At 46.9% G+C, this 141530-nt stretch overlaps 6 protein-coding genes and 1 pseudogene across 8 annotated transcripts; 4 read left to right on the forward strand and 3 right to left on the reverse strand.

Moving 5' to 3' along the window:
• The first annotated feature begins 9785 nt into the window (after nucleotides 1-9785).
• Nucleotides 9786-11404, forward strand: LOC138990007 (tumor suppressor candidate 2 pseudogene; annotated as a pseudogene).
• Nucleotides 11405-19163: 7759 nt separating this feature from the next.
• On the forward strand, nucleotides 19164-26174 carry NOTO (notochord homeobox). The gene is made up of 3 exons (XM_070380170.1): nucleotides 19164-19581; nucleotides 22822-23036; nucleotides 25322-26174. Exons 1-3 carry the CDS (start codon nucleotides 19164-19166, stop codon nucleotides 25478-25480), a joined length of 792 nt encoding a protein of 263 aa, XP_070236271.1. The 3' UTR covers nucleotides 25481-26174.
• Nucleotides 26175-27581: 1407 nt separating this feature from the next.
• On the forward strand, nucleotides 27582-39440 carry SMYD5 (SMYD family member 5). 2 transcript variants are annotated; one of them, XR_011466123.1, is made up of 14 exons: nucleotides 27582-27709; nucleotides 31636-31744; nucleotides 32481-32620; nucleotides 33068-33189; nucleotides 33578-33647; nucleotides 34255-34359; nucleotides 35118-35180; nucleotides 35395-35465; nucleotides 35776-35882; nucleotides 36263-36319; nucleotides 37114-37208; nucleotides 37867-37937; nucleotides 38036-38449; nucleotides 39076-39440. XR_011466123.1 is itself a non-coding variant. In XM_005901333.2 (13 exons), the coding sequence occupies exons 1-13, from the start codon at nucleotides 27614-27616 to the stop codon at nucleotides 38169-38171; spliced, it is 1242 nt and encodes a 413-aa protein (XP_005901395.2). In that variant the 5' UTR covers nucleotides 27582-27613; the 3' UTR covers nucleotides 38172-39440. The 2 variants fall into 2 exon arrangements, 1 of the variants encoding a protein (XP_005901395.2); XM_005901333.2 differs by having other exon boundaries at nucleotides 38036-39440.
• PRADC1 (protease associated domain containing 1) lies at nucleotides 39418-44114 on the reverse strand. 2 transcript variants are annotated; one of them, XM_070379808.1, is made up of 5 exons: nucleotides 43908-44114; nucleotides 41777-41877; nucleotides 41108-41217; nucleotides 40670-40837; nucleotides 39418-39811 (listed from the first exon to the last, which is right to left on the reverse strand). In XM_070379808.1, the coding sequence occupies exons 1-5, from the start codon at nucleotides 43972-43974 to the stop codon at nucleotides 39565-39567; spliced, it is 693 nt and encodes a 230-aa protein (XP_070235909.1). In that variant the 5' UTR covers nucleotides 43975-44114; the 3' UTR covers nucleotides 39418-39564. The 2 variants fall into 2 exon arrangements, with proteins under 2 accessions (XP_070235909.1, XP_005901401.2); XM_005901339.3 differs by lacking the exon at nucleotides 39418-39811 and adding an exon at nucleotides 39895-40444 and having other exon boundaries at nucleotides 43908-44101.
• A 903-nt stretch (nucleotides 44115-45017) lies between these two features.
• CCT7 (chaperonin containing TCP1 subunit 7) lies at nucleotides 45018-62431 on the forward strand. Its single transcript, XM_070379809.1, has 12 exons — nucleotides 45018-45174; nucleotides 50726-50879; nucleotides 51506-51612; nucleotides 53068-53193; nucleotides 53950-54002; nucleotides 54359-54530; nucleotides 57875-58039; nucleotides 58751-58939; nucleotides 59670-59767; nucleotides 60326-60458; nucleotides 60945-61151; nucleotides 62076-62431. Exons 1-12 carry the CDS (start codon nucleotides 45169-45171, stop codon nucleotides 62295-62297), a joined length of 1632 nt encoding a protein of 543 aa, XP_070235910.1. The 5' UTR covers nucleotides 45018-45168; the 3' UTR covers nucleotides 62298-62431.
• A 1672-nt stretch (nucleotides 62432-64103) lies between these two features.
• On the reverse strand, nucleotides 64104-78748 carry FBXO41 (F-box protein 41). The gene is given in 13 exon segments (XM_070380171.1): nucleotides 64104-67900; nucleotides 68024-68139; nucleotides 69418-69576; nucleotides 69733-69851; nucleotides 73156-73251; nucleotides 73429-73581; nucleotides 73703-73818; nucleotides 74051-74097; nucleotides 74100-74291; nucleotides 74988-75346; nucleotides 75605-75678; nucleotides 76160-76385; nucleotides 77782-78748. Coding segments are annotated over 13 exon segments (2589 nt in total). The 5' UTR covers nucleotides 78654-78748; the 3' UTR covers nucleotides 64104-67840.
• A 20276-nt stretch (nucleotides 78749-99024) lies between these two features.
• EGR4 (early growth response 4) lies at nucleotides 99025-101008 on the reverse strand. Its single transcript, XM_014479981.2, has 2 exons — nucleotides 100739-101008; nucleotides 99025-100340 (listed from the first exon to the last, which is right to left on the reverse strand). The coding sequence occupies exons 1-2, from the start codon at nucleotides 100872-100874 to the stop codon at nucleotides 99025-99027; spliced, it is 1452 nt and encodes a 483-aa protein (XP_014335467.1). The 5' UTR covers nucleotides 100875-101008.
• Between the last annotated feature and the right edge of the window lie 40522 nt (nucleotides 101009-141530).

Here is a 141530-nt window from a genome sequence, read left to right on the forward strand (position 1 = left end):
CACGTACTGTGGAGCATCTAAGTCCATGCACCACAATTACTGAGCCCGCGCTCTGCAGCTACTGAAGCTCACAAGCCTAGAGCCTGCGCTCCGCGACAGGAGAAACCACCACAATGAAGACTAGCCCCTGCTCATCGCAACTAGAGAAAGTCGGCACACAGCAACAAAGATCTAGCACAGCCATAAATAAAGTTTAATAAAATTAATTTCAGCCACTTAAGTTGACACTTCATTGTGGAATTTAGAGTCAGATGGACCTGGGTTTGAGTTCTTATAGTTCACTAACTGAAACAAATCTTAGCTCTTCAAGATCCAGTTTCCCCATCAGTAAAATGGAAATGACAGAAACCATGGAGATGAATAAGATACACGCCTTACACAGGGCCTGTGGTATACTTAGGGGTTGGGTAGAGACCATGCCTCTTGTTTACTCCTTTCTTTAGAAGCTGGAGGGATAAAGGACAAACAGAATTCAATTCAGCAAATATGTGTGTAACCACTGTGGTAGGCGTGGCTGGCGGGTAAAATGACAAAGAAGCTGCTGACTGGGTCTGGGTTGTCATGAGGGCGTGGTGTACAGTGAGCTGGAAACAATCCTGGACCGAGTTTTGCCTTTTGTGCAAATCTCTCCCCATTTAGCGGGCTGGACTCAATGTCCTTTTCAGTACAACAGAGGGCTTTGACTAGCTGGTTGTGAAGATCTCAACAGCTCAGTTGAAGTACTTTAGACCTCAGTTCTAGAGTACTCTCAGTGGGTAGAAAATACACCAGTTCCCTAAATTAGGGCTGTTTGCCCTGGTACTTAGACTTCCTCTCTGCTCACTGCTTCTTCCTCTGCCTTTGCCCATTCCTAAACCTGGGGAGCCCCCATGGGTCCATACTAGCTAGCCCTTCTCTCTTCTCTCAAAGCACTTTCTTTCTGCATAATCTCCCCCTCTTCTTGCCTTGGCTGGCTTTCCTCTCTTTGGAAGTATCCGCAGAAGAAAGCCTCCTCCGAGGAGACGTCCCAGTTCTTTGAAGCTATAACTAATCTCTGTCCTTCATACTCACATGGAATCTGCTCTTGTCGTTTGACGGTTGCATCACTTAGCTGTGACTCTCCCCTACCGTGAGACTGGGAGTTCCCAGTGGGAACAAATGGTAGTCCTCATTTCTTTGTAGCCCTCGTAAACCCAGCACATAAAATAGGTCTCAAGCAAATAGATGTTTGTTGACTCCAGTCTAATTAAAGAGCATAGAATTTCAGAGAAAGTCTTAAAAGCAGCATGCATAAGAAAAAGCTGGGAAACAGTAGGTAAGTGCAAAGTGCAACGCGTGTTAGCAATGTGTGCCCCTCTGTGTCGCTGCGCGTTCCTGGGAGATGAACAAACAACTTGTTTGCTCTTGGCCTGTCAGGGGCAAGGGGGTTCGGGAGGGGCAGAGGGGCGGGGAAGCAGGTGTGGGAGGGAGCTGAGGCAGCTGGACAGGAGGCGTGGGGCTTCCCTCGAGGTAGCCTTCAGGCTCTCTCTTCCTGTAGGCTGGGCTGGACTTGAGCCCTGATATGTGAGGGCCCTGCATCTCAGCTGCAATGACCTTCATATTCCCCAGTTAGCTCCTTTCTTCTGAGCGAAAAAGTCTCCCTTTGAAAAGATGAAAGAGAAAAAGAGATGGAGAAAGAATCTACAATAGAGAAGGTGGAAAAAGAGAAAAGGGGCAAAGATTTTCAAGGGTGCTGGAGGAAAGGGCAGCTAAGGGGCCTCCCAACATACCTGTTCCAACTTCCTCAGTCCCCAGTGGCCCTGTCCTGACTAAGGCTCAGAATGTTGGTGTGTACTGCGAGGTTTCTTCCCTTAATCCTGAGAAAGAAACTAGTTCTCTACTGCGGTGGTGTGTTCTGCTGCTGTTGCTATTAGTCACTTCAGTCGTGTTCAACTCCACAACCCTGTGGGCTGTAGCCCGCCAGGCTCCTCTGTCCATTGGATTCTCCAGGCAAGAATACTGGACTGGGTTACCATGCCCTCCTCCAGGGAGATCTTCCCAATCCAGGTATTGAACCTGCATCTCTTACATCTCCTACATCAGCAGACAGGTTCTTTGCCAAATAATGGACACTAGCATAACATTTTGTTAAATTTGAACAAACTCTGTACTTTAGTTAATAATATTGTATCACATGTTCATTTGCTGTTTCTTTTACAGCACAGTATTTCTTTATATTCTCAGAATTGGATTAGAAGTTTCAAGCTTCATTCCAAAACAATTTTTAAATCATTAAGATAAAATTTCTAGATTTTAGCAATAATAGTAGATGCCAAAATGCATGCAATTATATTAAAGTTTTGAGTGAATATAAATTAGAAATCTAGCATTTTATTCATACTAATCAAACAACTGGAATCAAAATGTTATACATTTTTTAGCTGGGAAAAAAATTAATGTTTTCTAAAATATATATTATGTTATAATATAAAATTATATATTATACATGTTTTCTAAAATATATATATTATACAGAAGGCAGTGATCAAGACCATCCCCAAGAAAAAGAAATGTAAAAAGGCAAAATGGTTATCTAAGGAGGATTTATAAATAGCTGAGAAAATAAGAGAAGCTAAAGGCAAAGGAGAAAAGGAAAGATATACTCATTTGAATGCAGAGTCCCAAAAAATAGCAAGGAGACATAAGAAAGCCTTCCTCAGTGATCAGTGCAAAAAAATAGAGGAAAACAATAGAATGGGAAAGACTAGAGATCTCTTCAAGAAAATTAGAGATACCAAGGGAACATTTCATGCAAAGATGGACACAATAAAAGACAGAAATGGTATGGACCTAACAGAAGCAGAAGATATTAAGAAAAGGTGGCAAGAATACACAGAACTGTACAAAAAAAGATCTTCATGACCCAGATAACCACAATGGTGTGATCGCTCACCTAGAGCCAGACATCCTGGAGTGCAAAATCAAGTGGGCCTTAGAACAGCATCACTATGAACAAAGTTAGTGGAGGTGATAGAATTCCAGCTGAGCTATTTCAAGTCCTAAAAGATGATGTTGCTAAAGTGCTGCACTCAGTATGCCAGCAAATTTGGAAAACTCAGCAATGGCCACAGGACTGGAAACAGTCAGTTTTCATTCCAATCCCAAAGAAAGGCAATGCCAAAGAATGCACACACTACTGCACAATTGCACTCATCTCACACGCTAGCAAAGTAATGCCCCAAATTCTCCAGGCGAGTTTTCAACAATACGTGAACCAAGGACTTCCAGATGTTCAAGCTGGATTTAGAAAAGGCAGAGGAACCAGAGATCAAATTGCCAACATCTGTCAGATCATCAAAAAACCAAGACAGTTCCAGAAAAACATCTACTTCTTCTTTATTGACTATGCCAAAGCCTTTGACTGTGTGGATCATAACAAATTGTGGAAAATTCTTCAAAAGATGGGAAAACCAGACCACCTTACCTGCCTCCTGAGAAATCTGTATGCAGTCCAAGAAGCAACAGTTAGAACCAGACATGGAACAACGGACTGGCTCCAAATTAGGAAAGGAGTACATCAAGGTTGTATATTGTCACCCTGTTTATTTAACTTAAATGCAGAGTACATCATGAAAAATGCTGGGCTGGATGAAGCACAAGCTGGAATCAAGATTGCCAGGAGAAATATCAATAATCTCAGATATGCAGATGACACCACCCTTATGGCAGAAAGTGAAGAAGAACTAAAGAGCCTCTTGATGAAAGTGAAAGAGGAGAGTGAAAAAATTGGCTTAAAGCTCAACATTCAGAAAACTAAGATCATGGCATCCGGTCCCATCACTTCATGGCAAATAGATGGGGAAACAGTGGCTCACTTTATTTTGGGGGCTCCAAAATCACTGCAGATGGTGCCTGCAGCCGTGAAATTAAAAGATGCTTGCTCCTTGGAAGAAAAGCTATGACAAACCTAGACAGCTTATTAAAAAGCAGAGACGTTACTTTGCCGACAAAGGTCTGTCTAGTCAAAACCATGGTTTTTCCAATAGTCATGTATGGATACGAGAATTGGGTCTTAAAGAAAGCTGAGCACCAAAGACTTGATACTTTGAACTGTGGTGTTGGAGAAGACTCTTGAGAGTCCCTTGGACTGCAAGGAGATCCAACCAGTCAATCCTAAAGGAAATCAGTCCTGAATATTCATTGGAAGGACTGATGCTGAAGCTGAAACTCCAATACTTTGGCCACCTGATGTGAAAAACTGACTCCTTGGTAAAGACCTTGATGCTGGGAAAGATTGAAAGCAAGAGGAGAAGGGGATGACAGAGGACGAGATGGTTGGATGGCATTATGGACTCAATGGACATGAGTTTGAATAAGCTCCAGGAGTTGGTGATGGACAGGGAAGCCTGGCATGCTGCAGTCCATGGAGTTGCAAAGAGTTGGACGTGACTGAGTGACTGAACTGAACTGATATTATACACACTATTTATATATATATATGTATACAAAAGTTTTTCTACTATGCTTGATAAAGGCTTGAGAAAGAACAACAACAAAAAGGAGATGGAGAAATTGGAAAACAAAAACTAAGTGAAATAGGAGCATTGAATATGAAATAGGAAAAGTGAAACAAACCAGATAAAAGTAGAAGATCGTCTTATAGTCCAGTTATTTTTAAACATGGCTGCTCATTAAAAACACATCCGCAGCTTTGGAGAAAGAAAGCAATATCTGAACATTTGTATGTTTCAAAAAATTCTGAGATAATTCTGATATGTATCTGAATTTTAAGAAGTGATTATTGGTTCTTCTATTAAATGGTAGTTTTAGTGATATAGAATTCTATTATTTTCTATTGACCAATCAAGATAGAATGGTATTAAGTGAATAATAGTTACATAATCACAATAGTAGAAGACATTTATCAGTTTTCACAGTCAATAGCCAGACAAAAGATAAAAGATAATTACAATTGCAAGCTATAATGGAAACATGATTAGCCTAACAATATCAAATAATAACATACAATCTGGGGGGTTAAGTAGAGTGATGCGGTGAGTGGAAGTGTGTACATGTATAGGTTTTCATCCAGCTAGCCAGTTTATGTCTTTTGGTTGGTGCATTTAATCCATTTACATTTAAGGTAATTATCAATATGTATGATCCTATTATCATTTTAATTGTTTTTGGGTTTATTTTGTGTAGGTCTTTTCCTTCTCTTGTGTTTCCTGCCTAGAGAAGTTCCTTTAGCATTTGTTGTAAAGCTGGTTTGGTGGTGGTGAATTCTCTTAACTTTTGCTTGTCTGGAAAGCTTTTGATTTCTCTGTCAAATCTGAATGAGAGTCTTGCTGGGTAGAGTATTCTCAATTAAGTTCTTCCCTTTCATCACTTTAAACATATCATGCCATTCCTTTCTGGCTTGTAGAGTTTCTGTTGAGAAATGAACAGATAACCTTATAGGAGTTCCCTTGTATACTGTCATTTTTCCCTTGTTGTTTTTAATATTTTATCCTTGTCTTTAATTTTCATCAATTTGATTACTATGTGTCTTGGTGTGTTCCTCCTTGGGTTTATCCTGCCTGGGACTCTGCACTTCCTGGACATGGTTGACCATATCTTTCCCATGTTAGGTAAGTTTTCAGCTATTACCTCTTCAAATATTTTCTCAGGTCCTTTCTCTCTCTCTTCTCCTGCTGGGACCCCCTACAATGTAAATGTTGGTGCATTTAATGTTGTCCTAGAGGTTTCTTAGGCTGTCTTCTTTTCTTTTCATTCTTTTTTTCTATTCTGCTCTGCCACAGTGATTTCCACCATTCTGTCCTCCAGGTCACTTATCTGTTCTTCTGCCTTAGTTATTCTGCTATTGATTCCTTCTAGTGTATTATTCATCTCTGTTTGTTTGTTCTTTAGCTCTTGTAGGTCTTTGGTAAACATTTCTTGCATCTTCTCAATCTTTGCCTCCATTCTTTTTCTGAGACCCTGAATTATCTTCACTATCATTATTCTGAATCATTTTTCTGGAAGGTTGCCTATCTCCACCTCATTTAGCTGTTTTTCTGGGGTTTTATCTTGTCCCTTCATCTGGGACATAACTTTGTGCTTTTTCATGCTGATTAACTTTCTGTAATGTGGTTTTTGTTTTAGTCACTACAGGACTTTGTTTTTTTTTTTTTGCTTCTCTGTCTACCCTCTGATGGAGGAGGCTAAGAGGCTTGTATAAGCCTCATAAGCCTCTTCTGTTAAATTTAGGAAGTTGATTGTGAAGGAGTAGGACCATGAAAGTTAGGATGGAGACATGTATGGACAGATTCCAGTGAACCTGGGGACCTTGAGTGCCTAAGTTCTGTTGAACCTCTTTTTTCAGTGGCAATGACCCTTCCACCCCAGTAAGGAATCTTCCTTGCTTGTGGGGCCTGTAATGGCCTTCCCTGAAGTAGTGGTCTTGATTTTTCTCAGGATCTACCTCCACTGCTTATAGGCTTAAGTCCAGACAGACTTTAAAGGGTGAAATACAAAGCATGATTCATGAGAAGATATGATAAACACCAAAATAATTGCATGACTTTGCCAATTTACATCAACAGAAACCTAGGGAAATATATAGATATGGATCCCTAAGGTACAGAATCAGGATAGAAGGACTATAAAGTCAGATTAGGCTATATTTATTTACTAATGTAGAGATTTCTGATTCAACTGAGAGCTTGAGTGTTTCCAACCATTTGCTCAGTTGGTTGATTGAAATCTGGAAGTTAGAAGGTCAAAACTTCTTTGGTATACAGTAGAAGAAAATATTCAAAGGTTAAGAAAGATTGGAATGCTACAGTAGATTTATCATATAAGACCTGAAACTTTGGGCTCGGCTATTTAGAGTATTAGTTCCCCAAAGAGAAATATTTTCTCAGGAGACACAGAAGTGGTTCCGTTGAACTATAAATTGAGACTGGCCCTGGCTACTTCGGGCTTCTCTTGCCAGTCAATCAGCAAGCAAAGAAGGTTACTGTATTGCCTGGGGTGGTTGGTCCTGATCAAGGGTGGGGGATGGGGAGCATCTTAAAATCCATAGCAAAACTTAAAACCCATAGCAAAACTACTGCAGACTAATACAAGAAGGAGTGCTATTGGCACATACCAGAAACAAAGGTCACCCTATCAGGCAGGGAATATGAAATGGGGAGTGGAGGAGTGTTTATAAATACCAGCTAAAACAACACAAACTGTTGCAGGAATAAGGACAAAATTTTTCTTTTTATTTCAACGTAAATATTTTCATGTTTTAACCAAAATTTTCCTTCCCTTCCAATTCATCTACTGTATAAATAAAATTTTAACACTAATTGTTACAGGATGTAATGGATAGTGTGACTTAGCTAGAAGAGAAGTGAACATCACCAAACTATGAAAACTATGAACCTGTAGACTTTATATCCTCTTTTGGCAGGGCAGAGTTAGAAATGAACCTTTTCCACATGGATACCCAATTGATATGACATATTTTCATTGTACAGAAATAGGTATATCATGTTAAGCAGAAACACAGTTTTGCTGTCATTTGCTTTCAATCTTTATTTGAAAGTTGCTGCTGCTGCTAAGTCGCTTCAGTCGTGTCCGACTCTGTGCGACCCCATAGACGGCAGCCCGCCAGGCTCCCCCGTCCCCGGATTCTCCGGGCAAGAACACTGGAGTGGGTTGCCATTTCCTTCTCCAATGCATGAAAGTGAAAAGTGAAAGTGAAGTCCCTCAGTCGTGTCCGACTCCTAGCGTCCCCATGGACTACAGCCCACCAGGCTCCTCCGTCCATGGGATTTTCCAGGCAAAAGTACTGGAGTGGGGTGCCATTGCCTTCTCCATTTGAAAGTTAAGTCTGGTGAAAACAAGTATTTAAGGATGCCAAGTTGACAAAGGGTGGACAATGATGGCTTTGTACTTTGTCACCTTAGCTAAGCTGGAATCATACTTCCTAGAATTTCCTTTCCTCTGTGGTTCTGAGGTAGGATTGGCCACAGGAGAAATTTCCATGAAAGGTAGAAGTGAAGTATCTGAGTTTATACTTGGAAGGTCGCTGTTCGGTCAGGTGTTATTGCAGCTCAAGCACAGAGCTGTGGGCCTGTTGGTTCACTTTACTGGTGTAAGGCAGGAGCTGAGTCTGCAGCTTTTAGGTCTCACTGGATCTCCTTCTTCAGCTTCTTCAACTCCTGGGCTAGGTACAATTTTAGCTCTGAGATGAATTCAGCTATGGCTCTCTTACATCACGGAAGTTGGAGGCTTCGAGGTAGTGAAAAAAGTGAGTTTCAGTTTCTTCTTATGAGTTTCAGCTCTTCCTCGAAGGTTCCAGTGATTCCATTCCTCTCCACTTCATGTCCACTTTCATTCCTCACTGCCTACCCTACCTACTTGAAGTCTCAGTACTAGATGGAGAAGCAATATCCATAAACTGTTTAACTAGTTCCTATAGTTATATAAGATCAGATTTTCACAATAAATGCTTTATTCCACATCACCCCTAGTGGATTAGATTTTCTAATCAAATCCTGTTAGCTCTGTGGGTTGTAAATATCTTCTCTCATTTTGTGATTTGTCTTTTTATCTTTGTTTATGGTGTCTTTTATTGTATAGAGTTCTACACTTGAATGTTTTAAAAATTTATTGTGTTTCTTGTATTTAAGGAATTACTTCTTATCCTGAGGTCATAAAACTATGCCTTTTTGAAAAAAGAAATCTCCTTTTATCTTTTTCCATATTTATTACAAAGGTCCATATCATCAAAGCTATAGTTTTTCCAGTAGTCATGTATGGATACGAGAGTTGGACTATAAAGAAGGCTGAGTGCCGAAGAACAGATGCTTTTAAACTGTGGTGTTGGAGAAGATTCTTGAGAGTCCCTTGGACTGCAAGGAGATCAAACCAGTCAATCCTAAAAAATCAATCCTGAATATTCATTGGAAGGACTGATGTTGAAGCTGAAGCTCCAATACTTTGGCCACCTGATGCGAAAAACTGACTCATTAGAAAAGACCTTGATGCTGGGAAAGATTGAAGGCATGAGGAGAAGGGAACAACAGAGGATGAGATGGTTGGATGGCATCACCGACTCAACAGACATGAGTTTGAGCAAGCTCTGGGAGATGCTGAAGGACAGGGAAACCTAGCATGCTGCAGTCCATGGGGTTGCAAGAAGTAAGACATGACTGAGCGACTAAACAACAACAAAAATGATAAATAGACACTACAACATTGGATATGCATGTCTTATTCTTGACTTTAATTAGGACTGCTTCTGAAGTCTCATTTTTAAATATAATTCTTGCTGTAGGTTTTTAATGACCATCCTTTACCTTTAGTTCAGTAAAGTGTATAATTTTTAAATGAATGAGTGTTGAATTTTATAAAAATTTTTTCTGTGTCTATTAAGATCATTATATTTTTATTCAATCTAGTTTTGTAGAATACTACTTTGATATCTACCTTTTCACCCTGAAGTTTACTAAAAATGTCATTTTTTAAATGATTATAGAATGTTATTAAATATTCTTCTGCATCTATTTAAAGTATCACATTTTTTTTCTTTATTTTGTAAATATGGTGTACACCTCAATAGATTTTATGATGTTTTCTTACACTCCCAGGACAAACCCTACTTGATCATGATTATTATTATATAAACTGCCAAATTTGATTTGCTAACATTTTATTTAACAATTCACCACCTTAGGATCATAAGAATAATTGATTTAAAATTTTTTGTCTCACAGTATATTATTTTCTGGTTTGGACATCAAGGTTATGCTAGCCTCAAAAATGATTTGGGGGTGGAGACAGCGGACCCTACGGAAGGCAGCGGCAGCGGCTGCGGCGGCATCTGCGAGCCAAGGCCCAGGCACGGTATGGTGGCGCCGTCGGCCTTGTAAGAGCGAAGTTACTGCCGGGCCCGCCATGCGCCGGCGGCCCTGACATGGGCGCCAGCGGCTCCAAAGCTCGGGGCCTGTGGCCCTTCACCTCGGCGGCGGGGGGCGGCGGCCCAGAGGCGGCGGTCGCTGAGCAAGCTTTGGTGCGACCGCGAGGCCGAGTCGTGCCCCGCTTCGTATTCACGCGCCGCGGCTCCATGTTCTATGACGAGGATGGGGATCTGGCTCACGAATTCTATGAGGAGACAATCGTCACCAAGAACGGGCAGAAGCGGGCCAAGCTGAGGCGGGTGCATAAGAACCTGATTCCTCAGGGCACCGTGAAGTTGGATCCCCCCCGCATCCACGTGGATTTCCCTGTGATCCTCTATGAGGTGTGAGCCTGGGGGGTGGCAGGCGTAAACACCCCCTGCCCCAGCAAGACACCCCCAGGCTCAAGGTGTGGCTTCCATTGAGGAACCTAGGCTGGGGCCACAACCGTGAATAAACTCCACTGGCCTGGAACCTTCAGCTGTGAGCAGGGCAGTCCTACAGTGCTGGTTGGGTGTTGGTTTGTATGTGGACCAGAGATGGCTGGAAGCTGGTGAGGGCTGATGGCGGAGTTACCAGTCCACCTTTCCCAGCAATCCCTACAAGGAGCATGGCAGGGCACATGCTGGTCAGGAATGCCTGGTTCCTGTGCCCTTGCCTGGCCTGCATTCTTCCAAGCTTGCCTAGGGCCCAGCCCTGCTAGAGGCTACAGCACTTTAAAAGCAAGGTCTGCCTTTTTCCAGCCCCAGGGCAATGGGAGCTCTACAAAAGTGGGAACTTCCTTTCCCTCCTCACTTCCTTTACCCTCTCGTTGGAGCATTTCAGCCGTTTGCTACCTCGATTCCTCCTGTGTTGGACAGAGGCTGGGGGCAGAACAAGCCTGATTTTTCCTGCCTACCTGCCCGTTGTTCCCAGCCCCAGATGGATGGACACTTTGCTGGCTGTTAATAGGAGTAGGGACTGGTGTGGGAGGTTTCTCCCTCTACCCAGGGCTGGCCCGATCCCTCCCCACTGCAACTAGTTGTTTCTCCCCCACCCCCCCCACCCCAAGTTGAGAGGGTGTGGATGGGGATCAGGAAGGGCTCTGGATGCCTGTGCCCCATCCCACTTACTGTATCTAATCCCCCTTGCCCTTACACATCCACCACCCTGTGGTAAGGCACAGCACCCTAGGGCTGGTGCCAGTAGCTCTGAGGAGCCCACCACCCCTTTTCCCTACAGTATACCCCTCCCTTCAGTATCAGTCAAGAGAAAAGTACTGGAGCCCCTGGATAGGGGCAGAAAGAAAACAACCGTAATAGGAATACTTAAAATGTGAAAGCTTGTAAATAGTCTAGTCCATGATGTTATTGGGGCAGAGTCTGATTTCTACATAGAAATGATTTTTTTTTTAATTCCTTACTGTGCAAACTCTGTGCTTTAAGCGTGTGAGAAATGGCTTGGGGAGGGTAGTCCTCAATCTAGGAAGGCTGTTGTGTTATTTGTTCAATAAAATTATTTGTAGACCCTGAAAAAAAAAAAAAAAAAATTTGGGTAGCTTGCCCTTTTTTCAACTGTGAAACAGTATAAAACCAGGATTTCTTAAACTGTTGGGACTGGATTTGGGAGGTTGAAAGGAAAAATGATTTGTAAAATTTTGATTACCAATTGAACAGTTAGTGGCATATTGTTTTCTGTTTTTTCTAAAGTCAATTTTAACAATTTATATATTTCTGGAAAATGATCTGTTTTATATAATGTTTCAAATGTATTGACAATTCATGATAATCCCTAACAATGAGATGATCTCTATTTCTAGCTTTGTTCTGCCATCATTTCCACTAATTCTTATTTTGTCTTTTCTCCTTTTACTCTTGATCAATTTTGATAGTGTTTTGTTTATTCTATTCTCTTTTTCAAAGAACCATTTTGGATTTTATTGTTTTTTTCAACTGTATCATTGTTTCATATGCTGCTGCTGCTAAGTCCGACTCTGTGCGACCCCACAGACAGCAGCCCACCAGGCTCCTCCGTCCCTGGAATTCTCCAGGCAAGAACCCACTGGAGTGGGTTGCCATTTCCTTCTCCAATGCATGAAAGTGAAAAGTGAAAGTGAAGTCACTCAGTCGTGTCCGACTCTTAGAGACCCCATGGACTGCAGCCCACCAGTCTCCTCTGTCCATGGGATTTTCCAGGCAAGAGTACCATTGCCTTCTCTATCTTGCCACTATATGTTCTGTGAATTGGGATTTAGATCTAAAAACTTGATTAGATTCATGTTTGACGTTTTTTTTGACAAGAAAACTTCATACATAAAGTTGCATACCTTCACCAGTAGGCACATAATTTCTAGTTGTCTTTCTGATTGTGATGTTAGAGGCCACTGATGATTCTTGCCATTATGATTAATGCTAATTTCTGTCTCACCACTCTAGTTGTCTAAAAAAATTTTTTTTCTAGTAAATTCTTCAGACAGATTCTGGGAACAATATTCCCTCTTTCTCTTTTTAGCTCTTCACAAAAACATCTTAGGAAGTTAGGAAAGCTATCTTGGCCTTTTCTCCTGATCTGGAATAAACACTCATCTCACTTAAACATAGGCTAAGAGTTCTGTCTTTTATGTCGCAATGTGACTGCTTCTCTATTTGGACTTTTTTCTGCTATCTTTTTTTGTATTTTCTGTTTAGCATTTTTCTTTTAATTTCTGTTTTACACCTTTCCCACCTTCTAGAGAACTGATAAAATTTTCCATATACATCCTGCCCACTTTTAAAAAGCCTTTACTGGTTTGGAAGATATGCATTGCATTTCTATTCTTTTAGTCTTTGCCCTTAAGTAGTTAATATACATTCTTAACTATTATTTTTGTCCACTAATATGTAAAATTAGCCAATATCTTACATTTTTCTCCTGAACATGACAATGACATTAAGAGGCCCATTGCATAATGCATTCAATCTTATTTTGCTGTGTGAAGCGTTAGCTTTTTTAATTAAAAAAGATTCTTTTTAACAATAAACAGTTGATAATTAATCAACTTCTATATTTTTCTTATACCTGTACCTCTTGGGTTTTTTCCCTTGCTAAACTACTCTTTAAATAGGTTTCGTAAGGAATGGCCTTTGGGTTGCAAACTTTCTTGGCCTCTGTGTGTCTGAAAATGTTTTCATTTTTACCTCTCTCTTGAATGATAATTTCCATGGATATACATTTTATGTAGACAATTAACATCTCTCAGTACTTTAAAGAGACTACCTCATTGGTTTTTTTCCCATTTCTTAAAAAATTGTGGTAAAATGTGCAAAGAATTACCATCTTAACCAATTGTAAGTGTGCATTTGTAGTATTAAGCACATTTACATTGTTCTATAACCATCACAACCACCCATCCCCATAATTCTTTCCATCTTGTATACTGAAACTCTATACCCTCTAAATAAAAATTTCCTGTAGTCCCCTCCACCTAGTCCCTAGCGACCACCATTATATTTTCTGTCTTTATGATTTTGACTACTCTACCTTATGTAAGTGGAATCACACAGTATCTGTTTTATTGTGAAAGGCTTACTTCACTTAGCACAATGTCCTCAAGTTTCATCCATATTGCTGAATTTCCTTTCACTGAAGAGATATGGCCAAAATGGTGGAATAGGAAGACCCTGAGCTCACGTCCTGTCACCAGCACACGAAATTTACAACTACTTACAGAGCAACTAGCTATGAGGACAACCTGAAGACCAGCAGAAAAGATTTTTCTACAACTACAGATATGAAACCTGGAGAAGGAAATGGCAGCCCACTCCAGTGTTCTTGCCTAGAGAATCCCATGGACAGAGGAGCCTGGCAGGCTACAGTCCATGGGGTCACAAGAGTTGGACACAACTTAGCAACTAAACCACCACTACCAAAGATATAAAGAAGGACCCACAAGACAGGTAGGAGGGGCAGAGACCTGGTATGGTCAAGACCCCCATCCCTGGATAGGAAATGCCAAAACAGGAGGCTAATCACAACTGTAGAGCTTCTTCACAAGAAGTGAGGGGTCTGAGCCCAACATTGAGGCCCCCAGGCTGGGGGTTCTGTATCAGAAGATGAGCCCCAGAACATCTGGCTTTGAAGGCTTGCATATGGGAGAGCCAGCAACAGTAGAAAACAGAGACTCTGTTCTTAGAGGGCACACCAAAATATTATATAGTCTGAGATCCAACACAATGGCAATAATTTGTATGAGCTTGGGTCAGACCTACTTTCTGATCCTGGGAAAACCTCCCAGAGAAGTAGGAAGTGACTGGTAGTCCCTTAGGGGCAGCCATTTGGGGGAGCTCATTCTACCAGGACACTGGTGCTGCAAAGCACAATTTCGGAATCCCCCTCTAGTTTATAATGCTAGGAGCTTACTCATCCACCAGCAGGTCAGAACCAGTCCCAAGACCCCCAGGGCTGAGCAGGCAGACATGCAAGGACCCAGCCCTGCCTGAAAAATGGCTCAGCACCAGCCTTTCCAGTCCCCATAGCCAGGCACCCCAGGACCTGGTTCCACCTACAAGTGGCCAGCAACCACTGCCCAAGGTAGGACCTGGCAGCCAGCTGGTCTGGGGGCCAACCCCGCTTACAAGCATGCCCATGGTAGTCAGCCTCACCACACCAGAAAGGCCCATGAAGCCTGCTTAGGAGGCACCCTGACAGAGGGGAGTGTATTTCTGGGCCCCACAGAATGTCACCTGCATAAGATCACTTCTCCAAGATCAGGAAATGTAACCAACCTACCTAACACATAGAAATAAACATGGAGAAGTAGTAAAATGAGGAGTTAGAAGAATATGTTGCAAACAAAGAAGCCACACAAAACTCCAAAGGAGAACTAAATGACGTCTACTTATCTCCAGATAAGCAATCTACCCAATAAAGAGTTCAAGGTACTGATCATAAAAGATGCTCAACAAACTGAGGAGAAGAGTAGATGAACCATGGGAAGTTTAATAAGGCATCAGAAATTTATAAAGAAGGATGAATGAGATTTGAAGATAATTACTGAAGTGAAATTGTTATAGGTCATCAAGCTAAGAATTTTGAGTTGGGGGGAATAATTCTGGATTATCTGGATGGACCCAGTGTAATCACAGGGGTCCTTATAAGAAGAAAGCAAGGGCTTCCCTAGTAAAGAATCCACTTGCCAATGCAGGAGCCACAGGTTCCATCCCTGGTCCAGGAAGATCCTACATGCTGCGGGGCAACGAAGTCCACATGCCACAACTAATGAGCCTGTGCTCTAGAGCCTGCAGGCCGCAACCCCTGATGGCCGCGTGCCCTAGAGCCCGTAATCTGCAGTGAGAGACACCACTGCAACTAGAGGGTAGCCCCCACTCTCCACAACTAGAGAAAAGCCCGCACAGCAACGAAGATCCAGCACAGCCACAAAAAAAGCAAGCAAGAATGTCAGAAAAAGGGAGGAAGATTTAAAGATGTTATGCTCCTGCACTTGAAGGAGAAAGAGGCTAGCTAAGAACAAAGACCTACTAGCAGCCTCTAGAAGCTCGAGAAAAGCAACAGAACAGATTAAATAAGAAATGACCAGCAAGGAGACAGATTCTTCCCTTGGAGATTCCAGAGGGGAGACAACCCTGTCAACATCTTGAATTAGTCCTAAGAGACCCAGTTTTTACTTCTGACCACTAGAACTATAATATAATAAATCTGTGCTGCTTTATACCAAAAAAAGAAAGAAGAAGAAGGAATTGAAAGTAGATTAGATGATACAGAGAAACACTGAATTAGAAGACAGAGGAATGGAAATCACCCAAGTTGAACAGAAAAAAAATTTTAATGAGGACAGTTTAAGAGACTTCTGGAACAATATCAAACATGCTAATATTTACATTCCAGAGGCCCAGAAGGAAAAGAGAGAGAAAGGGAGGGGCAAAGAACTTACTCAAAGAATTAATAAGTGAAAACTTCCCTAACCTGGGAAAAGAAGCACATGCGGGTTCAAAAATCACAGAGTCCCAAATAAGATGAACCCAAAGAAGTCCACACCAAGACATGCTGCAATTAAAATGGCAAAAATGAAGGATATTTAGTTATATTTAGACATAAATATAATTAGCTATAAATATAAAGATATTTAAAAGCAGCAAGAGAAAAGCATTAGTTACATACAAGGGAACTCGCTTATAACTCACACAAAAGGAAAGAAATCCAAATATAACACTAAAGATAGTCATCAAATCAAAAGTTATGAGAGTAAAAGAAAAAGGAACAAAAAAGAACCAGGAAACAATTAAAATAGCAATAAGGGCATATCTATCAGTAATCACAAAAGAATACCTTCATGGCTTCAGCTAGGCAAAAAGGTTTCTCTGGAAGGACATAAAAGCAGATTGTTAAGCTTTATTACAATTAGTTATCTTGTTCATTAAAAGAAAATATTAAAAGAACGAGAAGGCAGGCCACAGAGTGGAAGAAGATATTAATATTTGCATCTATATATACTGTAATAAAAAGCTTAATCCCAAAATATCTATCTCTATCCATAACTACTCTTACAAATTAATAAGAAAAAGATAGTAGCCCAATGGAAAAATATGGAAACCGCTGGAACAGGGGCTTCACACAAAAGGGGATATCCGAATGGCTGATATCCAAAAGCTCAACCTAAAGAGTTTTCAGGGAAATAAATGTAAATTAAAATACATTTTTCTAAAGGTCACATAGCTAGGGGGATTTGAACCTAGGCAGTCTGTTAACCTCTCTTGCTCTATTTACTCGTATGTAAACTAGGGATATTAATATCTATATACTCATGAACTTACAGTTTGAAGAGAAATAATTCAAATAATAGAAAACAGATAACAATGTACTGAAATTCAGTGTATGTATGGAAAACCCAGACCTAGAGACACAGTGACCATACTTTTTACCTAAAAATCAGCACAGACTTAACAAAGTTTTCATACATCTTCTATTTTACAAGTTTTTTCTTGTTATTTGTCAACTCCCCCTGATTCCAGGGTGCATGCTGTTATTGTAAATAGCTTCTCTCCTCGCCACAATAGCTATCATGAGAAGGCAATGGCACCCCACTCCGGTACTCTTGCCTGGAAAATCCCATGGACGGAGGAGCCTGGTGGGCTGCAGTCCATGGGGTCACTAAGAGTTGGACACGACTGAGCGGCTTCACTTTCACTTTTCACTTTCATGCATTGGAGAAGGAAATGGCAACCCACTCCAGTGTTCTTGCCTGGAGAATCCCAGGGACAGGGGAGCCTGGTGGGCTGCCATCTCTGGGGTTGCACAGAGTCGGACATGACTGAAGCGACTTAGCAGCAGCAGCAGCTAAAAACTCAATCTCATTCAACTCTTGTAAGAATCTCATTAGGTAAGTATTATTTTCTCACTTAAGAGATCATTCCCATTTTATAAGAAATTGAGGCTTAGAGTGAATATACCACTTATCTGAAGTTACAGTTCAGTGACAAAGTTGGGATTTGAGGCCAGGTTTGTCCAACTCCAAAACCCACATTTTCCATCATCTTGCTCCACGGTTCCCCAACCACCTAAGTCACTATCATTGTAGGCCCAAAAAAAGCAGTGTCTGTATCCCTCCTCATAAGGCCCACTTTTGGTACTTTAGCACTGCAGTCTGGGTGGCCCTAGGGGTAACAGATGTCAACACAGACTCTACCTCTTGGAGGAAAAGCTCCTCAAAAAGAAACACATTGAGGGGGACTTCCCTGATGGTCCAGTGGCTAAGACTGGAGCTCGAATGCTGGAAACAGGAGTTCCATCCCTTGTCGGGGAACTGGACCCAGTGCAGCCAATATTTTTTTTTTTTTTTTTAAGAAAGAAACATGGTGAGAAATGAAATAGTATATGTAAGATTTGAAAGTTATGGGGTCCAGAACTTTCCAACTCCCAGTGGATCTGACCTCACCGGAAGAGAGAGTCCTTCCCACCCAGGCCCCTTCCCTGGAGCTCTCATTGCTGTACCCTCATTTCTGACCCTGCATTCTCTGGCCACAACACAGGAGACCTAGACCTGGGGTCAGATGGGACACCTGTTCTTTGTTTTTCCCACAATCTCACGTTGCAGACTGCCTGGGGTGGGGGTGGGCTGGGGGTGTTGTTCAGAAGGCAGGGCCAGTATTTGCTCAAGTGGGAAGTGGGGAGGGACAGGAACCCAGCAAGATTTCCTCCAGCCCTCACTTAGCAGAGCAGACAGGGCATACTGGTGTTCCAAGAGCTAACACCTATGGACAACGCCACTGAACTGTGCCTCGACCTGCTAGAGTGGCTTCAACATTAGGCATTGATTTGAGGAGGCAGAATACCATGGGAGTCTGGAAGGCAGGAATTCCTCCCAGTGCCGCAATCACTGCATAGTGCTCACTGGCCAATGCTACATGGTTTAGGTGCATTAACTCTTGTGTGACCACACAGCAACTCCATGAGGTACCTACTATTACTATCCATTTTACAGACGAAGACATTGAAACAGTAACTTGCAGTTTACCCAAGGACATCCAAAAACACCGATTATCCAACTGTAAAAGGGAGATGCATATGCTTGCCTTACACCTTACATAAGGCAGGTTTTGTAGGACACTAACTCCCATGCATTTGCAATAAATTCGTATTTCTTACCCTTCCTTTTTTTTTTTTTTGTATACCGGAAAGATTTTTCCACTGGGGCTTCAGTAAGGCGAGAGTGCAGAAAAGTCCCTGAAAAGACACAACAGAAATTGATAACTACAGCGGTGTCTCCAAGCAAGAAAAGGTGGGAATTTTACTTTTCAGTGTTTAAACAAGGTATTTCAATTATTCTTTTTTAATTTTTTTTTTTTTTATTTAAGGGCTTGCACAGTCATAGGTGAATGTGGCCAGGGCTTTAAAAGACAGTGAGCCGATGAGCCAAAACCTAAAGTCGCGGCACTACAGGGTGGCTCGCCTGGGGTCACCAGCAAGCTACAGTGAGTTTAAGGTTCTTTTCCCTACTGCACAGGATGGGGATATATTTTACGAGGAAGGAGGAAGGGCGCTAAGGCGCCCTGGGCTTTGAAACGTTGCGGGGGGGGGGTCCTGCCCGCGGGAGGTGGCGCCCACCTGGGCGATGGGAAGGAAAAGCCCGGCCCCGCCCTGTCCAATTTAAGAGCCGCGGGAGACAGCTGTGACCGTTCCTGGCCGACAAGGCTCGCTCCCTTATTTAAAGCAGGTGTCCTCCCGCGCCTCCCGCGCTGCCCACAGCCCAGAGGCCCCAGCTCCCCTTCTTGGGCCCTTCCGAGCAAGGGCCGCGCTATGCCCAGCCCCGGGCCGCGGGGCTGCCGGCCGCTCCCTCTTTCGGGCGCCGGGGTCCAGCCCCAGCGCTCCAGCCGCTCTCCCCGGCCCGCGTCCCCCGCTCTGCCTCGCGGTTCTGCAAATCCAGGCCCGGCCCGCGCGCCCGGACGCCTCGCGTCCTCCTTTTCCGTTGAGGCCATCCTAGCCAGACCTGACCCCCGCGCGCCTACCACCTCCCCGCTGTCAGTCTCCGCTGGCGCCCACGGGGACCTCTGGAACGTGCCCTCCAGGCCTCCCGCCCAGGCTCTGCCCGGGGCGTGCCCGCCGACGTGGCTGCCCGCCTGCCTGAGCGCGGGGCTGCACCAGCCGCGCCCCCAGCCCCCTGCGCTGCGGCCCCTCGCCTCCCACTTCTGCGGCCTCCAGGGTCTCAGCGTCACAGGTACGAGGGAGCGGATGGCCGCCACGGCGGGCACAGGATAGAGGAGAAGTCCCCGAGTTTGAGAGCCACGCGTGGTTGGAGTAGATGTCAAGTTTATGACCCTTGACCCTGCAGGTGATACCGGGCGGAGAGAGGGACCCAGACCAGGTGGGAGACTATCCGGCCCGCCGCTGAGGTGGGAAAAGGTGTGTGTCGGGGGGTGGGTGAGTACGTGTGCAGAGAGGAAGGTGAGGGCAGGCCCGAGAGCGACTCGGACAACCATGATCAGCGCAGGGCTGCAGGCAGCCCGGCCTCTCCCTGGTCTAGGGAGTGGGAGAGGCCCTTGCTCCCTTGCACACCTGCTTTGCACAATGCTTTGTGGAGCAGGCTTTTCCCCAGCGCGGCCAACTCGGCCGGAGAGGCAGCTGCTACTGGTACCCTTCAGCCAGAGCGAGGAGCTGTCGGGGATTAGCCGACCGAGTTACAGCCTCCACTGCTCACCTCTGTGTGAGCTTAGCTTCCGCACTTTACTGCTCTGAGCCAGGTTCCTTCAGCTCTTAGAATGGTTCCCTGGGGCTCTGGGCCCTGGAGCACAGTCACTTAAATCCCCATGAGACTTTAACCGTTGGGGTAATTTTCTCCTCTAGTATTAACATCCACCTATATGAGTTTTTACCATTTTTGGCTATCTGGTTCATGCATCCCCATGGCTCCCATGAGGGGAAACAAGAGTAAATTTAGTGCAAGCCTTATCAACCCAAACCAAGATCCTGGTAAGACAATCTTTCTTCGGTTACCCCCACCCTGTGTCTCCTCACCTCCCTTCAGTTGGGCATTCCTCCCACCCACGTGGGAGAGAAACCCTGGTCTCCCAAGCACTATCCAAATTCTTGCTACATAATGAGAGCCACCTCTGGTGGCTCAGAAGGCAAAGAATCTGCCTGCTATGTGGGAGATGCCGGTTCGATCCCTGAATCAGGAAAATCCCCTGGAGAAGAGCATGGCAACACACTCCAGTATTCTTGCCTGGAGAATTCCATGGACAGAGGAGCCTGGTGGGTTACAGACCATAGGGTTGCAAAGAGTTGGACATGACTGAGCGACTAACATTTTCACTTTCATGAGAGTCACAGCCCTCACTCCAAGCCACCTTTTTCTAATGTCCCCACACACCTGAGGTCTGAATTGTAACTTTCTACTCCGTATTACTATTGTCTCATTTTCAAGTTATTTTTTTAAATATATATATATTGATTGATTGATTGATTTGGCTGTGCTAGGTCTTAGTTGAGGCATGTGGGATATTTTAGTTTCAGCATGGAATCTAGTTTCCTGACCAGAGATTGAACCCAGACCCTCTGCACGGGGAGCACCAAGCCTTAGCTACTGCACCACCAGGGAAATACCTCACTGGTTTTTGCATGGGTATTACAGCCACACAAATCAAACTTCAAAATGTTAACTATGAAGTTACAGTATGGAGAAGAGTTTACCGTTCCTTTCCCCTAGCCACCTGGTTCTCCCCACCCCACAGGCAGCCAGACACCAGTTTCTTTATTCTTCTAGTATATTTTATACTATTTAATACTTGGACACACGTGTGTGTGTGTGTGACGCTTAGTCGTGTCTGACTGTTTGTGACCCCATGGACTGTAGCCTGCCAGGCTCCTCTGTCCATGGAATTCTCCAGGCAAGAATACTGGAGTGGGTTGCCATGCCCTTCTCCAACGGATCTTCCCTACCCAGGGATTGAACCTGGGTATCTGCATTGCAGGCAGATTCTTTACCGTCTGAGCTCACACACATGTGTATTTGTGAAAATACATGTATATATATATACACACACATGCATTCTTCTAACCCTCCCCCAACACTAGACACACTGCTCTGCACCTTACTCTTTTTACTTGACCATGTATCGAGATTTTTCCTTAGAAGTCCACACAGAGCTTCTGTATGCCACAGAATGGTCCATTGCAAGAATATACCATATTTTAAATCTAGCTCCATTGATGATTTCTTATATTTTGCTATTAATGCTTATGTAAGCCAGCTGGGCCCAGTGGCTGGGGTCTTAGGCAGCCAGACCTCACTCCTTTCAGTGGGGCAGTTTTGTCTGCTAGCCCTGGAGCCCCTCCCCAAGGTTAGTGGGAGCGGAGGAGTCTTAGCCCTGCATTGCCAGAACTCTGTCTGGAACACTTCCTTCCAAGCTAGCCCAATGGCTTCCTTCCTCACTCCTCTGGAGTTACGAGTCAGGTACTGACCCTGGTAGACCAACCTGCATCTCCGCTGGCCCACAGCTCTATGAGCTGAATAGCACACTTATGTGCGTTAGAAAAGGGCACCTCCTAACTCCATGCAAACACAACACCTTGTCAGGGAGGAAGAACAGGCTTATAAAGAGCAGGCGAAATTTCAGACTCCACTTACCCTCTCAGCTGGGTACCTGTGTGCAGGATACAAGCTGTACACAGTGGCCCTATTCAAGAGTCACCTGAGTGAGGTGGCTACCCTTTCCAAAGATGTTAATACAAACTCTTCCACCTGCCCACACTCACGCACACTTACCCTGTCCTTCCCTGCTTTATTCTTATTAGTGCTAATCACTTTCTGACATACTCAATATGTTACTTATTTGCCTTTTTTGTTGTTACTGTTTTTTGCTGTTAGGGATTCTCTGTTTTGTCCTGGAACCATGCCTGAATCAAAGTACCCATTCAAAACTTTGAATGAACAAAAAAGATGAACCTTCACTCTTTGTTCAAAAAGGGGTCCCTTCTCTGCTCATCTCATAGGGTTTTCCTGAAGTAGCCAAGGAAAGGAGAGATGGAGGTTTGGCAGCTCCTCTTAGGGCCAGAGATTATGCCACTAACCTGACTAATGGAGGCCAAAGCGGTCTCACAACACTGTCCCTTCTTTTAAAAAAAAAATTTTTTTTTTTAATTTTGTATTGGGGTATAGCCATTTAACAATGTTGTGATGGTTTCAGGTGAACAGCGAAAGGATTCAGCCACACATAAACATATATATCCCTTCTCCCCCAAACTGCCCTCCCATCCAGCCTGCCCCATAACATTCAGCAGAGTTCATGTCCTTTTTCATTTGTTTTATTTCTGCGCAGTCTCTTCCCACCTTGCCTGCTGTGTTGTTACCTGGCCAAGGGTAAGACAGGGCAGTGGAGCTGTGAGTTTGTTCTCTCTCCTCCAAGATGACAGGGTAGGGGGTTACGGCTAACCTTTCCTCCTGCTAATTGCTCTTCAGGCTTGGAGCTGGTTCACTGCCTAGGCCTCTGGGATCCCCGAGACTGGGCCCAAGCTCAGGACCTTCAGGACACTGAGAGATCCCCAAAGAGGATTCGAACCATGTTTAACTTGGAGCAGCTGGAAGAATTGGAGAAAGTGTTTGCAAAACAGCACAATATAGTGGGGAAGAAGAGAGCCCAGCTGGCAGCCCAGCTCAACCTTACAGAGAACCAGGTGAGAGCAGGGACTCCTGTGGGCTCGGCTGCACCTAGGGACAGTTACTACTCTCTCAAAAAACCCTGAGTTGGGGCTGGGAGGAATTTATGGGCCTCTTTCTCTGTGCCAGGCTGATAGGGGATACGGGCCCTAACCACTGGCACACTCCCTTCTCTATATGATGAGAAAAATAGTCCTATTTGAAATCACATTATGGAAACAACATGTGTTAATCTAGAACTTTCTAATATAATGTTTCCATGCTAAATAAGGAGCTGACAGTGAAATTAAGTTGGTATTCAAGAGACTAAATATTAAAAATAATAAACATTCTCTTGACCCTATATTCTCCTCGCGACTGAATTATAGCTGCTCTTTTCACAGGCAAATTTCTCAAGAACTGGCTATGTTCTCTCCATGTCCTCACCTCCCGTCTACTCCTTAATTCACTGCAGTGTGAATTCTTTCATTCTGCCATTTCACTGAACCTTCTCATCAAGGTCTCTAATGACCTCCATGTTGCAAAGCCACCATATGCTTTCTTCCCTCATCTTACCCCACCACTCAGTACAATCAACCACTCCTTCTGTTTTGAAACCCACAGTTCTCTTGGCTTCCAGACACCACACTCTCGGTTTTTCTCCCAGCTCTCTAGTCCCTTCTCGGTTCCCTTTGTAGGCAACTCTTCTCTTTGGGGCCTCAAATTTTCCTCCCTAGATGATTTAATCTATCCCCATGGGTTTTAACAGAGAAGGCAATGGCACCCCACTCCAGTACTTTTTCCTAGAAAATCCCATGGATGGAGGAGCCTGGTAGGCTGCAGTCCATGGGGTCGATAGAGTCGGACATGACTGAGCGACTTCAGTTTCACTTTCCACTTTCACGCATTGGAGAAGGAAATGGCAACCCACTCCAGTGTTCTTGCCTGGAGAATACCAGGGATGGGGAAGCCTGGTGGGCTGCCGTCTATGGGGTCGCACAGAGTCGGACATGACTGAAGTGACTTAGCAGCAGCAGCATGGGTTTTAAATACCATTTGTAAGCCAGTGACTCCCTACTTTGTATCTTCCACCCACTCCTCTTTTCTGACTTGTGCATCTAACTACCTTCCTGGGGCCTCCAGTTGGGTGTCTTGTGGGAAGCCATTTCAAACTTAACAAGTCAAAACCTCAATTCTTGATTCCCACCCCCCCACCCAAATCTCTCCCCTTCCCCACACATGGCATCATTGTCCACCCAGCTGCTCAAGTATCTAGTTCAGATACTTAGATCTGAGTATCTAAGATACTCAGTCATCTTAGATTCCTTTTTCTTTCCCAATTCCAATTCATCAGCCAGCCTTTTCACCTCTACCTCTGAAATACAACTGGAATCACTTCATTTTTCCATTGCCACCAGTTTCAAATGGGACCATTCTTCTCATGATACAGGGAAGGGAGTGTGCAGCCCCAACTATTGCTGGATCACTGCAACAGTCTCCCCAGCTGTCTCCTCAAATCTGCTTATATCCATTCTTCACCCACTGCCAGAATTGCAGTTCACTTGATATAAATAGGACTATGTCACATCCCACTAAAAAACTCAAAAGTGACACTTCTAATCCATGGCCTTCACAGTTTTGGGTGATCTGGTCTCCACTGACCTCTTCCACTTTCTCTTCCTTTGCTTTCCCCTTTCTCAGATGTGTCTGCCATGCTTTCCTCCTTTCTGATCCTCAGACATTCCAAGCTTGACTCCCCTGCCCTGGCTTGCTTTTCTCTGTCCCCATCAGGCAGGCCTCTCATCCTCTGAGCCTCAGCTTAAGTGCTGGTTCTTCAGGGAGGCTCAAACTCCTATTTGTACCCTCATTTGTATTTATATATTTGTTTCCATGTTTGTTTTTGGTCTCCCTCCACTAGACTGTGAGCTCTGTGAGGGTGGAGCTCGTACTTCACTATTATCACCATCACCTGGGAAGGGCCAGCACTGCCTCAGATGTGGATGTCTAAAGTGAAGCCAATACACAAGTGCTCAGTCGTGTCCGACTCTTTGCAATCCCATGGACTGTAGCCCACCAGGCTCCTCTGTCCATGGGATTTTTCCAGGCAAGAATACTGGAGTGGGTTGCCATTTCCTTCTCCAGAGTTCAGATCAGGAGCTCAGTAAATACTTGGGTGAATGAGTGGTACTGGAATTAGAGGGAAGGGTGTGCTTCCCTTAGAATGAAGAGTAAATTTTCAGAGAGGAGTGGGCACTGTGGGAATGGGGGATGCAGTGGGAACTGTTAGTCACATTCTTATCTCTTCTCACTGCCTCAATTATAGGTGAGGGTCTGGTTCCAAAACCGAAGGGTCAAATATCAAAAGCAGCAAAGGCTGAAACTGCCAGCTGCATCTGCCATGGCTGCCTCTCCAGACGAGCCCTCCAGCAGCTCTGACACCAGCATCCAGAGAGAAGATGCGGAGTCAGGAATGGACAGCTGAGGACTGCAACAAAGGCTCAGTCCAGGCTGGGCTAGTTCTTCCTGGAAGCACCCATCAGACCTCCTTGTTCCAATTCTTAATGAAGAGCTTGTCAGGTCAAAGGGCATCAGGAGAATCTGAACTGTAAAGCAGGAGCCCTCTTTTTCTGTATTGACCCCTGGGAGTTGTAATAATGCAAATAGTCACAGGTACAGACTTTGGCCTTCAGCTATGTCCTTGGCCAAGTTACTGAATTTCTGAGGGTTTTTCCCCCCACCTGTAGAATGGGTATGTTGATAACTTTGACCTCCCAGGGCTGAGATGATGTCTGTAAAACACTTAAGAGTGTGCCAGGCTCAACACTAAGTGTGCAGTATCTACTAAGGCTTATAGGTCTCCTTCACCTGTGGGAGTAATACCTCAGCCCCAGCCTCTCCAGAGAGTAATCTTTGCCTGACCTGGCTGTAGAGGAGATATGGCCTCCTTGAATCAGCATCTGGGCATTGCAGACTCTTCCCCATTGGAAATGGTGGAATTGAGAGCAAAGAAGGACGGATAGACCATTTAGCCCACTGCCTCTCACAGAATTTCCTGAAGTTTTTTAGTTTTGTCTGAACTGTTACCAGTCATAGAAGGAACTCAGGCCCAGCTGTCCCCTTGGAGCAGACATGCTATCCTGAACACCATCTTTTTCCCTCTAGCTACTCAACTTGACCCCCTAGCCATCTTTATTTCGAGTAAAGAGATTTAACTGTGCCTTTGCCAAAACTGGCATTTTGCCTTGAACTCTGCTGTATTATTACCCCAACCCCTTCACAACCAGTTCTCATGGCTTCCATTCCTTCCCGGGAACCACTCCGTTTCTCTCCAATAAGTGTATGTTATAGCCTCCACTTGTGGAGTCTGCCACCAACATTTCCAGAGCTAATTTCTCTAGCACTTCACATTTCCTGGTGGGCCTCTGTTGAGGGTACTCCCTTAGAATACAGGATGACTTCTGGGTGTTGAGATGAGCTGGTGGAAGGAGGTGTGCCCTGCCACCTGGTGGCGAGAGAGGGCACGGTCCACGCTGCTCTTGAGAGCTCTTGAGGGAGGGAGAAAAGGCGGGAGCAGCGGTCCTTGGAAAACCATCTGTCCCTGAGGCAGTGGACCACCGTCTCGAGAATACCAGGCTGCAGCTGGAGGGAGGGGGGAGGCCACGGTCCAGCTTCAAGAACCTTCTGTTCCCGTCTTCCACGAAATCCTTCCTAAAGCTGGATCCAGTCAACTCTATTAAAGGAACACAGCGGCAGGTGGCTCTTCCAGGAATCGTTGGCTCCCGTTTTTAAAAAAATCACCAGTCAGTTACCTATTCAGCAGTTACCCGGCTCTATCCAATCCCTAAATGTCACCATGAGACCACAGCAGATGTGGACACAGGTCTTATGTCAAGTAGCACAGGATCAATGGGAGGAGGGAACAAAATGAGAGACGGGGGTCAGGCCTGGCTGTGGGGACAGATGCTACAGGTCAGTCCTGAGCAAGAGACCAGATCCCTCTCCCATAGTCAGGACAGTATGCATATGCAGACTCACTTCCGCATACAACTTCATGGTCCTTAGACCCTCCAGCATCCCCCAGGCTACAAGGTCCCTATGCCCCTGCAGCGTCTGAGTAAGACACACTTCCAGCTTGATCTTTCACAGGACTGTCTGCCCCCTGCCAGAGTGCCTGTGGAAATAGGAAATCTTACGCTGGACTTCGTAGGCTGGCTAAGAGTGGTAAGCTGGACTTCGTAGGCTGGCTAAGAGTGGTAAGCTGGACTTCGTAGGCTGGCTAAGAGTGGTAAGCTAGCTCTTCCCCTTAGGCTGAGTCCAAACAGCGACTGACAAGACAGGCCACTGAGAGGCAGAGACAACAGACACAAACAGGAATTCAGACACAGATACACACATCAAAACGACACACACAAACTCTGGTATGGCCACGAAAATACAGGCAAAACTGCACAGATGTAAAAGCACAAAGACCACTCGACCTACACGCACATCGCTCAAACACTCGTGCGAAAACCCGCGCGGCCTCACGGACACGCACGCTGAGGGCGGGGCCTTCGGGGCGGGGCCTCCCGGGTCGAGGCTGGGTCAAGGGTCAGAAGGCAGAGGTACGCCCAAGATGGCGGCCTCCATGTGCGACGTGTTCTCCTTCTGCGTGGGCGTGGCGGGCCCGGCCCGGATCGCCGTGGAAGTCCGCTTTGTGAGCAGCGCCAAGGTGAGGCCGCGGCGAATCGTGCCGGGGTTCCCCACCCAGCCCGTCCTTGAAACAGCCCCGCGGGACCCTATGCCTGCAGCTTAGAGGGTCCTCTGCCGCTTGGACTCTGCTATCCGGCCCCGGGGGCTCCTTGTCGGTACCCGCGTGCAGGCTTCCAGGGCGATCACGCGGTGGCCTGGGGCCCGCGGAGTCTTCGTGCGCTCCCCCTCCTCCCCTGGAACCGGGCCTTTCTGCTAGCTGGGCTGGGGAGCGCCAGGCCGGGGGATATTCCTGCTGGATCCTGAGAGCTGTTGGGCGGGACGTGCCGGGCAGAGGGAGCTGCGGTACTAAAAAGCGTGGGCCATCAAGAACTTTCTGAGTGAGATTTGGGTGGGGGGATTGAGGAGAGAGGCCAGGACACTTCACAAAGGGTCTTGGAGTGCCAAGGAATTTGGACCGAAGCCCGTGGTAACATTGAAAGGTTTAAATCAAGAGGATGACATTTTGTTTTACTATCGTGTTTTAAAGTTCAGTGTAGAAAAAATTCGAAAGTGCATGTAAGAAAAGGAAAGGTAAAACACTCATAATCTTGTATATGTACAAATATGTGCATATTAAAGTTATATTTTTAGGCTGCTTTCTGATGCAGCAGTATGTATTTCAATATCAATAATCCTTTTAGGTATTAATTTTTAAGAGTTGAGTAATAGTCTTTCATGGGAGGACCGCTGTTCACTCAACAACTGTTCATTTATGGATCTTTATACTGTATCTTGTTTTCCATCCCTGAGGTCAAAGATGGTGAAGCTCAGTGTCTGTGCACGCATCCTTTTCTTCTCACCAGCACTAAGTATTTTCTTTCTTGGTTATCTTTATTAGTTGATATGTGCAAAATGATACTGCTTTGTTCTCATTTGTATTTCTTTACTAATGAGGTTGAATAATTTATCATTTGTAATGGCAGTGTGTATCCTTGCTCCTGCCCTGGATGTCAGCCTTCTAGTCATCTGGCTCCTGCTCTCAGCATCATGGTATTCACACAGATCCCCAACCTAACCTTCCATTGTCCTCTTTCCACTCCAGAGGCGTCTGGAGCATTCCTCTCTTAATGTGGTAAATCAACTCCCCTGTGTCCTTGGGCTCCTCACTGCCCACAACTCCATCTCCACCCCAAGGCCTGCAGTGCTCTCATTGGCTCACAGTTTGATGGTGTTTCAGTTCCATCACTCCTAGCAAGCAGAGATATTCACCTTTACTTTCACTTTGCTCATGTCTCTGAACCTCCTCCTTTTTTTTTTTTTACTTCTTCTCTCTTACATCACTTCAGCCACTCTCCTTGCCCAGTTGTCCTGTTCTAGCCTTCCATCAAAACCCCAGGTCTGGAAGAAGGGGCTGGCTTCCCTCTCTATGCCCGCAGCTTATGTGCTGCTGCAGAAGAATCATGTACCCAGACTTGGTGACAAGATGGCTTATCCTTTTTGCATCTGTATTCATCAAGTGGGATTGGTTTGTGATTTTTCTTTTTCCTTTATGGTATCTTCCTCAGGTTACGACATCAGAGTTATACTTGGTTTTTTGTTTGTTTTGTGAAATAGAGAAACTTTCCATTTTTTTCCCTCTGTTATTGAATAGTTTAAATAGCATAAGAATTACTTCTTTGGTTCAAGAGAGCTGATTTATGAAACCATATAGACTGGGGGCCTCATGTGGGGGTGGTTTTTGACCACTTTCTGTTTTGCCTCTATGGATATTGGCAAGAATGATTTTCAAAATTTTGCCAGTTGCTATGCCAGGGATATGACTGGTCACAACAGAAACCTAATCAAATATGATAAATGTCAACCAAGATGCTGTACTAGTACACATCAGGCAGGTGCTGGTGTTGCTTGTTAGTCTATCTTGGCTTCCTTCCTGTTCAATTCACTTTTGGCAATTGATATTTTTCTAGAAAATAATTTAATAAAGAATTTATTTACTGGAGTCTTAAATTTTTATTGTACAATCTTTTAAAAAAAACATAAGCTTACTTTTCAAATTGCAAATAACTTTGCATAGTTTGTACCCTTTACATTCAGGTTCAGATTCATTTCTCTCCAGGCTTCTTGGTAATATGAATTAGAGCTGTTTTTTTCTTGAAACACTTCATATGTTCTGGGGATGTGTAGTTTCATAGAGGAACAGCTCTGATTCTTCCCTTTGCATTGATTACTAAATATTTCCTCCATTTGGTCCTCCAGAAAGAGGGAGAAAGAGATTAGTGCTTATCCAATATCAAAATTGATGACTGTCAGAAGTAGCGTGGGTCCCTGTTCATAATATCTTTGCGTCCCACGGAGGAAGGCCAGGTTTTCATTTTGCTAGGTTGGGATCCCAGAGGTTACTCAGTGTGGAGGTGGGCTTCTAGAAAGACAACCAAGCTGCATCCACGGCTTTGTCAACGGTTTTGTTCCAGCTGCCCTAGCATGCTATTGGAGCTCCCAGAGTTATTCACAGGGTTGAGATTTGTGGCTCATGGGCATGTCAGGTCTACACATCCTGCCGCTCTGATTTGGGGAGGTGCCCTTGCCTAGCCAAAGCACTAGAGTTCAGAGGAAACGGGGAGCTACCCAGGAGGCCACATGACAGGACATTTCACTGGTGGCTCAGTTATTTTCTTCCTCTCCCTTTTTGTGACAGTTCACTGGCACTACTGGGGCAATTGGCAGGGGCACCAGTCCTCTAAGTGTAGAGTGCACAAAAGTGCCCAGCGGGGCCAGTCACTGCCTGGCTTTTAAAACTGTCTCCTGAGTCCCTTTGTACATTTGAAGTGAATTGAAGTCACTCAGTCGTGTCCAACTCTTTGTGACCCCAAGGACTGTGGCCTACCAGGCTCCTCTGTCCATGGGATTTTCCAGGCAAGAGTACTGGAGTGGGGTACCATTTCCTTCTCCAGAGGATCTTCCTGACCCAGGGATGGAACCCAGGTCTCCCACATTGTAAACAGACACTTTACCGTCTGAGCCACCAGGGAAGCACATTTGAGAGATGGCAATTCAACAGTTGTTTTCTCATCTTTCATCCCATACACGGTGTCTGCAGTGCTTTAGACCAGGACTTCTCACTAACATGCATGTGAATCACCTGGGCATCTTGTTAAAATGCAGGTTCTGATGTGGCAGGTCTGGCATGGGGCCTGAGCTTGTGCGTTCTAACATCTCCCAGGCGATCCCCATGCTGCCAGTCCATCACCTCATTTTGAGTAGTGTGGCGCACGTGGGGTTCCCTCACCTGTGCTGTACCATAACATCCTGGAAACTACCTGGTAGGTATTATTATAGTACTCGCTTTTCACATGGTAGACAGATGGAAAAAGGCAGTCGGCTCAACGCTTCACAGCAAGCTAGGCTTAGGACTGGTGCTAGGGTTAGTCATTCCTCCCAGTGTAGCACCTGAGAACTTGTTGGGCACCAGGTACTGTGCTAGATACTGTGAGTTCCGAGCTGACTAGGGAAGTAGGACACATTCTCCCGAAAACTAGGCCTCCCCGTCCTGCAGTGTAGGATTCTCTGCAACCCTGAGGAGCAGGATCATGACCAGGATCCTGGAGGGGCACGTGGGTGACTCAGAAGGCGGCCCTGTACCACTCGCTAGTACTGGAGGCTCCAGCCTGCTGTGAACCTCTGGCCATGCTAAAAACGCTCCTCTGGGTAGTCCAACATGGTTGCCATGGTGGCTCTCTTCCCATCCCAGCCCTCTGCCCTGGACAGTTTGGAAGATGTGCTACTGAATGTAGGGTAGAACTGCATTTCTGGAGGAGGTGATTATGAAGGGGGCTGACGACGCTCCAGAAGTGACCGTCCTGAGACAGAGGCCTCTGCCAAGAGGGAAGCACGTGGAGGTGAGGAGCCCTTGAAGCTCTGTCCTCTGCCTCTTCTTATGGCCATCCTATTCCTTCTCTGCCCTTTTAGGGAAAGGGGCTGTTTGCCACACAGCTGATCCGGAAGGGGGAGACCGTATTCGTAGAACGGCCCCTGGTGGCTGCGCAGTTTCTCTGGAATGCACTTTATCGCTACCGAGGTGAGCTCATCTCGCCCACTCTGAGGGCCGCTGTGCCCAGCAGCCTTGGCGCCTGGAGGAGAGCATAGATATCCCTGATAGTCTCTGGGACTCCCGGTGTCAGGAGGGAAAGCACATCTTCTCTTGGAGAACTGTGCCTGAGAACCATGCCCCTGTCTAATCTCAGGCCGTCTGGGGCTGTGAGCCTATAGCAAAGAAGCTGTTCCAAAGGGTACCCTGGAGGAGGCCTGTCACTCAGGTGGACGCAGCGCCATCCTGAAGGGCTCTGTGCCAAAGTGGAGCCACTACCAAGAAGAGACCACATGCCGCCTGTTCAAAAAAGGCTGCATTAGGGATCACAAACAGCATGCTCTTAGCTTTCCAGCCACTCGCTTTTTTCACCCTTCCGTTGGGCTAGAGAAAAATCTCTGAAAGGAGGGTCAGTCAGCTCCAGAATGTGGGGAAAGCCCAGTTTTGGGGAGGGGTGGAGAGCCCCATAGACTAAGTCCCATGGAGAAGCAGGGAGAGTCTGCCAGGCGGGGTGGGGACTGCAGAGAGGGAAGAAGGTATCATCTATCTTTGAATGCATGTGAAATTGATTCATTCGCTCCATTCTTTAACATAGTCATTCATTTACTCACCCCTTAAAACATCTGATGTGAGCCAGGTGCTGTCGTAGCCCCGCGGATATTGCTGTGAAAGGACAGATGCAGCCCCTGCTCTGAGACACACTGTCATGTCTGGCTCTCTCCCCCAGCCTGTGACCACTGTCTTCGGGCACTGGAGAAGGCAGAGGAAAACGCCCAGAGACTGACTGGGAAACCAGGCCAGGTTCTGCCTCACCCCGAGCTGTGCACTGTGCGCCAAGACCTGCACCAGAGCTGTCCCCACTGCCGGGTGAGCAGCCCTGGGGCCGAGCTGAAGTCCTGGCTGGGGAGACGGGAGTGAGCGCAGACCTGGTCATGGCCCTCAGAGCCCCCAGTGGAGGGAAGACATTGAAAAGCCTTGAGTACTACTCCAGTTTCGTCCACGCGGTTCCAGTCCCACTGCCCAGAAAATAGGCTTGTTGGGAGCTTGCCCTCTGCCTCGGAGCCTGGCAGGGCCCTTCCCTGTCCCCGAGAAGCAGTCTCTCCTTCTCACGGTTTTAAAGCCTGGGGCAGGTGCTCCTCTCACATGCCCCCAGAGCACTGAGTGCTTCCTCGTCTCATAATACTATAATGCCACTGACTGCTGCTCAGGGGCTGTTTGTGGGAGGAATGAAGTTAGAGGAGGTGAGGCCACACAGGTGTCTGTGCCTCACCCCAGGCCAGATCCTTGGGTGCTGACCTCCACCTCCCCCAACAGGTGACGTACTGCAGTGCAGAATGTCGACTGGCCGCAGCTGAGCAATACCATCAGATCCTGTGCCCAGGCCCCTCCCAGGATGACCCCGCGCATCCTCTCAATAAGCTGCAGGAGGCCTGGAGGTAGGTAGCATTTCCTCTCTTCTCTCCTTTATCCTTTCCTCCTTGCGTGTCTTCGCGGTGCTCAGCAGATGCAGCCATCTTTCTTAAGTTACCACTGCCTGGATTTTTCCTCCATTCTTAGGGCCAAACAGAGGTCATTTCACCTATTTCCCCTGCCTTAAATCTGAGCTGCCAGCCCCACCATCCTCAGCATTTTACACACTCCCAGAAGAGCCTCATTAAGCCCATAGAGATATAAAATCCTGCCCATGTCCTTGCCAGTAGCTTTCCCTCTTTGGTTATGAATGGGATTGGTAGGAAGGATTCTCTATAGCAATCAGACCAGGCTTTCCTGAATTTGGCTACTGGGAAGGGAATTTCTAGGCCAAACCTTTATCTTTCTCCCCAGGAGTGTTCACTACCCGCCTGAGACTGCAAGCATAATGTTGATGGCCCGGATGGTGGCCACAGTGAAACAGGTGAGCCCACCTGATCTTCCGGAGAAAGCTGACTCTGGCCTCATTCAACCCTTGACCTCAGTTTCCTTCTTACTTTAAGACTCTGGCTTGGATACAGAGTTCTTTCTGGGCCTCTCAAAGAAGAGCTGCTTGCATGTAAACCTTAGGAGTAGCTAACCATAAATCTGGCAGGGGGAGGGGGGCTTATCTTGCCTGTGATCTTTGATCTATGAGATGACTGCCTGTGCAGCAGCAGTTCATGCGTGCCATTTATAAGCATCACCTTTTCAGGATTGTATCTCTTTAGGTACAGCAAGAGAAGCTGCTCTGACCCCTTCTTTAATACTGTTGCTCCTCAGCCTCATTCTATTTTCCCAAGTGTCGTGAATTGGCTAGCTTGGCAGCAGCTGGGGAGATGGTTGGGTATGGGCAGGGCTGGGAGGAAGAGTCTACCTAGAAGCTAATGTGTGATGGTGTTTCTCTGAGGGCTGGGGCTTTGGAATGACAGCCGACTCTTCCCACAAGGGCGGGAATGACAGTAAAGAAGAGGGTGTCTGTGAGTCCATCTGTGCACATGCATGCATGGGCATGTATCAACCTGACCTTGAAGTATATTTGTTCACTACAGGCTAAGGATAAGGATCGTTGGATCAGGCTCTTCTCCCAGTTCTGTAATAAAACTGCTAATGAGGAGGAGGAAATTGTCCATAAACTCCTAGGGGACAAATTCAAGGTTGGTCTCCCCCCATGACCCTCCCACCCCTGCTAGTAGCCTGGGCTGTCTATGGCTACCTGGAGGAAGCTTCACACTTGCTCCCTTCCCAGTCACAGGAAGAAGTTCGCGCCTGGGTCCAAAAATCTGTTCAGAGACTTGTATTTCTGTTGCTGTTTAACTTCATAACCTAATGTGGACTTAAAATTGCAAAGTGGGGTGATGACCAAGGATAGAGGGGCTGGGTGCCCTGATATGGGAGGCAGGACCCCATAATCGGATAGCAGTGGGCAAATCAAGTGTAATGAAAAATGGAGGGTTGAGGGGGTCTGCAGGTTAGGAAGTGGGGTGAAATAGACTTCTAGTTGCCCATGTACTGAGCACTCGCTTCAGATCAAAGAGTTATGCATTCTCCCCGAGGAGAGCAGAGTTCTGTGCAGGAGCTGCCTGAAGGGGGAGGCAGGTGTAAAAGGGCTTTTGGGGCAGGCCTTCCTGCACTGAATCTGGGGAAAGGAGGGGAGCGTCAAGCTGCTCTGGAGGGTGGTGCTGGTATAAGTGCTAGAAAATAGGAATTTGGGGTTTGCTACCCTGGGTTGGAAGAGACCAGCAGACTGCCAAGGCTCTTTGGAGATCAGGACTCCATGGCTTTCTTTTGCCCCCTGGGAAAGCTGTCTTTAGAGCTCACCCTTTTCCTTCCCTTACATGGTCTTCTGGGCCCTGCCTGGGTGCTAAGGGGAAACCCCAGAGCTGCAGGTCTCTCCCTGCTTTCCCTAACCCAGGGTCAGCTGGAGCTACTGCGGAGACTCTTCACAGAGGCGCTTTATGAAGAAGCACTCAGCCAGGTGAGTGGGAAGGTGGGACCAGTGGCCTCCCAGTCACTCCAGCCCTCTGGGAGCAACCAGGGCAGCGTGTCCGCCTGGGACAGGTAAGCAAGAGCAGACCTGGTCTTACGGAGTTGGGGTGGGACTGACTCACAACAAGCTTCCTCAACAGAGTTGTATCAGGAAGAAGAGCAAGTGGCTGCCCACTGAGTGCCCTTCTCCTTTCTCCCCACAGTGGTTCACTCCGGATGGATTCCGGTCTCTCTTTGCTCTTGTTGGGACCAATGGCCAAGGAATTGGGACCAGGTTAGGAGAGAATGTTCCAGAGCTCTTGGACTTGTCCCTCAGGGCTGGGGTGGAAGATTGAGAAAAGTAGCCAAGCTCCTTTCAAGACTAGGGTGGGGCAGGGTGTAACTCTGGCCAGAATGCTGGACTAAACTCAGGGGCGAGGGTCAGACAGACCGAGTCTTTCTTGGGAACACTTAGTTGGGAAAGGACACACCTACCCACCCCCACCCCTCTCGGGAGAAAGAAATGGACTTAACTTGCTTGGAGGTGGAGAGCCCTGTGAGCTGGGTCTTTCTCCTCTCCAACCATGGCTGCCTGGAACCCCCAGCTCCCTGAGCCAGTGGGTCCATGCCTGTGATGCTCTGGAGCTGAAGCCTCAGGACCGTGAGCAGCTGGACGCCTTCATTGACCAGCTGTACAAGGACATCGAGGCAGGTTGGTGAGATGGAGCCTTGGCTTCACCTGACTTTGGAAGCCCCCATCAGTCAGTTGGTGGACACAGTCTTCCCCCAGGGAGCTCTGAGTTCATGGTTGGGGAAGGTAATCCCTGTGTGAAGCTTCATGCCTGTCTGCAGGGCATACATGAGAAATGGCCCTGCAGTCCATGCAGAGGCCTCATGCGGGGGGTGGAGGAGTGCCAGATCGTGCGTTGGTATCATATATAGGAAAGCAAGCTTGTGCCTCAGAGAAGCATTGTCAGGTAAATGGGAGTGACTGGGTGGCAGACAGTGGAGCCATGCCTGTCCTTATAAGCCTGTTTGCTTTTCCTACCTATGACATGGACGTAATACCACCTGCATACGACTGTCTTACAGCAACCGGCGAGTTTCTTAACTGTGAAGGATCTGGCCTCTTTGTGCTGCAGAGCTGCTGTGAGTCCCGGCATTGAGAAGGCGCAGCCTCACGCTGCAGTCCTCCTCTGTTGGTCCCTTCTGGGCTGGTAGAGTTGAGTCTGGGAGTGGGATTAGGGCTGAGCTGGAGGATTTCCGCTTGGTCTCCCATATCACTTTCCATTCATTTATTGGACTGCTCATGCTTTCCAGTGGGCTGGCCCGGTGCTAAGGCAGGGCACAGAGCTCTGATTCTTGCAGAGGGAACCCTGGGTCTTGCCCCACCACTGCCCTGTGAGTCCTGAGTGTCCTAAGAACCCAGGAGAAGCTCAGGCTGGAAGGCAGTCTCATCAGCACCTGATGGAGGGACAGAGCCAGTTCAGACTGTTTTTCCAGATCCCAGCCTCCCACCCTCTGCTCTCCTCACCGCAGACCTTTCCTCCCAGGCTCTGGGGAGACTACTTTTCCTAAACTAGGCTCCCAGCTGTTACCAGTGACAGACAGGCCTGAGTTAAGTTTCCGGCACGGGCATCCCTTTCACAGCCCTGTCCCTCCCTTTGTGAGACACTGGGAACAGCTGAGGATCAAGGGGACCAGTGAGGAGAAGAGCAGGGCCAGGCATGGCAGGTGGGGCAGGGCAGTGATGTGGGAGCACATCTGGGCCTGTGCTCTTCAGGAAAGAGCGCTGGACAGGGAGACAGGACACCGGGGCCCGGGGACCTGCACAGCCCAACAGGGATCAGAGAACAAGGAAAGACGGGGCCCAGGGCTCTGCACAGTTAAGGCTGTTATTTTTCTTAGTCAACAATCCTCATTATCTGCCTCTCATGACCCAGGCAACCACAGCTGTGTCCCCAATGCAGAGACCTCCTTCCCAGAAAACAACTTCCTTTTGCATGTCACCGCCCTGGAGGATATTAAGCCAGGAGAGGTGAGGGGGCAAGTAGCTGTGGGGGTGGGTGGGCAGGAGGCCTGGCAAGTTCTCTCCAGGAATCAGGAGCAGCAGTGGCTCCAGCCCCAGGTTCAGGCTGTTGGGTTGAATCCCTTCATGCTGCAGGACCTTAGTCTTGCCTGTGAGTGTGCTCTGACCCCACCTCACTTCAAAAAATAACTCCAGAAAGCCTCAGCAGTGTTTGAGAGAGCACTGTGTGCCTGAGTTCTTGTGTCCAGCTGCTTTTTGATCAAGGAATCTGCAGCTTCTAAGGAAACAGGAAATGGCCCTTTGTGGCTTGGACTATGGGTTGCTAATGTGGTTTGGGGTCCTGGCTGTTAGAGCAGTACACAGAGCCTGCTTGAAACTTCTTTCAGGGCAAGTAGCTTCACAGCAAGATAACCTCTGCCCCAGCCACAGACAGACCTTGGCCATGGCCTAAGGCCCAACCATAGCCCCCAGTTCAGACTGTCAAAGCCTCACAGTCCCATCCCTGCTCTGAGCACAAGGGGATGGATTGGGGTGGCCTGCCCTTTCGCTGAAGGGCAGCTCAGGCTCCTGGGGACGAGGCAATGGTTGGACACGGGGCAGAGGTTGGGGAGGCCCTAATCCCACCTGTTAGAAAGACCATCAGCCCAACCTCTCTTGTGCCCCTTAGGAAATCTGCATCAGCTACTTAGACTGCTGTCAGCGGGAGCGAAGCCGCCACAGCCGCCACAAGATCCTCAGGTGCCAGCGGGGGCTGCGGTGGGCAGCGGGGCTCTGGGGTCCTCCATTCCAGTGGCTGCCTGACTGCCCTCACCATCGTGCCCCCTCGCCCTCTGCAGGGAGAACTATCTGTTCGTCTGTTCCTGCCCTAAATGTCTGGCAGAGGCCGATGAGCCCAACATGACCTCTGAGGAGGAGGAGGAGGAAGAGGAGGAGGAGGAGGAGGGAGCCGGAAGATGCCGAGCTGGGGGATGAGATGACTGATGTGTGATGTCACCCTGCTCGGAAGCACTCCTACCCCAAACCCTGCAGAAGAGGGGGCCTTTCCCCAGAGCAGAGGCTTGGAAGGAACACCCCACTCCTGTCGCCCACTTCCCCCCCATTTCAGCACTCTTTCTGCCGGAGGGTAAGACAGGCTGGACCCTAGGCCCTCTCCCCCCGCCGGACCTCACGCCCGGACACTGCTGCTGCGTGGCTCAGGCTCTGCGCTGTCACTGAGCCGCTCAGAACTGGCTTCCCCCTGAGGTTCGGATGTAAGTGGCTGGAACCAAGGTCAGGGCCTAACAGTGTTCTTCCCCATGGCCCCACTTACTCATCCGCTTGAGGCTTCAGCCCTCTCAACTCAGTATGGGGGTAGGGGGGCAGTAACAGAGTGGCAACCCGAGAACACCCTGACTCCACTGAAGAAGAGAGGGGCCAAGATGCCCTTACCGACTTCCCTACCTCCCACTGTTGTAGCCTGACCACTGGCACAGCCTAGCGAGGCAGGAGTGGGGAACTGGGCCCCACTGCACCTTCTCTTAGGCGCTCTGTGGGGAGCACTGAACCACGGGGATTACCCGCCTCTCCCCACCTCACCCATCGTTTAGACATCGGGGAGTAGCGATTAGCCCCTCCCCCAGAATCTCTGTACTTGTGCCTTTCCTCTAGGCCCTGGTACAGTGGCTAGCCTCACAGGGTCTGGAAGAGGTGTCTGCCTCCCTTGGGAGGGGTATGGGGGGATCAGCACCCCTCCTCTTACCCTCATCCATTTAGGACTCTAGCAGCATAGCTGAGACTTGGGGGGTGAAAGGCCTCTGCTCCCTAACTGAGGATGTTCTAGAGTCTTCTAGAACTTTGATCAGTGAGGGGCTCTCCTGGTCTCAATCTCCATCTTTAGGATCTCCACAGAGGAACACAAGTCTTCCAGAAACCTAGAAGAGCTGGGCTGGATACTCAAGATTAGCCCTGACTGTCCTCCTCCTCCCCAGATTAGCACCACCCCTTGCTCTTGGGTTGGAAGCTGTGGAAATTGTAACCTGTCACCCGCAATTCTTTTCTGCCCCCCTTCCCTGAGGGGCCTGCCGCATGCCCCTGCTGAGGGATCCTAGGGAGGCCAGGTCCCGCCACACGGGCCCTTTCTTGGATCGTGAGCAGGTGGAATCTGCCTGAATAGCCTATTGGGTTCTTAATTCTTCAGAGCAGCCAGCACCCCCTCCTCCCCCCCTGCCCACTGTTCTCAATAAAACATGAATGGTGACAGGCCTTTACAGGAATGCTTTGTGGAGGATGGCTTGACAAGCAGGCAACAGTCACGTGGATGGTCCCAGAATGCATAGGACAGAGCGGTGACGGCAGGAGATGGGAGCTCCAGCTCCCCAGTTTGGATTCATCCCTCGTCTCGTCTATATCTGCTGTGCAAACGTTTCTCAGGTCTAAGAGCAGGGCTCCTCTGAGGTCCAGTGTGGATCCCCAGGACCAGGCTACAGAACAAGGAGGCTTTTCCTCGGGGGCTGAACCACCGCTTCCTGAGTTCTTGAGCAGGAGGCTGTCGGGATCCAGGATTAGCAGTCTGAGCACTGGTCCTGAAGGACCCTGGGCAAGCCTTGTACCCTCTCTGGGCCTCAGTTTCCTCCCTTCAAAACAAGAGCGTGGGACCAAGTGAGTGTTTGAAGCCCCCCACCCCACCCCTGTGTGCTTTACTCTAGGACACAGTTGCAACCCTGATGAGAGGCTTTATTGCTAAAAAGTCACTGAGGGTTTATTAAGTCCTCAAACACCAGCTCCTTACACCATTCCAGCAATTGCTGTGAAAGACTCTGGGTGGGGAGGCTGGAGCCAGGTGGGATGTGACAGCTTCCAGATGGCTCTCAAACCACCTGCTGTTGGCCCCTTTAGTTTCAGACCCGAGCCCACCAGCCCCCGGGCCTGGCTCTTGCCTCTTCCCATAGCATGAGACACCTTAGGAGCCCAGGGGAGGAAAGGCCAGTGGTGTGGCTTCCTTTAGCTGAGCCAAGGCCCAAGCCCTTTTCCTCTGCCTGGCTCCACCAGTTCCCAAATGCTATCCCCAAATCCTGAACAGCAGAATTCCTGGATTTTCCCTTCTCAGCCTAGAGTTGCTTATGGCTGGAATGTGGGACCAACTCTTCTACCAGAAGGTCCAGGGCGGTTGCAGCAGCTCAAAGGTGGGGATGCTGGTGACATTGACTGGGATGGAAATGATGGCCCAAGGCAGCCCATGCTGTTCCAGGGAGCGGCGGATCATGTAGCTGGGAGGGCATGGAGAGAGGTGGTGATGGTCACTTTCTCGGCACCCCATCATGCCCCACTGTCCCCATTACTTTGGGAGTTCCAGAGCCTGAGGACTTTTTTGGCCCTCCAACCAGGGCACCCCAAGGTGAGGCTTGTGGGTAGGGACTAGTAATTGCCCTTGACCTCCCCGAGTTGTGGCACCTAGTTTGGTGCTAATACAGCCAGAGACAAGGACCCCTCACCCATCTCGGCCAAGCAGGAAGAGGGCGGGGATGTCAGCTGTGCGCTGGGTACTGTCTTGGATCATCTCCACGTAGAAGCTGTCATTGTCAACCGCGTTGTCAGAGATGATCACTGCCCGCCCGCCGTGCTCCTGCACCACCCGGGTCTTGGACAGGAAGGAGCAGCCCCTGGAAGAGGTGATGATGAGACCAAAGAAAAGGCAGGGGAGCTATCCCCTCCCCAGACCACCACCCTGGGAGGGTGCAAGAAGGACCAATCATGGAGGATTATTTTTTTATAGAGGCTCACAAGTAAATGGCCAAAGGCCTGGATAATTTTAAGACATTTCTTAAAAGATTCTTAAAAAGATGAATTATTTAAAAACAGTTATTTCAAAGTATCACCACCAACACTGATCTCAGACTCTCCCCTGGTGCCTGTGCCTGTCCGCGCCTTACCCCCTCTCCACCAGCGCGATCTGGTCCTGGATGAAGAAACCGTTGCTGAGTTCCCCGCAGGCCTCTGAAGGTTCCGCAGGGACAAGGTGAATCTGCTCATACCTTGTGTGCTGAAAGATATTTAAACAGGTGAAAGTGTAGGGAGGGGTTAGGACTGAGCTGATCATTCCATCATATCAGCTCCTCACAAAATGAGAAGGAAATGCGTGATTTCTGTGTGCTGGACACTTGAGCACTTTTACTCAATTCTCACAATTGTCTGGTTGTCCTATCCCACCCTCCCCCTTTTTTTTTTGGTCAAATCTTTATTTTATTTATTTTTTCTCCACCCTCCCTTTCACAGACACAGAGAAGTTGCTGTGGACCCAGAGTCATGTATTAATAGTTTAGCAGTGGAGCTAGCAGAGCCTTTGGCTTTTTTTTTTTTAACTACTTCATGTCCCTAAGAAGAAGAGTTTCCCTCTGTGATGCCCAGGTCTGTATTATACCCAGAGGAATAGCCGGAAGCCCTGCCTTCCTGGCTCTATAGCCCCTGGAAGACAGAGCAGAATTCTGCCCCCTTCTCTGTCCCAGCACTCAGGTATTGATTGAATTGATGAAGGTCACCTCAACTTAGTAGGGGGAAATGTGGAGACAGCATCAGATGTGAGGGGGCCTCCCTGAACTTACAAAGATACCACCAAAGTCCTTGGCAGGCGTGGCTGTGAAGATGTAGCGAATGTCCCCAGGACTCAGCACTTGAAAGTACAAATAATCATGGATGCGTAAGCCTGAAAGGTAAAATGTACAGGTGAGAAGCCTCCGGGGGAAAAGCTGGTTTCAGGTTCAGATCATGGACCCCAGGCCTTCAACAGGCTGGCTATGGTCTGGGCCCAGAGACCCAGCTTCAGCCAACTGTGTCCTCACAGTAGGTAGTATAGATGGTCTCTGCCCTGGGGAGGATAGAGCTGATGCAGACAGTTAGTGACCCCAGAGGTTTACAGCTGCTGCTGCTTACACAGGTGAGCCAGGGAGACTGAGAGTTCCAGTGTTACCTCTCTGAGGGTTAATTCATCTTTGCTCTGAAGCAGACTTTAGAGTTTCAAGGTGGTAGATGTGGTAGCTGTTGTAAAAAAAAAAAAAAAAGTCTGGTTCCACTGCCATTCCCCCCTCGTCCAGTCACTACCATTTCTTGTCCTAGCTGATGCAGCTTTTTAACTGGTCTATCTTAGCCTGTATTCTTGCTCCCTAAGGTCCATTCCCCTAACAACTGCCAGGAATTTCCTTAAAACACCTTAAAGCAGATGTGATCATATCACCACTGCCAGAGCGTCAATACCCTTCAAGGATTGCCTTTTGCACTTAAAGCCTAAACTCTAGTCTGCAAGGCCCTGCTTGATCTGGCCGTTGGCAGCTACCCCAACCTCATCTCTTCCCTTCCTGTGTTCTAACTACACTGGCCTCCAGTTTCTTCACATCTCCAAGTCTTCTTGTAAGTTCCCTCACCATACCACACCTCTACCTCTTTATAGGGCTCACTCCTATTCATCCATCAGATCACTTTCTCAGAGAAACCTGCCCTGTGACTGCCCTCCTTTATGCCCATTCAAAAATGTACTTTGTCTCCAATGACACTTTTAACATAATTTGGAATTATTTTTGTTTGTTGTCTCTCTCCTGCACTAGAACAAGGACTTAAGTTTGTGATTTCATTCCATACTGTATCCACCTTAACCAACATAGTGGCTAGACTATAACTCGTGCTCTAAAAGGTTGTTGAGTGAATGAACAACTATTTCCAGCAGGGAAGTGCCAGAACAACTAGATTTTTCTGGGATGTGGATCTCTTTAGTACCTAAGTGTAATGTTTTACCTGAACTTAAGTGGCTGGATTCCTTAGCCCAGAGAGATTGAGTAGCGTGAAAGGGTGGAAACTTCTGCCACAAGTCAGGGCTTGTGTCAGGGCTGGGATCAACTGTGGCTTTAGCTGTCCTTTTCTACATCCTAATCAGCCACCAGGTAGAGGTCCACTGGTTGGTACTGGGCTACACATACAGCCTTTTGTCCTGGGAGTGAAGGCTTCCAGTCAAATAGAGATACACTCCCAGGAGGCCTTCCTGGATTAGCACTAAAATTCCCCTCCTCCCTACACATCTTTGCCTAGCCTTTGTATCCGCTGATCCGTGTAAATTAAGTATAGATACACACATGTGCTCACGTATGTATATGGGTGTATGTTTATGTTCTCGTGTAGATGCAAACAGGTTTAGTGTGTGCGTATGTGCTAAGTGCGTGTAAGCCCACGTATAGCAACGTGTGGTCCCATTTATGTATGTGAGTGCTCACATATTTCCAGCTTGTAGTATTCCTGTGAGTGTGAAAGTCGCTCAGTCGTGTCCGACTCTGCGACCCCATGGATTATACAGTCCATGGAATTCTCCAGGCCAGAATACTGGAGTGGGTAGCCTTTCCATTCTCCAGGGTCCCATTTATGTATGTGAGTGCTCACATATTTCCAGCCTGTAGTACCCCTAGGTGTTCCTTGTTCTTCGCCCCCCTCAGCCACCTAAGTCGGCGCTAGTGGGGGTAGGGGGAGCCTTCCTTCGACGTGGGTAGCTGGGGACTCACAGCCCAGTCTCAGGCCGCGCCCAGTTAATGTCCCTGGGGACCACTACCCACCCACTCCAGGTGCCGGTGTCTGGACCTGCCTTCCTCCGAATTCGCGGGGTCCCCAAGGTGACCCGTGGCCCCCGGCCCAGGACGCGCTCAAGCTGGTCCGCCAGCCCCGCCCTGAAGCGTAGCCCCGCCCGTTGCTGCTCACCGTGGGCCGCGACGCACGCGGGGAGCCAGAGCACGAGACAACACCAGCCCGCGGCGCCGGGGACCATCTCCAGGGCCCGGCCGGGCGCCGCGCTTCTTCCAGCCACCCCGCCGCGCGTAGCTAGCCGGACTTCGGCCTGACAGCTGCTCTGGCCTCCCGCCCCCGGACCCGCTCACGCCGTCGGTTGGCGGACCGGAATGAGGCCTAGGACTGATTGGCTCTGAGGCCTGCTTATGTAGCCACATTTTCCGCCCCTACGCCCTAGCCCACTTCCTATTGGTCGAGAGAAGTGAGGCCGAGGGCTGATTGGTCTAAATTGTTAACTGCAACTGCCGGCCCCCGCCCCAGCATTTCTCTTTTTGGGTTAGACTCTGCAGGACCTCTCAGGCAGAGGGCGGGTCCGGGAGGCCGCGGGAACGGAGAATGGAGACCCGTAGCCCCGAAAGACTTGGCTAGTCGGCCCGTGCGTCCTCGGCCGAATCCTCACCGCGGCAGCTTCGCAAGACAACGATTTATCTTCTAGCTGTGCTTTCCTTTTTCCCATCCTCTTCTTGGGAAGGCATTCGTCTAGCGCCCAGGTGGTCTCGGGCGACCCCTGCTCTGCTCATCCTCTGCCTAATTTCACTGGCGTTTGTGCGGTCGTAGTCAGTAGGCTCTGGGGATGTACCAGTAGGCCTTATGTACCCGACACTCGAGGAAGCTCTGACAATGCCAAACCAGAAAACGAGCATTCGGGCCAGGTACCCACGTGTGATGTTGGACACCTAACCCCTCAGCCTCAGTTCCCTCGTCTGTAAAGTGGGCGTGATCGTGGTACTACCAAAACGATAGTGTGTAACAACGAGCTCACTCACGTCAAATGCTTAGTAAAGGCCTGTCTCTCAGTCACCAGTCAATAAATATATGCCTTTATTGCATCCCTTGGTCTTGGGAGATAGGGGAAATGGAATTAGAGTTAGTGGCTAACGCGGCCAAGCAAGGGTTCTACATGCTCAAAAATAATGGCACCATGGAAAACCGGCGAACCTTCCCTTACCAACGATTCTCGTAGCTCTCACCGAGGCCCAGCCTCTGACCCTTCTAGCCACGCCGACTCTATGGTAGCGAACCATAGAGTGGCGGAAGTGGCCCACCCCTTCCTCTCCCGGTCCAACGGCTTTGTGAAGCTTCTGGGGATTTCTCTGTCGCGGAGCATTGTGGGGTTGCTGGGCGTCCCGGGCGCGGAGAAGAGGAGTAGCCGGCCACTGGATAAGCTTACAAGATGATGGTGAGTCGCATCTCAGTCATCCGGCTCCATCCGCTGCCATCTGGTCGGTAGCTGGCGCCGCCTGGCCTAGACTAGTCTCGTAGAACCTTCTCCTGCTTATTGACTCGGTTCTCGCTCCGACCCTCTGTCTGTGAAGGACCCCGGCCCGCTACCGCCTGGTGGGCCCGGGCCCGGAGCAGCTGCCCTCAGCAAGGGTTTTGTGGGGGTCAAGAGGAGGCTCCGGTCGGGCCGGCTGGGGACTACAAGTCCCAGGGTGCTTCGGGGCCTTGAACCTGCGTCGATCACCCGGTTTTCCGAGCCCCCCATAATCTTGACCTGGGTCAAATGACTGCGGGTTGAGCGTGCATACGCGGTCCAGGGCCAGACTTGGAAGCTCTGGCTGTCTTGAAAAATGCGGATGTGAAGGAGGGTGCTTCCTATAAACGGCAGAGGCAGCATGGGGACGGAGCCCAAGGAGAGCTGTGGTCTCTCATTGCCCCGCTCCCTGCCACCTTGCTGCTGCATAATTGAAAACAGATTACTCCGCTCATCATCCCTTCATTCATTAAGTAAACGCATTTTGTTGTTCAGTCGCTCAGTCCTGTCTGACTCTCTGCGACCCCATGGACTGCAGCACGCCAGGCTTCCCTGTCCATCACCAACTCCCGGACTTGCTCAAACTCATGTCCACCGAGTCGGTGATGCCATCCAACCATCTCATCCTTTGTCGTCCCCTTCTCCTGCCCTCAATCTTTCCCAGCATCACGGTTTTATCCACTGAGTCGGTTCATCGTATCAGATGGCCAAAATATTGGAGCTTCAGCTCCAGCATCAGTCCTTCCAGTGAATATTTAGGACTTATTTCCTTTAGGATTGACTAGTTTGATCTTGCAGTCCAAGGGACTCTCAAGAGTCTTCTCCAGCACTCAGCCGCCTTTGTGGTCCAGCTCTCAGATCTGTACATGATTACTGGAAAAACCTTAGCTTTGACTATACAGACCATTGTCGACAAAGTGATGTCTCTGCTTTTTAATATGCTGTCTAGGTTTGTCATAGCTTTTCTTCCAAGGAACAAGGGTCTTTTAATTTCATGGCTGCAGCTACTATCCGCAGTGATTTTGGAGCCCAAGTGAATAAAATCTGTCACTGTTTCCATTTTTTCCCCATCTGTTTGCCATAAAGTGATGGGACTGGATGCCATGATCTTTGTATTTTGAATGTTAAGTTTTAAGCCAGCTTTTTCACTCTCCTCTTTCACCTTCATCAAGAGGCTTTTTAGTTGCTTTCTGCCATTAGGGTGGTGTCATCGCATGGCTGAGGTTATTGCTATTTCTCCCAGCAATCTTGATTCCAGCTTGAGCTTCAGCCAGGCATTTTGCACGATGTACTCTGCGTATAAGTTAAATAAGCACGGTGACAGTATACAGCCGTGACATACTCCTTTCCCAGTTTGAATTAGTCCATTGTTCTGTGTCTGATTCTAACTGTTGCTTCTTGACCTCATACAGGTTTCTCAGGAGGCAGTTAAGGTGGTCTAGTGTACTTATCTCTTTAACGTTTTTCCAGTTTGTTGTGATCCACACAGTCAAAGTCTTTAGCGTAGTCAATGAATCAGAAATAGATGTTTTCCTGGAATTCCCTTGCTTGTTCTGTGATCGAGCAGATGTTGGCAGTTTGATCTCTAGTTCCTCTGCCTTTTCAAAATCCAGCTTGTACATTTGGAAGTTCTTGGTTCACATACTGTTGAAGCCTAGCTTGAAGGATTTTGAGCATTATTACCTTGCTAGGATGTGAAATAAGCACTGCTGGGTGGTAGTTTGAACTTTTAGTACCTACTGAATGTACTAGGCCCCTAGTACAGCTTCTGAGGTGCAACTTCTCAACTAGGAGAATGGGCAGGGCAGTGGGGATGATGCATTAGAGGTGAGAAGACCCAGCCTCTAACCCTGTCTGCCCTTCCAGATGTGACATTAGATGGCTTTTCTAGTTGGCCACCTAATTCTGGGTCTCATTTTCTTTAGGGAAGCAGGTGAATCCTAGAGGCTGTCTGTAGCCCTCCCCTCCCCCCTTCTGTGGCATCCCTTTCTCCAACTCTACAGGTACCTTCCATGGGTCCCAAACAACCTCGGTGATGTCCCCCGAGTTGCTGTTGAACAGGGCCAGCTCTTAAGTGTTTGAGGTAAAACCCTGACCTGTGGTTCCTGTGCACTTGGCAGGTCGCTTGTCCATTTTTATCAGTCCAGCTCAGTTCTCTGTTCTTCTCCTGCTTCCTCAACTTCTGCCTGACCTAGTCATATGTCAGACTGACAGCTGTCAGGTGTGCAGTCTACCAAATGCCCTGAGAATGCTGCTTGTGCCCGAGACAGTAGGAACCTGGCGTTACTCTGTGTACCCTCTCCCTTTCATACACCCAGTACTGCCTTTTTCAGTCGGTCTTCAATGGTACCTATTCCCTGAAGTCATCTTCATCTCATGCAGTGGCAGCATAGTAGAACACTTGAGAGTAGGGGCTCTGGAGCCACACCGAATGCCTATGTTTGTAATTAACTGTGCCACTTAATGGACGTATGACTTCGAGTGTGGTATTATATTTCCGGCCCCCAAAGTTCTTCTGACTTGCGATAAAACCCTTCACCAAGAGGCCCCAGCCCACCACCTCAGCTTTTTCCTGAACTGACCCCTGGTCTGTTTCCTTGCTTTTTGACTTTTTATAGCTCTCCTTTTTGAGTATGAAACTTAAGTCACCAAGAACTCTTGCTGTTATTGTTTGGTACCTGGTGTTGAGTTGGTACCTGACACTCTGGAAGCCAATTGTGATTGAAAAAGAGGTAGGAGGGTTCCTCAAAAAGCTCAGTCCTGTGACTTCGGTACAGCCACACAGAAGGTATTGGTATGTCCTTGCCTTTGTGTTCAGCACTGCATGCCTTAGCGTATGAACACCTGTGGTTTTATAGAGCATCAAGCTAAATAATGCTTATTAAAAGTTATTAAGGAAAAGGAAGATCATTAAGCTGAAATTAGCAAGCCTTTCATGGTAGATACCCTTGGCAGATTATTGGATCCTGCTGTTGTTTCTTCACTTGAGTAAAAACGAGGTTGGAAAGTAACAAGGACACGAGCTGGGCTTGCCCTTGGAGGACTGACAGAGAGGCACCGTCCTGGTAGACCTAGCTTGGCTCAGTCCAGTCCTGCCGCCTTTTCCTCCCCACAGGATCTCTGTACCCAGCCTGCCATTTCTGTAGGGCCTATACAGCATAGAACTTGGGACAACGTGGGCAGCTGCTTCCAAGCCCTTCCTGCTTGTACTTAGGAAGTCTCAGTGAATTTAGTGTCACCGTACTGCTGATGCTTTTCCAAAAATAAGGACTGGTTGCCACCGTACTTCATGATGTGTATAAAGCACTTTCAAGTGTATTTGGCCCTTGAATAACTCCCGAAGTTAGGGGCCCAGATTCTGCTAAGTCAAAAGTTTGCATATGATTTAGTCAGCCCCCATATCTTGATTTCTTTGTATCTGAGGATTCAACCGACCTCAGGTGGTGGTGTACTGTAGTATTTATTGCTGAAAAAAAACTCAGGCATAAGTGGACCTACACAGTTCAAACCATGCTGTTCAAGGTTCAACTGATAATGTAATTGGAATTTTCAGCACCAAAAGCTTCTGTATATTGCTTTGTATGTGGCCAAATCTAGGCACTCTACACATTGAAATTAGTGTAGTCCTTACCTTTATGAAGCTTGTATTTTAAGATGGATGGCAATATAAACATTATGCTTGAGAAGGAGCAGAGTTCTGGGATCCCCTGTTCCCAGTGCCCGTGTTAACTACTGTTGAGAGGAATGGCAGCTCTGAGGAATTGCTGGCCTAGTGGGAAGAAAGCGGTTTCGGTAGAATATGGCAGTGTGGCTCTTGCAGGTGGTGTATAATTTGGAGTTAGAGATGAGAAAAAGTTTATAAAAGCATTGGATAAGTTAGACTTGGTGGGGTGAATGGCTCTGTTGAAGGGACTAGCAAGGGATTAAGACTCAAGTTGGTTTTTGATTGATAATGTAAATCTCTGTTGGGGCAGGGTTGGACCAGAGATGACTTGAAGCTGCCCTGAGGAATGATTTAGCAGGACTGGGAGAAGGGGCCTTTGGGGAACCCATTTTTCCTTGCAAGGGACCCGAAGGAATTCTGAGAGTACAGAGAAGCCATTAAATAATGTATGATATGTTTGTTAGGAAAAGTTGAAACAAAATAAAATACCCAAGTTTTAAATTTTTCTTTACCACTCTTACTTATTTGAGTTTGTTGTGCATCTTTCTAGCCTGTTTTTATGCAGTTGCTCATTATATCTTGCCTCTTATAGTTATTTTTTGTTGTTGTTGTTTTACCCCAGTGTAAATTAGACTATGCCATTACTCTGCTAAAAGCTTTTCCAGGGCATCCCTTCTTTGTAGGAATAAAATCTATAAACTCCTTACCGTAGTCTGCAAATGAGTAGTGATTTGATTCCTGTCTGCTTCTTCAACCTCATTCCAGTCTTTTGCTTTCTCACTACCTTCCAGCTACACGGGCCAAAGAAGTCAAATTTTTAAAGAAATTGTTCAGTTAATGTGGAGTCAGCCTCATGGGTTGTTTGAGTTTCTAGTTTGTGAATTCTTGGCTCTTTTTGTTGGACTGAGACAGCCTGAGGCTTTTCTATGTCTTCTCCACTCAAACACTTGAAATATCCCCAGGGGTGGACATGGGCAGTGACTGTCAAACTTTACGTTTGCAATTCACAGTAAGAAATAAGTTTCAAAGCATAGGGTTGCAGAGGGTCAGATACAACTTTGGGACTAAATAACAACATAGCCTAATTGCACACACATAACTAACATAAGAAAAGTTTTGAAACAGTGTTTACACTTATCTGTTTAATATACATAAATCAGTCATAAGAGAATAGTGACTGTTCTGAGACCAATGCAAAATAGAGAAAAACTTGTTTAGGGTATCTGATTGGAGATTAGTCACAAGAAAGCTTTATGGAACCAGCATGAGAGATGGAAACACTGCTGTACAAATTAGAGTTGTCATTTTGTGAGGCAGGACAAACGTGCCATTTGTTTGTCTGCCTAGCCATTTCCCTACACTCCAGCTACCATCATTGGTAAAACCACCTGCCTGGGCATCTCTGGAACAACATCTGAAGCTCTTGGCATCTCATTCTGCATCAGTGCCCATCTCCTTCTCTGCGGTTAAGCTCTCAGGCGGTTGAACGGGTGTTTGCTGGAGTGAACACTAAGTACGGCCCGCTTCCTCCTGTGCGGTGGCCTAACTCCTCAACCCGGGAAACAGGGTCAGAAGCTGAAAGGGGTATGCTTTTTCAACTGGGCACTGAAGAATACATTATTTGATTTGTTCTTTTTGACTAAATCAGTGCTTCTCAAACCATTTTCTGGTATACCTACAGAGCATGCTGTCTCTGGGGGTAGAGGCTATTTAAGGAATAGATGTAGTGGATGGACATTGGGGGAATGTGCTTTAAAGGGGCCTCCAGATTTTTTTTTTTTTTTTTTAAGTGAATTGCTCTTTCTTCTCTAGCCCACACCAGTTATCCTGTTGAAAGAGGGGACTGATAGCTCCCAAGGCATCCCCCAGCTTGTAAGTAACATCAGTGCCTGCCAGGTGATTGCTGAGGCTGTCAGAACTACCCTGGGCCCCCGTGGTATGGACAAGCTCATTGTGGATGGCCGAGGTAAGTGCAGAGTTTCTCAGACCAGTGTGCAGAAGAGGAGGCTCCTCTAAAGTGTTTGGGGCCAGCAGAGCTTGGCAACGGAAATCCCTCTGCTTTTAAGATCGCTGAAGGATTGCTCTCTCTGAAGCTACTTCTTTTCATACACTGTCGTGAATGCTGAGCCTCTTGGGAATATATGGGAGAAGCCAGGTTCAGGAATCTTGCCTTGTAGAGAGATTTGGCCTAGAAACATGAAATAGAACCTTCCGAAGTTGCCTGTAGTCACTCCTGTTGTATCATGTTGCTGAGACAAATTCCACATTATGCTTTATGTATTAATTTACAAGTGAAATACGAGGGCATCCACTGTTAAGAATATCTAAATGATTATCCATTCTTATTTTTTAAAATGTTTTCTGCATCCAGTAGAGGTTTGCTATTAGGAAAAATGAAGAGCTCATGGTTTTTGGAAATGTGTGGTTTTAGGTGGCCCTTTGTGCCCAGAGCTAAATCCATAAAAAGATCAGTTCATTTCCACAAGACCCTCTGTCCTGTCCCAGTAAAGTGTATATGGGCTCCAAGTCCACTAGAAGTCAGAATTTAAGGAAAGATCTTTACATTTTTACTTTGTGTTTGTCCCTTTAAAGGCAAAGCAACAATTTCTAATGATGGGGCCACAATTCTGAAACTCCTTGATGTTGTCCATCCTGCAGCGAAGACTTTAGTGGACATTGCAAAATCCCAAGATGCTGAGGTAGGAATATCAAGTCTGTGTGTTTCAGTGGAGATTGAAACACATGCCTGTTTGTTCCTTTGCTCTTCTTTCTTTAAGCATTTTGATTTTATATCTAAAACCATAATTTCACAAATACAGGTTTGTAAAACTATGTAGATGGAATTAATAGCCCTTTAAAATTCCTTCTGTTTCACTGTGTTGTGGCTCAGGTCTCAGAACCAGGCCAGTGGGCTGTTATTCATATGAGTTGCTCAGTAAATAATTTACCCTCTCATCTGTTGGTTGCCTTATAAGATGGAGTTGGAGATTGTTTCCAGTTCACTTTTTTCTTTCTTAAAAAAAAAAAATTTATAATGGTAAAACACACATAACATAAAATTTGCCATTTTATGTTCCTGTCAGTGACATTAACTTGTCTTTGCCTTTTTAAAAATCATTTCTAACACTGGAGTCTTATTGAGAGAGACAAGTTTGCATTTCAGAGTGTTACAGATAACCTCCCAAAGTTATATTAAAAGGTCTATTAAGACCCTGTAGCCTGGAAAACAGTATGGCAATTTTCAACAAAGGAATACTTTTCTGTCTAGGAATTTGGCAGCTTAAACCCTTTGCCACAGTAACTTTTTTTCTCCCTAAAATCTCTTACAGTCCACAGAAACATAAGTGAGTTAAAAGTAAATTTCTTCTATATCAGAGGTTAACCAGTTTTCTAAAAAAACTCTTTTTTCTCAAAGAAAAGGGGAAGCAGAGGGAAAAAAAAGCTCTTATTCTTTTTCTCCTTTATTAAAAATAAAGTTTAGATCCCATTGTAGAAAATTGCCATTAAGAAAAACAAGCTCATAATCTGCTTATTCCAAATAGTGTTTAAAATACAGACGACTTTGATCCTTAGAGGTTTGTTTTGTGAACTCCTGTAGAATTTGTTCCCATTTATCTCATACCTTTTGCTACCATTATTTGTTATTTGTGACATATTCAGTTCAGTTCAGTCGCTCAGTCGTGTCTGACTCTTTGCGACCCCATGAATCGCAGCACGCCAGGCCTCCCTGTCCATCACCAACTCCCGGAGTTCACCCAAACTCATGTCCATTGAGTTGGTGATGCCATCCAGCCATCTCATCCTCTGTCGTCCCCTTCTCCTCCTGCCCCCAATCCCTCCCAGCATCAGACATATTAGCATTATATTATAAGCATGTATATTGTGTTACTGATCATAGTACCTTGTCCATAGTAAATAAGTTCTTGGTTAATTTGTGTATATGATTTCATATTCTGGGAAAATTTGTCCAGACCAGCCCTCTTTGGAGAATGGGCCTGGCTGCGGAATTAATTTTGTGGCCCAGGACCATTTGATGGGATGAATATCTACCCAGCAACACCCCAGTTTAAATGGATAGATTGCCTAGAAAACAGAGTTTGGGAGTTTTATTCCTGAACATGAGTGGATGTGAGTTTCCTGTCATCCTGTTCCAGGTCGGTGACGGCACCACCTCAGTGACCCTGCTGGCTGCAGAATTTCTGAAACAGGTGAAACCCTACGTGGAGGAAGGTTTGCACCCGCAGATCATCATCCGCGCCTTCCGCACTGCCACACAGTTGGTATGGGAGTGCTAGTGAAGCTGGGCCGCTTGGGCACCTTTTTGTTTCTCTTGGGATATGGTCTGTATTGGGTTGTGGAGGGTCTGGGGACAACATTCCTTGAATATTTTCTGAATTCTACTCCATAGAAATCTCAGTTCTACCATTCAATAACTATTGACTAGGTATATTACTTAGTCTGTTTAAGCTTCCAGTTTCCTCACAGACTATGATGTAGACATACCACAGGCTGTCAGTAAGTGAGAGCTGTTTTGTTTTTATCAAGTACTTCATAGCACATCTTGAGACCTTGCTTTTATTGACCTTTGACTTTCATTCTTTAACTTGGGATAAGTCAGTTCCTCCTCACCTTACTTTCTTTACTGTCTCTGTTTTGGGGTGGTGACATTAAAATGAAATCATATGTGAGAAGTATGTATGAAAGGATATCTTTTGAAAAAGATGGCTTTGAAAAGATACAATGTTTAACATACAAATATGTGTATCATGTGTTACATGACATAGTTAGTATATAAAGTACTACAAGTTGTCACCAGTGCTGTTCTGTGCCTGCTCTACGTTTCTAACTTAGGGCATTTTTCTAAACTAGAGATTTATATTTTTCTGGGCAGCTTTAAGACTTAGAAATGTTATTTCAGCTGTCGAAGTACTTAAGATTTGGGCGTAAACAGATTAGGAACTAGCAGGAGAGATTGGGATCCACTTCTCCAGTTTGTTTTTAACGTGAGAGACTCACCCCGTTTCTGTTCTTGGCAGGCAGTTAACAAGATCAAAGAGATCGCAGTGACTGTGAAGAAGGAAGATAAAGTGTAAGTTTGCAGTGAACTTTGTCAGAACCTTGACTTCCCATGGCCAGATTGGATGCAGAAGCGTGCTGGAATACCCTGCATGGACTGGGGCTGTTTGGCCCTTGCTAAACCCCTTGCTGTGCCCCAGTCAGTCCATGTAGTACAAGAGAGGCTGTAGACTGTAGTTGAAGAGCTGTCAGTCATGAGGTCTTTGAGTGCAATCACCATCTGTCACTGGTAATCTTCCCTAAAGATTCAGAAGACAAAGTGTTGAGGGCTGAATTTAAAGGCTAGGATAGAAACCATCTCCACGTTGCAATAGAGTACCATAAGAGGGGCTTTCGAGGCCTGATGCAGGTCCCACCCTTGTGTCCCAGGGAGCAGAGGAAGCTGCTTGAGAAATGTGCCATGACTGCTCTGAGCTCCAAGCTGATCTCCCAGCAGAAAGCCTTCTTCGCTAAGATGGTGGTGGACGCAGTGATGATGCTTGATGATTTGCTGCAGCTTAAAATGATTGGAATCAAGAAGGTGCAAGGTGGAGCCCTAGAGGTGAGCCTGCCGAGGCCTCCCTGGGAGGCTCTTGCTTTCACATCGACCCTGTAGGCAGCTTGGTGTAGGCGGACAGCACACATTAGAGGAATAGAGAGAGAGAGCACTTGGGCGGGAAGCCAGCTGTGTTCCTCATACTGTGGCTATAAGTGTCTCCTGTAGGTGCATTTTATAACCTCCACAGACTTGTATTACTTGTCAGCAGAATTGAAGGATGAACTGGCTGATTTTCATAATCTCAGTGTTAATGTCAGAGGGGACAGGGCTAGCTCTGATAAATTATCTAAAACCCTCTCAATAAATATAAGTACTTTGCAGTCCATTCTTCTCCAAGAGGTTCAGGCAGGCTGTCCCTTCTTTTATTCATTTATCTTGAACAGATAATACGGAAGTCAAACTGTATAGAAAGTCCTAAAGGAAAACAGAAATGTCTCCTATACCACTCCTGCCCCAGAAACCACTATTAACTGTGTGTGTTCTTCCAGACTGTGCGTCGATAAGTATAAATGTAAATATTGTTTTCTGAAACGAATGCTCATTTGTAGTACATAGTGTCCTGCAACTTTTGTTTATTTAACAACATATTTTTTCACTTATTTAAAATAGTGACTAGTGTCTACTGTATTTGCACAACACAATTGCGTTTTCATTCTGTTCATCTCCTCCTCTTCCTATCATGGCACATGAGAGGGGGATGAGATTCCCTGTATATAACAAAGCTGTAAAGAACCTGAAAGTCATCTGAGCCGTTCCCATGCCTTTCGCCCCCAGATGGTTGTGTTTCAGCCCATTCTCTACGTCATGACTTGCTGACATTGTCTTTACACGCTGCTTTGATCTCAGGGTTCCATCTTCTGTTCCAGAAACCCTTGAGATTAAATTGGCATTCACTAAACTAGGGATCAGAACTGTAATTTTAACTGGTGAGAAAGCCAGGGGCTGCAAGCCACACGTACGTTCAGTCTGTCTCGTTTACTAGACCTCTGTCCTGGTAACGCACCCTTCCTCCAATCTTGCATCCCCTAAGTTCATTCTATTTTTTGCTGCAGGGTGAGGTTCCTCAATTTACACTCTGTGTGTGAAGCCACTTGGGGTTCTGCAGGCCCACAGGATAAGAGTCAGGCCTTAGCAGAGCCTTTAAGATTCTCCTAAACGTGTCCCTGCCCTCTTTTTTTCCCCCCTACCCTCTTTATTTTGTATTCCAACAACTGCTAATGGCTTTTCATCCCCTGACTGCACCATACTGCCTCTGCCTGTTGGGGACATCTCTTTCGTTTTCTATTTGACTAATTTCAGTGCATCCATCTAGATTCAGCTCAGACATCACCCCCTTTAGGAGGCTATGGATTTGAATGATGTAGGAATCTGTTCCCTGATAGGCTACGGTATTATGTATTGTAGACTAAAACTGTAGATTAGTACTACGAGAAAACACATAGGTCATTGAACGGAATACAGTTTTTAAAGTTGTTATTTTGTCGACATATAGTTGATTTACAATGTTCTGTTAATTTCTCCTGTTCAGTAGAGTGATTGTTAACACATACCTAATTCTTTTTCATTAGATCAGATCAGATCAGTTGCTCAGTCGTGTCCGACTCTTTGCGATCCTATGAATTGCAGCACCCCAGGCCTCCCTGTCCATCACCAGCTCCCAGAGTTCACTCAGACTCACGTCCGTTGAGTCAATGATGCCATCCAGCCATCTCATCCTCTGTCGTCCCCTTCTCCTCCTGCCCCAATCCCTCCCAGCATCAGAGTCTTTTCCAATGAGTCAACTCTTCTCATGAGGTGGCCAAAGTACTGGAGTTTCAGCTTTAGCATCATTCCTTCCAAAGAAATCCCAGAGCTGATCTCCTTCAGAATGGACTGGTTGGATCTCCTTGCAGTCCAAGGGACTCTCAAGAGTCTTCTCCAACACCACAGTTCAAAAGCATCAATTCTTCGGCGCTCAGCCTTCCTCACAGTCCAACTCTCACATCCATACATGACCACAGGAAAAACCATAGCCTTGACTAGATGGACCTTTTTGGCAAAGTAACATCTCTGCTTTTGAATATGCTATCTAGGTTGTCATAATTTTCCTTCCAAGGAGTAAGCGTCTTTTAATTTCATGATTGCAGTCACCATCTGTAGTGATTTTGGAGCCCAGAAAAATAAAGTCTGACACTGTTTCCACTGTTTCCCCATCTATTTCCCATGAAGTGATGGGACCAGATGCCATGATCTTAGTTTTCTGAATGTTGAGCTTTAAGCCAACTTTTTCACTCTCGACTTTCACCTTCATCAAGAGGCTTTTTAGTTCCTCTTCACTTTCTGCCATAAGGATGGTGTCATCTGCATATCTGAGGTTATTGATATTTCTCCCGGCAATCTTGATTCCAGCTTGTGCTTCTTTTTCATACTCCTTTCAATTATGATTTATCACTGAATATTGAATAGTAGGACTTTGTTTACCCATTCTGTGTAATAGTTTGCATGGCAACCCCAAACTCCTAACCCACTTCTCCTCCAACCCCCAACCCCCATGGCAACCACAAGTCTGTTCACTTTGTAAGTGTTTCTCTTTCATAGATAGGTTCATTTGTGTTGTATTTTAGATTCTACATGTAAATGATATCATACGCTATTTGTCTTTTTCTTTCTGACTTCACTTCCTGAATATACCCTTCTTTATGGAGTGGGAAATGACCAGGTCATTTAATAAGAGGTCTCAGGTTGAGCCTGCCTTCTCATAGTGTTAAAGTCACTCCCAAGTGCTGTGTACTTTCATCATGCCCTTCCATGCAGCAGGCTCTGTTTTGGAATGAGTGGTGTAGTAGTTCATATTTTGAGGGATTGAGATGAGAGAAGCCACAATGATAACTTGAGAACTGCGGGAAATTTCTGACTGTTATGACCTTTTGTTTTCATCTCCTGAAGAGAGGAAGCATCTAGGCTACAGCACACAGGTGTTTGTGCACTCACGTGCAGTACGGGTAGGGAGGGGTGTGTGTACATATGTGCAGTGAAGACTGGGAGGTGTCGAGTTGGAACGACAGTGCATCCCTTGGCACGTGTGCTTTGGAGGGTCAGTCTTAAAGGACAGCCCAGACAGGCTTTTCCCATGCTTAGTCTCTGCAAGCTAAGTGGTTTTCCTTATCCTGAAGGGACAACCAAAATATGTTTTTATATTTTTCCTAGCATTTAGGATGATGGAAAAACTTTGTTACAGTAGTGGAATAAAAACATAATTAACCCTTACAGGTTCACAGAAATGGACATGCATTAGTCCAGCACACCACTAACTTGATTTTATTTCATGCCAGTACTGAACTGTTGAACCGTCTGATTTTTTTAAACAGGAGTCCCAGCTTGTCGCTGGCGTCGCATTCAAGAAGACTTTCTCTTATGCTGGGTTTGAAATGCAGCCCAAAAAGTACCATAATCCAATGATTGCCCTTTTAAATGTTGAGCTCGAGCTGAAAGCTGAGAAAGATAATGCGGAAATCAGAGTCCATACAGTTGAGGTAGGTCCTCCCAGCTGGCAGTGGCATGAAACTGGGCAGCATTCTGGGCCAAAGACTTGGGCCTTCGTGGTCATCTTGGGCTTAGCTTTGTTTCTCAGGTACCTTATGGGCTCCTTTCCCCTCCTATGCCCCTAAGTATTGATGTCTAAATGCTAGGCCCACTCTTCTCACTCTACTCTGACCTGGACCTGAGGAGGTTTGGATAGGGCAAATCTGCTGAAACATTATCCTTTGGCCCTGGAGAAGGGGCTTGCGGGAGCCTTTCAGCTATAAAATGAGCCCTGTATTTTGATTCCTCTTATTTGGGCAGATGTGAGCTCTGCCCTTCTAGACTGTCCCATGCTGCTGGGACTGGTGTGCTCCCAACATTGGTATCAGCAAGGCTGTCACCCAGCTGTAAGCATCTGTTCTTGGAAAATGCATCCCGAACACAGAATGGCCTTTGAAGGAAAGGGCTTGTCATTGGGAACTCCATGGCTGCAGTGCCTCAGAGGAGCTAGAACTTAGCTGGCCAAACTGCCTCACACCTTAGCAAATACCAGCTCTGGAGTAGCTCCCAGTGCTCAGATTACTTTCTGCTTTTGTGTTTGAAGATTTTAGGTGGTTCCTAAGTTACCTTATAGGGTCCTTGTTTATTTGAACTGAGGGGAGTCTCTTCTGTTTACCCTCTGTTAATTCCCTAATAAATTAATATTTTCTGGGTCTCTTCAGGATTATCAGGCAATTGTTGATGCTGAGTGGAACATTCTTTATGACAAATTAGAGAAGATCCATCATTCTGGAGCCAAAGTCGTCTTATCTAAACTCCCCATCGGGGATGTGGCCACCCAGTACTTTGCTGACAGGGACATGTTCTGCGCTGGCCGAGTGCCGGAGGAGGATCTGAAGAGGACAATGATGGTAACCAGGTTCTCACGGGCCGCTTTTAGGTCTTTCTGGCCCCAGAGGGGTTTTCACATACCCTAGTGTACTGGAGTGGTGTGTGAATCTGGGCTTGTCTTCTCAACTCTTTTTGCCATGAAACACTTCGGTTCCAGTGTGTGCATACTACTATATAAGAGTCAATCTAACCAAACAAGTCAGGAAAGCTGATTTGTGAGGGAGCCTAGCAGTAGTGCTATGATTAGCTGGCTAAGCTCCAGTCTTGGTGCTGCAGGCCAGGTTTCCTCTCTCTCTCTTTTTTTTTTTTTGCCGCATCTTGCACCTGTGGAATCTTAGTTCCCCGACCAGGGATGGAACCTGCACCCTTGCACTGGAAGCATGGCGTCTTAACCACTGGACTGCTAGGGAAGTCCCTCCTCCCTTCTTAAGCATCTCGCCAAGGTGCTTTAAGTTTTAAAGCACTGATCATGACTTCAGTCACTGGGTTCAGAGCATCCTAGTTTAGGGAAGAAGGTACTGGGTAAAGCTTTTTAACTGGGCTTGTTTGCCTTCATGTGTCTTCATTCTGTTTTGTTTTCTCCTCTTCCAAAGGGAGCCTTGAGGTCAAGGGTGAGAGTGGGTCCTTAGTGTATCTGGGGCACCATGGCAGTCTAACATGCGAATTGGCTATAAAACTAGGTGGCAGGATGCTTGCTTCCCACCTCATGTGATCTGTCACTGCTAGATGATTTTGTCTTGTGTTCTTCAGGCTTGTGGAGGCTCCATCCAGACCAGTGTGAATGCGCTGTCGTCAGATGTTCTGGGCCGCTGCCAGGTCTTTGAAGAGACTCAGATTGGAGGCGAGAGGTGAGTGGCAGGCCTGGGCTCTGTTTGCTTAGCTCATGAGACTTGCCTGGTGGCCTTCTGCCATCTTTGGTTCGTGGTGTATATATAACAGGCCTCCCAGGTGGCGCTGGAGGTAAAGAGCCTACCTGCGAATGCAGGAAATGAAGAAAAGCGAGTTCGGTCCTTGGGTGGGGAGGATGCCCTGGAGGAAGAAATGGCAACCCACTCCAGTATTCTTGCTTGGAGAATCCCATGGACAGAGGAGCCTGGCGGGCTACAGTAACATGTGCTACTGTCTTCTGAGGTCTTAATCTCTTGGGGTGAATAGTGTTAAGTTATATAAAGTGTTTCAGGAAGAAAGAAGGTCAAATCGGGTCTACAATCTGACTCCACAGTCTTTTATACCCCTGTGGTACAGCCCTAGACCTTCCCAAGAACGTGCTCTTAAGGGTGGGCTTGGAGAACTTTAGTGAGGGACAGAAGAGCAGCTGTTGAGTGTTGGGAGGACTTGGTGACTTCAGAACACTGTGGGTTGGCAGCAGAAATGACTTCACAGATACAATTTGATCCTGGGTGTAGGTACAATTTCTTCACTGGCTGCCCTAAGGCCAAGACATGCACTATCATCCTCCGTGGTGGTGCAGAGCAATTTATGGAGGAGACAGAGCGGTCCCTGCACGACGCCATCATGATTGTCAGGAGGGCCATCAAGGTACTGGACTGGGGGCTTCCAGCCTGCACAGCCTACTCTGCCTCTTGAGCTGATGTGACCCTGGATTTGTGTGGTGATCCCTTTCCTGTATAACCTGTCCTTCCAAGTGGGCATGTGGGCCCTGATTGTCTCAGATCAAACATCCTCAGTCTCTCAAAATAAGTCATGCTGCCTTAAAAGCTAAGACTTGTTCTTGTGAGCACCTGTGGAGCTGATGGAGTCAGTCATCCCAGGGATTGTGACAGTGCCCTCAAGGTGTAGGTGACCTTGAAGAGGGTCAGAAACCATATGGTTCACCAGATTGCAGTTGGGATGTGCTAGGCGTGGTCCGTGTCCAGGCTTCCTGTGGCTTGGGCTGGGGGAGGGAGTGAGGAGCCAGCCCTCCTTCTAGTCTAGGGGGCCTGTTGACTGAGTGGCCCAATTTGGCCATGGCTGGAGTTTAGACAGGGGGCTCCTTGAATTTAGAGGTGTGTCTGGTCTTTGCAGAATGATTCAGTGGTGGCTGGTGGTGGCGCCATTGAGATGGAGCTCTCTAAGTACCTGCGAGATTACTCAAGAACCATTCCAGGAAAACAGCAGCTACTGATTGGGGCCTATGCCAAGGCCTTGGAAATTATCCCACGCCAGCTCTGTGACAATGCTGGCTTTGATGCCACAAACATCCTCAACAAGCTACGGGCTCGGCACGCCCAGGTGGGTTTTTCCTTTCCTTTGAGTCCAGGGACTGGGTGGATGGGGCTAGATTCTTTGAGTGTGCTGTGCTTACTCGGGCTCTGTGTGCTCAGCCCAGGTGATGGTGCTGGACCCAAACCCGGTACCAACTGACTGCCTCCTCTGAGGTCAAAAGGAAAGCCATGGTGTCAGGACTAGTTGTTCCAGGGTTTCTTCAGTGCTGCTTTCAAGAGTCTGGTCACTCCTTTTGGTGCACTGAGGGAATGAAGAAGCACGGTAGCCCCCTCCCTGAAGCGTGTACGACCACTGTGTGTACGGGGTTCCTCGTGGGTTCCTCCAGCACTTCTGGGCCCTGCTGACAGCAGTCCAGCCATGGCTGTACTACCTCCATGTAGAGCACGCATCTCTTGAGAATTTAATTTGTTCGTCTGCTGTTGAGCCAGTACTCATTTTGAGATGTTTGCTAAATGCCATTTGTTAAATGCTCAATATGATGACGACAGTACTCAGTAAGTGGCCTTGCTTCCGACTTGTGTCAGAACTTGAAGCAAGCTACTTTCTCTTGTGTGTCCGTTTCCTTATCTGTAAAATGGGGGCTACTGGAAGCGGTGTGATGATAAAATGAGATCAAGGGTTGGAAAGTCATCCTCTTGAGAAGCGTGGTTTGACATACAGTCCTCAGATGACCTGAGGGTTAGAATGGGGCCTTCCTAAAACCCAGCAGCTTGCCTGGGAGAGGCTCTGGGCCTCTCAGGTTTGGAGGGGTGGTGGAGGGCAGGGACGGGAAGAGGCTTCCAGGCTCCCGTTGGAATGCCATCTTCCTTAGGGAGATGCCAGCGGGTTCAGAGAGCCTGAGGATGCCTCAATCTCAGTCATTCAGAGGATGTGCAGGAAGAAATTTGAGAGCAGTTCCGTATCATTTTCCCTCTTGTTCTGCTTTTTCAGGGGGGCATGTGGTACGGGGTGGACATCAACACTGAGGACATTGCTGACAACTTTGAGGCCTTTGTGTGGGAGCCAGCGATGGTGCGGATCAACGCCCTGACTGCTGCCTCCGAGGCCGCGTGCCTCATCGTGTCTGTCGATGAGACCATCAAGAACCCTCGCTCAACAGTGGATGCTTCCCCAGCCGCTGGCCGGGGCCGAGGTCGCGGCCGCCTTCACTGAGGTTCCCAGCCCTCACACGAGTGCCCGGCAGGCTGTGCTTACTCTGTCTTGGTCAGATATTACAAGGAAGGGGTAGTATTTGGCCCACTGTGTTCTCACTGGAGGTTATTTAAATAAAACTTAAAAACCTTGAATCCATTTTGCACATTATTTGGGTGCAGGAATTTTACTCATAAATGACTGTGGCTCAGAATTGTAGCTTTATGTGTACTCACCCAGCAGGTAGAAAAGAGAACTCGGTCAGGGGAGGCGCTCCACTTGAGTGGCTCCTGTCTGGAAGTTTTGCTTTAGCTGCTTTCTCAGTCTTAGAAGCAGCTGGAAGATATGGAGTTGCTTCGTTTTTTTTTTTTCCTTTTTTTCTGATGTCATCTTATTTGGCCCTGACCTTGCCCAGCACTGCTCCTAGGGTTTCTCTGGGTTTCTGTTAAATGCATTACATTATATCTTGTTTACCCCTTTTACTTCCATATTCTTTTGACTCGGTCCCTTAATCTCTCTTATTTAAGATCTTGAGGTTGAGGAGTCTTGAAGCAATGTTTCTAAAGTCTTGTGACTTCTTAGAAGGGCGTCCATTGAGGAGGTGGCTGAAGGAGCCACCTGGTCTTAATTCAGCCACTAATGGTCCTGAGGGGGTCCCTTCTGCTTTCTGCTAACCAGTGAAAGTTAAAAATGGCCGGCACAGATAAAATAAGCATTCTAACTGCCTCCTCCTCTATGCTAGTCCTCAGAGTTGGCCTGCAGTTAACTAATTAATAGAAAGCTTCTGCTCCCTGAATCTGGGAAGTGGTTTTTTTTTGTTTTTTTTTTTTGATCTGAATTTCAACCACTCCGAGTTTGATGAACTCAAAAGTAGATTAAGGTGGTGGTAGGTCCACACATTGGAGTCTGGCATCCCTCCTAACTTGATGGTCTTTAAGTAAATTTTTTCCAGTTGTTCTACCTGTATGATGATAATAGCTGGCTCAGAGTTGTGGGGATGTGTTCAGCTACTTGTTTGATGTTAGAGCCACACAGTTTTAAGCCTAAACACCTATTTTCTGATTTTCATTTTAAGACCTGAGGAATCAAATCAGTAGGGGAACCCCATTTTGTCAAATGGAATGTTGAGCCAGACCATGATGGGAAACTTGGTCTCTGTCAGGCGAAAGTCGGATTGGCTGGCCGGAGCCCTCTCTGGTGCCCAAGCCAGTGAGGGGATGGGCAGGTGCGTGCTGTTCCTGCTGGGCTTGCCCTTAAAGATGGCTTCTCCTGGCTGAGAGTCAGAAATGACCCCTCAAGGCTCTACCTGCAGACACTGAAAGCTCTGGGGGGGGCAGTAACACGCATGGTCTTCCTCCAGCGACGCCTACCCTCCTGAGACAGGTCTTCGTAATACTTCAGTTCGCCTCATTGACGTCATTCAGATCATCCACCTCCTTGCTAATCAGTGCATTTCAGCTACAGGAAGGTTTGGTGACAGACTGGCAAATGTGGCCACCTACCATTTACTTTCCTGAGGCAGATATTATTCCAGTTTCACCATCTTTTATTGGATACAAAGCCACAAATTCAGATGCCCATTGGAGTCCTTTTAAATACATACGCTCGGGTACATTCAGCAAAGGGCATCTATGGGCGATGTGGAGCAAAGTGCTGGGATGGTGGTGCCTGGGTGGGGCAGAAAAGTGGGGCCAGGGGAGGCCCCCTGGGGGCTGGAGGTACAGGCACCACTTCAGAAACAAAACCAAAAGTTGCTGTCCACCCCTCTGCCTGATGTGTTTGGGGTGAGGAAAGCTCCCCTCTCAGCTCAGGCCCACTGCACCTGGCTGTTTAGGGAAGGCATGGCATGGGGGCCAGCTGTGGAGGTCCCCGCCAGCAGGGTTATGCGAGCCAGGCCTACTGGGGCCAGCCACAAGGCGAGCCTGACCCTGAGCGCTAGGCCTTTGCCAGGGCAGAGCTGAGGCCGGGGCCCCTGCCAGCAGTGGCAGGCGAGGCTTGGACTTGCAGCGGGGAAGCCTGCCTGATTGTCGGGGCAGTCTTGGGACTGGCCAGGGTCCCAAGGGGTTGGGGTCAGACTAGGAGCTGGTTGCCTTAGTTGGCCCTGGTATTCTGATCTTTATCCAATCCTAACTAAACCTTATCCTCAGGCAAGGCTGCAGATGAACACACTTGTCCAGGAATATATATACACACACACACACGTTACACAGCAGTATATACAGAAACGGGGCCTGGGAAAAGGCTGGGTGAGAGAGCACAGCCACCAGTAGGGAGAAGTGCCCTGGGGAAGGGAAGCTCCACTCCTCAGGGACTGATGGGTTGGGACAGATCCTAAAGCATGAGTTAACTCCTCCAGGGGCTGGGCCTGTACCCAGTCCCCAGCTTGTTTTCACCCCAAGCCCACCAGGAATTGGGTCTTTGGCACCAGTAGTCACTCTGGAAAGATCTTCGGCTTAGCACCCGAGAGGGACTAGGCATGGGCGGCTCCCCACCCACAGCCCAGAGGACCGGAGGGCCAGGGGCCATGCAGAACCCAGAGACAAAGCATGGAGTCATGCCTTGCAGCAGCAGGACTTGGGAAGGAGGCCGCCTTCCCTCCCCAAGCCCCACCCCAGCAATTCTTGAAGGACTGGCTCAAACTCCACTCTGCCTTGTAAAAGCAGCCAGGTGGTCTCCTGGCCAGTAAAAGCCATGGTTCTGGGCGGCCCACTTTGTCTCCCTCAGGGACCCAGATACATCATCTCCTTTGTTCTCTGCCAGTGCTGTGGGCAGGCAGCCTGAATAAAGCATGATGTCCTTAGGACAAACACCCCAAGTCTCCCAGGCACTGGGCTGGCAGGAGGTGGTAAGGACACCGAGTGGCCATCACCCATGGGGCCTCTACACCAGCTGGGTCCCCTGGAGCAGGGCCTGCCTTGGTTTGCTCTCCCAGATATTCCTCTGTTTTGCATCTCATCAGATGTGATATATGGAAGAGGACTCCCCTTTGGGTGAGTGAAAGATGAGGTCCCCCCCAACTCAGGGCTCATCCCCCTGAGGAGAGGCAAAACTACCATCAAGCTGGTAAGGACCTGTGGAAGCCTGCACACCCAGCAGGTCCTCAGGGCAGACATCCAGGCTGGGGCACACAAGCCTATCAGTCCCAGGTGTGCAGTGGGACACACTACGACCCATCTGGGCAGGGGCTTGGACCTACGCACTATGCATCCCTCACACTCAGCTGGAAAACAAAGGATGGGGGACTCGGTGGGTTTCTGGAAACAGCCCAACTCACGGAGAGGAAAACTTCCCACCAACAGGTGAGGGGTGTCCTGTTCACCCGGCTGCCCCCCGTGCTGGTGATACTCAGCGCTGCTGATCAGAAGGGACTTAACCATCAGGCCTTTCAGCACCACCTTCCTCTCACTCGAGCTCGCTGCCCGTGCGCCCTCACCTTTCCCAGAACTGATGGCAGGCATTCCACCAGACATCTTCCCAGGGAGATTACCCAAAGCCTTGTATTCAGGGATGGAGGCTTCCTCGGACAGAAAAAGCCCCTCAGTAGACAGGCTCAGGCCAAGCAAGGCATCCCTTTGTGCTTTGTCCGGGAGACACATGGAGGGCACCTCCAGTCCTGGGGTCACAGGAAGCAGGGGCTGTGGCGGGTGCAGCTGGTAAAGCGGAACACACACCCAGGGCAGCCAGGCCAAGTGGACCTCCACCTCCCTTCCGGTCCCAGAACAGAGGAAAGTTGTGCTTCTCCTTCATGATTCCTGGGGACAGAACTGGGAGGTTAGAGTCAACAGAACCAGGTGCTCTGGGGTGGGGATGCCACACAGCCAAGGCTTCGTGCAGGACTAGATGGAGATACCGACATGCTACCCTTGGCATTTGGAGTCTTCAAAGGATAGGGCCAGAACAAGTCACAGGAAGAAAACAACAGAAAGAGCAAGACACGGCTGTGTGGGGAGCCAGGAGAGCTGGATACACTTCTGAGCCTGTGAAGGTCCCAGCTCTGGAGGCCTTGTTGCAGGGAAACCCAGGGTGGGTCTTGATGTCCTGATGCCAGGTTGCAGCAGAAAAGTTGGATTCCCGGAAAGGACTGGGAAACTAGAGAAGCCCGGCCCCAGCCAGAACCTAATGTTTAGGGCCGAGAGCCCATCTTACAGCAAGAGAGAAGGAAACCCTAAGATGAAACCAGATTAACGTTTGAAAGAACTTTCCAAATGGAGGTTGGCAGGACCCACGGCCTTTGTGCCACTGTGGGAGGGCTAAGAGGAGGAACTCGGAAGACCTGAGTCTTTAGAGCCATAGTGCCAGGACCTGACCCTTTGGGAACCATGCAAGGGTCAGTGAGAGCCTCCATTTGCACTCTAAGCCAGTGATCCTGGTTCAGACCCCAGCACTGCCCCAGGCAGAAGACCCCCCAACACAGCCCTCAGCCCATGGACCACTGGAGACTGAAGAGGGGGGACAAGTCTGATGTTGGGGCTCCTTTTTGGGCCCCAAAGGTGTGGCTCCCCACCAAGGCCACATCTTCCAGCAAGGTAGCCGGACAAGGAAGCAAACTAAACCACCCCTCTTCCAGCCTCCTCCAGGCCCCAGCAGAGGGCAGCCAAATGATTCCCTCTCACATGACCTTGGGGACCCAAAGGCCATCAGATTCCTGTCCAAGCACCCAGATTAGAAGTATACTCCTTGAGGACAGGAACTGCTTCTCACTGCTGACAGCATTTCCCAGAGCTGGGACCTGGCCCCTCCAGAGGCTCGGGATTGGTAGAAGGTATAGAAACATGCGCCTTGTAGCTCTGAATTTAGTTCTGGTGTGTCATGGGATATGTGGTGGCTGGGAGGAGTCTTGTCTTCTCTACAGCAGTAAAAACTCAAAGTTTTCTCACCCTGGCAATATCCACCCTTGGGAGGCGTGGCCTGGATGTCTCGGGGAGAAGTTCTGAATAGATGTCTTGCCCTTCCAAGCCGACCCCACTACCTCACTGAACTCCCTACTTCCCACTTTCAGCTGAGCACATCCCCAAGACCCCTAGGGTTATCCCTGGAGATTATGGACCCAGAGCCCTGGCAGGCTGCCTGAAGGGGATGCCCCGCAGAGGGCTGGGACTGAGCAGGGGGAAGAGAAGAGCCTCTGGGCCCAGTCTGAGCTGCCTGTTGGAGCAACCCCTCTGGTCTGGGGCCTGACAGAGGCTCCCGACCAGGAGGCTGGGCCTCACAAAGGGGAGGCCTGCCCCAACAGCTTGAGCAGCCAAGGAGCCACTGGTGGTTACTGCAGATCCTCAGGGTGATGACACCGAGTGCTGGTGGAGACTCAGCTCTTTGCTGGCTGTGCCTAGAGGGCTGCTCCGGATGGGGGTGGGGTGGAGGTGGGGGACAGCTGTCCAAGCCCCTGCCCTGGAGAGGGCCTGAGTCCTGCTGTCCCAGCAGGAGGACAAGAGACTGACAACCTCTCTCCCAGACACCAGGGATAACACCAAGCCTCCAAAAGTCTAGTCCAGATCAGGGTCCCTCTGGAGGTCCAAAGAGCGCGGCTGGCGTGGGGCTGGCAGGGGCCCTGCCGCCCCCAACCCGGGTTAGCAGCCTTCCACCTTGATGTGCAGGATCTTAGAGAAGCCGGGCCTCCGCCGTAGGGCCTGCGGACCAAACCTGAGTTAGTTCCCCTCAGGGCAGACAGGCAGAGCCCTCCCTTCAAACACCCAGGTCACAGTCCCAGCCGCAGAGTGCCCTGGGGGTCTCGTTCAGAGCCAGCTGCTCACCTGGAGCTTTGTTACCATGTCCTCAAACAGCTTCTGGGCCTCAGGACTGCTGGGCTCTTTGAAATAATCGGCAATCCCAATCTGAACCACAATGGACTTGAGGTTCCGGCAGATACCTAGGAAAAGATAAGTGAGGTGGGGCCCATGTCTGACCTGGGCAAGAGGCCTGTCTTCTCTCCTCTTACCAATCAATGAAATCAGAACACTGAGGGACAACCGCGTGCTAAGCACTGGGAGCAGATCCACGCTGCTCCGGGCACCCCTGGACAAGGAGAGAAAGAGCGTGAGGTTTCAGAGCACAGGTTGTGGTGGACTCTGGGAGGACGAGTGGATGACAGCCAGTTGTGCAGGGGTTCCAGCAACTTCGCTGGCAGAGGGGACCGTTGTGCTATGGTCTGGGCATGTGGAGATGAATTACAGGAACAGAGTAGCTGAGGTGCAGCTGCTGGGTCTCGGCCCAGCCAGAGTACTGGAGGAGTGGAGGCAGGGAGCAGATCAGTTGGGAGCAGAGGGCTTAAGGGACTGGATGTTGCCATGAAGTCAGGGGAGGAGGAGCGAGAAGGTCAAGAGGCTGAGAGGATTCTAGAAGTTAAGATTTTGGAGGCCAAGCAGTTAGTTCTGATGGTCAGCCCAGGGCAGGGCCATGAGATTGAAGGGGAGGGAAGAAGAAGATCCTGGCGATGATAAGAAAGTCAAGGAACCTGCAGTGCTCAGGATATGGGGTCCTGCCAGGGGCCAAATAGTCCCCGATGAGGGACTCACTTGGGTATGTGCAGCTCAAGCTGGGTACCTGCATCCTTAATGAAGGTGAAGGAATCACAGGGAGGGAGTGGGGGCTGGAGGGAGGTAGGGGCCAGCAGAGGCATGCTGAAGGCTTCACCCTGAGAATTGTCCTGGGGGGCTAACACACATTATCTCATTAATCTTCCCACCCATTCAGCTTAGAATTCCACTTAAAAGATGGGGATACAGACTCAAGAGAAGTACAGTAACTTGCCCAAAGTCACACAGCCAATAAGCAGTAAAGACAGAATGGACATGTAGGTCAGTAAGTTCCAGAACCCGTCTGTTCAGCCTTGCCCTTTGCTGGAGGCTCACGTCGGGGTAGATGGTGGATGATACTGAAGAGCCCATGTCTCCAGCATGGAAAGAGCACAGGGCAACACATGTCCATTTGGCTGAACTAAACCATTCGGGTCAGACGCTGGCAGGCCTTCAGTGCCACCCTGGCCTCAGAAGGCACCGGTGGCAAAGCCAGGGCTAGAACCCTGCTCACCCTGACCCCAGTGTTGGTGTTTGCTGACCAGGATCAAGAGGGAGTTGGCTGCGCGACCTGCTGACAAGACATGGTAAGAGTTGACAGTGGTGCCCCACCCCTGCTCCCCATCACTCACTGTTGAAATGCAGCAGGGCCTTGGGGGTTACGGGGGTGGCTGTGAGCACAAGCATCTCCAGGCCCTTCAGGCCTTCCCGGCAGACCTCAGCCGCCACCTCCTGGGTGATCTCCGACACGTGGTCCAACTCCAGCACCTGCAGCCGCATGCAGTTCCTTGCTAGGAAGAGGGAAGGAGAGGGGAGGGCCTGCTGACAAACACCCAGGTCACTTCCTGCTGCCACCCACACCATCGCCCGAACCCCGCTAGGATTTCAGTGCTGCACCCATGCCTGCTTCCCATCACCCCCTATGCCAGTCCCATGGAGAGACTCACCGAGTGATGCCAGGCCCTGCACCCCACAGCCGGCACCCCCGACCCCCAGAGCCCGGAGGTGGGGCCAACAGCGACCGATCATCTGTAGGCAGCGGTTACTGAATCGCATGGGCTGCTGGCTGGAGAATGGGGTGGAGGGAGGGTCGTCAGGGAGCCCCTGGCTGCATGCTATCCTAAGCCCGCTCCTCGGTCAAGACCCACCCCACAAGGTGAGGGCCCCACCAACCACCCAACTGTTCAAGTCAGAAACCTGGGATCTTCCCTGACTCCTCCTCCTTCACTTCCTGCCAAGACCTGCAGATTCTGATTCCTCAACAACTCGTGAACCCACAGCTCAGACCACAATCAACATTCATCTGATTATGCAGCTAGTCTCCCTGCCAGTTCATCCAGTGGCTGCCGAGAGCCACTGACTCCCACATTCTCTCAGTCAGTCAACAAAATGCTTCTCAAGTCCTGTCATGACTAAGAACAACAGAGCTGGGCCAGAATTCACCTGCAATGTGGGAGACCTGGGTTCGATCCGTGGGTTGGGAAGATCCCCTGGAGAAGGGAACAGCTACCCACTCCAGTATTCTGGCCTGGAGAATTCCATGGACTGTATAGTCAGTCCGTGGGGTCGCAAAGAGTCGGACATGACTGAGCAACTTTCACTCACTAACTGGGGATAGAGTGGTGACATAAACACATGGACCCTGCCTCCAAGAGGTACGCAGTGTAGGGGAAGACAGAGAACATTCCCAGTCTGGTATAATCCCATTTGTTAAGAATCAATGCAAATAAATAGAGGAAAACAACAGAATGGGAAAGACTAGAGATCTCTTCAAGAAAATCAGAGATACCAAAGCAAGATTTCATGCAAAGATGGGCTCAATAAAGGACAGAAATGGTATGGACCTAACAGAAGCAGAAGATATTAAGAAGAGGTGGCAAGAATACACAGAAGAACTGTACAAAAAAGATGTTCACGACCCAGATAGTCACGATGGTGTGATCACTGACCCAGAGCCAGACATCCTGGAATGTGAAGTCAAGTGGGCCTTAGAAAGCATCGCTACGAACAAAGCTAGTGGAGGTGGTGGAATTCCAGTTGAGCTGTTCCAGGTCCTGAAAGATGATGCTGTGAAAGTGCTGCACTCAATATGCCAGCGAATGTGGAAAACTCAGCAGTGGCCACAGGACTGGAAAAGGTCAGTTTTCATTCCAATCCCAAAGAAAGACAATGCCAAAGAATGCTCAAACTACCGCACAATTGCACTCATCTCACATGCTAGTAAAGTAATGCTCAAAATTCTCCAAGCCAGGCTTCAGCAATATGTGAACTGTAAACTTCCTGATGTTCAAGCTGGTTTTAGAAAAGGCAGAGGAACCAGGGATCAAATTGCCAACATCTGCTGCATTATGGAAAAAGCAAGAGAGTTCCAGAAAAACATCTACTTCTGCTTTATTGACTATGCCAAAGCCTTTGACTGTGTGGATCACAGTAAACTGTGGAAAATTCTGAAAGAGATGGGAATACCAGACCACATGATCTGCCTCTTGAGAAATTTGTATGCAGGTCAGGAAGCAACAGTTAGAACTGGACATGGAACAATAGACTGGTTCCAAATAGGAAAGGGAGTATGTCAAGGCTGTATATTGTCACCCTGTTTATTTAACTTATATGCAGAGTACATCATGAGAAACGCTGGGCTGGAAGAAACACAAGCTGGAATCAAGACTGCCGGGAGAAACATCAATAACCTCAGATATGCAGATGACACCGCCCTTATGGCAGAAAGTGAAGAGGAACTAAAAAGCCTCTTGATGAAGGTGAAAGTGGAGAGTGAAAAAGTTGGCTTAAAGCTCAACATTCAGAAAACGAAGATCATGGCATCTGGTCCCATCACTTCATGGGAAATAGATGGGGAAACAGTGGAAACAGTGTCAGACTTTATTTTTCTGGGCTCCAAAATCACTGCAGATGGTGACTGCAGCCATGAAATTAAAAGACGCTTACTCCTTGGAAGGAAAGTTATGACCAACCTAGATAGCATATTGAAAAGCAGAGACATTACTTTGCCAAAAAGGTTCGTCTAGTCAGGGCTATGGTTTTTCCAGTGGTCATGTATGGATGTGAGAGTTGGACTGTGAAGAAGGCTGAGCGCCGAAGAATTGATGCTTTTGAACTGTGGTGTTGGAGAAGACTCTTGAGAGTCCCTTGGACTGCAAGGAGATCCAACCAGTCCATTCTAAAGGAGATCAGCTCTGGGATTTCTTTGGAAGGAATGATGCTAAGGCTGAAACTCCAGTACTTTGGGCACCTCATGCAAAGAGCTGACTCATTGGAAAAGACTCTGATGCTGGGAGGGATTGGGGCAGGAGGAGAAGGGGACGACAGAGGATGAGATGGCTGGATGGCATCACTGACTCGATGGACATGAGTCTGAGTGAACTCCAGGAGTTGGTGATGGACAGGGAGGCCTGGCGTGCTGCGATTCATGGGGTTGCAAAGAATCGGACACGACTGAGCGACTGATCTGATCTGATCTGATGGTCCCCCAATGGCTTCCCAGTGCTTTCCAGATAAAATGCAAAAATCTAAATCTCTTAGGCAAGACCTGACCTTGGCCCAGCCTTCCTTTCCACACTCACTGCTCGTTGGGCCCTGCCCACCACTCACAGCAAACCTGCTACTTCCCTGAACACTTCATCACTAACAATCCCCAGCAGCTGCCACGCACTCGGTACCAGGGACACAGAAATGGACATTCACAGCCTCTGCCCCAAGAAACATGAGTCTGGTGTAGACTGAAACATAGAGAAATTATTGTAAAATTGACTAGTTAGGGGCTAGGACAAGGTGCAAGAGGAATGGAGACAGGGGAGCAGTAACAAACTCTGAGTGTTAGTGATGGGATATTGGGGACCCGTGAGGTGGTGTCATGAAGAGACAGTCTTGCAGGGCACGAGCAGGGAATGAAAAAGCCTGGTAGTTTGAGAATTCCAAGTAGAGCGATGAATGATCTCATACCATGGATTCTCTGAAAACCAGCTCTTTTGTGTATTATACACTGACCTCCCTAACTGCCTTTCACGTGTCAAACAAAGCTGGCCATCAGGCCAGCGTTTCTGAACACTCTGTGGGCTCTGCAGCCTTTAGGCACACATCTCGTCTGAGCCAGCTGCAGGCTTAATAAGATCCACAGATCCTTGATACCACTTTTACTCTGCAGTTGAGAAACTCAGGCACGACCGGGTAGCCCAAAGTCACACTGCCCGCAAGCCAGGCCATGATCCCACGTCTGATTCTGAAGCCTAAAGATAGACTGATGAATGTGAATCTGTCACCCCAAACAGCACATGGAATGGGCCCAGATCTGCTGGGTCCTCAGCCCCACTCGGGGCCCAGCCCTGCCCATCCCCACCGCGGCCTCGGCTCACCAGGGGTGAAGTGGTGCCACCTGGAGGGAGACGATCTCTCTGCAGCCTGCGCCCAGGGCCCAGATGACCTCATGGCCCACTGGGTCTGTGGCACTTCTGTTGAAAAGACAAAAGCTGGGGCCACCCATTCTGGAGGCCTCTGCTCCTTTCCTTTGGGCCTCAGAGCTCTTGGGTCCTTCTGCCCCAGAGCCCTGCGGGGAGGGGGGAGGTATGTGTATGCAGAGCCTGGGGATTCCTCTGGCCAAGGCCTCGCCTCTAGCAGTGGGGACCCACCTGTAGGTGACGGCCTGCAGGGCGCGGCAGTAGCAGCTAGCCAGCCACAGCGAACGGTCAGTGAGGATGTTGGGGCAGTGGGAGATGCGCAGGATCAACAGATTTCCTCCCGCTGCCTTCAGCAGAGACTCCAGGCCTGCCTCCAAGCAGCCCCTGGGGACGGCCAAGAAGTCAGGGCACTGTCTGCAGCCAGATCCTCCTCCAGAAGCACCCTGACTTCACTCTAGGTCCGCAGCCCAGGAGCAGTGCCCCCACCCCCACCCCATGGCCTCACCGGGTACTCCGGGCATACTCCTCTTTGCTCTCCTTCTTGCCTCGCTGCCGGGGCTTCAGGTTCTGCAGTGTCAGCGAGTGGGCCTGGGTGCACCACTGAGCCAGCATTGCCAGAAACTGCAGGAAGAGAGGAGTTATCTGGGCATAATGGGATGTGAGTCTGGTTGGCAGGAGATGAACCAGCTCCAGGATAGGAGGCCTCAGGAGAACATTTCAGGGAGCCAGGTTGAAACTGGGGTGTGGTAAGCGTTGCAAGGACAAGACCTTGCAGGGCTAGACTCTGCCAGGGAAAAGATGGGGTCACAGCAAGGGTGACTGGGAGAGCAGGACAGCAGAGAGGTACAGGCACCTTGGAACAGACGCGGGCGTTCTCGAGCAGCACCCGGGTCCAGACGGCGGGTGGCGGGCCACGAAGCGCCAGTCCCGGCAGACCTCGGCGGCGTGTAGCAGAGTGCGCGTGTCCAGGTAGGTAAAGATGCAGAACAGGGCAGCTCGCATCTTGAGGATCTCCGGGCTGATGACCTCATTGGAGCGGGAGGGGCTGCCCCTCTCAGCTCGCCGACCCCGCCCACTGCCTCCCTCGGGGCGGGCTGCACAATACCACAGGGTCAGAGGTCAGTGTGGGGGTTACACAGATGGGGAGCTGGGGTAGGGCCGGAACTGCAGGAGGAATGGGCATGACAGAACCATGCTGGGGGACCAGAAACTGGGGAGGAGGGACAAAGGGCCTCTGCTTCCCCCTCCACTGCATTAGCCCCCTCCCTAATTTTGCAAATTAGAAAAAGGTGGCCCTTCCTCAAGTGAACTTTCTTTTTAAGGTCGTGTATCATGACACTGTGCAAAGTCATCCCCTAGAGGAGGCAACTGAGCGATTGGAGGAGGGAAAAGGTTTGGATAGAAACCGTGCATCTGTGAACAGAAGGCAGGTGAGGTTGCCCAGAGCAGTCACCAGGCACAGCCGTGCACCCTGACCTGAGCTTTCTGCCCCCGGACCCACCCACATACACATGTGGCCCTGTATGGATATGGGAGAGGACTTGCCCCACTGGCCCCTGGCTTCACTTTGAACTCCCAACTCCTCTCCTATGAATGTCACATGAATGGATACCTGTGTCCCAGCAGCTCCTGCCCTAAGCCTGCAGGGCCCTGTACATGTGGGAAGTCTGGGGCAAGGGGAGAGGCGGTGCAGGAGCCCAGGAGATTTACTGCCTCAGCCCTGCGTGCCCTGAGAGCAGTCAGCACCAAGGAAAACCCAGTCTCTTAGTACCCACCCCCTCAGGACTCACCAGAGAGGCGGCAGCTGCTCACCGGCCCAGCCATAGCAGGCCCGGGGCGGGGGACCTCCGAGGGGCCCTCAGCCTCTGACTCGGTGGTTCGGGAGCCCACGTCGGAGACGTCACCTTCCTCCCCTTCTGTGCTGTGTCGACGGGGTCTGCGCTGCCAGTTCTGGATGGCCTGGCGCCGCAGTCCAGAGCTGCGAGGGGGCTGGGCCCGCTCCGAGCCACCATTGGCAGCCTGGACCCGCGTGCCTAAGCCCCCGGGGCCGCTGTCCTCGGGGGCCCCCTCTTCTGGCCGGGGCAACTCCAGACTGTCACTGTCATAACAACCTGAGCTCTGAGATGCAGCTGGGATGCGACTGGAGGCCCTGGGGTGGGGGGTGGACCAGACGGTGAGGAGCAAAGGGTCCTAGGCCTGCCCAAACTCTCCATACCACCTGCCACTGGCCAAGGGCAATCCACCCACCCTACTGTCCAAAAGTCCCCTCTGAGTGTGGAAAGGCAGACAGAGGTGACCCAAGGACGATGAGGGAGGAGGAGAAGCCAAGCCCCAGAAGGGCCAGCAGAGCAGTGGATCTTTCTAGGGGAGGGTGGGCTGTGCGGGACGGGCCAGGCCCGTGGCTTACCCTGTGCTGGGAGAGGAGCCATGCCGGGACACTGCATACGTGCTAGGCATGGCCGGGCCCGCGTGGTGTTCTCGCTGTGGGCCCCCAGAGAGGGAAGGAAAGGCAGGAGGCAGAGGGGGCCAGAGGATGAGAAGGAGCGGGAGAAACAGGGTACAAGATGGAGATAAGAGATGGGGGAGAAGAGAGAGAAAAAGAAAAACAGTTGGGAGAGGTGGACAAGTAGACAGACAGACAGCCTGGAGAAGCAGGCTCACCAGCCCCCTCCCTGTACCCACCACGCACCCCAGACCCCGGCTTGTGGCTCCTGGGTCTCATTTGCAGAGATGGGCAGAGGTGAGCCCCTGCCTGAGGCCTGGGGTTGCTGGATGGTATCTCACTACAGCCTCAGGGAGGGGCTCCCCTATTCCTGGACCCCTACTTCAGGCCTGCAGTCTGCTCATGGGGAAGAGCCAAAGAAGGAAGCATGGAGTATCAGAGGGAGATTCAGGCATGTGTGAGGCAAGGTGGTAGGGGTCAGCTGGGCAGGCAAAGGAGGGAAGGCAGGTGGGCACTCACCATCCTGCCTGGGGCCCGGGTACTGGGCCCAGCACCAGCTCCCCCACCTCCGCGGCCCAGGCTGGCACTGGGCGTGCTGCCACAGCTGCTGCTGATGACCTGCAGCTGCCGCTCAGCCCGGTCAGCCCGCTCGAGGAGCTCCTCGATGAACTGCTGCAGCCGCAGCTTGGCACTGGCCTCCCGCGCCGCCGTCTCCTTCAGGAACTGGTCGATCTGCACCACCTCCCTGGGCCCAGAGCAGTCTCTTACCCGAGTGCCCTGGCCTGGCTGCCCACCCACCCGCTGGAGGAGACCCAGAACAGCAGGGAAAGACAAGGGCATGCTGGCCACAGTGTCTGCTCGTGGTCACATGGGTACACGCAGAGCACACCCAGGAACACTGCCCACACAACAGCACTTACAGAAATGCAAGTATACACCCCTAGTCATACGTTCACACCCCACCAACCCAGACCCAAGCACACAAGCAGACACTCCTGCTCCCCACAGAAGTACTCACAGGCACGTTCAGTCACACACAGCCACCTCCTCCCTCCAGAAGCCCACACACAGCCAAGAAGCCAGCCCCGCACACTCATGTACACATATTCATGTAACGTTCATCCACAGGCATGCACAGGCTGAGGCACAGTCCTACCAACACATTCAAACACACACACACATTTTCAGAAATGTTCTCAGATGCAGAAAAGCACACTTATAGTTGCACCAACCTCCAGGAGTTGCACAGATACACAGCATACTTAAAAGAGTCATTTGAGTATTTACTCTCACATGCATTCATAGTCATTCATGCATCTATTCAACATGTATGGGCACCTTCTAGGTGTTGGGGCTACAGCAGTGAACAAAGCAGGAAAAAAATCTCTGCCCCCATGGGGCTTATCACGATGGGGACAAATAACATCTATGTACTTCATGAGTCTACATTTGAAGACCAGAGGAATGAGGAGAAACCCAGCAAAGGCTGAGAGGAAGCCAATAGAAAGAGATGGAAATTCCAGGAGAGTGTCTTAGAAGCCAAGTTAAAAGATATGTTTCAAGGATCAGCTGTATCAAATGGCTGCCAAGGGGCCAAATAAGAAGACGACTTGGCCTTTGTAACATGAAGGTCATTGATGACACGGAGAATAACGATGGAGGTGGACACCTGATCAGAGTGGGTTCAAGACAGAAAGTGGGGAAAGAAATCGAAGACAAGGAGAAAAAATATTTTCAAGTTTTTCTCTGAGGAGGAGAGAAAAGAATGATACAATAGATAGGAAAAAACCTGAGGAGGGAAAGGGAAAGGAGAGAACTGAGCCTTGTCTTTGGGTCGGCAGAAGAGAAGAGTCTGGTGTCACAATCAGGAAACAGCCTTGTCAAGGAGCAAAGAGATGGACGAGAAAGATTCACACACACGAACGCGGTCACACTGTCATGGTCTCAGGGTCCTAAACACACACCTTCATGCCACTCTTGGCCCCACGCGCACCACCAATACATGCCCGTGGCCACAGAGCCGCGTAATTCGGCCGCACCCACAGCCACACTCACGATGGTGGCGGGAACACAGTGATGCCATCACCGACTCTGGTACGTTCGCGGACACACCCACCCACGGGGCCCCGTGGGCCACTCACTGCTGCTTGCGGCTCAGCTCCTGTTCTTTGTGCACCAGGTCCTGCTTGAGCGAGGCCAGCAGCTCCACACTCACGTCCACCTGGCGCGAGAGCTCGGAGGCGCGCTCCTCCAGCTCCTCCTTCTCACGCCCCAGCCGCGCGCTCTCCTGCCGTGCAGTCTCCAGCTCCGCCGCCTTTCGCTCCAGCTCGGCCTGCAGCCGGCCCACCTGGCCCGCGATCTTCTGCTCCACCTCCTCGCTCAGCCGCTCCAGCCGTCGGTCCACCTCCAGCTTCTCCAGCGCCCGGATCTTGAGGCGGGCCAGGCCCTCTTCGTAGGCCACGTCGGCGGGCGAGGGAGACGCGGGCGAGGCGGACGCGGGCCCGGGGCAGGGGCCAGGGCCAGGCCCGGGCGGCGGCGTCGAGCACGCCGAGGAGGCCACGGACTTGCGGGCGAACAGCTCCCCCAGCGGGATCTCGATCTCGCGGAGTGCGTAGCGCGCGGCGGGCACGAGGCCCGGCTCCGCCAGCTCCTCGCAAGGCAGGCCGGCCGGCACCAGGTCGCCAGGAAAGTGGGCGAGGGGCGCGTGGTGGTGATGGTGGTGCAGCAGGTGTGGCGCCGCGGACGACTGCCCGACTGCCTGCTCCTTGCCCTGAAAGGAAGTGCTCTCGAAGACCTCGCGCCGGGCGCCCGGCACGGCCAGCAGGGCGGCGGGCTCGGGCGCCAGCGGGAAGGCCGCCGCGGCGCCGTCGCAGATGCTGTTGGTCTTGGAGAGAATGTAGAGCGTCTCGTACGTGTGGCTGTACTCCAGGTGCGCGCGCAGCGACGACAGGCTCCGGAAGCGCTTGTGCTCCCCGCAGCGCGGGCAGCGGTAGGGCAGGTCCAGCGAGGCCATGGCCCCGCTGCCCCCGTGGCGCCCGGGCTCCACCGCGGCCGCCCTGGAGGTCAGCCGGGCGCGCTCATGGGGGGACGCGGGCGAGCCCCCCTGAGGGGTTGGGCAGGCTCAGGGCGCTGGCAGCCAGGGGCAAGGAGGCTAGAAGAGAGGGAAGCAAGCCTTAGGAGGGTGGTATCCCTCCCCACCTCCAACCCGTATTCCCCACCCTTGACGAAACTGACTTCCCCAGAAAACATGTGCCCACAAGAGAGGGGCAAGGGGAGACCAATGGCCAGACCTCCCAGAGGAGACTGGCCTGCTCCAGTACCTGCGTGAGGGCTGTGCATGTATGAGAGTGAGAAAGAATGAGAATCCTCTAAGGAGGGAGGGGGGGACAGCATTAGTTTTATTTATAATAGTAACAACCTGGACATAACCGAAGTGCCCATCACTAGTAGAATGGATAAATCGTGTTATATTCATAATGGGATGTTACCCAGCAATAAGAAGGAACTGTTGGTACATGGAACATGGATGAAGCCATTTAATATCATGCTGCATGACAGAAGCCAGACTGGAGTGCATACTGTTGGTTCCATACACATGGAGAACAGACTAAACTGATGAGGACAGAAGTCAGAACAGAGGTCACCTCTGGGACCCATGTGGACTAGAAAGGGGCAGGAGGCAACTTTATGTGATGCTGAAAATGTTCTTTATCTTGATATGAGTAGTGGCTATACAGGTATATACATAAAGTTACACAGTGTATGCACACGTACATTTAAGTTTAGTGTACTGTATGTACCAGCTGTATGTTATATCTCAAAAAAATGCTTATTTCCATGTCTTGCAACCACACTCATCAAACCAGCTGGACTACTGGTACCATGCTGCAGTGACCAAGAAGTCACCTCACTTAATGATACCGATGTGTGCATGTCACTCTTTCTGTTCCTGCTTCTGTCCCACTGTCTCTCATCCCTGCTCTGCCCTTTGCTCCAAGGGCCATGATATTTGTCTTCTCCAGGTTCCTTCTGGCACAAGTCACCGCCCTTCCTGGCACCCCACTCCTGGCCACCCTCAGCTCCTGCTGTCTGTCCTGCCTCGGCTCTCGCTTCTGGTCGCCCTTCCCCTGCCTCGTGGGCTCTCTACCCTGTAACTGGCCTTCAATAACCTCGGGTGTCACTGTGCCCTTCCAAGTCACAGGCCATCTGCTAATCAGACAACGTAGTTGTCATCAAGGGTCTTCACCTACTTGGTCCCTTGGATGATGTCACTGACCGCTCCATGTTGGCAAGCTGCCATGCAGCTGCCCTGTTTGGGCTCTCCAACCTCTTCTTCTAGCTGTCTTCCTAACCGTCCTGTCTTCTGATGGGAGGTGTGCCTTCACGCCCCATTTGCCTCTATCTGGTTCACTCCCACAGTCTGGCTCACTCATATCTTTAAGCCTTTACTTTCAGCTCCACCTCTCCATCCTGACCTACTCTTAAGTTCCATTTGCCTTCTGGCTTTACACCTGGGTGTATGGATGGATGCCTGTTCTCTATGCCAGCCCAGCACCCAGTCCTCATCCTGGCAACAGCACCCTGCCTTGACATTGGGTAACCATCCTTTCTTCCCCACTTTCTCAGTCCATGTGGTCTGAGTGGGAGCCAATGGTTCCCCCAGGGGTCAGAATGTGATAGAGGCCTGGCCAATCAGAGTCCTGAGATGGGCACAGATCACCTAACTTGAGTCAATGAGTCATTTCTTGAGGACTTCTCTGGCATTACTGGGGAAAGCGTCCTCTTTGGGCTCAGGTTTCTAAGCGCAGGGGCGGGCCAAGCTGTGAGGGCCATCTTTGTCTCCTTTGGGAGGAACCACCTGGGAATGAAGCCAATACAGAGGTAGAACTGAGACGGAGAGAGAGCGATTCCTCACAGTTTGAGGTCCTGGTCTGTTCAGTTAGGTGAGCCAGTCGATTCCCTTTTCTGCTTTAGCCAGTCTGTACCAGGAAAAAGTCCAAACTCAGAAATTAGATTCAGAAGTCAAAGTTTTTTGAAAGAAGGAATTGGCTGAACTAAACAGGATGGTACCACGTCCCCTGTCTGCTACACAGCAGCAAAGCAGTGGCTAAACTCTCCCGCTGCCTCTAGAGGTGAGCTAGAACTTTAGGGGACCTGGAGGAAAATGTCCAACAAGAAAGAGATACTTTGGCCGAAAGGGGCTCATCTGAAAGCAGGAAAGGAAGAAAATGCTGCTTTGCCCAGAGAGGCCCTTTCTGCCTGAGGCCAGTAATTCAATAGGGCTGAGAGATAATTAAGAGCCAGTTCTCTGCTGCTAGCTAAAGTCACCTCAAGCAAAGACAGACAGGCTGGAAACACAGAGGGAGACAAACCTGGAGCCTGACAGGCTCTTGACTCCTCAGGCCCTCTTGAACTCCTCCCAGCTCAACAGAGGCCACCGTGGCTTCCATTACAAGCAGGCTTCCAGTGGGTTGCAGCTTGAGGGAGAAGGGGCAGAGAGCTCTGCCTCTCACCACAGACTAGGAGAGTCTGCACTGCCCTGCGGCAGAACCCTACTAGAGCCACAGAACCATGGGCTCCTGGGACAAGCAGAGCACCAAGATCTGTTGCTAAGAGACAACTCCTCCTCCTCCCCCAACACCATCACCAGGGACTTGATTCAAGAATTATAACTTTCAATGAGGTCTCTGGTTTGGTTAATAGCTCTGGGGATGGCTGAATGCAGACTGACTGAGAGCTTTCTAATGATTAAAGGGATAGTATTGCCAGGAAACCCCCACAAACCTGGAAAACAAAGGCCAGGGATTACTCAACCCCTGAAGTGTTCCTGCCCCCAAATTTGTACCAATGGGAGGTGACCCCTCAAAGCCCCTTGTGCACGTGGCCACAAAGCATGAAGGATAACGGAGGCTCTCAAGACAGCAGAAGCAGAGCAGCTGCTAGTGGGCCAGTCACCTTGTCCACACTGACTGGTCAAGCTTGTGGTCCAGGCTATGGACCTGTGATCCCGGAGTGTTCTCCCTCCCGTCCCCTGTTCAACTGGAAAGGCTTTGCTCTTTCAGCTGTCGGACTTTTCCTCCATTGTTGTAGTTTGTCCATAAATTGAAAGACCAGGAGCAGCTAGCCCAATACCATAAGAGATGAGACTTGCATTGGGGCTGGACGTAGTAAGTGGGAGAGAACTTGGAGCCTCTCCTTCCGGAGATGGGACAAGTGTGTTTTAAGTTTTGTGAGGGCTAATTGCATGATGATAAAACAGAAAAGTTTTAAATTATATGAGAAGGGGGATCTGTTTAGATCTTGGACAGAGGTGGAAGGGAATGGAGATTTGTTGGTTTTGCTGCTCAACTCCAGTCCCCCTTGATAGGTGCACACCCCAGTTTTCCCTTGGAGAACCATTCCCTCCTCTCTCAGTCAATGTTGTTCAGCTGACCTCACCCCCCGGCTCCATGAGCTTTTCCAGGGGAGCTCATATGACCTTGGCCTTTTCATCAGTCACAGCTGTCACTTGGTCTTGGGCAAGTTTCCTAGGCCAGGCCAATACAGCTCCTCCAGGATCTGTGCAAAACCGGCAGGATGTGAGGCTGGAGCTGCCGGTGGCCCTTTCTGCCCTCTCTTTGGGCAAGGTGAAGAAAAAGACTCCTTATGACCCCCCTGAGCCACTGAGCCAGATGTGCCGAAACCTTTAACCCAGGACTTGTCAATTGCGTGAGGCAGCAAAAATTTTTTTGTGGATTAAACAATTTGAATTGGTTGCCAGGAATGAGGCTCTAGAATAACACCATGACCCACAGTGTCAAAAGACTAACCTTGGACTTCCCCTGACATACTCCCCAGCATCCTTGTTTCCCTCAACAGTGCCAGCCACAGCCCTGGCCATCTCAATTCTGCTCCCTGCTAACCATCAAGACTGGCTGACTTTTCCTTTGAATGCTCTCAACACAACTGTTCTCTTGTGCTTCATGCTCCCCCCACACCTGGAAGTCCCCGAGGTCCAGTCTTGGGTCTCACAGCTCTCTAGCATCCTCTGTAAGGTACCACCAAATGCCTCTGATATGAGATAACTCCTGTTCACCATCCTTCAGTGGTGCCCATCGTCTGTCAACTGCAGCCAAATTCCACAGCTTCATGCTTTGGCTTCGATGTAGTCTTGCCAGTTTGAAAAATGGCCTGGCTATTTCACTTGCATTTTTGGGGACTACTAATGGCTGGACTTTTTTTTCACAATTTATCAGTCATTTATATCTCTTTGGTAACTTGACTATGTACTAGTTTGCTCATTTTTGTACTGAAGTTTCATCTTTGCTTATTGATTTGCAAAGGCTTTTTATAATATTGATCTTTTGTCATTTATGTACTGCAAATATTTTTCTCATGTGTTGATTGGCTTTTACTTTTGTTTATAATCTTTATTGACATGCTAAAGCTTTAAAGTTGCATCAGTAAAATCTTTAGGATTTCTCATTTTGTTGTCATTCTTAGGAAGTCCATCCCTACCCAAGGATTATATTATGTTTTCTTTTGGTAATTTGTGGTCTCCCTTTTTTTTCAGTCGCTCAGTCATGTCCGACTCTTTGCAACCCCATGGACTATAGCCTGCCACGCTCCTCTGTCCATGGAATTCTCCAGGCAAGAATCTTTTGTGGATAGCCATTCCCTTCTCCAGGGGATCTTCCTGACCCAGGAATCAAAGCTGGGTCTCCTGCATTGCAGGCAGATTCTTTACCATCTGAGGCACCAGGGAAGCCCCTGGTCTTTTTAAGTCCAGAACGTTTTTAAAATTAAGGGCTTTAAACAAACCACCATAATACTATAAACACAATGACTGGTAGCATTCAAATACTTCAGGATCTGTGGTTTCCTTTCATGCAAAGGAGTTTTCATCCATCTAGAAATTCTTGATATGCATAGTGAGACAGGGATTAAAAAACTTTTTGTTATGGACATTTTCACACGTATCCCAAAATAAAGAGACTATGATGATAACTGATGTACTCATCATGTAGCTTCAGAAATTATCAGCTCATGGCCAGTTTTGTTCATCTGTACACTGTTCTCTGACTTCACACCTCCTCCATCTCCACCACTGGATAATTTTGAGCAAATACAAGTTATTGTATTAGTTCATCTAAAAGTACCTTAGTATGTATAAAACAACTTAAACCTTCTTTTAAAAACTAAATGTTAGTCACTTATTATCACAATATTATTGTCTTTTTAGGTCTATTAAAACTCAAAAAAGTAGCCTTGAGAGGTAATCCAAAAGATGGTTCTCTGAAAAAACCAACAAAGTAAATATTCCTCTGGCAAATCTATTCCCAGAGAAAAGGAAGGGAAACAAGTGCTATAGCAAAAAAAAGGATATAAACGCTGACACAGAGGAGATTTTTTTTAATTACTGAAATGCTACCAGGTACAACTCCTGGCCCAAATTTATGAAAATCTGGATTAACTGAATACTTTTCTAGGAAAATATAAATGATCAAAATTGACTCAGGAAGAAATTTTAAAAACCTGGCTAGACTAATGGTTATAGATAAAACTGCAGAAGTTGGCAAAGTGATCAGGGATATATTATAAGGAGAATGTGGTTCACACACACACATAACTGTTCAGGAACAGGGTTATTCTTCACACCCGTTCAGTCCAGTGTCTGAGCACCTGTGTTTGCCTGTCTGTCCCAGCTAAGTGCTGGCCCTTCCTGTGGGGGAATCTGACCTACACAGCACCTTGCTAGCCAGGCTTCTTGAAGATCAGGGTAATCCTGGGGGCACAGGCCTGAGTGTGGAGGTGCAAGCTAGAGGAAGAACAGGAATCTGGAATCCATGGTCCTCACCTGAGGCCCGCCCACCCCACAGTTTCCCTCCATCTCCTGGAGCTGAGAAATGACTAAAAATCATTCTTAGAAATATTTCTGCCTAGATTTTACCCACCTCCTCAGCATAAACATGAAGCTTTGCCTAAACACAAGCAAGATGATGGAGGGAGGAGGGGAGAGAAGAGCAAAACAGAAATGTGGTCCATTCAGATTCTACCACAATCCTATACTGTGATCCCCTGGACATATTCCTTTGTGTTCTAGTCTCCCCAAACCAGCAACCTCTACAGACCTAAGACCTGCCTCCTTTTTCAGCCTGGTCCCGTCTCTTCACCATCCTCAGGACCTGTTATCTCCTTCCCCCATCTCAAATGTCTATCTCAAGTCTACTTTTAAGTCCAGTGCAAGGTTCTCTTTGAGTAGAAGACTCAATCAGTGGTATTAGCATTTTTTTTTAATGGCTTTCCAGTGTGTGTTTCATCTCCTCAAAGAAGACCAACCATCTCAAAATGTGTCTTCTTTGGCTCTTGCCCACTGTCACATTTTCACACGTTGACTCTGCCAGAAACACTGATAATCTTGCATTTTCATGGCTTCCACTACCACGTGGTCACTGACAGTTCCTGCAGTGAGCATTATTATTTTTATCTGCTTGGCAAGTCTTCTTCATCTTCTGTTAATAGCAACATCTCATCTTCTTTTGGGTGAGGTTCCCCTTCCTACCCCATGCTGGAGTTCTGACAGGGCTGCCAGTCCTAGTAGGGTGGTCCCGGACCTGACCAGTCATAGTACCTGATCTTGGTCATGATGATTCCTCAGGCTGAGCCCCTGAACCCTTCTCTGGGAATTTATATGAAAGACTAAAGAGATCTCCTTTAGTCTTATATGAAAGACTAAATTCTCTCTGGGATCACATCCTAAGGATGATGACGCTATCTATGGCCCTGTGCAACTTCCACCTATAACAAGAAGAAAACTCATGTATGGTGGGGAAAAAATGTGGCAACACTCAGAGGGAAGTCGAGTCCAGAGTTAGAGTCCTCACCCATTTTTGAGAACCTGTGTACAGTTATGCCCAAGACCCACTCATCCCTCTTTTTTTCCAGTTATATGCATTAGTACATATCCTTTTTTGCTTAAAATAATTTGGGTTGGGTTAGATTTCTGTCACTTGCAATCAAAAGTCTTAACTAATACTCGTATAAATCTTTATCTCTAACCTAGAATTCTCTCCTAAACACCATTCCAACATGAATTAATTCAACATTCATTTACTGAGTACCTACCATGAACCACACCAGGTGCTATGCTGGGCATGTTGAGGACCCACAAACCTACAAGATCCAAAAAAAAAAAGAAAAAGAAACCTACAAGATCCAATCCTTGCCTTCAAGTAGCCTGTAATCTGGGACAGACTAAGGCATTGGACGGTGCAGTCATGAGATAAAGGCTATGTAGGAGACCGGCACAGAAGAAGTAGAAGTTCCTCTACACTAAGCTTCAGGAGTTTGGGGGTTGGGGAACCCTTGGGAGGAAAATGTAAGCTCCACAAGAGTAGAGACATTATCTTTCTCGATCCCTGCTATTTTCCCAGCACTGAACAATAGTGCCCACTAAGTGCTCAGGAAGTGTTTATGGAATAAAGGAAAGGCGTGTGAGCATGCTCAGTTGTGCCCAACTCTGCGATCCCATGGACTGTAGCCTCCTAGTCTCTCTTCTGTCTGTGGGATTTTCCAGGCAAGAATACTGGAGTGGGTTGCCATTTCCTCCTCCAGGGGATCCTCCCGACCCAGGGATTGAACCTGTGTCTCCAGCATCTCCTCCACTGGCAGGCAGATTCTTTACCACTGAGCCAGCTGGGAAGCCCAAAGGGAAGGCAAAGGCTTAACTAGATGTAGTTGAGAGAACGGCCTACAGAGGGCCAGGGTCAGGAAGAAGAAGGCTCTAGGAACACAACACAGAAACTGTTAGCCAAGGCAGGAGAAGTGTAGATTGTGAGAAGGCTGGATCTGGGAGCAATTTAGAAGGCTTGGTGACAGAATGACTGTGGTGGGTATGAAAGGCGGGAGTCAAGGGTCAGGCTCAGGTTTGGGGTTTGAGGATCTACGTAGATGGGGATGAGGCTCAGTAAAGAGGGAAAATGAGTCCGGGCCAGTTCATGGGGGAGACAGTGAGTTCAGTTATAGATTCCATGAGTTTGAGGTTCCAGTGGACCTTAGAAATATTTGATACATAGTTTTCAATATGGAGCTGAAAATATAGTTTTGACAATTTAAGCTTAAAAACAAAAGTGGATGAACAGGACCAGGGAGAGGGTTAGAGAGAGGACAGCAGAGAGGAAAAGGTGGATCCTCAGAGAGGCAGAGGAGGCAGAAGAGCCGAGAAGTTCCTAAGAACCAACAGCAGAAATGGGAATTCTGGCAGGAAACCTTAGCAGGGAGAGGATGTCATGGATGGAAGGAGTACTGCTGCTGCTAAGTCACTTCAGTCGTGTCCAACTCTGTGGGACCCCATAGATGGCAGCCCACCAGGCTCTCCCATCCCTGGGATTCTCCAGGCAAGAACACTGGAATGGGTTGCCATTTCCTTCTCCAATGCATGAAAGTGAAAAGCAAAAGTGAAGTCACTCAGTCATGTCCGACCCTCAGCGACCCCATGGACTGCAGCCCACCAGGCTCCTCCGCCCATGGGATTTTCCAGGCAATAGTGCTGGAGTGGGGTGTCGTTGCCTTCTCCTAACATCTACTGCTGCTGCTGCTGCTGCTGCTAAGTCGCTTCAGTCGAGTCCGACTCTGTGCGACCCCATAGACGGCAGCCCACCAGGCTCCCCGTCCCTGGGATTCTCCAGGCAAGCACACTGGAGTGGGCTGCCATTTCCATCTCCAATGCATGAAAGTGAAAAGTGAAAGTGAAGTCGCTCAGTTGTGTCCGACTCCTAGTGACCCCATGGACTGCAGCCCACCAGGCCCCTCCGTCCATGGGATTTTCCTGGCAAGAGCACTGGAGTGGGGTGCCATTGCCTTCCAGAAGACTGTAAACAACAGGAGTTGACAACTCAGGTCAGAGCAGAGGTGGTAAAGGTCCCCTGAGGACTTCAGAGAGGGCCACTCTGCTGAGCCTGGCTGCTGTGGGTTAAGGAGGGGGTGAGGTGAGGATGTGGTAGACAGTGAGTGGATGCAGAAAGCCCAGCTGTGAAGGGGAGGAGGCTGCATGGGAGAATGACAGACTGTACTGAAGACGAAAAACACCTGAACATATTTAAATGCTTCTTAGAGATAACCTAATTTTAATCTATACCATCACTTCCGCTAGCCTGGAGTTATACATGCCTCAGACCTGTAATTTATAGCAATTCTTTTTTTTTTTTAACTGCTTCTAAGAAGCAGCAAAGCAGAGAGGACGAAAAGGATGATATTTTAGTGTAGGCAGCTGAGTGCTTAATATGGCTAATAGTGAACTCATAGCACAGTACTCACCCTGAAACCTGCTTCTTCCTCCTGTTTCCCATCTTGGCCAACATGCTCACTGTCTACTCAGTACCCTGTGTGCAACCCCAATGCATCCCTGAATTCTTAAGTGTCCCCCTCAGATCTCATCAGTTGCTGATTTTTGTCAATACTATCTTCTAAATATTTGCCTCTATTTGTTGCTCTTCCTTTAGCCAAGGCCCCAGATCTCCTATCCCCCGCATCTGGATGCTGATACCACTTCTAACTGGAGTCTCTAACCCCTCCAGCTTTGAATTTTCATGGTTTCTCAAGAAGAGATGCAGTCATGTGATTCTTCTTCTAGTAAAGACATGTCTGAAGGCAGGCCATCTTCTGAGAGGTAAAGTCTACCCTGCCTTGCCTGCCCTCAAAGCTGGCTGGAATCTGACCACCACTCGGCTTGTCAGCCCCAGTTTATGCTTAGTGAGCCCTATGGGGCTTAGCTTCACTGAGAAGTGCCATGTGATGTTATATGCTTGCGTCTTGGCTCATGCTGGTCCCTCTTTCCAGGACTCCTTCCACTAACTGGTGAATTCTGCAGGCCCAGCTCAGATGCTCCTCTTTCCATGAAGCCTTCTACCCATTCCTCCAGCTCAAGTCACATCAAAACATGAATCACTCCTCACCATAGCTCTTCACACATGGTAACGGGTGTGAACACATGGTAACATCGAATACTGGATGGTCATGGACTTGTTCGCACAGCTGATCCTATTCTTCACATACATTTGGAGGGCGGGGCAATACAACTGACTCATCCTCACACCTTCCACAGACAGAGCAGACATTAGTATATTCTTAGAGGAATCACAATGAATAATGGAGGATGAACAGATTGATTTACATAAGCAAAGTGATTTCCACCACTCATCATCATGGAATGGGTGAATTTGGTTACAATTTAAATCAACCCAAGAATCCCCTTGAGTAACATGTTCTTCCCTGGCTCTGCAAGTCACCGCTGGGAGGTCAGACCTTGATGTGTCTTCTTGACACCATTGCTCTAGCAGAGCTCCAAGGTTTAGGACTTGTCTGCTTCATTCTACTTTATCCACCCAACAAAAAGATGTCAAATACAAGGCCCATGCCAGGCACTGAGGATATAAAGATGACTAAGACAGCAATGCTGTCAAAGTGCTTGCAGTCTAACAATCAAAACAGTGAACATTTACCTACCAATTATTCTGCTGAGTAACATGGTTTTCATTTAGTGCTCAAGACAGTGCTGCCAAGTACACAGTATCATCATTTTAGGATGAGGAAATTGAGGCTCAGAGCATCCAGATCATGTGTCCAAGACTAGTAAGTGACTGTTACAAACTGCTGCTTTGGTGGCACCCAATGAGCCATGCCTCCCAGTATCCTTGCCCTTACGTGGTCCTCTCCCACACTGACTCAGAGCTTGGCTATGTGACTTTGGCTGGTGGGACATTAATCAAGCCTGATGCAAGCAAGGTTTGATAAGCAGTTGCTCAGAGTTTATCCTCTTGGAATAACTTCCCCTGGGGACCCAGCTGTCATGTAGAAAACTTGGGCTTGACCTGGGTGATTAGATGCCGTGTGTAGAGACGCACTGTAGGAGGAAAGCCACCTTGTCAGCCAGTCTCTCAACTGTGTGCACCTGAGAAGAGCCAAGTGAACCCATAGTCACAGCCAGCCCGCAGACCATCATGAATAATAAATCAGTATTATTTTAAGCTGCTGTATGCTGGGGAGGTTTGTTATACACCAGAGAATAACTGAAACAGTGACAAGCTAGGATTTGAACCCTGCAATATCTGACTGACTTCAAAACCACACTCTTAGTTTCAACACTGTGTTCCTTCTGGTTGGGAGTGGCATGTCATACCAATACTATAATATTTATAGATTGGCCCATAGTAGCACTCAATATGTTTATGTCGAATGAATGAATGAAGGGTGTGGTGGGCTACCACAGAGATAGGAAAGTCTACAGACTTCAAAGGCAAGATGGCAGTAACCTTTCCACAGCCATGATCCCCTTTCCCACTACAATTATTCCAAGAACAAATATCCCCTAAATCTAGAAATAAGTATGTGGATGTCACCAAATTCCATCTGTATCTTTTTCTGTTAAATTCAAATCAGGTAAAACTGGGAATTTCAAAGAGTTTGGTTCTGATGGTCATTCCCCTTTGCCCCCAACTCTCCACCTAGCCCCTGGCATCTTTTCTCTCTCCTATGTTGCCTTCTAGGCCCAAAAGCTCTTTCTCCCTCTTTCCTATAAAATCCACATGCAGAAAAGCAGAGCGGTGGAAATTACAGAAATGAGGAGGACCTGGATATTAGTAGATGGCATTATAGGCCAAAGACATGATACTCCAAGCTCAGTGCTTCCAGGAGCCATCTGCCAGCAGGTGGAGGAGGGGGAGAATGGGGAGGCAACTGGAGGTGTCCCTGTGGCTGGAGAATAAAGGACTGCCCCCTGAATCCCCCAAGAAGCCAGAGGCTCTGGCTGTCTCCACCTGGGGCTGTGGCCCAACATCTGTCCCTCCCAGAGTAGTCCCTGTCACCTGGAAAAGACCCACGGGTCCTCTGCATCCAGTCCTCTGCTTCTTGGTAGCTCTGACACTGCCTCTTCCGTTCTAAGCTCCCCCTCACTCTCAGGCTCCTGCAAGCATGCACACACCTCCCAAGGTCACACACACATGGCTCCAGCACCGGGATCCCAAACCCAGAAAACCACCTGGGCCCCTCACTGCAGACTCAACTAAGGAGAGAGCAGGCCCCTCTCCTATTCACAGGAGAGGGTGGCAAGCGCTTACAGGCACCGTGGCATACACCGACATGCAAAGCAATGCAGTGGGGCACACATATCCAGATCACTGTGGGCACAGTCACAGGCAGAAGCACTAGGATGTGAGGAAACATGCGTGCACACGCATGCACACCTCTAGACCATCACACGTGCACACAAACACTCCCACCCTCAGACACCCGCACAGGTGCCCGGCCAGGCCTCAACACCAAGCCCCTCCCCCACCCCTGTGCAGAAGCAGGTGGAAAGGGCTGGGGTTTTAGGGCGCTCTTTCTCCTCCCTCCCTCGGGTCCCTGCTCTCCAAGGTCCAGAGTCCCAGTGGGGTTTGGAGCCCGCCCCGCCCCCCAACCTGGCTTGAGGAACGAATGGCGAAAGGGGGGATGGGAAGCCTGGTCTTGAATCGTTCTGATTTTAAGTCCTTATATTAACCCCTTCTTTGCCTCTGGCCTGCTCCAATCCCCCGCGGTCGGGGAGCCTCCCGGGCCTCCAGAGGGCTGTAGGGGAGAAGCAAGGGGAGGAGGCAGCGGCTGGGGTCCTCCCTGCCTTCTCTCCAGGAGCGGTCCCGCAGCGCGCCCGCGACTCGCCCTTACCTCCTCCACCCCGCGACGAGGCCAGGCCCCGCGGCCCTCGGCTGGGGGTGCAGAGGCAGCCCCCGCGTGCCCGGACCAGATGCAGGGCCGCCTCGGGGCCTCGGATCTCGCTCCCCTCCGCAGCCTCGGGTGGCCGCCGCGGCTGGCGCCCCCGCCTCCCTATCGGGGCGGGGGCGGCCAAGCCTCCCACTCAGTCGCAGCGGGAGGGGCACACAAACAGGGTGGGGGAAGGATGGAGGAGGGAGGAGGGGGCGCGCGGCCGGAGGAAAGGAAAGGAAGGGGTAGGGAGGCGGCGAGGAGGTGGGGCAGAGCCGGCCCCTCCTCCGGGGCGGGCTCTCCAGCGAGCTGGGGAGCGGCAGATGCCGCCAGAAGCGGCTGCGCCGGGACCCCACGTTTTCCGCTGAAGGTGGCTTCGGTGGGGGAGGGGTCCGCGGCGCCGCCCTGGGGGTTCCCGGGCCTCTCCGGCCGAGCTCCTCCTGGGTCCCTGTCTTCCTTGGTCTCGGCACCGCCCAGTGCACTCCCCCTGCCCCAGGCACCTCCGGTTGTGACTTCTGCTGCCCACCTTTAATCCGAACCTCTCCGCCCTAACCCTACCAGTCCGGTTTGGGCCTGCTCCCACCCGGGGCAAACCCTGGGGTGCGGAATTCTGTGGGTCGGGAAGAGGGCCGGCGCGCTGCCCTACTAAGATCTGCGCCACCGGCCCTACGCAGCCGCCTAGGATGCGCGCCTGGGGTGTGCACTCAGCGACGTCGGGTCACAGCCTTCGAGGAGATGCCTGGGCCCATCCCCTCTGGGCATCCCCAGCGACCCAGAGGAGCTAGGAGTGTCTTTGGCCAGACTCCACCAGGTCCCGGGACCCAATCTTGCCCCTGAGGGTGCCGTATAGGAGCACATGTCCCCGTCACAAATCCTATTCGGGACCTGGAGGGGGAAGAAAGGGACAGGAGACCCCTGGTTCCTTCCTACCCACTCCCATCTCAAACTTGGTTAGGGGAGAAGCCTGGCTCTACGGAACTTGAGCACCTAGAGGGCCCATCCTTGACTTGAGGCCCATCCAGCTGATGAAGCAGGAACAATCTGACGGTCCAAGCTTGGAGGAAGTTTATAGGACTGCAGTGGGTAAACTCAGATAGGGTGTTTGGGCTACTAAGCCCAGGGATGAGATGAACTGAGCTTTGGATGAGAAAAGTAAGTCATTTCAGACTAGGGGTAGTGCTTGCACAAAGGCAAAGAAACTGTCTTGGGCAAAGTTGAGGGCCAAGACCATGAGGGGTCTTCCGGCAGCAGCAGAACAGAAATCCAGCATAGCCCCAGGATTCTCCAGTAAATGAGGCCGATGGAGACTCTCCTTGACCCCATCCTATTTCTGCTAAGGCAGGGTCATTGGGCATTTAGTATCTGGAGGGATAGTTTGTGGGCTTCCCTGATGGCTCAGTGGCAAAGAATCTGTTGGCAATGCAATAGATGCAGGTTCAATCCCTGGGTGAGGAAGGTCCCCTGGAAAAGGAAATGACAACCCATTCCAGTATTCTTATATACTGGAATACGGGAAACCCATTCTTATATAATCTGAATACTGGAAACCCATTCAAATTTCCAATATTCTGGGAAATCCTATGGACAGAGGAGCCTGGCAGGCTATAGTCCATGAGGTCACAAACAGTTGGACACCACTGAAGCAACTAAACAGCAACAGGATAATTTGTAGAGCTGTCAGGTAGTTTCTGAAGAAAGGGAAATTTAATAAGGACCCAGGCCAGTCAGTTCAAACTCCCCTCCTCCCCCACATCTTCTTTTTCTTCCCTTAGCTCCTGAATTTCTTTCCTCCTTGAGGAAATCTTAGATTGAGCAAATAAGAAATTGCTTATGACTTGTTATAACAGCTATTAACCAAATGCTGCATGCTCAGTCGCTTCAGTTGTGTCTGACTCTGGCCTGCCAGGCACCTATGTCCATGGGATTCTCCAAGCAAGAATACTGGAGTGGGTTGCCTTGTCCTCCTCCAGGGGATCTTCCCAATCCAAGGACTGAATGTGAGTCTCCTGTGTTTCCTGCTTTGCAGGTGGGTTCTTTACCACTGAGCTACCAGGGAAGCCCACCCAAATGCTGGGCATTACACATCATTTTTGTATATATTACTCAAATGTCAGACCTACTGAGTAGGTATTATTATTATACCCACATACAGATTGGGAAGCTGGAGTTCAGAGCTCAAAAAAGGGAACAGTTAGGATCTGAACTCAACTCACTAAATTCTAAGGTCTGTGCTTGAATATAGTGCCCCCCGACACCCCTTGGCTGTATTAAGCCCATCCAACCTTCTGCTGCCAAATTGAAGATTCTCTAAATTCACCTGCTTTTGTAGACTGCCAAAAATATTCATGTATTTTTTGTTCTAGTGATGTTTGTTCTCAGTCTGTGCTTCCTCTGAATCTGTAAAAGCAATTTAGGGCATGCATGTGTATGTACATGTGTTTTTGTGAATGTGTATATACATGCATATGCATTCAGGTGTATATCTGTGCATATGCACATATATGCACGTGTGTTAGTGAGTGCATGGATGTGTGAATGTATACATTGTACGGGGGGGTGTTTGTACATATGAATGTGTATATGAGTAAATGCACATGTGTATGTAAGCAGGCATACATGTACTTGTATAAGTGTGTATTCAGGTGTGCATGTACACACACGTGCGTATGTATATGTGCATGTGTGCCCAGGCTACATTTTATGGACAACAGTTCCTGCTTGGTTGTTATGGGAACCACAGTTCTAAAAATGTTAAACTGAATCCCACTCCATGTGGGCCAGAAAAACTAAAAGGGAGAGAGAGAGCTGAATAACAGACACATCTGGGGACCCAAAGCTGAGGCAGAGAATCATGGGCTCGGGAAGAACTGGACAGGCACAAACCAGCCAGAAGTATGCCCTACTCATGAGGCCCCTGGGCTTGGCTCAGGGCCTCAGTCTCGCTTCTTCCCATCTCCCTCCTGACCCTTTCCCAGTTTCATGCTCTCCAACCACCTTCCTTCCTTTCTCGGCCCCTTCTCTTTTCCTCTTCTCCTTTTAGGCCTCAGGCCTTTTTGTTTTTGGCCAATCAATCAGCACAATAATTAGGCACTTAAGGTGTACCGGGCAGAAGGCATAGTGATACGGTGGCCGCATGTGTGGATCAGACAAGGTCTCTGCCCTTGAAGAAGCGTAGTAGTTGCAGGGTTTGGTGGGAGGATTCACGTGGGTGGAGGGGAGAGGACAGAGCGAAGGGAGAGAAGACGGAAGAGGATGGACAATAAGTTTGGATCAGATATGGAGGGCTTTAACTGCAGTGTATTTTTTGTAGGAAGCTGGAAGCTGTGGTCAGTTTGGAATAAAACACTATTACATCAGTAGTGCTGTGCGATGTGAAATGGAAGGAGAGAGAATGGAGGCAGAGGGACCACAGGAAGCGGTCTGGTATAGTACAAGCTTGTTTCAAACAAGGCCAGAGGTTGGGGTGAAGAGGGAGGAAACAGCACTCTCAGTTGCTTTGTCAAACTCTCCCCCATGTCCCACATCATCAAGATTCTTATTACTCTTCCCTGTCTTTCCAAGATGAGAGCCAGGATCTGAGTGAGGCTTTGTTATTGATGTGTATGTGTGTCAAATTCTTCAGGTGCACTGGAAAGGAAAAAAATTGGTAACCACAGGCCCAACATATGGTAGGCACTCAGTAATACTTGTGAAGCAAGTGGATATATGGAAATGCACTGGTCTTGGACCTGGAAAGCCCAGATTCAAGGTCCACTTCAGTCTCTCATCATCTGTGTGCTCTTAAGAAAATCCCAACTTCTGGGACCTCAATTTCCTACTCCGTACAATGAGGGGTCAGTCAGGATGTTCTTGTAAGATCCTTCTAATTATTACGTGATTGTCATAGCCAAGGTGTTTGTGTATGTGGAGCGGGTGGCATGGACTTAGGTGTTGGCAATAGGCACAGACAGGATAAATGGGGGAAATATTTTAATAGAGGAATCTGTATCTTCTGGCTTCAGTTTTCAGCAATATTGTGGAATAAACCCAAGTCCCTCCTGCTAAAGAATGCATGGACTGAGTCACAAGATACAACAGACATCTGAAATGCCCAACTGACCTTGCAAGAAAGGGAAGAAAATCTACTTGGACCAGAACAAGGGAGCTGAGACCAATAGATGAGAGCACAAGACGTGCTGTGGAGGTATGGAGAAGGAAGACCTTCCCGTATTGCTTGTCTGTCCTGACCTGGGCCCTAGGTGGAAAAGGGGAGTTGCCTCTGAGAAGCTGGAACTATTTGAGTTAGAGTTTGAACTCACAACACCTGCATAATATAAGAACCCCAAGCCAAGAAATTAACATAAAGATTGGCCTTCATCAGTTGATATTCCTGGAATGCCTGGCAGAAGTAAGCACAAAACTGCTCAGAAGAAACATGCCCTCAACCCAGGCTACAGAATATTACTGACCAGGTAAATCCCCACTTAAGATGATCTCACAAGCTAAAAATGACACTACATAAAAGGAAGCAATGTACCGTGAATTAGAGTGTGTAAGACCCTTTTGAACTTCAGTAAGATCCAGGAAGTCTGAGTTGACAGCCTGGATGTGGGGGAGAGAAAGGTAAAAAATGAATCCCACAGAATTGTAGTTATTTAGGTGATTTTGAGAACCAAACAAATGGTGGTCTCCATTAGCATAAACTGGGTATGCAAAAGGATGATTTGGTTTTAGACAGATTGTATTTGAAATGATGGTGAGCATCCCCATATAACTTCCCCATATGGAGATGTTCATTATTCAGAGTCATGGGCTTCAGCTGGAGTAGAGATGAGGGCTGGCTGGCTTAGATGTCATCTGTGTAGCAGTGATAGCTGAAAGCCTAGGAACTGACGTGCTCTCCAAGGAGAGTGTTGAAATGGGGAATGAGGGTCTCAGAACTAAGTCTGGGAAAACACCCACATTTTTGAGGACTAAATTAAAAATAGGAGGGAGTAAGGAAAATGAGCTATTTGTCCCCGATTATGTTTGGGTCCTGGTTTGGGACAATTTTCTGAGTGTTTCACTTAATCCTTTCCATCTCTGGCCTAACATTCTTTTCCCTCAAAATTTCTAGGGGAAGTTCCAGTAAATGGAGCAGTTTCTTTTGGGAATAAATAGAAGGGCCTTCTTAGCTGGGAGTTCTAGAACCCAGGCTGGGCCCTGATACAAGCACCACTACTAAGTCATTTCTTTGGGGTGCAATTTTCTTATCAGTGACTTTGAGCCTAGGTGGGTGTGAGGACAAGGTGGACACACTGGAGCTGACAGTACTTGATGGACTGCTGCTGAAGGGGGCAGGGGAGGGGTGGTCAGACACCACTCACCTTCTGCCCTTCTTACTTGTTCAGGTTGTGTAGTTTGAAACCAGTTGCTTGAAATCGGGGTCTTTATGCTCTTTCTTACCCTACTCTGCATGGGAAGTATAGTCAGGTGGTCTATGCCTATAAAGTGAAAGGTGTGGTCCCTTAAATAGTAAGATAATGAGAGTCATCATCATCTTATGTCTCCATGGATCTACCACTTCCCTATTACAGTGCCTGATGCTCCACCATTTGAGACTCACTACAGGGCTAAACATTGCTCTATATAGGCTACTCTATTAAAGTGCTGACTCTCCTAGAACTGTTAGTCGCTCAATCATGTCCAACTCTGTCGAACCCGCCAGGCTCCTCTGTCCATGGGATTCTCCAGGCAAGAATACTGGAGTGGGTAGCCACTCCCTCCTCCGGGGGATCTTCCTGACCCAAGGATTGAACCTGGGTCTCCTGTATTGCAGGCAGATTCTTTACTGTCTAAGCTAGGGAAACCCCTCCTAGAGGAGAGAGCAGTGAATCCTTTACCACAGACTGGTTTATTAGATACAAGGTACCCAACTACATGAAAGCACTTAGCACTTTGGGAGAAAAATGGGTAGAACTCACTGACTTGATAATTTTGTCTCTTGTGAACCAGAGTGTGGGGATGGAGGGCGAGCACATCTGAGTTAGTGAAGGAATGAAGTGGCCAAAGGATCAAAAGCTGGGTTGATCTGGCATCTTAGGGCTGTAGGACTCTCTTAATTCAGGAATAGCTCAGCTCAGAAAAGAAAGAAGTCCTCAGACAGGCTCTATCCTTTCCATAGCAGAGAGGAGCTATCAGGGAGGAGAGATGGGGTGCACAGCAGAATTTTAATACTCCAGCACCTACCCAAGATGGCCAGGAAAAGTAAAAGCTTTTGGGTTAGGAATTTAGGGAGTAAAGGGAGGGCCAAGATTCACCCATTACCCACCTTCCCCATCAGAGGATCATATTTCCTCACCATCCTCCTAGCTCCACTCCCCACTTCTGCCCGCCCCTCTCCTCCAGCAAAGCCACAGATGTTCACCTGGAAGGAGAGTTAGGGAGAAGGGGCTGTGGTCATTGCATGACTAGGTGGTAAATGGACTGCTATGGGAAAAGCAATTAATGTTGACTGTGAGCCTCTGACAAACATCCTGTCCTTACTGGGCTTGGCTATTCTCATCAGTGGTCTAGCTGAATGCTGAGTCCCTTCTGGCCCTGACAGCATGTCATTCTTATACAGATGCAAATGCACTGGTTGTTATAACCAATACTCTGGGCGTTCACAAGGAGCACTGAAATACTGCAGTCTTTTGCTGCTGTTGCTACTGCCTGGAGCTCCCTCTAGTTGCCAAATTTATTTCACCTCTTGCTAAGATGCCTTTCCAAACAGTGATTTTAAGCTGAGGTGCCGCCATACTGGAGCTGGGAAAAAAGCATTGGCTTTGGAACCAGACAGATCTGAGTTTGACCCTGTCTGGGTTACCCAGAAAGTTACATACTTTGCTTCCTTATGCTACACTCAAGATTGCAAGGACTAAGGAGGATAATATACGCACAATGTTTAATGCCTAAGCCTCTCAACGACTCTCAAGTTCCAGAAACACCTTGAACCCTTAGGTCAGCTGTGATTAAATTCATTCGTTAATGCAGTACATATTTATTGAATGCCTATCACATGCCATTGTGCCTGATAGTAGGTGTGTAATGACTCCATGAGCATGACATCTCCTTTCTTTTCTGGCACACATCTTCATGGAGGGGAGAGGGATGGTCAGGAGCTTGGATGGCAGATTCAGTAAGCTTTTAGCACAATAATTTTAATTGCAAAAATAAACAGTTCTGTCAACTGCTTGAGAGTAGCGTCTGCTTTACAAAAATTAACAACAAAAAGGAAATAACCCCAAAGCAAAACGTTACAACCAATGGCCGCTGAAAACGACATTGCTGTACAAAATCCCGCGCGAGACCAGCTCGGCGCTACCCCAGCCTGTCTCTGGGGGTCTTCGAGGAGGCGTGGGGCGTGCGCCAGTTACAAAGAGTGTTTTAAGTTCCAAGTAAGTGCCTGCTCAGTGGGGTGGCCCCGAGAACTTCCCTCCAAAGCGCAGCTGACTCAGAAACAGCGCCTAGACCATGGGAGCTGTCCGTGGAGCTGGTGCTGAACAGGGTGTGTGCGGCGGGCGCTTCAAGGGAACTAGAAGCTGGACCAGAGGCTCGCCCTAGGGCGTGCCGGAAAAAAGTGGGCAGAGGAGTGGGGAGGAGGGCGGAAGGTGGGGGCAGGTTTTCTCTTGCGCGCCAGATTGAGGCGCCCCAATCTACAACCCATTTCACCCTCACAGGGCTGCGAAGGAGAGGCCCAACGAATAAAAGCCGAGGCCCTTGAGCCGCTCCTCGGCGCGCGCCTTCTGCTTGAGGTGCACCTTGCTGTGCCGTTTCTTCTCGTCGCTGCGCGCGAAGCGGCGGCCGCACACGTCGCAGGCAAAGGGCTTCTCGCCCGTGTGCGTGCGCACGTGTGTGGTAAGGTGGTCGCTGCGGCTGAAGTTGCGGAGGCAGATGCGGCACTGGAAGGGCTTGTGGCCCGTGTGGATGCGCAGGTGGCGGTTGAGCTCGTCGGAGCGCGCGAAACTGCGCACACAGCTCTCCACCGGGCAAGCAAACGCCTTTGCATGCGGCCGAGGGCAGAAGCAGCGTGCGCTGCACTTGCCGCCCCGGCGCCCCTTGCGTCGCGCCTTGGCTGGGGGGAACGGGGCCGGCGGCGGGACAGGAGGTTCGGGCACAGTGCTGCTCCCGGGGATGTCCGCCACCAGAGGTTTCGGGAAGTCCGCCGTGGCGCTGCGAAGGCCCAGCGGGGAAAGCTCAGGCTGCGTACCATCTAGAAACTCTCCGCCTTCGCCGCTACTCCCTCCCTCCCCACTAGGAGGGGTCAGGAGCCCCGGGAGGCTCTCGGCTCCTTCTCCTAAGTCACCCGGGGCCAGCGGGAAAGCATCGTAGGTCCCCATGGTGTAGAGTCTGCTGGCAGGGCCACCCGGCAGCTCCGCGGGGCAGCTGATGGACAGCAGGTCTTCAATCTTGGCCCCCATCGTGGGGAAACGGGCCTCCGGGGCGGCCTGGTAGCCTCCTTGTGACCCACAGCTCCCTGGAGCCCCGGCTGAGAGCAGCTCCCATGGAGAGTACGGACCTTTGAAGGCCGAGGCAGTGTCCAGAGCAGGGGAAGCCGGAGGAGCCCGGAGGCCTGGCTTGACGTCGGGTGGGGAGAGATGAGGCTCATACAGGCACTGTGAGGGGGCGCCTGCCGAGGGCGAGGCCTCCCAGAACGCCTCTGGGAAAGCAGCAGCGCCCGGATCCGGGGAGAAAAGGTCTGGCGGACCTGGCAGCAAGGCGTCGGAGCCTGCGGGAAAAGAGGCGTCCAGAGGAGACCGGGATGCTGCCGCCTCAGCGCCGGGGAAAGGTGTCAGGCCTAGGATGCCCGACATGAGGTTGAAGAGTGCTTCTGGATCGTGCGGGTGTTCGGGTACTGCCTGGATGAAGAAGCTACCACTGTAGCCGAGGCCAGGGGGAGGCGTGGGCGCAGGCCCCTCCAGGAGGCAGGAGTCGGTTAAGTACTCCCCGGCGCCACAGCTGCTCAAGGCCCAGCTCAAGAAATCACCTGCTGAGGAGGGAGCAGGAATCAGCTCCGCGCACATCAAAGCCGGAGCCTCGGAGCCCGAAGCCCCTACCCAAGAAGCCCTCGGTGCTCGCTGACACACGCAAAGTGCCTTTTGCACATTCCGATCCAGCAGGAGCCGGCATACGCCCCAAGACATACATACAAACATGCACACACAAAACACACGTGCAAAAGCAAAAGGACGCCTCGATACACGCACAGGTTCCTGCGGAGGCGCTGGAGGCCCGGTGTGGGTGGGACTGGGGGCGCGCACCACAAGACCCCGAATCTCCTTCCGCCCCTATCCCTACCGCTCGAGCGTCCCCATCCCTCCCTGTTCTCAGCCACCTTGCGTCCCCGCGGTGCGCCGCCGTCTGAGCACCCCTGGCCTCGCTCCTTACCTGCCGGATAGCCAGTGGCTGCGGGTGGGTCCCTGGCGGGCAGCCGGGTTAGGTCGGTACTGGGTTCAGAGCAACAGCCCTCGGTAGACTTTACTAGGAGCGCGTCGGGGCCGGAAAACTCGCTAAGGTGGAGCATGGCTCGGCGGCGGCGGCGGGGCTCCCGTGGCCTCGCCCGCTGGGCTTGGGGGCGCGCAAATGGCGGGGAGCCGACAGTCGGGGCGCCCGCACCTCACAGACCTAGATGCTCGGACTCCTGGCTCTCACCTCTGGGAAAGGGTTGGGAAGGGGTGGCTGAAGCGCCCTAGCGCTGGGAGGTGGCAGTTCCTCGTCTCTCCAAAGCGCAACCGGGCTCCCCCAACCCGCGGCCCCCCCACTTATATAGCAGCGGCGGCGCTGGCTCAGGGCTTCCGACTCCCCGGGCCACTGCCATTTCGGGAGGCCCCGGCTCTGCCGCCGTGACGTAAATGCCCAAACATGGACACAGGATGTGTGCCGGGGACTCCCGAAAAGGAAAACTCGGGCTGTGACGTCGTTGCCTCAGCCGTCGCCGGGCCCGCGCCGCTGCGTGCGCGCGCACTCCCCAAGCGTGGAGCCCCGTGCGCGCCGGGAGCGCGGGTGCATCTGGCTGGGGCGCTACGCCGCGTGGGTCCGGACGTCTAGAAAGTGCTCTTCTCCCCTGTAGGCAGACGCCGAAGGACGGCTAAAAAAGACCGCGTGACCTTAGGGATTCCATAATTTGGGTTCGAATCCTCTCTGTCAACTGCTAGCTGTGTCGTTTCATCTCCCCAAACGTCAGTTTCCTCACCTGTGAAATGGAGATACACATATCTACTTCATAAATTTGCTATAAAGAGTCAATGGATTAGACCATATGAAATTCTAGGCACAGGGGCACTCAATAAACTGTAGAGATTATTGCCGTAATTTAGTATTTGCTCACGTCTGTGTGTGTTTCATTTTCTTAATAGTTTTGTTGGTTTTGGTTAGTTTGTGCTAGGAAAAATAACATTTAAATTAAAAAGAGTCATGTCTTGAGAGAAAATGTCAATTAGCACAAAATTGTATATTCAAGATTGAAAAGTAAAGGTCTCTCTTTACCCACCATTTTTTTTTTCAGAAAAAAATATGCATATGCAAGCATACACACTGTCTTGCAGTAGAATTTTCCCCAACTTGTAACAGCTGAGAGGTTGACTCATGTCCAAACATAAAGAGCTTGATCCTTCTTTTGTAAGGCTGTATAGTACTCCACTGCAAGGGACAACAATTTGTCCCTTCAGTTCAGTTCAGTTCAGTTGCTCAGTGGTGTCCGACTATTTGCGACCCCATGAATCGCAGCACGCCAGGCCTCCCTGTCCATCACCAACTCCCGGAGTTCACCCAGACTCAGGTCCATCGAGTCAGTGATGCCATCCAGCCATCTCATCCTCTGTCGTCCCCTTCTCCTCCTGCCCCCAATCCCTCCCAGCATCAGAGTCTTTTCCAATGAGTCAACTCTTCGCATCAGGTGGCCAAAGTACTGGAGTTTCAGCTTTAGCATCATTCCTTCCAGAGAAATCCCAGGGCTGATCTCCTTCAGAATGGACTGGTTGGATCTCCTTGCATCCATTAGCATATAGAAAGTTTCCAGTCCTTTGCTTGCCATTGTTGTTGTAGTCCTTGAGTGCATAAATGTGAATATATCTGTGGGATAAATTGCAATGAGTATAATTCTAGATCTAAGAGTATGTAAAATTTTGATACAACTGGCAGTTGTCCTCCAGAGAAGTAGGGCCAATCCCTGCTCCCCATTCCCTCACCCACAAGGTTTGAGATGCCTTTATAGTAGTCTTTTTTTTTTTTTTGCCCAGGAGCACACAGAGAATTTATAGGCTATACATGCCTGGAATCAGTTCCTGGAATAATTAGACTTCTTCTGCAAAACTTAAACAAATATATTTCCTAGTGTTAAGGAGGCTGTGGCTCTTGGCTACAGAAGGCTAGTCAACTCTAGCAAAGAAGCCTACCTGCCCTCCTGATCCCCTTTCTCTTCTTCTATAGTTTTTACTTCGTTTTATTTTTTCATCTTAAAAAATTTTTCATTTTATTTTGTATTATAGTTCAGTTAACTCCTTTCTGGACCAAATTAGGAAATTAAGTAAATTAAGTATGTTTTTCTTTACAAAGAGCATCAATTCTTGAGACTCTGGGTGCCAGCTGGTATGGAGGGCAGGTTGGGATCCCTTCTTCCTTAGGAATGGAAACAAAGTCATTTAGGGGTGATGGGCTCTAGCATGACTGGCAGTATATCTCCAAGCCCCCCTTGCCCAGCCTCCTTTTTCAAGGGAGAGTGCCAGGAATGCCCAATACCCACCAAATGCTCATGTGTTTACCCTATGTTCATTATGCAAATATTCATTCATTTAACTTCTCAATGTTTGTTCATTCAGTATTTATTCCTTAAGTGCCTAGTATGGATTAGAAGGTAGATTTTGGTTTTTGTTCTACAAAGGCTGTGAGATATATCTTCATCCCCATTCCACAACAGTGCTAAAGTGTGTTCACAGAATATGGCATCATATAATCACCCAAAAAACACATGCCGACACACTTGCATTCATTTTCTCGTGCCTGGAACTCACGTGCATCCAGAATGACCTAACAAATGCCATAGACATAGTTCCATGTTAGCAGCACATGTGTTTCCATGTAGGAAATGCAGAAGCTCAGCACTTGTCTGTAAGGATTAGGCACACAGGCCACCATTTCTTTTATACTCTATTTCAGACCCTGATTTGAATCCTAATCCAAATGCATTGCCAAAGCCAGGTGAGCCCGTACCAGACACACGGGGCACACATGTCTCTAGTCCTTGCTGGCATCTTGCTGCCTGGGAGGGAGGAGGAGGGGGGAAGTTTGACTAGGCCGGTGTCCAAGGCTCCCCAGGTTGCCCCGTCGGGCCAGATTGGCCAGCCCCAGGTTCTCCATCCCTCTGCTGTTCTTCCCTCTGCCACAGCATTCCTTCTCCTTCTTAGTCATGGATAATTCCCCTACTCCTTTGGCAAGTTCCCAGGCCATTGCTGCTCTTTGCCAAGGGTTGTCGGGCTAAGTCTGTGTTAAGACAAAGGTCCAACTTCCTTTTGTTTGAAGCCTGGCCTGGAGGCAGAGCTGGGAAGGGGAGAGAGTAGGAGAGGAGACAGGGGACACAGCCTGTGTTCTGGGTGTGGGCTGGCCCACATTCCCGCCCCCGCGTCCTCACCTTCAGTGCGTGCGCACACCCATACTCTCACACATGGGACCTCTGGAGGGCAGCTGCACCTACATTTGGCTCTTTGAGGAGGAGGAGGGAAGATAAAGGGGGAATGAGCATTTTGTAGCCCTTCGCAGCTCAGCCCATCTTACTCCCAAATTTTAACAGCTTAAAAATAGATCATAGGGAATTCCCTGGTGGTCTAGTGGTTAGGGTTTGGCACTAAACAAAAGCTCCATGGAATAATGAATTGAAGACCCACTTCAGATGAGGAAACACACTGAAAAATGTTCAACAACTCATCAAGGCCACACTTCTATTTCGTGGTGGGACTGACAGTCAAGCCCAGGCTAGCCTACTCTGTCAGATAATTTAGGAAAAGATCATTCATTTTACAAAAAGATTAAAATGGCTATATGTGGAGAACCTTCCTCTAGCTTTTTAAACATACAAACTCCATCTGGCTGGGATCCATCCGTGCAAGAATTCTCTGGAGTGGCTGCCATTAGGAACATGGTGGGTCATTTCAGACACATGCTGAGGAGGACGGCGTGCAAGGCTCTTGGGAGCCAGTGTGAAAGGTGGTGGTGATGATCTAGCTGTGATTGTGGGGAAAGCGAGAGGAAATTTCTGGCTTCCGTGGGAAAAGGTGATGGAAGGAGAGTTTGCTTTCTAGACAAGCATTGAATAGACAGACAATTACTGAATGAATTAATGAATCAACAAATTCATTCATCAAATGTTCATTGAATACAGCCCTGTGCCAGGCGCTGCACAGGCCCTTCAGATGCGGATGCTGATGTCTCAGGCAGTGAGATTGGAAGCTCTGGATCCAGGGAGGGTGGAGGGAGAGGGATCAGAGAAGTAAGCCTCCCTTTTCTGTCTTCTGGGAAGGGCCCAGACCCTGCCATCATTCTGGTAATGCTACTGTCTCCTCCCCCACTCCCCACCTTGATTTTTCTGCTCTAAATATCATTGTATTCAAATAATAGTGTATATTTTAAAAGACTCCAAGAAGACAGCTGCCTCAGAGTATTAATCATGAAGAGGCCAGCGCTCAGTCTCCATGGCGACTCCTGGCACAGAATGCCGAGGAGCAGCTCCACGTCCCACTTCCTGGGGCCGTGGAGATGCAGGCACACAGCGTTTCTCTCTCCTCTCTTCCTCTCTTCTCTACCATCTCCCCTTCCGCTGCCTCTCATTATTCTCCCGAGAGGGTTTATTTAAAAGCAGGGGCAGAGGCAAGATCCAGACGCCCGACTAACACAGAGCAAGGCCACTGAGGCTGCAGGAGAGATGAAGTTTGTGTCCAACTGCAGTTTCTGCAGTACGTAGCGCCCCTCCCCGGGACCCTGCAGTGCCCTATGCCTCACTGACCGCTAGGCCAGAAGGAGTCCAGTATCTGTCCCCGAGGCAAGTGACCCACCATCAGGGTCCTTCTTTGTACCCCTCCTCTTCCCTGACCATGTTCAGTTCTTGGTTTATGATTTGGATTCTCAATATGTGTTTGGTTTTTTTTAATGACCACAAAAGTAACCCAGGCTCATTGAAAAAAGACAAACATTAAAATTTATAAAGTGAAAAATGATACATACAATTCTATACCCAGATATATAAAATTAAAAAGTTTCAGGTTGATTCCTTTAGGTTTTCTTCATGCATTTCACTTATCTTCCATGTATTCAGTTGTAGCATTGTTATACTTGTCATTATACCAATGGTATCATACTATACATACTCTTGTATGACATTGTACATTGAACAGTTTTTCTTTTTCCCTAATCATGGTACAGACTAATTTAAAGTCTTATAAGTTATAACCATATATATGTATATGTATATATATCCTTATATTTATATCACCTTATAACCTATAGCAATTAATAATTGCTCCAGAGTATTCCATCATGTCAATATATCTAATTTTTTAAACTGACAGTTTTTTCCCCACTATTATAAAGAATCTGGCTACACACAGCCCTTTATGTGTACTTGGTGTACTGATAAGGGTAATAACACTACAATATGCTAGTTAACATTTGTATACCACTTGCTATGGGCACTATTAATTGGGTATTGAGAGCTTTACATGTACTCACAAGTATATGTAAATCCTCACGATGACTTGTTAAATACTATTAACTATCTCTGCTTCATAAATGGGGAAATCGCAGCATGAAGAGGTTAAGAAACGTACTCAAGTTTACAGGGTTAAGACTAACCTACAGTGTAATCATAGAATAGATTCCAAAAAGTAGAAGTCCTAGATCAAAGGTAGAATATTTAAAATTACAGTGTATGTTGTCAAACCTTCCTCTAAAAAGATTGTTCCAATTTGGGGCCAGAGAGCAGCATATGAGAGCCAACCAGGAAGCATTTCTGGAAAAGGTATTCCTGCGATATTTTAATTTACATTGTAAAAATTATACGTAAGGACAAGAAACTTTTCATAGGACCTTATTATTCCCTCTTCTGTGATCTAGGGGCCTACTGCCTCATCCAAAGACATCTGAGTGGGAGCCTTTCTTGTGCTCCGCTCCTTACATTCCTGCAGTGGGCACTGGAGATGAGGCTGTTGTTGCATGAATTGTGTGGGGACGTGGGGTCTAGGGGATTTTGCACTCTCCTTATGATTATTTTTTTTTTTCTAGTTTGAGTCATGGTGGAGGTAGAGAAGAGAACAAGGCAGCTGGAAACCATTCAGAAAAAGCTTCTTAGGTTCTCCCAAAGCAGCTTCTAAACTTCTCTCACAGGAGAGAGGGAGGTTATTCTTTCTCTTATCTTCCATTCTACACTCCTCCTTGGGCAAAATCAGCATTGTACAGAGCTGATCACAGAGGAGGTATGACTAGGGTGGGTTCTAGGAGGGTCAGAGGCAGGGGGATGGACAGAATGACATCTCAATGCTGCTACCCACCCTGCAGTTTGGAATCAACCTCTTTTGTCTCTAAGCCTGTTTCTGCATTCGTGAGCAATAATGGACTGGGATCCTGATATGTGCTTTTATTTGGTTAGGTAATGGTGTTCAGAGCACTGGCTTTCAATTCATGAACTGAGAAGGGAAAAAAGAGGCTGAGAGTAGAGTGGGAGGCCTAGAGCTCCAAAACAGAAATGGAATCATAAAGAAACCTGGTCAACCTCCCCAGCATACCTCTCTTCTCCCTGGCCTCTTCCTGCTTCCTTGCACCTGTGCTTATCTTATTTTTTTCTTTTTTTTTGAATCACCTCTCCTCCTCCATCCTGTAATAGCATTCCTTAAACTGGCTTGAAGTAGATTGGTTCAATGCACTGAGATCCAAAATACTCAGGCAGTTTATCTACAACTGAGTCCTCTGTGTGTCCCTGAACCCTGTCCTCCACTAAGCTAGGTTTCTACTTGAAAGTGATAGAAATGCAACCTGAATTAGTTTAGACCCAAAAGGGAATTTATCAGTTCATAGAATCCAAGGGAGTGTCAAACAATGACCCTATAAGGGAATAGAGACACAGCTGATGTAAGGAGCTGGTAGAACCAGGGGCAAAGAGTTTTTCAGATAGTTTCAACTCTTTCTCTTTTCTCTCAGTTGTGACTGAAAACTTGGCAACTAGCAGATTCTGAATTCTCCATGCCTACCTTCTGTGATTAATGGGTTCCCATTCTCAATTCCAGGTAGGAAATCCTAGGAAAGACCTCTGCTGTCCTACTTAAGATAATGATCTGGCTAAGGGTCAGGGTAGTACAGCTGATGAGACCACTCAAGGCTTGCACTCGGGTCTTAAGAGCCATTCCTGGAGAAGGGAAGCCAGTGGGAGCCAGGAACCTCCCAAGAGGCCTCCGCCTCAGTCGTTGATGGCACAAGCTGGGAAGCATTGGGCTCTGCAAGTTCTCCAACGCCCCTGGAGCGTCACCTATTCCATCTGTCTGCCAGCTCCAAGGAGCACTGCCCCAAATAAAAATCTGTGATTAGTAATTCCTGCAATCCAGAAAACCAGTGTATTTGTTTCCTAGAATAATCTGGAGCCATACTTGGCTTGGCAACCAGTGGGCCCCACAGATGCATGCAGTGTGCCATGTAAAGACTCCAGCAGGGACCCTTCCTTAGTCAGGGCATGACGGGGAGGCCCGGGGGACCCCTTGCCCAGGCAGCAGCAAGCAGGGGCCGAGAACAGAACCGGCTTTATCAATCGTGTACCGTGGGCTTCTGAAACAGGGAGTTAGGGAACAGAAGGAACGTCAACAGGACTTCTAAATACCAGGCCCCATAAAGGCCAGACTAGGCACACACAGCCTGCAGGATCATAGGGGATCCCACAATGGAGGAGTGACCTCCAGCCTGGAATCAGGGGACTGATTCCAACCCAGCTCTGCTGTTAGCTTGCTCTGTGACCCTGAACAAATTCCCAATCTTTCTGTGCTTGCATTTCCTCACCTGTGAAATGGTAGTATGTTATTTGCTCTACCTACAATCTGATGACTGAGAGCTAGAAGGAACAAATTAAGCAGCTGAAGCACAAGTACTTACTGTAGCAATGAGAGAGGATGTGAGAAGCAGTATGTCCACTTAAGAAATAGTGGATAACCCCTGCCACCCCCAGATGTGCTCCCTGTTTTCTGGGCACCTCTTTATGTGGGGGTGAGACTGGTCACTGTGACCTAAATTTTATTTTCAGTATAAAACACCATCTATTTTATTATATCTCATTATTTTTGTGGGTAAAGAATTTGAAAAAGACTTGCAAAGCTAACCTATTTTTCTGCTTCACATGGCTTTTTATTTTCAAAAAAATTTTAAAAAGTTGAAATATAGTTAACTTACAATATTGTGTTATTGATAGTTTCAGGCGTACAGCAAAGTGATTCACATACACACACATATATTCTTTTTCAGATTCTTTACACTAGAGGTTATTATAAGATATTGAATATAATTCTCTTTGCTGAAAGTAGGTCCTTGTTTTTTATCTGTTTTATATATTGTAGTGTATATATGTTAATCCCAAACTCCTAATTTATCTCCCCTCCAATCCCCTTTGGTTACTATGAGTTTGTTTTTTATGTGAATGTGAGTCTGTTTCTATTGTGTAAATAAGTTCATTTGTATCTCTTTTAGATTCCACATGTAAGTGATATCATATGATATGTTTCTTTCTGTCTGAATTACTTCAATAGAGTATGAAAATCTGTAGGTTCATCCATTTTGCTACAAATAGCATTATTTCATTCATTTTTATGGCTGAATAATATTCCATGGTATATGTGTACCATGGACTCTACACATGGACATCACCAGATGGTCAACACCAAAATCAGATTGATTATATTCTTTGCGGCCAAAGATGGAAAAGCTCTATACAGTCAGCAAAAACAAGACCGGGAGCTGACTCTGGCTCATATCATGAACCCCTTATTGCCAAATTCAGACTTAAACTGAAGAAAGTAGGGAAAACCACTAGACCATTCAGGTATGACCTAAACCAAATCCCTCATGATTATACAGTGGAACTGAGAAATAGATTTAAGGGACTAGATTTGATAGACAGAGTGCCTGATGAACTATGGACAGAGATTCGTGACATTGTACAGGAGACAGGGATCAAGACCATCCCCATGGAAAAGAAATGCAAAAAAGCAAAATGGCTGTCTGAGGAGGCCTTACAAATAGCTGTGAAAAGAAGAGAAGCAAAAAGCAAAGGAGAAAAGGAAAGATATAAGTATCTGAATGCAGAGTTCCAAAGAATAGCAAGGAGAGATAAGAAAGCCTTCCTCAGTGATCAATGCAAAGAAATAGAGGAAAACAACAGAATGGGAAAGACTAGAGATCTTTTCAAGAAAATTAGAGATACCAAGGGAACATTTCATGCAAACATGGGCTCAATAAAGGACAGAAATGGTAGGGACCTAACAGAAGCAGAAGATATTAAGAAGGTGTGGCAAGAATACACAGAAGAACTGTACAAAAAAGAGCTTCACTACCCAGATAATCATGATGGTGTGATCACTCACCTACAGCCAGACATCCTGGAATGTGAAGTCAAGTGGGCCTTAGGAAGCATCATTATAAACAAAGCTAGTGGATGTGATGGAATTCCAGTTGAGCTATTTCAAATCCTGAAAGATGATGCTGTGAAAGTGCTGCACTCAATGTGCCAGCAAATTTGGAAAACTCAGCAGTGGCCACAAGACTGGAAAGGGTCAGTTTCATTCCAATGCCAAAGAAAGGCAATGCCAAAGAATGCTCAAACTACCGCATAATTGCACTCATCTCACACGCTAGTAAAGTAATGCTCAAAATTCTCCAAGCCAGGCTTCAGCAATATGTGAGCCATGAACTTCCAGATGTTCAAGCTGGTTTTACAAAAGACAGAAGAACCAAGGATCAAATTGCCAACATCTGCTGGATCATGGAAAAAGCAAGAGAGTTCCAGAAAAACATCTATTTCTGCTTTATTGACTATGCCAAAGCCTTTGACTGTGTGGATCACAATAAATTGTGGAAAATTCTGAAAGAGATGGGAATACCAGACCACCTGACCTGCCTCTTGAGAAACCTATATGCAGATCAGGAAGCAACAGTTAGAACTGGACATGGAACAACAGACTGGTTCCAAATAGGAAAAGGAGTACATCAAAGGCTGTATATTGTCACCCTGCTTATTTACCTTATATGCAGAGTACATCATGAGAAATGTTGGGCTGGAAGAAGCACAAGCTGAAATCAAGATTGCTGGGAAAAATATCAATAACCTCAGATATGCAGATGACACCACCGTATGGCATAAAGTGAAGAACTAAAGAGCCTCTTGATGAAAGTGAAAGAGGAGAGTGAAAAAGTTGGCTTAAAGCTCAACATTCAGAAAATGAAGATCATGGCATCCGGTCCCATCACTTCATGGGAAACAGTGTAAACAGTGTCAGACTTTATTTTTGGGGGCTCCAAAATCACTGCAGATGGTGATTGCAGCCATGAAATTAAAAGACACTTGCTCCTTGGAAGGAAAGTTATGACCAACCTAGATAGCATATTGAAAAGCAGAGGCATTACTTTGCCAACAAATGTCTGTCTAGTCAAGGCTATGGCTTTTCCAGTAGTCATGTCATGTATGGATGTGAGAGTTGGACTGTGAAGAAAGCTGAGCGCCGAAGAATTGATGCTTTTGAACTGTGGTGTTGGAGAAGACTCTTGAGAGTCCCTTGGACTGCAAGGAGATCCAACCAGTCCATTCCAAAGGAGATCAGTCCTGGATGTTCTTTGGAAGGAATGATGCTAAAGCTGAAACTCCAGTACTTTGGCCACCTCACGCGAAGAGTTGACTCATTGGAAAAGACTCTGATGTTGTGAGGGATTGGGGGCAGGAGGAGACGGGGACGACAGATGGCTGGATAGCGTCACCGACTTGATAGACATGAATTTGAGTGAACTCCGGGAGTTGGTGATGGACAGGGAGGCCTGGCGTGCTGCAAATCATGGGGTCGCAAAGAGTCGGACACGACTGAGCGACTGAACTGAACTAAACAATTTGGTGCATTGTAACTAACTGCAGAACAGTATATATTTTGAGTTCATTACATTTTTTTTTGAGTTTTAGAAATGGGTGAATATACTTCAGACTGGTAACAGCACTAACCTTTGGAGAGTGGAGCTGAAGGGAGGGCATAAGACAGGCACAGCTGGACGTCTATTAGGAGAGGCCAGATGGGTCCTGTGGGTGTAGCTGGGTGCAGAAGGTTTTGATCTCCCCTGCTTGTAATGTGCTATCTCCTCAGTGCGATCATTATTACATCCATTAATTCCATAGACAGTATAAAAACAGATCATGAAAAACAAGGTAGTATAGATGGAGAAGAGAAGGAAAAGAAAATGAAATGAAAACAGTTTGAAAAGATAAAAGTTGATGTTATCAACTGGGCAGAAGGCAGATGTGACTGTTTCTGGTTGATTTGCTGCATCCCTATGTCACCTAGCTTCTAAGGACCTCCTTGTATTGTGGAGGCAGGGAAGTTGAACATCACAGTCTTGACTCCTTTTCAGCTAGAATTTTGAATGCAAATTAAGTAATACCAGGTAGCTGCATTGTGTGAGATCTGGAAGACAGGTGTGGGATAGAAGTCATCATTTTGCCTCTTCCTATTTCTTTTTTCTGCTGCCAAACCAGAGTGCTCCACTCCCTGGCTTCTTCCATGTGGAAAGGTGACTGTGTTGGCCAGTAGGGACTTCTATTCTTTGGATTACATCTACTGTAGTGTGTTTTTGAGCTAAATAATGTTACATTCTGAGAGTCATTTCAGTCTTTTCAAAGATTTTTAAGTCCCCAATATCCTGTAATAAACCAAAAAACCTCTTTAAAATACCTGAAGTAATTTCTATTTCCTTGTTTCAGTTATCTTGGTGCTACCTGACAAACCACTCAAAACTTAATGGGCTTTAAAACAGCAACAATTGTTTATTTTGCTTAGAATGTGATTTGGGCAGGATTTGGTGGGGAAAGCTCATTAGAGTGGCTCTACAGAAGGCTGACTATCTTTCTTAAGCGCTAAGTCATTTCAGTTGTGTCTGACTGTGGGACCCTATGGACTGTACCCTGCCAAGCTCCTCTGTCCTTAGATGGGATTCTCCAGGCAAGAATACTGGATTGGGTTGCCAAGCCCTTCTCCAGGGGAGGGCTCACTTATATAGAGAGCAAATTGGTGCTGGCTGGCAGCTAAATTGCTTCTTCTGATCCCTCTCCTCACAGCATAGTGGTTGGCCTTCAAGATTGAATGTGTGTGTTTGTGTATGTGTGCATGATCATCTTCATCACATACCACACTCTATCACAAGTCCTGGAGCATCACTTCTGCCAAACTTTAGTAGTTGAGACAGTCACAAAGACCCACTCAGGTTCAACCTATTCAGGGTCAAGGAGAGGGAAGTTAAGACACCACCTCTTGATGGAAGAGTGGCAGAGTTCTAGAAAAGCCTGGGGGATGGAAATATTGTGGCCATTTTTAGGAAGTACAATCTGCCACGTTCCTGTTCTGAAACATAATTGATACAGTTAATAACAAGGTTGCTTTTCTATTTAAACCTTAAGAATAGAAAGTTGGGCTAAAATTAAATTCTATAGAAGGTATTGTCTGTAAATAACGAAACAGTAACATTTAAAGAAATATACAAGAAAAGAAAAGGGGAGATTTTTACAAGATTAGTTTTTAAATAGAAAGGCTAAATATAGAAGCAAATATTTTTCTACAGAATAAAGTTTCATAGGTAAGGTGTGAAGGTAGAGGAAAATAACAGAGAGAAGGTAGAACTAGAAGACTGAAAAAAAGAAGCAATAAAATAAGAACAAGGATAGAAAAAGAACAATTAAAATGGTCCACATTCAGACAACAAAACATGTTCAAAAGCACTGCGACTGAAAGCATTAAACCAAATACATCTCTGTTAAAATAAGAAAAAAAGTAACTAAAGGCCAGTTTAAGGTGGGTTCTGGCCCTAGATGGAAGGAATCCCTCTTCAAAAGCCCTGTGACCTTCGTGGCTGCCGCTGGTAACGCTGCCACGTGGCTTTGGAGGTCTCATCATTTGGGCTAATCTCTCGCTGTGTCTCTCATTTCTTCTCCGTGCTAATTTCAGACTTCTGCCAGAGCAAATTTCCTTGGACTTTGCTGCCTTGTCCAGGCCTTTCCTTGTCTTTGTGGCCGTCACAACTGGGCCATCCTCCTGGTAAGGAGACAACAGGGTCCCCCTGGGCCACTTCTTGTGGAGGCCATTTCCCCCTGTGCAGGTGAAGGTAGAAAGAGACCCTGGACTTGGGCTGAAGTTGTCATCAGGAGCCAGGAGACCAGTGTATCCTCACAGAAGCATGCTGCCAGTACTTGGATTCCTCACTTTCTTGTATTTAATCTGCTATTGCCCTTATGGTTGTTTGGTTTTAATGGTGGTGATTAAAAGATGATTCAGTCATCGTCAGAAGCACACACTATCATTTCCGAATGGGAGAGTCTGAGTTGATTCAATTCCTGGGCAGCGCTTCTGTGCCATTTCCTTCGACTCTTTCGTCCTTCTCTCCACTGGGTTGCTATCATTTCCACCACAATGGATTCCTGTTATCGAACCCCAAGCCCCCATTCCTGTGTAAGACCCATGTTTCCTCCAGGGCTGTTTGGGAAACACATGTGAGCAGCATTCGCCCAGCTGTTGGGTGCCAGCAGCGAATCCTCCTAAACAGTCCCAAGCAGAGCAGGAGCTGGGTGAGGGTGGAGGTGTGAGAGGAGGCACGGCAGGCTTCAGTTACGTTGCTGAGTTTTGAGTTGCTCCTTTCCTGAAAGGCTGTGTCAGCCTACCCTGGAAACACTTCCCTGGCAGCTCCCTGTATGAGCTGCGGGTGCCTGCTGCCAGCACCTCTGCCTCCAACCTCGCCAGCTGCCTGTGGTTCTGCTGCCTTCAAGAGCCTCATGTCTCCTGTGTTATTAGAAGCTAACCTTTCTCCCAAGCAGCAGGAGCATCATCTCTCTTCATTTGGGTGTTAGCTTTGTAGAAAGGGCTGGAGGAGGTAGGAAGGTGGGTGGGAAGAAGAAGGAAATATTGACAATGTGATTGAAAACACTTCGTCTCCTAATTTGAGAAAATTGAAGAGTGGTGGGAGTGGTGGTGGGGTTAAATGGGGAGACGAGGCCCCGCCTGCATCTGCTTTCCTACAGGGGCCCCCATGACTGAGGGCACCGGCTTCCCAATGGCTGTCTGCCCCCTGCCCAGCCCCCGCCCCCTGCCAGGGTGGAGTCTGTGCTTCCGTGCTTCATCTCTGACGTAGAACCAAGAAGCCGTAGTGGACTGGTAGAGAGACAGAGCCCCAACCCGTGGGACTCAGTACAGATTTTGACCACTTGAATGAATTGGCCCTGGATTAAATGGAATGGATTTTTTTAAAAATCAGTGAAGATAGAAAGATGGCAGGCAGGTAGGGGGCACTGAGGCTGAATGCCTAGAGACTAATCCTGGCAAACACTGGTGAGGGCTAACTATATGCTGTGCGTGGGTGTGTGCTAAGTTGCTTCAGTCATGTCCAATCCTGTGCGACCTCCCCTGTCTATGCTATCCTCCAAGAATACTGCAGTGGGTTGCCATGCCCTCCTCCAGGGGATCTTCTCGACCCAGGGATTGAACCCTCATCTCTTAAGTCCCCTGCATTGGCAGGCGGGTTTTTTACCACTAGCACCACCTGGGAAGCCCAACTATATGCTGCTGCTGCTGCTGCTAAGTCTCTTCAGTCGTGTCCGACTCTGTGCGACCCCATAGATGGCAGCCCACCAGGCTCCCCCGTCCCTGGGATTCTCCAGGCAAGAACACTGGAGTGGGTTGCCATTTCCTTCTCCAACGCATGAAAGTGAAAAGTGAAAGTGAAGTCACTCAGTCGTGTCCAACTCTTCTCGACCCCATGGACTGCAGCCCACCAGGCTCCTCCATCCATGGGATTCTCCAGGCAAGAGTACTGGAGTGGGGTGCCATTGCCTTCTCCAAACTATATGCTAGTTCTTGTCAACTCACCTCTCAGAGTCGACACAGCTGCCCCCTCCCAGGTGGTGGGCCCCAGGGCAGGTGCAGCCCCTCATCTTTCCCAGTATCTATGCCCGGCCCATTTATCAGTTTAGCTTTGTTAGTCTCACTCTAGTCCAGAAAAATATCTACTTCTGCTTTATTGACTATGCCAAAGCTTTTGATTGTGTGGACCACAACAAACTCTGGAAAATTCTTCAAGAAATGGGAATACAGAGCACCTGACCTACCTCTTGAGAAATCTGTAGGCAGGTCAGGAAGCAACAGTTAAAACTGGACATGGAACAACAGGCTGGTTCCAAATAGGGAAAGGAATAGGTCAAGGTTGTATATTGTCACTGTGCTTATTTAACTGATATGCAGAGTACATCGTGCAAAATGCCGGGCTGGATGAAGCACAAGCTGAAATCAAGATTGCTGGGAAAAATATCAATAACCTTAGATATGCAGATGACACCACCCTTATGCCAGAAAGCAAAGAAGAACTAAAGAGCCTCTCGATGAAAGTGAAAGAAGAGAGTGAAAAGTTGGCTTAAAACTCAACATTCAGAAAACTGAGATCATGGCATCTGGTCCTATCACTTCATAGCAAATAGATGGGGAAACAGTGAGAGACTTTATTTTCTTGAACTCCAAAATCACTGCAGATGGTGCCTGCAGCTGTGAAATTAAAAGACACTTGTTCCTTGGAAGAAAAGTTATGACCAACCTAGGCAGCATGTTAAAAAGCAGAGACATTACTTTGCCAACAAAGGTCCATCTAGTCAAAGCTATGGTTTTTCCAGTAGTCATGTATGGATGTAAGAGTTGGACTATAAAGAAAGCTGAGTGCTGAAGAATTGATGCTTTTGAACTATGGTGTTGGAGAAGACTCTTGAGAGTCCCTTGGACTGCAAGGAGATCAAACCAATCAATCCTAAAGAAAATCAGTCCTGAATATTCATTGGAAGGACAGATGCTGAAGCTGAAACTCCAATACTTGGGCCACCTGAAGTGAAGAACTGACTCATTTGAAAAGACCCTGATGTTGGGAAAGATCGAAGGCAGGAGGAGAAGGGGATGACAGAGGATGAGATGGTTGGATGCCATCACTGACTCAATGGACATGAGTTTGCATAAACTCCGGGAGTTGGCAATGGACTGTTTGACCAGGTGACTTGCCACAGGGCTGCAGGTGATGCTTGGCCCCACAGTTTCCTCATCACTCATCAAATGCCCTTCACTTTTTGCTTGAATGGAGTGAAAGCACCCTGCTTTACATTCATGTATTCATTTAATACCTGGTCTTCCCTGCTGCTGCTGCTGCTGCTAAGTCGCTGCAGTCATGTCCAACTCTGTGCAACCTCATAGACAGCAGCCCACCAGGCTCCCCCGTCCCTGGGATTCTCCAGGCAAGAATGCTGGAGTGGGGTGCCATTGCCTTCTCCGTGGTCTTCCCTAATCATTCCTAAATAGCAAGGTGGTGAGAGTTCCAGGATCTGGGTCCATTCACCTCCCTTTGCTCATCACTGAGACTCACATCATGGTAGTTATTTGTGAGGAAACACTTTTGAAGATATTTAAAGGGATATTTTTACCAAGTGGATTGAGGGAGGTGATGAAGTGGAAGATCTGTCTATTATATTGCCATTTTCTGAGTTAGAAAATGTATGCCCCAACCCCTCTGAGGTCCCCTTCAGAATTTGGAGGTGTGGTGGGAGAAATGTTTATAATTCTTACATCAACCACACAATAGGATTATAGAGATGTTTACTCTTTTATCAATCTAATATTTTCTAAACTTAAAAAAAAAACCATTTAAAAGATAGGAACATGGAGCTGCTAAAGGCTTAGCGACTCTTCCACCCCACCCCTCATCCTCCTTTAAAAGTTCTTTTTATTTAGTTAATTTTAATAATGTAACAAGCACCATAAATTCACTACTCAAAACTTGGCCCATGACAGTACCCCGCATCTGACTGTGCGGTCCCCCAGCCATGGCTTCACCTTCCCTCACTCAAGGTGACTTTCCATGCTCCACTCAAATCAGGCTGGAGTCAGGGACCTGCCTTGTTTTATCACTTTCTCATCTGTTCTCATTGCCACCAATAGGGCAATTCTACTTTGGCAATCTTAACATTTTAAAATATCCTTAAATGGCCTTACTTGGCAGAGAAAAAAGCTCAGAATAAATGCTACTTCTTGTAGCATAATTTTCTATGTTTAACAGGAGTGCAAATATAGCTGAGATATTATTCATCTTGAAGCTATCACCCACTAATTCGGATATAACTTCTTTTGTCATATTCTAGAAATTCTTCCTTCTAGGATAGGACCAGGGTCGCTGACTAAGAGATCCCCACCCCCCACTCCCTGCCCACCTCCTCTCCAGTACTGATTAGTGTTTTTCCCTCAGCCTCCACCAGGGCGCATAATGGCTCCTGAGTGACAGTCTCCATCTAGGCTCATACTTAGAATTTAGAGGCTGCTGCATAGAGTGACAAATATGGCCATTAGTCACTCTTTCCAGCACTGAATCTGTATCATGTTTCACAGCCAGGTTTGAAGAGGGGATAAAAAGTACGATACATGTTGTAGATCCTTTCTTGGGGAGAGGGTCTCTTAGAATAAAAGTGAATTCTTAGATACAGAATACAAACTAATGGTTAGCAATGGGGAGAGGAAAGGGAAGAAGGGCAAGATGGGTGCAGAGGATTCAGAGGTACAAACTACTATATTTAAAATAAACAAGCTACAAGGGTATATTGTATAACACAGGGAATACAGCCAATATTTTGTAGCTGTAAATGGAGTATAACCTCTGAAAATTGTGAATCACTGTGCTATCACCCAAAACTAATCTATTATTGTCAGTCAACTATACCTCAATAAAAAATGCATTCTGGGAGTTGATTTGAATTAGCAGGATAAAGCCGTTTGTCTTGTAGACATTTTACTCTGGAGAGTCTGCAAGACCTAAAGTTGTCTAGGCTTGAAGTGTTACAAGGAGGTTCCATCTGCCACCGAGAGAATACAATTTCTAAGACATTGACCACCAGGGACTCTGTCCTAGTAGAATCTAAGCCTGAAGCCTGTGAGTGAGGATGGGGATGGGGTGGGGTAGGTGGGAGCAGAGAGGTAGAAAAAGGAGAGGGAGGGAGCTGGGGAAAGGAGGGACTTGGGACTTCAACCTAAGGCTTATTCAGCCTGCACTGAAGGGCTGTATTTTTTGTTTTCCTTTTTGGCTTATGGGATCTTAGTTCCCCAACCAGGGATCAAACCTGGGCCCTTGTCAGTGAGAGTGTAGAGTCCTAGCCACTGGACCTCCAGGGAATTCCCAAGGGCTGTATTAAGTAAAAAGTAAGGACTTGTTTCTCATCCTTCTCTGGGCTTTTGATATCATCATGTCTGGCTACAGAAAAGATTGTTTTCTTTTCGGTCAAGACATTGCAGGACATAAGAACAGGGTGACATAAGGAAGACCATAAGCATGAGCAAGGGTTTGGGTTGGCTTTCTGCAAGCCAGAGCTCTGCTGAGATGGTGTACTAGTGCATATGGCTTACAATGGGTGCTATGGTAAAGAGCGCTGTAGGTGGTACCCAGCCCACAACTGCTCCTTGCCTGAGAGCTACCCACTAATCATAGCCCTGTGACCCAGCAACCAGATCTTCATTCTCTAAATCTTCCCCAAGGTAGGTGATTAGCCCAGAGGAGGAGACCTGATCTAGGTTGGGCCAGTTGTGTTCCACCTTCTGGTAGAATTTGGAATATGAAACAGAGACGCACATGGACTGGGAGTCCCTAAAGCCAAGTCACATCGGTGGTGATAATCTAGAGGGAAATGGATCCTCCAGCCTCAGTCAGGCTTTCAGGCCAGCATCTTGACTTTAACCCCCTGAGAATTTCACCTGAGCCAGAACCACCCACATAAAATGTCACTGAATTCCTGACCCATGGAAACTGTGTGAGATAATAAATTTTTGTTGTTGTTGTTTCAAGCTGCTAAGTTTTGGGGTGATCTGTTATCCAACTAAGTACATATTTGTGTGTATATATTGGTATATACATCTGTGTGTGTGTGTTTTTGCTCAGTCCCTTGCAAAGTGTCCTATGCTTTGCAACCTCATGGCCTGTAGCCTGCCAGGTTCCTCTGTCCATGGAATTTTCCAGATAAGAATACTGGAGTGGGTTGTCATTTTTTACTCCAGGGGATCTTCCCAACCCCGGGATCAAACCCACATCTCTTGCGTCTCCTAAATTGCTGCCCTGAGCTTGTCCCTCTCAATAAAGCACTACCGCATAAGTTTTGCCTCTGCATTGTTTGCTAGGCAGTGGGGCTAAGAAAGGGCTGAAAGGGAAATGGAAATTAAGGGATTATATGCAGGTGGATTCTCCCAACATAAATGACTTACTCAAAAGTCGTGGCTTTTAGCAAAAGAGTCCTTGTAAAGTCTGAACACCCTGTAGGCAGGGGCTCTACTGGGATGTGGGGACTAGAATTTCAATTTCCCATTCGTATCCCAGTGGGAACCAAGAGCACTGCCTCTGGACCAAGCAGTATGAGATCAGGCTTCTCCCTCTAGTCTACTAATACCAACATCTGTCATCCTGGGAAATTCACTTAGTTTCTTTGAGCCACAATTTTATCAGATCACAGATGCTGAGAACTGAAGGCTCATTTTGTCAAAAGGTGTATGTAGTGTGAAGAACACTGGATTGAGAACCAGGAGAGGTTGTCAGGCCTTCTGGGGCTTAATTTCTACCTCTATAAAATGAGGTGGTACAACAACGTGACCAGCAACAAGGAAGAAATAAAATATTAACCCACACATAACAAAACAGAAACTGAGGTGGCAGGTAAATACATTTCAAGACTTCTTCTCACTCTAAATCGTGTAATTAAAGATTTGAGATGTACTTAGGGTCACAGCGTGAAGAAACTGGGGGCTGGAGCTGTTTTTCCCAGCCCCTAGTCTGAGCGTCCAGTCGTGCTGCTTGAGATTGCACTGTCTTTGGCTATTCAGCTCTGCCTTCCTCTTGACTCTTTGGGGTCGGGTTATATAGGTTTTGGACCATGTAGGATTTGGGGTTGGACTAAGTATTTCAAGACCTTCCCAAACATATGAGGGCATTGTTTATAGCACTGTGTACTTTGGAAAGAGCTTTTAAATATATTATCTGGCTAAGACCTGACAGTCTCCTAAGAACTATGTGTTTATATCTACTTTCCAGATAAGAAATTGACTTTTGAAAGAGTTAAAGACTCAGAGTCCCAAGGATTGTGAGTTAGGGGTAGAGCTGGGCAAGGATGCAGGTCACCTGACTTCCAACCGAAGGATGTTTACTCACAAATGTAGAGGGTTCTAGGGAGAAGACACAATGGCTCAATGAGGGGAAGCAGATCATAGAAGGAAGGAGACCTGAGGTGTGGCTCAAAGGAGGAAAGAGGAGGTAGGTTCCCTGCCTGGCTCCTCTTCACTGCTGCCAAGCCAGCCTAATGCCTCTGTTTTCTTTCAATCACCTCTTTATTACTGTAGAAGCCATATGGGCTCATGGTAAGTAATTCAATCAGAAAAGAAGGGTAGCTAGGAACATGTCAAACTCCTCTGCTCCAACTCATCTCAAGAATCCTCCTAGAATGTCTCAGGAGTGTCTGGTTTAGTGTTGCCATCCTTTCCATGGCCCCTGGCATGGGTCACGTGCTCTTGAAATGTTTGTGAAGATATTGCGGTCCATCCCACATATTCTATGCTTCAATTTGGGGTGGGATTTTAGGTCATAGCATGTGTCTCTTATCCATCCTGGGCTTCATTCAGCTGTAAATGGAAGTGGGAAACACTTCCACATATACTTAGCATCACATGTGTGATAGTGCACAAGTAGATGTCACCTGGAATAAACAGGACTTAGTTCTGAAAATCGGGGAACAGCTTCCTCTTCCCTCTTTTCTAAACTGAAGATAATTGAGAATGCAGAGCCTACACATTTCCCTTCCTCCAACAGGTCCAGGCAGACAAAACAGGATGGTTGACCAGAAGGACAGTCAAGCCTGAGGTAGGGAGTAGAAGAAAGAGTTGAGCCCAGACATTCAACCTGTAACAAAATACAATCAGTCTACCCACCAGTGGACACAAGGCTCAAGAATGCCCCAGGCTTTGGACAACTCCTCCTCCCTCGGGAAGGACTCATAATGTGCTATTTCCTCCCTTATGGGCAAAAATGGACACATGAATAAAGTAATAGAAATATCCTTGTTTTACATATAACTGAAATTTCTCCTTTTTGGGAAAAAATGACACTTTTTATTTCAGGCACAAGTTAGGGCACAATAGCCTCTACTTAAGTGTACAAATACCCTTTGAACAGAATATATTAATACCTACTGTGTTAGAGATTGGGAATCAGAGATGACACCTGCTCTCAAGGAGCTTACAATCCAGAATGGGAAACAGACACCCACCCAACTTTTGAAATAAGTATAATAATAGTAAGGAGAATAGCTAAATGTCCATGCAATAATTACTCTGTATAAGTCATGTTTTATCTTGTTTAGTCTTCATGGCAATCTTAACTAAGGTAATTTTAGTAGTGCCAGATTTCAGATGAGGGAGCTGAGGTTTAAAGAGGCTAAGAGCTTGCCCAAGGCCGCACAGATAACAAGAGGCAGAGCTTGGAGTCGCACTGAGTTCTGGCTGACATCTCTGTGTACGAGCACTTCATCATGTTCTTACAAGAGAGGACAACATGGGCGCTACTGGAACCCAGGGAAAGGCGGTCACCCTGACTGCTGAGGTCAGGAGAGGATCACAGAAGGCTCACACATCATTCTGTGAGTGCTTGAGCACCTATCAGGGACGAGCCGGGTAAATGAGGGCAGAAAGAGGGAGCATTAGTAGGTCAAGTCTACACAGGACACCTCAGTGGGAGAGGGAGGGGAGGAGGATGCCGAAAGGGGCAAGAGCAGTGTGGAGAGGGGTGATATGAAGGCTGAACCTCACAAGTATGTATCATTAAGCTCATTCACCTCAAGGTTAATCCAGAAATGTTCAGTAATGACCGCTATTGAGGCGGGTTGACAGAAAAATATTTATCCCTGAGGAGAACACAAATGAAAATATCTAAGAGAGGAGGGACGGGGAGCCATCAGGGCATCAGGAGCCGGAATCTCAACCATCTGGAATCCTACTGAGATTTGGCGGCCCACTCCAGAGTCTCAGGTATCTTGCCAAAATATTTTTTAAAGGAGAAAAAAACAATAATGTTGCCTGCTATAATAATGCACCGGAAACTCCTCACATTGACATTTACAGATTTCCTGCCAGTGGCCTGGAGAGCACATAATGGATGGATAGCAAAGGCAGCAAGAGAGAAAGAAGCAGCTGAGTGACTGAGCTGTGCCTCCTTGGGTTTTTTATTATCATTGCTGCCTTTAGCCATATGCTTTTCAAAGGCACTGACAAGCCTGGACCGATTTCAAAGGAATTCCTAAATCCCGATTTCAAAATCTTCCTTGCATCTCCGAATTGTCAGTGCTCTGTACAGGAAACACAAATTTATTTAAGTTCTGAAATGTTTCTCTATAAATGTTGATCAGCCTCTTCTGTCATTATATGAGATGCCTTGGATGTTGAAATAGATGCTAATAAAATGCCAATCCAGCTTATTGATTGCCAAGTAATGAAAAGCATTTCTCTTCCTTGGAATAGGATGTCTTACCATCTGAGTGGCTTCCAGAAGCTGCATAAAAAAGGGAATAAGATGGTTTCTTTTTTAGTCTGTCTGGTTGCTCCTTACCACTCCCACCCCCTCTGCCACTTTTTAAAACAGAATGAAAACAGATTCAATCTGCTGGGAACGCTGGTATTTAAGTACAGGACGGACGCTATTTGTGCTACAGCCATCAGCCAAGACTTTTGTCATTCTTTGCCACCACTGGATGTCCCACGTTCATGAGTTTCCACTCATTTCAGGTCTTTCTCTATCCATTTTCTTGGACCCCTTCTCCATGCCAATCTTGCTCCATCTTACAAATAGACCAATTAAACCAGAGGCTGATAAGGTAGGTGGCTGATGAGTCAGGAACCGAGTCTGGGAGAACCCACAACCAAGTGGGACTCTGGAACTCTGCAGAGTTCCTGGCTCCATCTCCAGCCCAAAGAACAGCATGCTGCTTTGCAAGAATGGTGTCACACTAAAGGCTCTGGAGAACTAGAAGCCACAAGTACACTGGATATTTCAGTAAGATTTGTGCGAACAGAGCAAAGAAAAGAGATAAATCCTGTGAAAATACAGAAGTCTTTTACTTTAGAGAAATTCTTGGATGGAGTATGCAGAAATCTGGGATATTTGGGTATATTCCATCCAAAATGAAAGACAAGTTTCTCCACCTTGTGCTTCATCACTAAGAAGAAGACCAATGTTTCAAAGACACCCTTGAATTTGGGGGGCAGCACAATAATATATTTAGCTCTCTATTCCATACCGCTAATAGGATAACACAGAATACTCCCTGGGAACCAATACAAAATCATGTTCAGCACCTTGAGATGAAAGCATGGGACTATTAAATTCTTCTCTTGAGCCCATACTGTGAGCCAGGTATTTTTTTTCCTAAGTACTTTATTCACGTAGTCCTCACAGGGCACATGGGTTGCATGGCAGAGTATTTAGACCAAGTGTGTGGTTCCCAAGTCCATTGTTCTTAGCCACGTTTAAGTCCATGTTCGCCTGTTTTCATTTTCAGAGCTACTAGTTAATCTTGGACACTGCAGTTTCCAAGTGATGCCCATTCTTCCTCTGCTCCTGCTGCTAAGTCGCTTCAGTCGTATCCGACTCTGTGCGACTCCATAGACGGCAGCCCACCAGGCTCCCCGTCCCTGGGATTCTCCTCCAGTCTACCATAATTCCAGGATCCTCTGACCTAGGAAATGAATGATAAATTTAACTACCGCCTACACAGCCACTTAGAATAGTGAGAGGTAGAAATGAGTAAGAGGAAGAAATTGCCATAACTAGTATTTTAAAGAAAGGGGAAAGGAGAAAGTAATTATTCAATCTTCAAATACTCAAGAAGTAATATAGAAGTATGCAGTTAATTAAGAATATGGTAATCTACACATATTTGTTCCCCCTTTTCTTCACTACCACAACTGGGGAAGTATATAATCTCCAGAATTTGGGTATGAATCCCAAAACTGATACCTCCTAAAACACGATTTTTTTCAGCATTTTTCCTTCGGAATTCTAACTTCGGATAAAGCAGTGCTTCTTGCGCGTGTCTCACAGGGCCGTGAGCACTTTAAAGCTCTGGTGAGATTCTCCTTTGGCTGCACTTCCGTCCCACCCATGTGAGAACACACTGCTCTCCTCCTCAACACAGCTACCTCCTCAACCTCTCCTTTTACTCTTTGGTAAACGGAAGGTCCCCAAAGTCAAAATTTCAAGGCTTATTATGTAGCACTCTCAAATGTGGTAGAACAAAAATTTCCTATTATTTTAAAATCTCCCACTGCCTCTAAATATGATGGGGTGTTTTGTCTGCTAGGTCCTAATGACATCATCCTTAGTGTAACAAGAATACACATATATACTTGTACAGTCTTGAGGATAGAATGTAAATGCTGGGAGGGGTCTATGTACTTTTTCATTCCAATTTCATTGCAATTGAGATAACTGTAGATTCACATGCACTTGAAATAATCCAGAGAAATCCCATGTACCCTTGACCCCGTCTGCCTCAGTGGTAATGTTTTCAAGCCCTGGTAAAATCTCACAGCCAGGACATTGTCACTAGTAAAACCATCAGCCTTAATCCGCTTTCCTCAGTTGTTTGAATGTGTGTTCCTTCTAATAATTTGGAAATTAGACACTTTAATTCTAGTTTTTAGCTTTAATTTTAAATAACTATCTTTTAACAATTGATATGTAATTAACATGTCATGTTGTTTTAGTTGTACCACATAATGATTTGATATATGTACGTATTGCAAAATGATTATCTAAATCAGTTTAGTTAACATCCATCACCCCATGTAGTTACAAAACTTTTTTCCTGTGATGAGAACTTTTTAAGACCTATTCTCTTAGCAGCTTTGAAACATCCAGTACAGTGTTGCTAACGGTGGCCACCATGCCGTACATCACATCTGCATGACTCAGAACTGAAGTTTATACCTTTTAACTGCCTTCACCCATTTTGCTCACCCCACACTGCTACACCCGCCTCTGGCAACCATCAGTCTGTTCTCTGTAAATGTGAATTCAGTTTTTAAAATTGCTTCATATTTTAAATTAATTTTTTTGGCTGCACCACACAGCTTTTGGATCTCAGTTCTTCAGCCAGGGATTGAACATGGGCCACAGGAGTGAAAGCCTGGAATCCTAACCACTAGGCCACCAGGGAAGTCATAATTCAGTCTTTTAAGATTTCACATATGTGAGATCATACAGTATTTGTTCTTCTCTCTGTCTGACTTTCTGACTCATTTTGCCTTCAAGGTCCATTCATGTTGTAGCATGTGGCAGGATTTCTACTTTTTTTATGGCTGAATAATCTTCCATTTTGCATATCTTTATCCATTTATCCACTGATGGACACTTAGGTTGCTTCCATGTCTCCGTTATTGTAATTAACGTTGCAATGAACATGGAGGAGCAGACAGCTTTTCAACATAATGATTTGACTCCAAATCAGATCAAATTTAGTGAAGGAAAGTCCACATTGTTGAGTCATCCCCACCACTAGGACCAATTTGTTCGGGTGCCCATGCTCTGGACTGCATTCTAGGCACCTGCTACCATAGAAACTTTCTGCTTCTCCCCTAGTTCCATGAGCTACTACTTTCCTCTCCCAAAATATTAATTGGAATCTCACTGCCTTTTGCCTTATATTGGTCTGATGACCAACTCCAAATACCCCATATGTCATCAAAGGCCTTTTGGTTGGAACATGCTGTCAGATAACAATTTCTGTTCCAGTTGGTGTTCTTTGATTATAAGCAATGAAATGACTGGTCAACTTAATTAAAAGAGAAATTTATTGAAAAGGTATAGTTTAGCTCACATAATACATGAACCAGAACTACCCAGTCAACTCACAGAACTGTGAAAGGCAATAAACTGTTATTTTAAGCCATTGACATTTTAAATTTTTAAATTTTTTTATCTTTTGGCCATGCCACATGGCATGTGGGATCTTAGTTTTTCTAATCAGGGGACCATGCGCCATGCTGCGTTGGAAGCATGGAGTCTTAACCACTGGACCTCCAGGGAAGTCCCTAAACTATTAAATTTTGAGGTGGTTTGTTACCCAGCATCAGATAACAAAGCATTCACCTTATAAAAAATAGTAGAAGAAAAATACATGGAAAATTAAGCTGTATAACTCTAAATAGATATTCACGTATATATAATTACATATGCATATACATAATGTGCTGGATAGGGGCATGGCACCCCACTCCAGTATTCTTGCCTGGAGAATCCCATGGACAGAGGAGCCTGGCGGGCTACAGTCCAGGAGGTCAGAAAGAGTCAGAAACGAATGAAGTAACTGCACATGCATGCATGCATGCTAATGTGAGGGAAATAAGATGACTCTTAGTGTCCTCATTTCTGTAGCTGGGCACAAATTACCCAGCACTATGATGATTTGATAATGTCTAGTTCATGTTCCCTTTCAGTGGGCATCTCAGCCAGCTAGGTTTTTTACTCTTGGGGAGACCCAAATCACCATTTCTGAGGAGTCCTTCCCATATAAGTTTGCTATAATCTTCCACTGAAGTTTATTACAGCATATGTCATTGTTAGGAAGTGCTCCAGACACGTTCTTCTCTCACTCAGTGTTGTGGCAGTGTTCCTATTTCTCCTTGATAATGGCATTTCTCTTTGGTAATCTGAAGCCAAACAGTAACCTCCTTTTTGTCTTGTTAATCCAGGTTTATAAAGAGCACAAAATTGTCAGGTGAGTTTTGACTTTCAGTTCAGTGGAACCCTTGTTTTGTCTTATGGTGGTAACACTCATTCTTTGGGTACTAAGACCTCTAAACCAATAGAGCCAAAAATGGAAGGAACAGGAAGCAAACTTAGATATGATACTGAAAAGTAACTCTACAACTTTCAAGCCTTTGGCTCTCAGATCCACGTATTCTGTCCATAGGAGAAAGCACTATGTATTAATTACTAGTTCAGAGCAAGTATGGCACCCACCCTTTTCCCCGGCTGGTTCAATAACTGAGTCTTAACTGGTCAGTTAACTGTTCTATAAGCTCAGATGTTTCTGAGTGATGAGTACACGATAAGACCACCAATTTCTGTATGATTAAGCCCGTTGCCTTCTTTGCTAGCTAGAAACAATGTTGTGCAGAATACCATGACCAGGAAGAAGGCATCCGGTGATTTCAAGGATGGTGTTTGCAGCAGAGGCATGGTAAGTAAGAAAGACAAGTCTATGTTTAAAATAAATGCCTATTCTAGTATGGGCACTGCCCTGGCAGGGATCCAACAAAATCAGTCTGCCACTGGTTGACTGGTCTGCTCAGGTTATGTTACTCTATTACATGCTCGCCATTGGTTGGTTTGGTTGGTTGGTTTTGTTCTTTGTTCCCCTGCTGTTGCTGCTGTGTCGCTGCAGTCGTGTCCAACTCTGTGCGACCCCATAGACGGCAGCCCACCAGGCTCCCCCGTCCCTGGGATTCTCCAGGCAAGAACACTTTATTGAAATATTACTGACACATAACATTGTGTAGGTTTAAGGTGTACAGCATGATGATTTGATACACATATATACTGTAAAATGATTACCACAATAAAGTTAGTTAACACATTTATCACCTCATATAATTATCACTTTATATATATATAAAAACACTTCTTTATCTGTTCATTCATCAGTGACGCTTAGGTTATTTCCATGTCTTGCTATTGTGAATAATGCTGCAATAGAACACTGGGGTGCAGATATCTCTTCAAGATAGTGATTTCATTTCCTCCAAATATATACCCAGAAGTGGAGTTGCTGGATCATACAGTAGTTCTACTTTTAATTTTTTGAGGTGCCTTCACCTCCATACTCTTTTCCATAGTGGTTATACCAATTTACATCCCATCAACAGGGCCCAAGGATTCTGTTTATTCCACATTCTTGCTGCATTTGTCATTTCTTGTCTTTTTTTATATTTATATAGCTATCTTTATTTTCTATTTTTCTAAATAGAGTATTAATTCCACACTATGAGCAATGGTGAAATTAGAATATTTATACTTCCCATTTCCCCTACTCCCTTCTCCTCACTCCTAAATATGAATTGATAGTTTTATTTTTATAGAGTTAAATTTTATATTGTTAATATACTTCTCTCACTTGATTTGGTAGCTTTGTAGCCTAAGCTATTAAAGATTAAAAACACATTTATGCTGCAAAGTATTTATACCTCATCCTACCTATGTACACCCTTCTCAACAGAAGTTTTGTCAGTTAGATCATTTCCAGATCATTTCCAATCTGTTCTTCAGCCAGATGCACTGCATGTGTTTTGTCTTGGTCTATGGTGACACACGGGCTTCCCCGGTGGCTCAATGGTAAAGAATCTGCCTGCCAGTGCTGGAGACGCAGGAGATGCGGGTTTGATTCCTGGGTCGGGAAGATGCCCTGTGGTAGGAGATGGCAACAGACTCACTCCAATATTCTTGTCTGGAAAATTCCATGGACAGAGGGGCTTGGCGGGCTGCAGTTCACGGGGATGCAGAATTGGACGTGGCTGAGGGACTGAGCTCGCACACCTGGTGATATGCATTCAATATTCTCTGCCAGTTATTTTGTTGCAACTTTTTCATCATCTCTTGGTAGACCCAAGTTTACACTCCCATAGAAGCCTTCATTTGAACTGATAGAAATTCTCAGAATTCCTTTATGTTTGAATCTGTTACCTAAGTATTTGAACAGCAGTCTGGCTTGAAATAAGATGTCATGTTTATTTTGCTTGAGGCTTTCCTGATTCTTTCTTGTCTTACAGTGTTTAAAATGGCAGTGAATGCAAATAATTAATGAAAATCAAGTTATTATCTTCAAGGAGAGAGGGAAAAGAGATGAGAAAAGAAGGCTGAAAAAAAGTAAAAGAGGTTATTTAATAATATAAATAAAGAATCTTATATAAAGAATTTATATAGAATAAAGAATTTTATATGAATAAGAATTTATATAGAATTTATATAGAATAAAGAATTTTATATAAATAATATAAATAAAGAATATGAATAAAAATAATATAAATAAAGAATAATACAAATAAAGATGTCATTAAAAGAAGTAAACAAAAGTTGGACAATACTGTAAAGCAATTATCCTTCAATTAAATAAATAATTAAAAAAAGAAAGCTGAATAGCAATCTTTGTGTCTGAAGAAATAGATTCCTAGATAGAAATAATAAGAGACAAAGAGTATCATCATATGCTGGGAAAAAGAACCACAGGGCAAGGACATATAGCCATCATGTACATGTATGCATTTTATATACATGAAATATATAAAATAACAACTGACAAAACACTGAGAAAAATAGATCATCAATTATCATCAGTGATTTTAACTACAAGTTGCTAAATCAGCAAACAAAAAATTATCAGAGATATAGAAAATCTGAATGCATTAATGTCTAGCTGCTAAACGTATATTGAACTCTACATTAAACAGAATATATATTTTTTTTGTATATGTGTAATATTTACAAAAATTTACCATATACTAGACAACAAAGTAAACCTTAAAAAATTCCATAAAATCAATATCATACAGACTATTTTCTGTAAAGGAACAGATAATACTAAATATTTTTGTCTTTGCAGGCCAGATGGTGTATGTCTTAACTACTCAACTCTGCAGCTGTAGCACAAAAACAGCCATAGATAAATGAATTGATGTATTCCAGTATCTTTTTTTCTTTAAGGAACTGGATGAATATGAAGCATGGACTTTAGTTTCCTGACCCTTGGTGTAGGCTAATTCGGACATTCTAGAGAGTAATAATATAATCTGGGGTTTAGTAATCCTGTACGTGCGTGTGAGCTCAGCTGTGTCCAACTCTTTACGACCCCATGGACTATAGCCCACCAGGCTCCTCTGTCCCTGGAATTTTCCAAGCAAGAATACTAGAGTGGGTTATCATTTCCTCTTCCAGGAGATCTTCCCAACCCAGGGATCAAACCCATGTATCCTGTGTTTCCTGAATTGGCAGGTAAATTCTTTACTATTGAGCCAACTGTATATCACAAAAAAATCTCACATGGACTGATAAGAAGGGGGCATATCTGGAAATTTCAATCCTCTTTGCAGGGATCTGGGAGCAGTCTAAGGTTGATTTCTGGGGAGTTGGATAAGCAAAATGTACTGGACATACCCCAGGGAAGACTATGTAGCATGTAGAAGAAAGAGATTGGATGTGCTCAAGCAACGCGAATATATACTAATATTAGAGTGCTAAGTCAAAGACATGAGAAACAGGGGACTTCCTTGGTGGTCCAGTGGTTACAGTGCCGTGCTTCCAATGCAGGGGACACAGGTTCAATCCCTGGTTGGGGAACTAAGATACCACATGCCGTGCAGTGTGACCAATAAATAAATAAATATTTTTTTAAAAAAATGAGAAATAGAATGAGACCTAAAGCACATAATTTTTAAAATTTCAAAAAATTAGATTAACAGATACAAACTATATAAAATAGATAAGCAACAAAGATTTTCTGTGTTGCATACAGAACTGCATTCAATAGCTTATAATAATCGATAATGGAAAATAATCTGAAAAAATGTATGTAACTGAATCACTTGAAACAAGCACAATATTGTAAACCAACTATTCTTCAATAAAGAAATACACAAAACAAAAATGTATGTTTTGTGAGACGTTTATACAAAATGTATGTTACACATGTGTATAGGTTAAACACTTGTTTGTGTTATACATACATTATACAGGCATGTTATATACAAAGTACATTTTAAAAATTTTATTTATTTATTTTAATTGGAGGCTAATTACTTTATAATATTGTGGTGGTTTTTGCCATACATCGACATGAATCAGCAATGAATGTACATGTGTCCCACCAACCTGAACCTCCTCTCCCACCTCCCCCCTCACCCCATCCCTCTGGGTTGTCCCAGAGCACAAGCTTTGGATGCCCTGCTTCATGCATTGAATTTGCACTGGTCATCTATTTTACATACGGTAATATACATGTTTCAATGCTATTCTCTCATATTGTCCCACTCTCTCCTTCTCCCACATAGTCCAAAATCTGTTCTTTACATCTGTGTCTCTTTTGCTGTCTTGCATATAAGGTCATTGTTACCGTCTTCCTAAATTCCATATATATGTGTTAATATACTGTATTGGTGTTTCTCTTTCTAGTTTACTTCATTCTGTATAATAAGGCTCCAGTTTCATCCGCCTCATTAGAACTGCCTCAAATACGTTCTTTTTTATAGCTGAGTAGTATTCCATTGTGTATATGTACCATAACTTCCTTATATGTTATATATAACATTTCTGTCTATGTACAAAGGATACATTATAATCTTATTAGCATACTTGCCTATGTGTGTGTATGGATGGGGACTGGGGATAGATAGGCTTTGGGGAATGAACATTAAAAAAAGAAAAAATTAGAAAATACTTTGCCTATAACAAGCATAATAATGGCCATGAACTGATGGGAATTATTAACTCTATATCTGAGGTCTAGAATGTTACAGATCAATTGTAAAGGTAGAGTGTTTTCAGCTACTTACACTCATTTGCCTTTGAATACATTGCTGTTTCACTGTCTGCCCATTTAGCAATTATAGTTTGATAATTGCAATTGGAACAATGTTATAATGTAATTTATCTTTTGATAATGTTTTGCAAATAGCTAGTTTTGCAAAAGCATTACTTGTTTATGACTTGTATCTGGTTGGAACTACATAATCAATTGCTCTAACTGTTACATTGCAATCCAGGAAATATTACCCCAAATATGAACAGCCCCATGAACAATATGAAACAAAAGTGTTCAAATTTTAAAACTTGGATATACACTTTAAATACCTTACACTTTTATTTGTCAATTATACCTCAATAAAGTTGAAAAAAACTTGATAAAAATCTTATCGTCAATCTTAAATTGTACTTTTAATATTATTGTGTGTATTTGTTTTTGTTGTATTCAATGACTAAAATATATAAGCTACTATTAAAGATCTTGAAATAAATATTACCATCCATAACAATTGTTCCTCAGAATTCTTTTGAGAATTCTTTTGAGGGGCTTGAGAGTTGAACCTATTTGCTATCCCAGTCTAGGGGAAGGGATCTCACATTTAAAGAGCAACTACCATAAGCCAAGCATTAAATGTGTAATTTCAATTAATCCTCACAACAAGTCTCTAAAGCAGGCGATATAATCCTATTTTACAAACTGAGAAAATCAGGTTCAGATAAATCAAGTGATTTTCCCAAGGTCTCATAGCTGGTACGGAGAAGGCAATGGCACCCCACTCCAGTACACTTGCCTGGAAAATCCCACAGACAGAGGAGCCTGGTGGGATCATAAGGGACCCATGGGGACCCTTAGGGACCCCACTGCAGTCCCATGGGGTCCCTAAGGGTCGGACACGACTGAGGACTTCACTTTCACTTGTCACTTTCATGCATTGGAGAAGGAAATGGCAACCCACTCCAGCGTTCTTGCCTGGAGAATCCCAGGGACGGGGGAGCCTGGTGGGCTGCCGTCTATGGGGTCGCACAGAGTCGGACACGACTGAAGCGACTTAGCAGCAGCAGCAGCAGCAGCATAGCTGGTAGGGGGTGATGTTAGAATCTAAACTGAATAAACACAAGTTTTACATCAGCATTCAAAGTTTAAAAAAATCATGACAGATTTGAATTTTACCATGGTGGTGTACATAACCCATCTCTCCTGCTAGACAAAGCACAAAAACCCATTACCTATAACCATTACCTGAAAATTAAAAAAACATTTTTTTAATTGAAAATGCAGCAGATTGTGGAGGAGAGTAAAAAATTAGAGAGGCAGCCACCATGGGGATAAGCTGCCCTTTGTTTCTCCTCTTTTTCTTTTCTGGCCTTGCTCTGTGGCTGAGCCCTGGTTGTGGAGAAGTATAAAGGTATCTATGGCTAAAACGCGAACAGAAATCCCATGCTTAGGGCCAAAAAAAAAAACCAGGAAAAGGGCCCCTACCTGCCTGAGACTGGGGAATAGAATCCTATATGAAAGAGACCCAAAGAAAGAAATCCGTTAATTCTGCGTATGAACCCATGTAAGTCTCAGCACAAGCCCTGAGCTATGAGTGTGTGGACAGATGCCAAGGTTTTAACCACATGATCGAATATCGGGGAATCCAACCACTGAGGAGCACATGTGCAGAACAAATGCAAACACAGGTGACTCAAGCGGGAGAGCGAAAGCAGGACTTGGGCCACGTGACCAACTTTCGGAGTAATCTCTGTCGCTGCTGAACAGGTCAGAGCCAGAGCGGTGTTACAAAGGCTTAGAGAACCGAGCTGAGAGGCTCTAAGCCTCTATCACAGGAGGCGAGGCAGAAAGGTTGACTGCCTGCTAAAACAGAAACAAGCATTCTTCAGAGGACTTTAATAGAATCTGGTCTGTCTAACATGACAGTCACAATTTCAAGGTACAATACAGGGCAGGGGGTTCAGGATGGAGGGGACACATTTATACCTATGGCCGATTCATATTGATGTATGCCCCAAACCATCACAATATTGTAAAGTAATTATCCTCCAATTAAAATAAATAAATTTTTAAAATACAGTACAAAGTTCATCAACATAATTAAGAATTAGGAAATATAAATAATTCTTGAGAGAAAATACAGTCAACAGATGCCAACCCCAAGATAACCTGGATGGTCAGATGGAAATTTTTAAAAAGCTATTACAACAAACATATAAGTATAGAAAATAAAATTATAATAATCTATACATGCACATATAAAAACAATTATCTAACTGTTATAACATGAAGCAAAGAAAAATACACTATAAGTGAAAGAAATAAATAGAAAAGAAAATAGAAAGCATAAAAAAGAATCTAATGAAAAGCGCACAGCTGAGAAATACAACCCCTGAAATGAGAAACTCACTGGAAGGGCTCAGTAGCAGAATAGGGATGACAGAGGGAAAGACAGTGAAATTAAAGCTAAATCAATAGAAATGATTCCATCAGAACAGAGATTGTTCTTGGGACATAGACTGAAAAAAATGAATAGAGCTTCAGGGAATCTGTGGAAAAAATCAAAAAAAAAAAAATCAAAAGATCTAATAATATACGTGTAACTGGAGTTCCAAAAGGGGAAGAAAAAAAGGTCAGTACAGTAAAGAACATCTGGGGAAATAATGGTCCTCAATATCCTAAATTTGGTGACAGGTGTAAATTTACAAATTCAAGAAGTTTAGCAAGCCCTAAGCAGGATAGATTGAAAGAAAACCACACTTAAACTTTTTTTTAAATTTTATTTCCTTAAACATTTTCCTAAGTCTTATTTTCCACCTTCACTGTGTCATTGCAGGGTCTTAACTGCAGCATGAGAACTCAATTGCGGCATGTGGGATCTAGTTTCCTGACCAGGGATCCAACAAGCCTGGGCCTCCTCCACTGGGAGTACAACGGTTTAGAAACTGGACCACCAGGAGAGTCCCAGGAATCTTCCTAATAAAATCCCTTAAAAACAAAAATTAAGGAAGGTCTTTGAAACTAGCTAGAGAAAACAAAACGTTACACACAGGGAATAATGATATGTTTACAGGTTTTTCATCAGAAAAAAACAGAACCATAGAGCCATAAAAATGTTCTGTAGGAGTGAAGGTGAAATGAAGACATTTTCAGGCAAAGGGAAACTAAGATAATTCATTGCCCTATTTACGATGAGTCCTAAAGAAAGTACTTCAGGTTGAAAGAAATGTTACCAGAGGGAAATTTGGTTCTTCAGAAATGAGGAATCACAAAAATGATAAATAGCTATGTAAAAATAGCTGATCACCCTTTTTCCTCTATGGTGGGGTTTTCAGTAGACGTAGATATTATACATATGATAACTACATCATGTAGGTCAGTGGTGAGGGGGTTCTAAATGGACCTATATAGCTGCAAGTTTCCTATATTCTATATGAAGTGGTACAAGGTTAACTTTGAACCCTTAAAATGATGAAAATGGTACATTTTATGTTCATTTTACCACATTTAAAGATTAAACATTGAGTTATCATATGACCCAGAAACTCCACTTGTAGCTTCTACATACGAAAAATGAAAGCATATATCCACATAAAACCTATAAATGAGTATTTATAGCAGCACTATGCAGGATAGCTAAAAAGTTGAAATAGCCCAAATGTCCATCAATGGATAAATGGGTAAACAGAATGTGGTATATCTATACATTGGAATATTGTATGGCAATAAAAAGGAATGAAGTATTGATACATGCTACAACATGGGTGAGCCTTGAAAACATTATACTAAGTGAAAGTAAGCCAATCACAAAAGATTATGCATTGTAAGATTCCATTTATCTGATATGTCCAGAATAGTATTAGCTAATCCATGCACAGCCCAACTAAAAGACATTAATTCATGGGTTCACATCCCTCATTTTAAAAAGACCCCTCCACTGGAATGTACTTTGACCCCTGTTTCTAGCGCCCGGCTTCAACTAAGCCAAGCATTACCAAGCAAGGATAATATGACAACAGTAGGAGATGGCTGACCCTGACACCCATCCCACAAGTTCAAATAGAGCGTTTCCCAAATGTCTGTCTCGCTACCAAAATTGAAAGTTATTGTTTTATGATATCTATGTTTTTGCCTCAGTGAAAACTCATTCACAAAGTATAACTACTGGGAGCAATTTAACTGATTGTTGGATCTCTTATCAAATTCGTTGGTCAATACAGGCCAATATAAGCCCTTCATAATTCTTGTCACTGACTTTTTGGGTATTCTTACAATCTATAAAATGCTTCCTCATCAGCATACACCTCCATGTTCATTTACTACATTCAATTTATATACTCATTTCTGAAGCTTCTATGATGAGAAAGTGATGTTGCAAAACCAAATGGTTCCTGATTTTTAAAACTACTTTGAGGAGGGAAACTTATGCTATAATACAGACAGTGTTGTGCTTTCATATCAGATGACTCCTCTAATATAACCACCTAATGACTCACATATCAAACAAAGTTCTGCATTGAAGGATCCCCTTTTCTAACCTAAATAAAATCTTGACTCAGTTCTGGGGATTCATGGCTTCTGATTTTGTTATCGTTGTTGGCGATTTTGATTGTATTCTATATCATTTATAGAAAAATAATCTCTTGTGTGTCAGTGTATATTCAACTAAAATGATGGTGTCTGAATGACTTGAAATTACTGATCATTTCTATAGTTCTGTATAAAATGATGAGCATGCACAATGCGTATACAGGATAAAATTTGAATCCTATTGGACAACCTAGAATTGACTGTCAGTCCTTGCCAAGCATTCTACTAGACCTACCCCTTAAAAGAAAAGAAAGAACTAGGCTGTTTAGACCTGGCATAGAGGGACATGATAGAGCCAGGTAAACAAACCACCCTGGCATCAGGGGCACCAAATATTTGATTTGTTTTCTATTGAAAGATTAATGATCAAAAGGGGAGAAATGATGAAGTAAAATTTATATTTTAAGATAGGATAAGAAAAAAATAAACATAAAATTATCTCTGTGTGTTTGTTGGGGCCTTCTCCCTCCTTAATGTGCAGTGTGCCTGACTTACACATTAACCAGGGCACCTCAAAGATGGGAGTGTCTGCTCAACGGTATATATCAATTTTTTTTCTCTCTTCTGATGTTAGCAATGTAACTTCTTAAAAAGAACAGCATTCTTTACCAGCTCTGTAGGGGGTTTCTGTGACTTGCTGCTCACTTTGTAGGTGCTTAGCTAGACTATGAATCCTTGGTGAATTTTGTGAAGTATCAGTATGTCATTTTGATGTATAATACGATCCTGTCTCACACGACTATGCCTTCAACTTCTAACAGGTATAACAGTGCTCAGAGCTTTCTGAGAATCTGCTTCCTGGGTTATAATCCTAAATTTGGCTTCAATAAAATTTTGTTTTCTCTTCTTTTTTTTTTTTTTAAATTATTTATTTATTTGGCTGTGTTGGGCACAAGAGACCTAGTTGCAGCACATGAGACCTTTCATTGAAGCACATGGACTCCCTAGTTGGGCGCACAGGCTCTAGAGTGTGGGCTTCCGCATGGCATGCAGGCTTAGTTATTCCGAGGTATATGGGATCTTAGTTCCCTGATCAGGGACTGAATCTGTATACCCTCTATTGCAAGGCAGATTCTTAACCACTGGATCACCAGCGATGCCCTTCTTTTTGTTCTTTGAAGTGAAGAAGTGAAGTCTCTCAGTTGTGTCCGACTCTTTGTGACCCCGTGGACTGTAGCCCACCAGGCTCCTCCGTCCATGGGATTCTCCAGGCAAGAATACTGGAATGGGTTGCCATTTCCTTCTCCAGGGGATCTTCCTGACCCAGGGATCAAACCCAGGTCTCCCACATTGCAGGCAGATGCTTTAACCTCTGAGCCACCAGGGAAGCCCTTTTTCTTCTTTACTTGGTAGCTAAGGGAATTTTCATCAACTATAGAGAGAAAGATTAATGTTTGTCAGAGGCTGAGGATAGGGGAAAATGAGAAGTGACTGCTAATGAGTATTGAGTTTTGGGATGATGAAAATGCTCTAAAATTAGTGGTACTGATTGCAAAATTCTGTGAAAATACTAAAATTGACAGGATTTGTACACTTTGAAAAATAAATTTTGTGGCCTGTGAATTATATCTCCATAAAACACATATTCATTGAAATGTATCTAGAATGATAGGCACCAAATGTGTGTAATTTTAGGAGATTTGTTGCTTTTATATAATCACTTATATTTAAAAATGAGGGGCATCAATACATTTTTATGAAAATGAGCCCCTGATTTCCAAGAAGTAATGGGGCATGTGAACCCAGACTGTAGAGGTCTCAGAAACTGAAGGAAGGGAGTGATTGTTCAGTGGTAAGAGGGGTAGATTTTGGAGAGAAAAATCTTGTGTTCCAGTGGCTGTTATCTGCTGTGCCTATGCCTGCTGAAGAGATGCAAACTTCATTAGCATGATTACAATTAGTAACACAAGTTTATTTTTATGCTCTCTTAAACTGAGTAATTTTCAAATAAAAAGAACTCCTCATGATGCAATTTTACCAAACTCAAAGAGGGTCTGTTGGGACAGAAATTTGCTGACAGAAAAGTCATTTTCAAAGAGCAAGAACAGAAATATCTCTTTTCTATGGTGTGCCATTGATTTAATCATGGAAAGTGTGCTGGCAAACATTATCTCAGCAGGTTAATCCATAATTAGAGCTCTAATTTTCCTCCTGGCTTTCTTCTCATTTGTCAAAGGGACCCAATGAAGGGTGTCTATAAAACCATGATAATGGTTCTGAGCATTTTCAGTGCCAGCACCACTCCAGAGCTTGTGTGTGGGAAGAGGGAAGTTGCATGGTGCTATGGGAGAAAAGCAACTATATGACCAGTAGGCTTGCATCCAAATTCCTCCCTCTCTGAAAGGTTATAACTGATGCCCTATAAACATTTTCTCTGAAGATGCTTTCCTTAGAGGCGCCCATCCTGGATAAAGATTGCCTTAGTCACCAGAGAATCCAGAACAAGATGAAGATAATCTGTAAAACCAAAAGTTTGGGAAACTTCCTCTGCTGAAAGGACAATAAAAGGAATCAACGGCAAGTCAAAGACAAGTATTTAAACATCGGTCACCATTGCTTTCTGTACATCTCCAATATGTTGATTTCAGGCATCCCTTTCTTTGACTACTATCTCTTATCCTTCCAGTGTACTTGTTTTCATGAATCCATTCCAGCAATTCTCTTTAAAATTTTTATTTACTTATGTATGACTGCTTCAGGTCTTAGCTGCAAAATGTGGGATCTTTTGTTGTGACCCAAGGGCTCCAGAGTACGTGGGTTCTGTAGTTGTGGCACATAGCTTTAGTTGCCCTGCTGCATATGGGATGTTAGTCTGAACTCACATGCCCTTCGTTGGAAGGCAGATTCTTAACCACTGGACCACCAGGGAGTCCCCCAGCAATTCTTAGCCATACTGAGATCATAATCCATTGATTTTTCACTATCCATCAATCCCTTCACAACCTCATTCAGTTCTTATCCAGCCTGGGCATGTAAGACTCAGGGAAATTATGACCCTAGATGTTTATTTACTTTTAGTTGATTCTTTACAGTTTACCTATTTCCCGAAACAGTTTGAGATAGATTGAAATAGGAAAAACACTTAGGACAGAATACAGATTCAGAAAGAGAAATTAAATTATTTAAAATGTCAATCAAGAGAGAATTGGTTATGTAATTAGAAAAGGAAACACCCTTTCTCTCTCACTGTCGGAGAGTAGAGGAAAGATAAGCCTTGGCTAATAATTTAATTTGACTGATGGTTAAGATAAAGGGCAATTTCAAAGACAGTTCTTTGTGTAGCTAACCAGTAGTTAATAAAAGATACATAGTTTAATAATGAACCCTGATCTTGGGCCCAGAACACTAGGCATTTGAAGGGAATGAAGAAAGGTTGAGGGATTAAGATGAATAAGAGGAATTCACAGTGTTTTACATAATTTCAGGTACTCTCAGGTAGGGGTCAGTTCAGTTCAGTCAGTTCAGTCGCTCAGTCGTGTCTGACTTTGTGAACCCCATGAATCGCAGCACGCCAGGCCCCCCTGTCCATCACCAACTCCCAGAGTTCACTCAGACTCACGTCCATCAAGTCAGTGATGCCATCCAGCCATCTCATCCTCTGTCATCCCCTTTTCCTCCTGCCCCCAATCCCTCCCAGGCATCAGAGTCTTTTCCAATGAGTCAACTCTTCGCATGAGGTAGGGGTAGTCATTAAATTTATATGGTTCTAAGGAAAAATTTTTTCTTCTGCAATGTAAATTTAGACTGTGCTATCTTCAAGAAACCCGTATTTGTTTTTGGGAACTAAGTGTGATTTTGTGTGTGTGTGTATTTGATCAACAGTTAATACCTGTTGAATTATAGGAAGACAAAAAGTAATAGCTATAGCCCACTCCATATGGTGAACGGATGCTAAGGTGGCTCCTATAATTTCTGCCTCCTGGTGTCCACACTTTTGGTAATCCCCTCCCTTTAGTGCAGGCAGGACCTGTGACTTACTTCTAACCAATACAATATGGTAAAGATGATGGGAATATCACACTTGCAATTACATTTGTTGTTGTTTTTCAGTCACTAAGTCGTGTCTGACTCTTTGTGACCCCGTGGACTGCAGCATGACAGGCTTCCCTGTCTTTCACTATCTCCTGGATTTTTAAGGAATCTCTATACTGTTCTCCATAGTGGCTGTATCAATTTACATTCCCATCAACAGTGCAAGAGGTTCTCTTTTTTCCATATCCTCTTCACCATTTATTGTTTGTAGATTTTTTGATGATGGCCATTCTGACTGGTATGAGATGATACCTCATTGTAGTTTTTTAAAATATGATTTGATTTATTTATGGCTGTGCTGGGTCTTCATTGTTGCATGAGCTTTTCTCTAATTGTGGCGAGTGGGGGCTACTCTCTAATTGTGATGTGCAGGTTTTCCGTTGTGGTGGCTTCTCTTGTTGCAAATCATGGGCTCTAGGGTGCATGAGTTTCAGTGGCTGCAGCACATGGGCTCAGTAGTTGAGGCTCTAGGACTCTAGAGTACAAGTTCAGTACCTGTGGCGCATGGGCTTAATTGCTCCATTGCATGTGGGATCTTCCTGGATCAGGGATTGAACCCATGTCTCCTGCATTGGCAGGCAGATTCTTCGCCACTGAACCACCAGGGAAGCCTCCCTCATTGTAGCTTTGATTTTCATTTCTCTAATAATGAGCTATGTTATACGTCTTTTCATGTGTTTGTTGGACAACTGT

The sequence above is a fragment of the Bos mutus genome, chromosome 11 (assembly GCF_027580195.1).
Source record: "Bos mutus isolate GX-2022 chromosome 11, NWIPB_WYAK_1.1, whole genome shotgun sequence".
NCBI lineage: Eukaryota > Metazoa > Chordata > Mammalia > Artiodactyla > Bovidae > Bos > Bos mutus.

Excerpts from the sequence above, each read along its gene's own strand:
- CCT7 (XM_070379809.1), top strand. Across the intron at positions 54,531-57,874 it reads TGCAAGGTGGAGCCCTAGAG|GAGTCCCAGCTTGTCGCTGG; the intron begins GTGAGCCTGCCG and ends TTTTTTAAACAG. Across the intron at positions 61,152-62,075 it reads TACGGGCTCGGCACGCCCAG|GGGGGCATGTGGTACGGGGT; the intron begins GTGGGTTTTTCC and ends CTGCTTTTTCAG.
- SMYD5 (XM_005901333.2), top strand. The coding sequence starts at position 27,614 with ATGGCGGCCTCCATGTGCGACGTGTTCTCCTTCTGCGTGGGCGTGGCG. Across the intron at positions 31,745-32,480 it reads TGCACTTTATCGCTACCGAG|CCTGTGACCACTGTCTTCGG; the intron begins GTGAGCTCATCT and ends TCTCTCCCCCAG. Across the intron at positions 37,209-37,866 it reads AGGATATTAAGCCAGGAGAG|GAAATCTGCATCAGCTACTT; the intron begins GTGAGGGGGCAA and ends TGTGCCCCTTAG.
- EGR4 (XM_014479981.2), bottom strand. The coding sequence starts at position 100,874 with ATGCTCCACCTTAGCGAGTTTTCCGGCCCCGACGCGCTCCTAGTAAAG. Across the intron at positions 100,341-100,738 it reads AGCCACTGGCTATCCGGCAG|CAGGTGATTTCTTGAGCTGG; the intron begins GTAAGGAGCGAG and ends CTCCCTCCTCAG.
- PRADC1 (XM_070379808.1), bottom strand. The coding sequence starts at position 43,974 with ATGGTCCCCGGCGCCGCGGGCTGGTGTTGTCTCGTGCTCTGGCTCCCC. Across the intron at positions 41,878-43,907 it reads CGCGTGCGTCGCGGCCCACG|GCTTACGCATCCATGATTAT; the intron begins GTGAGCAGCAAC and ends TTTACCTTTCAG. Across the intron at positions 40,838-41,107 it reads ATCGCGCTGGTGGAGAGGGG|GGGCTGCTCCTTCCTGTCCA; the intron begins GTAAGGCGCGGA and ends CACCTCTTCCAG.
- NOTO (XM_070380170.1), top strand. The coding sequence starts at position 19,164 with ATGCCCAGCCCCGGGCCGCGGGGCTGCCGGCCGCTCCCTCTTTCGGGC. Across the intron at positions 19,582-22,821 it reads CCAGGGTCTCAGCGTCACAG|GCTTGGAGCTGGTTCACTGC; the intron begins GTACGAGGGAGC and ends ATTGCTCTTCAG. Across the intron at positions 23,037-25,321 it reads TCAACCTTACAGAGAACCAG|GTGAGGGTCTGGTTCCAAAA; the intron begins GTGAGAGCAGGG and ends CCTCAATTATAG.